The sequence below is a fragment of the Staurois parvus genome, unplaced genomic scaffold (genome assembly GCF_062004578.1).
Source record: "Staurois parvus isolate SC_StPar_1 unplaced genomic scaffold, SC_StPar_1.0 ptg000014l, whole genome shotgun sequence".
Taxonomy (NCBI): domain Eukaryota; kingdom Metazoa; phylum Chordata; class Amphibia; order Anura; family Ranidae; genus Staurois; species Staurois parvus.
Window position 1 is genome coordinate 14,653,849 of NW_028317810.1, and position 144,179 is coordinate 14,798,027.

A 144,179-nucleotide genomic window follows, 5' to 3' on the forward strand; every position below is an offset into this window, starting at 1 on the left:
ATTCATTCAGCAGTGTGAGTATTGGTGGAATGGATCTCCATTACGTGCTCATTTCTATCCCTCTCATATGAAAACTCAAATTATTTTGCATTAGGGGTAAGCCATGAAGATACTGTAACACCTTTTTGGGCTTTATATCAGTTGTAACATTTGGGAGGAGATGGAGAATCTGATATCTTGCCATTGGGTCTGAGTTATATGAAAAGCCAGCATGTGGTTCAATATTCCTGAATAGACTGAGCTAGCCTTTAAATAATAGCATTATAATATACGACAAAGAAAATAGTGACAGAAATTGACATGGAGAACAGAACTCAAAATCAAATGTTTCATTTGGTTTACCAAAAGATTGCCTTAAAAGTCTTGAATACCCTATTTTTTTAGAATTGTCTTACAATGGTTTTTCCTAAAGTGAATTAGTTAATATATTACTAAAGCAAATACAGTATTTTATAAATAACAGTCTCCTCAGTCAATGTGTTTCGTCTGAGAATATTTGATAATGAAGCACCTGTCTTAGGTATAAACTGCAAAATATGTTCCACTTATGTAACTTTCATCATCGTCATCAGTTTAGAAACACCCCTTTCCAAAAGGTGACTAAATTCCATGATAGTTTAAGCTGATGTGGACAACCAAGTGGGCATTCCATTTAGGGACTTCAAGCAAGATGGTTCGAGAAACAGTTCTGTGTTTTTTGGCATTGTGTCTTATATTTGTGAATGCAGAGAATGCTACTGAATCCATCGAAACAACACTTATTGAGGACACTGAGATTGCCAGGGCCAAATTCATTGTAAGTATGCAATAGTTATACTATTTTATGGGATAAACAGTGCAGTCTGCAAAGTAACTTTTTACTGGTACTGTGTATTCTTTAGCAATATTCAGTGATGATGAGGTTACTGCATTTTTTTATTCAGTCTAGCTGAAAGACTAAGTTAATACTGTGAATTTAGTCAGTAGATAGGAACAGACTTCACTTGAAAAAACGGTGACTATGCAAACACAACTAAAAACAGTAGCATAATCAACAGTGGACCTATGCCTGCATTTCTTTTAGTGCTAGAGACGATAACTTGTTATCCAATACTTATCACAAAGAGTGTTTATTTCTCTTTTTCTTAAAAAAATCTCAAAGGAAACATTAAAATGGGTAAGTGATGCAATTTAACAAATCACAATGTAGGTATGACCATACATAAAAAAAAAAAAGATGTAAAACATGTAACATTTCTAACCTTACACAGGAGATTACAATAAATACAAGATAGGATTCCAGCTATAGGTAAATGTTTAGTGTCTTTAAATCAGAGCTTAATTTACATGAGAACAGTGCATACAGCTAGATTCTACAAAACATTTGTAAAAGCTTATAAAGCAACCTTAGCTCCAGATGGCTCCAGTTAAATTCAGATCTTAATAGGAGTGCTGACTGTCAACTTACCAGCCTTTATATTTAATGGCAGCACTGGTTTTCTTTTCTTAGTCAATTTGTTCTTTATTTTTACCTGGCAACACACTTCCTATCTTAGGGTAACAATGGTCACTCACTCTTATTGTCTCAACAATATAGCGGTAAGGTGTTCTGTAGTACTACCATGCTGATTGATAACATTGAGATTAAAAATTGTACAGTGTACAGGTTAGCACAGAATTTGTGTCTTTCAATTGTGTATTTAACAGAGCAAAAATGGAGAAATAGAGCTCAATGTTAGGGTTTACACATACTTTAAAGGTCTATGTTGATTGACTTATGTTCATACCAGAATTGCTTCTCTCCCCAATGGGTCATTAGGAATGCAAAAGTATCAGAAGCAGGTGGTGCAGCTTAGTAGAGCTTGGGGTCCCCCCCAAATCCATAACAGACCCTTAGCTCTCCTATGGATTTTGAGGGGAACCCCATGACAATTTTTTTAAAAAAATGGCGTGGGGGTCCCCTCTAAATTCATACCTGACCCTTATCCGAGCATGCAGCCTGGCAGGTCAGGAAAGGGGAGGCCGAGCTAGCACTCCTGCCTGAGCCATGCCAGGCCACGTGCCCTCAACGTCAGGGGGGTGCTTTGGGAAAGGGGGGCTTTCCCCCCAAAGCACCTTGCCCCATGTTGATGGGGACAAGGGCCTCTTCCCCACAACCCTGGGCGGTGGTTGTAGGTGTCTGCGGGCGTGGGGCTTATCGGAATATGGATTCCCCCGTTAACAAGAGGATCCCCAGATCCTGGCCCTGCCATGTAAATGAGTACGGGGTACATTGTACCCTTCTCAGTCTTCAAAAAAGTGTAAAAAAATAAATAAAAACACAGATGACATGTCCTTTAGAAAAAAAACAAATAAAAAACACCAATGTCCCCGAAAGTAAGTCCAGTGTCAATCACAATGAACGCTGGTCCAGCATGCCCCAGTCCATGATGTCACCAGGGGGCAAGGTCACCTGGTGATGTCATCGGTCGGTCCCACCATTGGTTTATTTAGTGGTAGGAAACGGCGGAGCTGTCTGGTGGTGGGAGCCAGCGGTGGGTGTGGAGCTTTTATCGTTATTTTTTGTTTGGGTCGGTGGTTGGCATTCATCATGATTGATGCTGTACTTACTTTGTGGGACTTTTTTAAATAAAGGACCTGTCAAAATCTGTCTGTTTCTTTAATTTATGTTTCACTTTTTTTGGTGAAAGAGTAGGGGTACAATGTGCTCCATACTCATTCACATGGGGGGGCAGGATCTGGTTAAAGAGGGCTTCCAGATTCCAATAAGCCCTCCCCTTCTCGCAGACCCTAGAAACCACTGCCTAGGGTTGTGGGGAAGAGTCCGTTGTCCGCATCAACATGTACAAGGTGCTTTGGGGGGGAGCACCCCCCCATGCAGGGCTGGTGCTTCCACTAGGCAAACTAGGCAGCTTCCTAGGTCGCACTGCCACCTAGGGGCCCCTGGTCACAGCACTCTTTTTGTGTGACCTATGGACCTCTTGTATGAACTCTTCATTTCTCTGCAGAGTCCCCCTCTCCTCATACACAGGGAATGATGATGGAATGATGGTATCCTTAGTCTGCACAATTGTCTCACAGCCTGTCCACACACGATATATATATACATACATACATACACACATGTAGCAGTGAAGTGTCGGCATCCCCTAGGATGGGAAATAATGACATTAGCCCAGGACCCCGGAAGGTCAGCAGTCTCTGATCGGATGATCAGTCCATACATCTCTGGTACACACACTGGCACATATGATCAGAATAGGGCGTATCCAGTGCTGGATCTGCCTTCTTCTACATAGATGGAGCCAATCAATAGACAGGGGTGTGCTCTGGCTGCAGGGTTAACCCTATATGAGTAGGATGATCAGGGCACGATGTATATGAGAAGGTAGTGGTGTAGTGCTGGGACGCCACCTGACCTCACTGAGAGCTGCAGCCTGGACTCCGCACCCCAGCAGGAGTCATCAACGGTGGGCCGAGGATGGTGGGTCATGGAGGCGACATGAGGAGGAGGGGGGCAGACAATGGTTGGGGTGAGGAGAGTGGATGCTGATTGATCCTGTGGGACATCGCCACATCATGAATGATCCTTCAGCTGAGGGGAGAGGTGGCAGAGGGGGAAGAAGAAAGGATAAAGGAAGATACCGGGTGTCTGAGGCCAGTGTAGCAGCTGAGCTGCTGTTCCTTCCAGTGTTCTTCTCAGACTCTGTCCCTTACTGCAAGCTGACTCGCGACTGCTGATCACTGTGGAGTTTTGTAACTCTGTAACTTGTTTCTCTGTCTGATTGGTTAATACAGTTCATTTATATTTGGGTAATATATATTTTGTCTTTAATATTGGTGCTGGTGGCATCTTATGGCACTTATTTTTGTAAATTAAAAGAAATTTAGCAGTTTCATGTTTTGTTGATTTAATATTTTCAGCTGGTTTTACATTTATTTATTTTGGGGGTGGGGGGGGTGCAAGTAGCTGGTCTTGCCTAGGGCACACTAGCCCTGCCCCCATGTTGAGGACATGTGGCCTGGTATGGTTTGCTGATTGAGTCATCCGTTGTTAAGGAAGCGATGGCTGGCTGGCTTGCTGGCCCGATCCTTGACAACTAGCTATTCACTGTAAAAACCACTGGAAACCAGCTCTTAGCAATGGTGAGGAGCGTTCTATGCTATTTTTATAAATCGCTGCCAAAAAAGCCAAAAAACAAAAAAGTGTTTTATATTCTTCTCCTAGGAGCTAAAGCTTGAAAAACGCTTCTAGCCTACAATAGTGTGCATGGGCATATAGGATAACGCTATTGGCTTTTTAAAACATTTTTTCAGTTACTTCCTGGATTCCAGGTGTCTTCAGGAGTTGTTTTCTGCATGCCTCAGCTAAGGGTAGATGGATTCCAGGAAGTAATTGCTACATGAATCATCTGCCCTCAAGATGGCCACAGCCAGAAATGCTAGGAGGTGATTTTCAAAGTGATTCTCAGCAAAAGAAAGCATGGAAAGATGGATGGAATAATGAGTTTGCTTTAAATATAACTAAATAATTAAATAGCGTTTTTGGTTTGTGGTGCTCAGATGCAGTATAGTTCCACTTTAAAGTGACAGTCAACACCCTTAATGATAAATGTGTTTAATAACCTGAGTGGTGTTTTAAGCGCTTCCCTGCTGCCCTATTGCAGCAGGGATGCGCAAAAATCATATATATATATATATATATATATATGTATATATATATATATATATATATATATATATATATATTATACACACATACACATGTGTGTATAATATATATATATTATATATATTATAATATATTATATATATATATTATATATATGTGTACACATACACATATATATATTATACACACATGTGATTTCCATTTCTGGGTAGGGGGTGTACTATTTGTAGTTGTAGTTGATGCTTTAAATTAAACCAATTAATTTACACGTACAGTATTGGGATTTTTTTTTAGCAAAGACATGTAGGAGAATACATTTTGGCCTAAATTTATGCCAAAATTTTATTTTTAAATTTTTTTTATTGGATATGTTTTATAGCAAAAAGTCAAAAATATTTTTATTTTCAAAATTGTCAGTCTTTTTTTGTTTATAGTGGCAAAAATAAAAAATGCAGAGGTGATCAAATACCACTGAAAGGAAGCTCTATTGTCAGTTAAAGTAACTCAGTGCCATATGGCAAAACATGGCCATGTCAGGAAGGGGGGTAAATCCCCTGGAGTGCAAGTAGTTAAAAGCTTTAACAAAGCTGCTTGAAGACTGCTGCAATTTTTGCAAATAATTTGTAAACGTCTGCTCCCCACTGCTTTTCTAAAAGCTGAAACCTGTACACCTGAAGAGATATCACACTGGCATAATGTATATTTTGTTATAATTTTATGTACTTTTAATTTTTTTGCAGGCACCAAGTGTTTCGGGATGTGCAATAAAGAGTAAACCAGAACTTTACAACTTCATGCTGAACATTTGGGGACTATAGTATCCTTTTATTTGTTATACTATTTTTACTTGTAGCATTGTGTTAATGAAAAAGGCTAAAGACATAGGTCAGGAGAGAAACCCTGTATGAAAAAAGTTTTCCTTTATACAACAAACTGTATACTTGTATAAAGCAGTATTATTATAATTGTATAAAGCAGTATTAAACCAAGAAGAAATAACTACATATAAAAAAAATAAATAAATATATATATATATATATATATATATACAGTATATATATATATATATATATATATATATATATATATATATTGCAGCTTACTAACTCTCAGATGATGTGGTGGCTGAGAATATAATAATATTGAGAATAGCACCTAACCAATCACATTTAACCACTGACATGACTAAGTGTTTGGCTCTGTACTGCCAACAAGTAAAATGATTATACTGGGCTCAGTTTTTTAAGTTTATGTTTGTGTCATCCAACTGTACCTACAATGTGTTTGCAGGTATCTCTATTGGTTGTGCCCAAATACCAGGATTTACATGATTATGTCTTCTCTGAGCCAGCATCCCAGTCCAGAAAGTAGATGTGACCTTGCGTAATGCTCATACAAAGATCCTTGTCCAACCTTTGGGAGAGGAAAGTAGATGAAGGCATTTTCAGGGGAAGTGTGGTGATCTCTCTGACAGGTAATGAATAGTGTTTAAACACTACTAAACATGTATGCACAGAACATAAATAAATTATGTACGGTGTTAAAGCTGAAGTTCAATACATTTTTGGAATGATACAGTACCAAACATATTATGTAAGTACTCTATAATGGTGTATATCCCATTACCCACAGGTGACACTATGTTAAACATCATCCCTGCAGTGTCTCTTTTACAGCCAACAGATACTGTCCTGAGTGTTTGTTTTCCAGCACTGTGAAGGTTAAAGTGGTTCTTTCATTCTATGCATGAAAGCAAAAAACCTTCAGTGTGCAGCTCCCCTCAGCCTCTCTAATACTTACCTGAGCTCAATTTCAATCCAGCGCTGTGCACGAGAGCAGCGGCTCTCCTGGGTCTCTCCCTCCTCATTGGCTGAGACACAGTAGCAATGTGTCAATCACAGCCAGTAAGGAGGGAACTGAGAGCGGGGCTGAGCCATGTTCTGTGTGTCTTATAGACACACAGAGGCGGCTCAGGAGAAGGATGGGGAGGCTCTGGAGAAGTCCTGGAGACGAGCATAGGAGGAGGAGACAAGGGAGCTAGAGAGCAGGAGGTTGTGGGAGGAACGGAGAGGATGGTTTGGGTGATATTTGGAGACAAGATTGGTGATGTAATTTGGGGCAGAGGTATAAATGGCTTTATATGTTTTTGTTAATGTTTTGAATTTTATTCGTTGGGCAATGGGAAGCCAGTGGAGGGATTGGCAGAGAGTGGTACTTGCAGCATTACCATAATAATAATGACACCACTACATTTTGTGGTAAGCTAAGCTATAATATATTATACTTTTTCTTGGGTTTAGATACACCTTAAAGTGTTACTAAACCCAGGGCCCTGCATTCACTAGATCTGGTCTCTAACAGTACACACAACATGGAAATGCAATTATGTTAGTAAATATAAACTGCTAAATACATTTTTCCATCAGCAGTTAGAGCAGTCTTGTGACTTCTATCTGTGTCCAGCTGAGCACTGGTTAAAGTTTGTAGAAGTTTTCATTCTCCTCTTACTGCCCTATGAGATTGCATAACCACTGACCCTCTGGCTGGACAGTTCTGATTGGCCCTGTGCTGATCACATCCGCTCTCCCAAGAAAAAGGAAAAATTCTCTAGCAGTACACACTAAACTGAGCATGTGCTGAGTGTCCATGAGGGTCTGCTCTTTCAGGACATGAAAGGGCTGTGGAAGAAGGGGAGGATAAGAGAAGACAGGATCAAACACAACACAGAGGATTAACCCATTAAGCTCCACAGTGAGTATAACAGGCATGCTTTACTGCATATATGGACTGATTTTATTGTTGTGGGTGTGGTAACACTTTTACTTCTGAAAACACATATTATTTTTGGACTGCAAATGGTTCTAACAGTCCCTATGATGAAGAAGTGGTCTAGCATACAGAATGTCTATGTAACTCCCCCCCCCCCTCTTTTGCACCTTACTGAAGGTAGTTATAACTTTTATACAATAGATGAATCCCTGGCATTTCTTATTTCCATAGAGACTTGAGTCTGTACTCAGCCTGTTAATGGTGCTGTGCAATAGGAAATGTATGATTTGCAGTGCTAATAGTAAAAAAAAAACCATATCCTGCAGAAATAAATATTCAGGTTGTCAGGCTTTGTGGGGAGTCATCCTCATATTAAAGCGGAGCTCCACCCAACAGGGGGATTTCCGCTTTACGTAGTAGTCCTCCGTTCCCCATGAGGAATTGGCACCTTTAGGGAGGGGGTCAGAACACAGATAAAACATGATAAAGAATATATATATATATACTGTATATATATATATATATATATATATATATATATATATATATAAATAAATGTAATTTAAAACAATGATAATAAAATAAATATAATACAAAAAAAAATAATTAATGAATAAAAAAAAAAAAGAATAAAAACAGGGGTAAAAAAATGGGAAAAAAATGAATAAAAAAAAATGAATAAATGAAGAAAAAAAAAATTGAATTGCCCATTTTTTATTCATTTTTTTTTTATTTATTATATATATATTTTTTTATTATTATAATTTTAGATCTTTATCCTAAACACTAACTAATGATTGTTTTTATATAACTATTTATTATTATTTTTTATTTATTTTATTTTTTCTTTCTCTTGCATGTTTATTACCTTCAATATTATTATCATTGTTTTAAATTACATTTATATATATATATATATATATATTCTTTATCATGTTTTATCTGTGTTCTGATGGTTTGACAATTAGATATTATACTTTGTTGACACCTTGGCCCCTCCTCCCAGCCTGTGACTGCCCAACCCAGAGGGGAGGGTCAATTTTCAGTCCTGGGACATAAATGGGAGCGATCACTCTCAGTCCAGTCAGCTCTGATGAAGAAGGTATAGCCTTCAAAACGCGTCAGCTGAACTGAGTGTCTACCCCCACGATGGGACTCGCGCTGGCTCCTTATCTTTGAAGTCCCTGCGAGGACTTACATGCCTGATTTTATTCGCTGTTTGTGAGTACCTTTTCTTATTAATAAATTTTTGTTTATTGAGGTAATGCGCAAGGTCTGTGCGCTTCTCGTTTTTGTTTCGCTTTGTTTATCTACATGGGCCAGACGGGAAGTGGTTAAGGATCTCAGCATGTGCAAAGTAATTTTACTACAATAAAATATAACATTAACACGCAAATGTGTATTGCTGTTGGTTAAATCTTTTTTAGTCTATGGGACAGGAGAGTGCAGACCATAACTTTTATTACATTTTCCTGTCAAAAAAGACAGTATAGGCATTTTTTGGAGTAGGGAAATGGAGCTTAGCTATTAAGTTAAGGAAAGGCAGGACGAGCAACATTGTGAAATTAAATTATAACTAAAGGCAAAAGGAAAGGCGTTTCCCTGTGTTCCGTTGGGGAAATTCACCCTCTCTATTTGTCCTGTTGACTGTTATCAAAAAGTGAAAGAAAATCCCAGCTTCTGCTGTTAGAGAATTCTGTATATAGCCCTACAGAACAGCCAGTGCACAGTCCACATGTGCCTTTCCATTCCACTGCAAACACTGAAAACTTTTATTCAGAAAAAAGACAGCGTATACCATAGATGCAGCTACAAACATAAACATTGCCATCTACTGGTTGAAGAATATATCTCTACTGAATACTGATGCAGTTGCATAAAATGCATGAACACTGTATTCCAACAATTTCAAGTTGTCACCAGAACAGAAATAGGAGAAATCTTCCAATGGGGACACTAGTTTTGGTGATTCTGATGACAACCAGTGAGTCTCTTACAATGGAGGGATTTTTGCAATGGGACACAGAGAACATAAAAAAAAAAAAGAAAAAAAACACCATACTGAAAGCTATGTATACATTCACGTCTCATCCAATCTGATATCCATGCAGGTTTGGGTGAGTGTCATCAAACTCATTCTGTTTGCATTCAGGGACATGCACCTGCACGGATTTTGAATTGGGACCCACAGCTGTGTATATACAGATGTTGTGTCTCAATAGACATGGCTGGGTGGATGCACAGAACACCAGTGCATCCCGCGCAGGCAAAGATGGCCCATTGCATGGATAAACGCATAGGTACAACCATGTAGGTGAGGCCTTAAAATGAATGTCAAGGGTAGATCACACAGTGATGTCCTCCCCTGTGTCCTTCTTCACTTTTATTGCCCAATCACAGGCTATAGGGTAGATTTGATTTCTCATCATTAATATCATTTGCTCGAAGGTCACAGAGTGGGTGAGATCTACCCATGCTGCCTGGCAGGAGTGGATGGGTCAATAGACCGGCTCAACAAAATTACATATGCAGGGAAGACAGTAAACAGCTATTTGCTTGCAATGCAGCTTTAATAAAAGGTAAAAATGGGCAAGTAGGAATATAGTTTTCTAGCAATGATAGTTGGTACCCTTCTGTCTATTTAATGGTAGAATGAACAAATTTTATTGTGTATATGCTATGTCATAAAACATTTTTAAAGGATATGACTTGGAGAGCAATAATCAATGCAGCCAGTCAGCCACTAAACTCTTGATTCATGTGCATTGCTGTCACCTTTGTATACTCTAGTAAATAAACCCTGTTTCTTTGGGAAGCAAAAAAGTTTGTATTGTCATCCACAGTATTGTTATCTTGGCTGCTACAATTCTTAATGTAACAAGGACCAAAATTATACAAGCAACAAGATTACAAAATTAAATGTGTTTTGCTTAACGCTTGTTCTCCAGCCACAACCTTGAGTATGATCCCAATGATGACATTGAACCTCAAATCATTTTCTACAATTACAAAAATGAAGTTCTCAAGGTTAGTATTATTTCTCATACATTATCTTCTTCTACATCGAATCAGCACTGCTTAGATGAATATAACCATTGATAAAATAAACTGTTTGTTGGAAAAAAAAATAATGTAACTGGATCAAAGTGACCATTGGGACAGGACATGAGCAGAATAATCAGCAGTAAAATAGGTTTTTAGTACAGTGGGCAAGGATTAGCACCTGTTTCAGGTTTATATCGCTGTTTGTATCCCTATTGTGGAGCTCTCCCTAACTTCCTGCATGTTGGACCACACTTTTACTAAGGATTATCTTCCTAACAGTGATACTGATTACATTACAAACCTTATAACAGGGGCGGACTGACCATTTGGAAACTGCCCGAGGGCCTGGGGTCAGTAGGGGGCCCCATGAGATGCCCCTGGTACCTTTTTCATAGGCGTTTTTGAGTTTGGGCAAGGACACAGGGGCCCCATGATCCCCTATTGCCCGGGGGCCCCATCAGTCATCAGTCCGCCCCTGCCTTATACATGTTCCAGCTCTTGCTAAAAAACCCCCAAAAAACCTCATTCTACTCCTCTTACACATTTGTTTGTTTTTTTTAAACTCCTGCTTACCTGATGCTGGGTTGTCCTCATTTCAAATACTCACCCATCCAGTGTTGCCCTGCTGCACTCTGCTCCTCTGCCACACACAGCTTCGGTGCTTCACCTCCATTGAAGAGAACGTCCACTATAAAGGACCCATTTACACATTGCCATTCTCATGCATTGCATTGACACACATGCATTGTGTCACGTTATTGCAAGTTATATTAAGATAGCCCATACATTTTAAATGCACAACACCAAAGATGCAAATGCCTCTTTTGTCCAGCAAAGCACACCACAATGCATGGAAATACATTACCATGCATTGTAGTGCACTGCAATGTACATACATCTGAGCTGTGTTACCTTAGTGCTCTGATATGCCATTTAAAATGAATAGTACTGCAGCATGCTAATCAATGGAACATGCTGCGTTGCAGTAATGCATCGCATCACAAAAGTGTGATTCATCCAAAAATATCTCTGTTTTCAAAATCACAAAAGCTCAAATTTCCAGAAAAACTGCAATTTGTAAATATGTTCCATTGTATGCCTTTGCACCTCTTTCACACTGCCTAGCCAGGCTTGTGACATGTCTTTATCTGGTTTAGCTTTGTGTGTTACCTCTTACCTCCAGTCTGTGCATTGGCCAGTGAATCAGCAATATCTCCTCTGTTAAATGAGCAGGCAAGGTGGCACAGGCAGCTGTATGTCTACCACTTAAATAATGTCTTTTTTATACTTTTCAGATTGTTGATGCAAAGTCAGTAAAAGTGTATTTTGTGCAGCTTCCTATGCACAATAAAATATTTTGTAACTACGTGTGCAATTATACACAATTATTACCACTTAGCAACTGTATCAAAATGGACAGGGCTGTATTGCTGTTGACCACACCTTTTTCTTCAGTACAAATACAAATACAATCAACCCATATTGGCATATTTGCTTATTCCCCCATTGTCATTTTGTTGGGAATATACTATGAGATTTTTTTCGTTCAATCAGTGGGTTGAAATGAAAAAAATAAATTCACAAATTCCTGCATCCACATAAGCAATGTGGATGCAGGGATCTCTCTCGCTGTCTTGTATTGTATTCTGACAATGATCAGCTTCTGTTGAACAGACAGGACTATACACAGACCAAAATTTCAACAATGAAAGGTATGCAGCGCTAAATATAATAAAAGAGGATAATATAAAAAACATCCGTATAACCAGAGTCACTGTAAATTGATTAATCGATGTAAACCGTCAATCGAACATAAATAATTTCAAATGTGATATGACTGGTAAAGGTGAAAGAAAGACAATATCACAGTGGTAATTGGTATATTCCAAATCCAGTTAGGCTTGTGGAAGAATCCACTAAATGAGTGCGCTTACCACAAAGACATACAAACTGAGCGTTGTATGTATATCGGCGGACATCAGGGCCTGGTCAGCAAACAGGACTGCATCCGGTCATCATGTAAGACACCCGGGAATGATGGTTAACACTCACGAGGGTCACCTCAGGTTTTGCTGGCAGGTCCAACGGAGTCTGTATGTCTTTGTGGTAAGCACACTAATTTACTGGATTCTTCCACAAGCCTAACCGGATTTGGAATATACCAATTACCACTGTGATATTGTCTTTCACCTTTACCAGTCATATCACATTTGGGATTATTTATGTTCGATTGACGGTTTACATCGATTAATCAATTTACAGTGACTCTGGTTATACGGATGTTTTTTATATTATCCTCTTTTATTATATTTAGCGCTGCATACCTTTCATTGTTGTCATTTTTTTAGGTGTTGAGGATTGCCTTGTGTGCTAGCTGCTCGTCTGAGATTGCGCTCACTCACCCTATCTTGTTTGATGTTTTTTACCGACCAAAATTTGTCCAGTTCCTGCTGACTGAAAATTCAATATGTGTATACCAAGCTTAAGCCAGTATACACGGACCTCTAAAACAGAAAAAATGTCCTGTGTAAAAAAAAAAGGTGGCCTTAGCAGAATGGTGTAGCCTTCGGTGCCTACAAGAACCAATCCAGTTCAACCATGAAAATGGATTGAAGCTCAACTGGAGCCTCTGTTATTTTACTGGAATGCAGCCAGGCTACATATATAGTAATACTGTACATTTGCTCTTTCTTCAGTCTATTTTTACATATTAAAGCAGAGTTCCAGCTGGAAAAAAAAAAAAGTCAGCAGCTACAAAAACTGTAGCTGCGGACTTTTAAAATACAACCACTTACCTGTCCCTTGGTCCAACAGTGTCCTCACCACCGCTGGTTTGACTGACCGTCTTCTCTCCCTGGCGCCGACATCTTTAGTGTGGGCACCCGGCTGTGACAGCTTGCGGCTTCACAGCTGGGTGCCCACTGCACATGTGCAAGAAGAGCTGCACTATGTGAATGGCCCTGTAGTCTTCTGGGACCTGTCACGTATGCCAGAAGACTACGGAGAGGAAGGACAACTTCTGCTTCCGATTGCCTAGGCGGTTGCAGCGGAAGCGGGTACCTGTCAAATTCGGGAACCCGTTCACCCCCCCCACTCCCCAAAGGTGTCAAGCCTTAATGGGGAGCGAGGGACAAAGCATTAAAGCGGAACTTCTTCTTTTGGGTGGAACTCTGCTTTAAGTGCTACAGCAAGGGTTAGCATGCTGAAGAGTTAAATCATGGCTCTTACACACAAGTTGGGTCCAGGGTTTCCAGTGGTCCAGCACTCCAGCACAGGGAGCTAGACAGCTGTTGATTGGCACATTGGGAACTGGACAGCATTGGATCGCTGGAGAAGCAGGACACTTGTATGTGAGAGCAAAAGTCTGATTCTCCGGTTTGCTGCTACAACAGGGTATTATAACCTAGACGTAGGAGTATATTTATTACTGTATATACAACCGAAATTGTGCCAACTCACTCACAGTGCTTATGGTTGTTTGTAATTAAAAAAATGTATATAAATGCTGCTGTATTATCATACCTATGTATAAAAAACACATTTTTATTAAATGTAATTGCATTTACAAAATAACTTCCTAACACAAAGCAAGATAATTTTCATCACTGTGCAGACTTAGACTGAGTATCCTGTCAACTGCTGAATGGCATCTTGATGCGTTTCATCATAAGATGACTTTTTCAATAGTTTGAGTCTTTTGATTTTTTTGTATATACAGCCTGACTGTATTATAGTAATATATGTGTTTTGGGATGTGTCCCTATGCTTCAAGAATGCTAAAGAAAGACTATAAAAAACAGCCTCTACAAAAATCATAACCAAAGCACTTTCTCAATGTATGTGTTGACTGAAAAATACTTTTTAATATTTTCTAGGTGACCAAAATAAGAAATAAAACAACTGATGAACTAAGTGCAATACTGGACGAAGCAGGATTTTACAAGAGATCCCAAAAAGGTGAAGAGGTCCCAAAAGAGTTTCAGCATTATCCCCTGAAAGCACCAAGGGATGAGCTGTGATGCACTGACCATGTTATCTAGGAAGCAGCTGTTATCTGCTCTGTGATGATAAACTTAACACTACTATACATGACAAATGGGACTTGTTCAAACATTTTGTAATAAATTATTTGAAATCAACCTGATTTTGCATTTAATTATTTTGTTTACTAATATATTTTATTGAGTTTTCAGGTGTAAGCAGTCAGTATACATCACTGATCTTTGTTCTAATATACAGTTCTTGGTAAAACATGTACACAGCACACAAACAGTAAGCATGGGCGGTTTTGAAAGGTATGCGCTCCCACTTCGGCTCCAACTGCCAGAAGTTCTCCCCCCCCCCCCACAGTCTTCTGAGACATGTGACGGGTCTGATGCAGCATTGCATTTTGACAGCAGCACCCGCAGTGATCAGAATACACTGATCAGGGACTTCAGTTGCTGATCAAGAAAGGTTTTCCAGCATAAGAGAGCTGAAGATCAGCCCAATATCCAGGCTGGTCTGTAAGAAGTCCATAATACCATAATATAGGGGACCTGAGGACTGATACAATAGTAAGAAGCAGACATTACTGGACACACTGTTGTAAATTATATTAGTCCACCATTGTTCTGGAATATATATATGAGCTTAGAAAAACAGCATATGCTGCTTAGTCTTTTGCTCTCAAGAGCAATAACTGGAGCAGAGATGAGCATCTGAGAGATAGAGGGACTGATAATAGAGTTTAAAGTAGATGTAGGAACAAAGGCCTGTGTGGTCAACAGGGAATCAGTGCAACTGTTTCTGTTATTTTTAACAGTAGTCATGTAGCACTAACCTCTTAAGGGTTGCTTAGTAATTTTTGGGTTCCCTGTCAATCTGGACCTCTTTCTGAAAGCCCAGCCACTGTTGCCACCACAACACTCTTATGACCTGAATAAGTCACCACTGTAAAAAGGGACTCAAACACAAGTTAGTTAAATCAATATGATGTTTATATTGAGTTTGAACTTAGCTTGATCAAAAAAGCACAAAATTATTATTATTATTATTATTATACAGTGTTTATAAAGCTTCAATAGTTCGCTCAGCGCTGTACATTACAAAAAGGGGCAGAACATGCGACAGTACAATAACAATACAATGCGAGACACGAGGGGTTCGAGGGCCCTGCTCTTTCGAGCTTACAATCTAGGAGGGAAGGGATAGTGGTACAGGAGGAGATAGCTATGAGGGATGGAGTGGTAGGAAGAGTGGAGGAGGTCGGCAAATTAGCAGGGGGCGGGGTAGGCTTCCCTGAAGAGGTGGGTTTTAAGGGTGCGCCTAAAGGAGAGGGGAGTAGGTGATAGTCTGATGGGTTGGGGCAGGGAGTTCCAGAGGATGGGTGACACCCTGGAGAAATCCTGGAGGCGGGCATGGGAGGAGGAGACCAGGGAACTAGAGAGAAGGAGGTCTTGTGAGGAGCGGAGTGTGCGTGTTGGGTGGTACTTGGATATTAGGTCGGTGGTGTAATTTGGGGCAGTATGGTGGACAGCTTTGTACGTCAGTGTTAGGATTTTGAATTTGATCCGTTGCGCAATCGGAAACGGAGCAGTTGGTAAGGTGAATGAGTCTGGCTGCCGTATTCAGGATCGACTGAAGAAGGGATAGCCTGTGGGGGGGCAGGCCAGTGAGGAGGGAGTTGCAGTAATCGAGTCGTGATATGATGAGGGAGTGGATGAGCTGTTTAGTGGTTTCTGGGGTTAGGAACGTGCAGATTTTGGCGATGTTGCGGAGGTGGAGTCTGCATGAGTTTGTTAATGATTGGACTTGGGGCTGGAAGGATAGGTTGGAGTTCAGAATGACACCAAGTACTCTGGCCTGCTGGGTGGGTCTGATAGTGGTATTGTTGAACGTGATGGAGAAGTCAATGGGCAGTGGTGTGCGGGCTGGGGGGAAGACTAGGAGCTCGGTTTGGAGAGGTTCAGTTTAAGGAAGTGGAGCGACATCCAGTCTGATATGTCGTACAGTAGGTTTGTGATTTGGGCAGAGACTGAGGGGGTGAGGTGGGGGGTTGAGAGATAGATTTGTGTGTCGTCGGCATAGAGGTGGTAGTTGAAGCCGTGAGAGTGTATGAGTTGGCCAAGGGAGGAGGTGTAGATGGAGAAGAGAAAGGGCCCAAGGACGGAGCCTTGAGGGACCCCGGCAGAGAGGGAGAGTGAGGGGGAGGTGGTAGCATTATAGGTAACGCTGAAAGAGCGTTGTGATAGGTTGGATGAGAGCCAGGAGATAGTGGAATCTCGGAGGCTGAGGGAGTGTAGTTTTTTGAGGAGGAGGGGGTGGTTGACTGTGTCGAAGGCCGCGGAGAGGTCAAGGAGTAGGAGCACTGAATAGTGGCCATTAGCTTTGGCATTTAGAAGGTCGTTGGAGAGTTTGAGTAAGGCGGTTTTGGTGGAGTGTAGGGGACGGAAGCCGGACTGTAGGGGATGAAGGAGGTTGTTGTCGTTGAGGTGAGAGCTTAGGCGAGTGTAGACTAAGCGCTCGAGGAGTTTGGATGTAGATGGGAGCAGGGAGATGGGTCTGAGGTTGTTCGGGTCATTGGGGTCCAGGGAGGGCTTTTTAAGTATGGGGGTGATGTGTGCATGCTTCAGAGGGGAGGGGAATGCACCGGAAGAGAGGGAGAGATTAAAATAGCATTAACATATGCAGCAATATAATCCCTCTTGTGAACTGTAAGTAAAAGTAACAGCATCCACAATAAAATATCAGTAACTGTTAGCTGTCGGGTCTGCTTTCAGAAATATTATTTATTATTTATTTATTTATTCTCTGCCTCCAACTGAGGTGACTGTTGAATTCCCAGCGAGCAAGAACAACTATCAATAAACAGGTAAGCTAACTGTGGGTCCTCAGAACCTGATGGCAAAGATTAAATTTGAAAATGGAGAGAGCTCTCGTCTATAATCAACCAATGTCCCTTTAAGAACAATATGAGTCTTCTGCGTGCTAGTTGGGGCCCAGTTGGTGTGAAGATGATCTAAGGTGTAGATGATAGTTAATAAGTACTTCTCCTCTTGATAGTGGTGAACTGATGTAGGGTTTTCTTTAAGGCACTAAACAAGGACAGATTTAAAGTGGTAAAGTGTAACAGTTGACATAAGTGTCTGTAAGCAAGAACAACTCTCTCTCTGGGTGACAAGGGCCACAGGCAACAGTAGTAGAAATCCTGTTCAGTTGGGAAGGATAAATTGATGTTTCAGTTGGCACTGCTGTATTCTGGCCTGCAGCTGTGTGTCCTGCGGTCAGTTTGAATGATGAGACTGTAATGCAAATGTGTTCCAACAATGACAGCTGGGAGAACTAGGCCGCAAACTGGGGTAACTATGTGCAATATTTGCAACTATGTGCAGGTAGATAGCTGATGTGATGAAATTGTCAATGTTCTCTCAGTTAGTGGGTGTATGGGACTCTCTCACCCTGTTAATGGTGTCGGAGGTCCGTCTTTCCCAGCAGATGTGGGGCTCCCTTAGACTCTCCGGTCCTGGTTAGTCTAGTTTCCTGCTTACATATTCCCTCACTGGCCAGCGTGGCAAGACTGATAATCAGCAGAATCTTTCCGCTTCTTTCCTCCCTCTCTGACTCTGTCTCCTGGTCCAGCACTCCAGCCGTGAGCACACTTCTGCCTCTCTCTATCTCTCCCCTCTCACTTCCTGATCAGGCTCCCGGGCTTTGAGTTATATATGCTCCCACCCACATGCCAGCTCCTCTGGGAAATGCAGTTCCCAGGTGCACTGTTCTATTGTAAAGTCCTGCAATTCAGCATACAAGTTCCATGTGGCTATTCTTCAACATGTGGCTGCTACTGTTTTGCAGAACACTGTCATCTTGTGTTGACTTCAACATTCTGCATTAGACATTTAGAGCAGGGTGTTACAGTCATACGAATGTGAATATGGTGAGGACTGGAGAGAAAGCATGCAGCTGAGGAAATCTCTCCTAATCTGTCAGAGCATCAGCGTCCAGGAATTGCTGGCATAGACCCCTTGTGAAAAACTCTCCAGCTCGCAATTGTAAAGAGGTGCCAACAGATCTAACTTTGAATTCCTGTGTAGAGACAGAATCCACTTGAAGAAGTTTAAATGTAGAAACACTTGTTGCCAAACTGGGATACGGAATTTGGAGTCCTTCTAGAAGTTCTGAATTCCTGACATATAAATTGCTGAAATTTTGAAGAGATTCCTCTCTGCTCTGGTCATTATCAACTTTACCTCCCTCAGTAGACTAATACTGCTGGTTCCAACTTCCCTCTTGATGTAGTACACTACTGTCATGTCGTCCAGCCTTATCAAGACTGGGAATCTACTGTCAAGTTACGGAAGGCACGAAGAGCAAAAGGCTGGCTGGAAATCAAAATGATTCATTGACTTTGACTATTGACTTTTTGACTATTGACTTGGGCCACTATTTGGCAACTGAGATTTCCTACTACATCCACCACCAAAGGGTTCCTATCATTGTCTGTGAGATATGAATAGTTTAGTGCATGCTCACTGTTGGAGAAAAACCTTTCTGGAAAAGGTTCCTCTTCCACTGAGCTCACTCTAATATAGGGACAGGAGAGGCCATGGTTTCAGTCATCATCACACATTCAAATGCTGGCAAGTGGAGAGGAAATCCAGTACAACCCAGTATCTTACCACTGGTATGTGCTCTAGTGGCAGAAATACCATATTCTGAACCACATTGAATTGGATACACAGGGACTTATCTAGGTGTCAGACAACCTTTTCTTGACCTGTCAGCTGTACACCTGTAGCATTCATGTAAGTTGCTTAATGTCTTGAACCACGAAGAATGGAGGTACTTCTGAAAAGAGACAGCTATGGGAAGGTGGAAACAGGCAACCCTTTGAGCAAAAATAGTATCTTTCCTAAAACCTCTCAGCTGCCAGGGTTGGAATTACCATTCTTTGGTAAAGTAAGATTTGACATCAAGTTAGGAGATCTAGTCTGTTGTCACAGGGGCAAGGAGTTCTTTGCAGCACAATCAAAGTCATGAAGAATTAATGATCTCCCAAACATAGCCTGAAAAATGTGTCCAAATGTTTGTGAACAAGGCTGTACATTTATGCTGAGGAGCAGCTAAGCACGCATAAAACATGTATGGGAGGCATAAGCTGCAGAAGACCAGAAAATATTCTGGCTTCCTGAAGCAGAGTTCTTTGCTGACTTCTTGGATGAGGATTCACTTGCTTTCCAGTTCTTCTTGGAGTCCCAGCCAGTACTACAGGAGCAAAATTCTATGCAGTGAGAGTGGACACTACACAGGATGTTTATTCTGAGCCTGGAACCAGAATAACCACAATCTCAGATCTTTGCTGTCAGTTGAAGTTTCCCGTTTTAAGATCAATACAGCAATTAAGTATATCCTTTAATGGTAAAGGTTTATGTCTGGCTATTCTAGTAAGGGCACCATCAACCAACTGTGTACAGTGAACACCTTCTTCCTTAAAAGTGCATAATTTTGACATCCAGCTGCTAAAAGATGCCTCTGGCTCAAGCCTGAAGCCATTCTTCTAAAATGGGTTTTTAATTCAGCCACCATAGGGAAATTGCACAGTCTTTTGGAGGTGCTTGAAATAATTCTGCTGCTTTGTAGTGAACTTGCAGGATCTTCCATTTTAAGGCACCTTATCAGCTTTACAAAGGGAGATACAAGCTTAAAATCAACCTGCATATAGGTCAGCCTCATCCCCTTCTTATTCTTTGGAAGCATCTGAAGATGGTTGATTGGCCTAAGAAGGCCCTGAGACTGGTTGACTGGTTCCAGAAGGTGGAAACAATTCCTTTTGATTATCTTGACCACATGCTTAATTAATGTGACATCTTTTTGGATGTCATCATCTTTATTCCTGGCTGCTTGAGCAAAGCACGATTCATACAAATTTTTGTTTTTCAAGCACAGGCTCAATTTAGGGTATGCATAATGCATTTAACTCTTGAAGGGCCAACTGGCAAAGAGCCTATTAGTGAGCTTCCTATACGCCTGAAAGAAAATGCTTACCTTCTTGGCAAAGGCTGGCCACAAGGATGAGGTGGCAAACTAATGGCTCAGGACAGTAAGCAATGTTTTTGCAGCAAATCGGCAGTAAGAAATACCAGGAGGTAGAGTACATCTTTAGGAGGCCCACAGAAGGACTGCCAATCCATACACAAATATCAGTAAGGAAGGCACTGGCTGCCCTCAGCTACTAACCTGCACCACAGCAGTCATAACATCTAGGGATTAGACTGTCGGTTGCACAAGACTTGTTGCAGTAAAAAACTTATCCCTGTCAGACAGGGATACAAAGCAAGTGAAGAGGAGAATTCCACATTGTTAATAAAAATATACCATGTACTCAAGCCATCAAGTATTTTAAAGTTACTAAAATGTACCTTGCTACTTCAAACTACAGCTGCCGAAGTTTCGGCAAAATTGAAAATCCATCCAAGTTTTATCCCTTGTTGAGCCCCAATGAAGGGAAATGGTGTTGTCCCCGAAAAGCGTTAGTGGAATTAAAATTATTATTTTTTACTAACAGTTAAAACTATCTTGGACTCTTTCTTCCAGTTTTATTGTGGTGCTCCTTTCTGTATATGTATGGTTTGAGCTACTGTCAAGTATCCAAAAAGAGGGAAGCCTTACTGTTTGTGAACTGCCTCACCATGGCTTCTGAGTTTTTTTTTAAGTTTTCCTTCATCTGACTACACGTGCAAGTCAAATTCCCAGCGCCTTTTTGAGTATGTTGCTATGAAGGAATCTGTCTTTTTTCTGCTTATTTAATTGAAGGTTTACTGGCCTAGGACTTAGGAGGCAGTGCTTAGACAGCAGAAACCCACCGGAGGATCCTCCAATCTTTTGGCTGGTCCATGGCACCTATTCCATTTGCCCTTATTGTTACAAACAATGGTCAATGTCTAGTAACTCTATCCACTACCAATCCTAACTTCAAAAATGCACTGGAAATGCAACTCAGCATGTATCAATAACACATGTCAACACACAAAGTAATTGCAGGTTGATGTATTACAATACACCTGCCTCATGCTAAAAAAAATATGCACCTTTACTCATATGCATAGATCTAAATGGGCCCTAAAAGGATTTTTATTTTTAAATTAGCCCATGTTTATTCAAACTTTCAGACTTGTACAGGAAAGTTTCTATTCCATCTGACTTCCAGGGGTGCTTGTAGTGACCACATTCCCTATAAATACGGAAATTATACTTTTTTGGCAAATCACGTTTTAAATAGATTCAGGGTAGGAGAAACAAATAAGGATCACTGGGTACATTTTTTAAATGTTCTTTTGTTAATTTTTTTACACAGCCTTTATGGGGATTATTTTGACATGGAAGTAGCAGTTGGCTAATCCTCTAGTGCAGCATGCTTCTGGAAATCCCATTAAGACTTTACAATTAGGAGAGCCTGGTATTAAACCTGCTGTCTGATCAGAGTATAACCACAAGCGTGGTGTGAGAAGTGACTATGCCTCTACATACCCCTCTGCCAAGCAATGTTCGTCATGGCCTTGCCAGTATAAGTGGATCTTTATTTATTCAAAACAAAACCACAGATTGTGGAGAACATCGATCATATCACACAGGTAACTATTTTATTTTATCTACATTATGATTTAATTTACTATATAAAGGACTATTATTTTTTCCAGCTCTATAAGCTCTACAATTTTATTGTACAGTCTCCTTTAGATCTACCAAAAAGTATGTAGTGCACGGGCCTGCCTGACTGGATAAATTGATTGGATAGTTTAGGTAGGTCCTTTTATTAAATTTTTGGTAGATCTAAGGGTGATTGTACAGAGACTGTATGGTCAGGTTGTAATGTGTAAGGTGAGCCTTACATAGAAGAATGAACTGAATGAAGAAAATTCCTGTTACCTGATTGTCATATTGATCCTCTTGTATCCAAATTCTGAACCATGGACTGAAAACTAGTATACAGACAAGGAACCCTTACATTTTTCTGGCTTTCCTAATAATTGCATACCCGGTGACCCAACATGCTGAAGCTGGTAATCAACACAACGACTAGACAATTAGCCTTTTTACAAGGAAGTCAGCGATAGCAGCTCCGGTATCTGCCTATTGACAGGTTTACTTTAAAAGGACAAGCTAAAAGGAAAAAATATTATATCTTTATAACTGTATTGAGTTCATACCTGTAATAATATGAATATGGGAAGAGTTACACAATTGTCAAAATGCCATAATGACTGAAAGAACTAAAGTTGAATGAAAGGGACATGACAGGTACACTAAGGCTGGGGAAGAAAGCCTTACTAGCATACAGTAAGTATGGACATTGATTGCAAGCTGTGGAGTCTTGGTGATCCAAGGAAACTCAAACATGTCATAGGCCTGTGAATACTGTCTGTCTGCATCCAAAAAGTGCATGCACCTGGGCAGGCCACTAGTCTGTATTGGCATACCTGGAGCACACAGTTTTCACCACAAGAACACAAAGGATGGGAATTTTTTTATGAAAGCAGACTTACCCTTTAAATTAAAGGGTCACAGGAAAATAAAATATTTTACAATAAACTCTGTTATGTGTTTCTATAGGCCATGAAGTATTGTCAAGTGTTCCCCTCCAGATGGCTTTATATTTCAATGTATTCTTCTTTCCTTTCTGGTTCATATCTGAGGTTATCATGTTGGAACTCAAGGTGAGTATGAAGTGAACATTTATTTTTTTTTGTCTCCTTATACAGTGTAATAAGTGAAGCCCTTTCATTTATTTATTTTTTGGAGTGGTATAAGAATTGGCCCTCCTCAAACAGGATACTGTGATGGGAGTCACTTTGGGTGGGGGGCCCATAGAACCCAGCTTACTTTGGAGAGGTGGGGAAACCCCTGTCTCAGCTCCCCATATCCTTCTTATGTGTAAATCACCCTGTGCCTGTTAGGGGTACAGGGCGATCTGTCCTAATATTGTGTAGACATGTCTAGGAGATAGGTGGGGTGGGGGTTGTGGATTGTTTAATGTCATGTGGTTGCATCCCATTGTTCTATTGTGTGTCTGGCTTGGGAGCAAACTATTATGGGATGTATAAAATAGTGTAGCGCTTCAATACTAAACCACCATTAATAGTGTATCATAGGCAAATCAAATCTTAATGTGAATAGTGATATTCAAAACAAAGCACATAAACTAGTGTGATAAATCATAAAGTGACAGGGTCACCTTGGTGACCAAAAAAAGTGCCAACAAATGACTTGACAATATATACAAAGACATAATGTGATAGTGCAACTTCAAATCTCATAAATGAATCAAAATAAGTCTAGTAAATATGAGTATGTAAGTGATACAACATACACATGCAATGTGCAATTCGTGCTAAATCGTGTAAGTGCCAACACACTTTTCCACTCCAGCAGCAGTGCCTCCTCACCTCCTTTCTGCTACCCCTAAGGGCCAGAAAGCCTTCAGGATCACCCTGGATCCTCAACAATCCCGGCTGGCAAATCTCCTTCTCAAGCTGTTTTCTTATTAAGCCTCATCCAAAATTTCTCCTCTGAGATCTTTAGGACCCTCTAAGCAGGTATTTTGTGAAATCTCACTCACATATTAGTGAGCAAAAAAGAGATCCTCCATAGTGTAGTAAATCAAGCAAGCAGTTCTTTATTTTAGCTAAGAAGTACACTCACATTTAGATACATCCCCTTCCCTCTCCTCTGTGTGGGTAAACTGCATCCACGTGGTACTTCCTAGGAGTTTTCAAGATGGCGTCCCGTACTGGAAGTGCGTTGCTTCAAAACCGGAAGCTGCGTATCAGCGTACCTACACGTTACATCATGTAGTCTCGTGACTTCCTCATTAAAATAATGATTCTGCAGCTTTAATAAGATGTAAATAATAACTAATAAGACACTTTATTTACTTCTTAGGGGTCGCAGAAAGGAGGTGAGGAGGCACTGCTGCTGGAGTGGAAAAGTGTGTTGGCATTTACACGATTTAGCACGAATTGCACATTGCATGTGTATGTTGTATCACTTACATACTCATATTTACTAGACTTATTTTGATTCATTTATGAGATTTGAAGTTGCACTATCACATTATGTCTTTGTATATATTGTCGAGTCATTTGTTGGCACTTTTTTAGGTCACCTAGGTGACCCTGTCACTTTATGATTTATCACACTAGTTTATGTGTTTTTTTTTTATATCACTATTCACATTAAGATTTGATTTGCCTATGATTCACTATTAATGGTGGTTTAGTATTGAAGCGCTACACTATTTTATATATTATTCATTTCACTGTTTTGGTATCAGTTTGAGTGTTAGCAGCTGTAGGGTAGGGTTTGGTGTCCATAGCAGCGTAGGAGGAATTTCATTGCATATTATGGGATGTATGTGTTTATGTGTATTAGCTTAGTGGGGGGGGGTTTCTCCAGCAGCCCTCCGTCCTGATGGGACTGTCTGCTGGTGTGAAGTTTGAATACCTGTGTGTCTCTTGTTACTAAATGTAGATTGCCCCACCCTGTGACATTATGCAGGGAGGGGGGATTTGTCCCCTGAGTGTACATATCTTGTATCTGTGTTCAAATAAAGTAGTCTACCTCCTGGTTTACTTCAAGACTGGTGTCGTCTAGTCTTGTGTGGTCGGCCGTGGTGTCTGTTGTCGGTGTTTGGACAGGGAAGCAGTATTCTAACGGAAGTACTCAGCGCAGGCTGGGTCAGTTCTGTTACAGATACTGTGGTTGATTTAATAAGAGCAAATACACTGTGCATCTGCACTGCAAGTGCACTTCAAGCACACTACAAGTGCAGTTGCTTTAGATTCGAGGGAAAGCTATAAAATGAGGCGAAACTCTTTTCTTTCATCCAATTATGTGCAAGCAAAAGTACTGTTTTTTTTATTTTACTTGCATATTCCCCTCAGAACTAGAGCAACTGCCCTTTCAGTACACTTGCAGTGTACTAATTGCCTTTAGTAAATCAAGCCCATTGCGCTAAACCTGTAGGTAAATAAGTGAACCAGAACCTTCCTGGACCTGACAGGGGTGGCACCCAGAGTGGTCTGATGCTGCTGCTTCAAGGTTCGAAGTGTTGTGTGTTCATAGATGGTATTCTGCTTACCTTGGTTGTAACGAGTTACTTGTTGCCTTTCTATCATCTTGAACCAGTCTGACAATTCTCCTCTGACCTCTGACATCAACAAGGCATTTTCGTCCAAACAACTGCCACTCACTGGATATTTTCTCTTTTTTGGGCCATTCTCTGTAAACCCTAGAGATGGTTGTGCGTGAAAATCCCAGTAGATCAGCAGTTTATGAAATACTCAGACCAGCCCGTCTGGCATCAACAACCATGCCACGGTCAAATTCATTTAAATCCCCTTTCTTCCCCATTCTGAAGCTTGGTTCGAACTTCAGAAAGTCGTCTTCACCACGTCTAGATGCCTGAATGCATTGCGTTGCTGCTGTGTGATTGGCTGATTAGAAAATTGTGTTACCAAGCAATTGAACAGGTGTACCTACTGTAATAAAGACTCCGGTGAGTGTATATGTCCCTGTTCAGACAAGGTGATTAGGTGCATGCCCTGTACAGGGCCACTTTTTACCATCATGAGGATGCACAGGTGTTGCATGCATCCCCGTACGGGCATCTTATTGTTGTCTATTGGGACACGAAGCTGCACAGACAAAGTCTCTGTCCCAATGTGACATGTGGGTGCAGGTTCCTGAACACACATCATATGTGTGTTCATGTGTGTTCAGGAATGCAACTGTGTCAGCTATGTCAATGCAGCCGTTTGTCCCAATAGACAATAGCCAGTAAAAGATGGCCTTGCACAGAACACTCAACTATTCGCCTGACTGGCTGCAAAGTCTACATTTTTCCATAAAGTGTTTTATGCTGTCCAGGTACACCACTGCTTTTTGCAGCAATTTTAAAAAATGAAGAAGTATAATGCTTGTAGACACTAATTAGGTATAAAACGCCATCTTCTCTCTTCTGTTTCTGCAGTACTTCTTGCTTCCAGGTTACTATCAATTTCTCTTAGTCACAGCTGTCACAATTATCACAGTAATTGAAATCCTGAGACTTTACTTGGGCTACATTGGAAATTTACATGAGAAGGTAAGCTGAAATTGTCTTGCTGTTACCTTTAAGCAAAATTAATCTAAAACATAAATTGTAATATATTGCAGCTTACCAATCCTTAAATATGGTGGCTACATTCATTTTCCCTTTTTTGGAATTTTTTCCCCTTCTTTTCACATTAGGATCTGACCAGTAACATATTTCCTGTCATAGGGTGTCTCTATCCCATATGGAGGACCAACAGAAACACATTTGGACAGCAGCATTGGCAATCTGGAGAGGGTAGTGTTAGTCCTTGTTCACATGGGGTGTAACAAATGTTACACCTGTGCGAGGGCCATCTTTGCCTGCGTGAGATGCACAAGTGTTCCTCCGTGTGCAAGCAGTCCCATTCATGTCAATTGGGATGTAGGGGCTGCATGGACACAGGTGCTGGCCCCAATTTGACATGTGTGCATGTCACACAGGAGTTTATTTACTAAAGCTGGAGAGTGCAAAATCAGGCTCACTTCTGCATGGAAACCAATCAGCTTCCAAGTTTATTGCCAAAGCGTAACTGAACAAACTGAAGTTAGAAGCTGATTGGTTTCTATGCAGAAGTGAGCCTGATTTTTCACCCTCTAGCTTTAGTAAATAAACCTGGAAGCTGATTGGTTTCTATGCAGAAGTGATCCTGATTTTTCACCCTCTAGCTTTAGTAAATAAACCTGGAAGCTGATTGGTTTCCTTTGCAGAAGTGAGCCTGATTTTTCACCCTCTAGCTTTAGTAAATAAACCTGGAAGCTGATTGGTTTCCTTTGCAGAAGTGAGCCTGATTTTTCACCCTCTAGCTTTAGTAAATAAACCCCACACTGTCTACATTCAGGGACACACACCTACACGGATGTCAAAATGGGACCAGCAGCCGTATACATGCACAACTGCTGTGTCCCATTTGGCAAAAATGGGACTGCCTGCACGATGATGCACGCTAATCCATCCACTTCACCTTTTGCAAGGAATATTTTTATTATAAAAAGACTGATTAAAAAGTTATCTGGGAAAGTATGTAGCTTTGCAACAGTAAAGCACAATGACTGTGTAGCAATGGAAAGTAAGATGCAAAGTCTAGATTTGTAAGTACCAAATATAGCTGCCCCATGTACAGTGTAACTAGTATGATACAAAAACACATATTGTTAAAAATTATTTAAATCTCTTTTGCTTGTTTATCTGGAAAATATAAAAAATCAGCTTCTAACCTCAGCTTGCTCAGTTAAGCTTTGACAATAAAACCTGGAAGCCTATTGGGTTCTATGCGAAGCTCCACCAGATTTTGCACCATGCAGTTTTAGTAAATAACCCACCCCCCCTCCTATGCATTCCCTTCACTTGTGATAAGACCTATATTTGGGACGAAACTCTAGGCAGATATAAAAACACATATTAATGAAGCTCATTATTATATAGAACATTTACCTGGCACCAGTCTCTTGCAATTCCTGTACAGAAAGGCTGGAGTATTAGAGGAAGAAGAACATGACATGACATGAAGCATGCTAGAGGGCAGGGAAAGCAGAGTGACAAAGAAATGAGCTCATAATGGTGCTACTTCTCCTTTCACTGTCCAGTCATAGGCTGGGGCAGGTTGAGGCCGACCTGAACTCTGAGCAAGTGGGTTGAATGATGGTGGTTATTAGACTGAAGACATTTAGCAGCAGAAAAAAGTACTATGGTGGAAAGCTCTAGGTTAAAAGGTGAAGTTTGCAGCAAAAGATAGTTTTTTTACTTTATCTTTTAAGGGGACATTAATTTTTATCTTATTTTTGTCTGGAGTTTTGCTTCAATGACCAATTTCCATATTGTGTATACTATGTAAGCCTGTATTCTCTCTTTAAACCAGGTACCAGAACTGGCTGGATTTCTGCTTCTTACTTTCCTCATTCAGATGCCTCTTTTCTTATTCCTTTTGACAGATGAAAAGATCCTGATACTGCCTCTGGAATTAGCAGTACATGTAATCTATGTGATTTTTCTTAACATGGAGCTGCTTGTCTCATTCTTTGTCCTAAAGATCATGACAAGACAACTGGCCACACAGTTTTATTTGCAAAAGACTGATGATTTAGAGAATAAAAATGTACCTGCCAAATGTTCCCAAGTTACAATACAGCGCAGCAAAAAGAGCATGATTGGATTGCAAGACAGAGATGCCCTTATGTATTAATTATTATTGAATCTTGGTGGTGAAAGCAAAAGTTACTTGGTATGTTTCTCTTCATACCTGGATGATACAATGCCAGCAGCACTTATTATTCCAATAGACCACAGGAGGTTCTTAGGCATGCCTTCCGTATTAATTACAGCAGTGGAATAAATCATCAATTTTAGCTGACTGCAGCAGGCAGGAGTTACCTGGGTGTGTGTAGCAGGACAGAAAGGATTTTCCTGGAAAAACCGTCTTGGGCTCAGTGGTAGGGTTGAAGAACACTTAGTTACATCATACCACTTCCCTGCATCTGTTGATTATAAGGGAAGGAAGCAGAAGGCTGTGCTTTTTGGTGGTGAGAGTCAAAGTGATAAGAGCAGGTGAAAATGTTTTGCCTATTAGTAGACGGGACTGAAATGTGAAGTCCCCGGTGCAATCACTTTAAGTACTACAAAGGAAAGGCTTCCCCCTTTGTTATGCTATTTATTTTGCATAATTTATAGTAGTAGTTGGCAACATTCAACTGGACTTATTTCATAATGTTTATACTTTTTACAACTTAGGCCCTCATGCAAACTGGACATTTGGCCGTCTCTCCTAGACCAAAATCAAAAGGGAAATGTGCAGCACTATGCTATTTTTTTCGTACATGCTCAATCTGTAACGCCCTAGTAGTGAGTCCAGTATATTGCAAGCCACAAGGGCATTGCGACCTACAGACTACATTTTTTAGCACTGAAAAAAACACAAAGGGGTTGATTTACTAGACCTAGAGAATTTAAAATCTGGTGCAGCTCTGCATAGGAACCAATAAGCTTCCAGGGTTTTTTTTGTCAAAGCTTAATTGAACAAGAAGTTAGAAGCCGATTGGTTACCATGTACAGCTGCACTAGATTTTGGCGGTGATCAGGGACACTGATTGGTGACAGTATGAAAAAAAATAATAATATTGTTTTAATTTTTTTTATTATTTTTCATTTTTTATTACTTTTTTTCAAGATTTTTTTTCAGGCAAGTGGACTTAAAGTAACATACAAAAAAAAAAAAAAAAGACAAAAAAGACAAAAACACATGAAGAAAAATAATTTAATCACAAAATACTATCATTTTACAGGCAAATGGTGCATAAGAAGCATCCTTAAAATGACAATAACTGTCTAAAAAACCCCCCAAAAAACACTGAAATAAAAGAGCAAGGAGCTTAATAAAGATATCTTGAAGCCTTTAAAAGCAGCAGGATAACTATTTCTTTGGTGTATCACAATATGGTACATTGTCTAGAAGGACATCATATCGTGGCCGCAGAACTAAAAATGTAAAGAAAAGAAAATATCCATTTTTAAACAGTCAATAAAAATTAAATCGAAAACCACTATAGTTTCTCTTTAAAACTAATACACTCTTCATTAGTTGTAATTTGTAGTTTTTAACAATAGTTTTTGCAGGCTATAAGCTAAAATGAATAGCTGCTTGCCTGGGATTTCTAAGGCTATTTAACATTTTTGTCATTCTTTTGTCTTGCTTTTTTCTTTAATTTCTATATTGCTAGTAACTTTTTTATCCTCTCATATTGTTAAAAATTCTCATTTTTAAAAACAAACATCTATTACTGTTGTTGCCAAAACCATCCCAATAGTTAATCCATTAGGTAAAAGAAGACCTAGCATCAGATCTAATTTTATATGTTAATTACATGGATGCCAATTAATGTGCAAGTGTAACACTAGGTTATTAGCCTAGGTTCACACTATGAATTGCATATAGATCACACAGGAAGCACACTGCATTTAGTGAGGTGCAATCTGAACCCAATTATTTTGAATAGGCTCAAACTGCACCAATCTTAGAAAAGCCCTGCAACCAGATTACATTGTATAAAACAAACATGAAATCAGATGCAGGCAGACGTGGATAAGTTGTTTTGTGGTGTCATTGGTCAGGAAGGGGCGGATTTTGGAAATGTTCTGGAGGTTGAGGCGGCAGGATTTAGCCAGTGAGTTGATGTGGGGCCCAAAGGAGAGGTCAGAGTCTAGGATTACACCTAGAGCCCTGGCATGAGGGGAAGGACCAATGGTAGTGCTGTTGATCTTAATCGTAAAGTGGTGAGTGGGGGATCGAGGAGGAGGAAATATTACAAGCTCAGTTTTTGAAAGATTGAGTTTAAGGTAGTGATGTGACATCTATGCTGATATGTCACTTAGTAGATTTGTGATACGTGGGAAGCTTGAGGGGGTGAGCTGGGGAGTGGAGATATAGATCTGGGTGTCATCAGCATAGAGGTGGTATTGGAAGCCATGGGAGGTTATCAATTTGCCCAGGGAGCCAGGGAGGAGGTATAGAGAGAGAAAAGGAGAGGCCCAAGAACAGAACCTTGGGGTACCCCAACTGAAAGAGGAAGAGGAGCGGAGTCATCCAAAAGAAACTGTGAATGAATGCTGCGGCTATGTATGCGGAGCCCTGCACGGCCAAGCTTTTTCCAAATTGTGACAGCGGTGTGTGTGTGTCTCTGTGTGTGTGTCTGTGTGTCTGTGTGTGTCTGTTACTGAAGCACCGAAACTGAATTTCTGGTGCAGAAACCAAAAATTCTGGATGCACTTGGCTGAAAACCAAAATGGATAGTTTTTAAAAATGAATATACTTTTCACAGCAATTTTTTGGGAAAGAAATACATTTTAATGATTAAAAAAAAAAAAAAAACCCACACGATATAGATCCCAATTTTTTTTTTTAAATATGATGTTACACCGAGTAAATAGATACTAAATATGTCATGCTTTAAAATTGCGCACGCTCGTGGAATGGCGCCAAACTACGATAATTAAAAATCTCTGTTGGTGACGCTTTAAAAATTTATACAGGTTGCCAGTTTAAAAGTTACAGAGGAGGTGCTAGAATTATTGCTCTTGCTCTGATGTTAGTAGCAACACCTCCCATGTGTGCTTTGAACACTGGGGGGCTTTTGACCAAAAACCTTTGGCCACCGAAATTTCAGTGAACCATAATAAATATAACACACATTATAAATACATTTGTCCCCCTTCTTTATAAGTGATCAAATATCCTCTGTTCTCAGCTGCAGGAGCTGGGGGAGGAGGAACAGCGGGACACCCATCTTCCCAGTGAATGGCTGTGCGGGGGGAGCGTGTTAGCACAAGCCTGATCATTGTATTAGCTCCCAGCACAGCTAGACAACGGACCATGCTGTGCTCTCACGCCTAGTGTGGTCAGTTTTTAATAGGAAAGCAGAGAAACTGGCAGAAACACCAGGGGTTTCACACAAAAGGAAGCATTACAAAGAGAACAGGATACTTTTTCATACAAGTACATGGTACAACAGGCACAGATCAGGTAAATGAAAATTTGGGTTTACATATTCTTTAACAACTGTGCCACCTCTCATTGATCATTGTTCCCTCTGTTCTCTTTCCGCACTCTGGCCCTTTGCCTCATCCTCTGTTCCTATGCTCTCTAATATATTCTTCTGAATATTAAGAGTCTAAGCCCACAGACTCCTGTCTGCAATGTGGAAAAAAGTGACTAGTTTTCCTGTTCTTACCTATTCGATCTGAATCACCGTGAACACCTTGAATAACAGTTGTTCGGAGAAGAATTTCAACATCTTGTCCTATTTTCATTAGCTATAAAATACAACACAAGACAACATTCAATCAAAACCTCTATACTAGATAAAGTTCTGTGATTTTTTTTTTCTATAGATGTTTTGAGTAATGACATAAAAATAATAATGGTTACGGTTACACATGATGAGAGAGAAGATTCACAGTATACAGAAATATAAGGTAATATATGTCAAAAAAGGAACATTCAAACAATAACTGTGTTTATAATGGAAAATTAAAAGAATCACATAAAATCTTACATAGATATGCATTTTGCATGTATTTTTTATCTGCAAAATGTACCACTAAAATTTGCTTATATGTACTTCATGCTTGTAAGGTCTCACTCACACAAGTGTACTGTTTCGTACACCCATGCAAAAGGCTGTCTACCTGCATGGGAGGCACAGGTATTCAAAAGAAAGACAGGCTGACAGCTGCACGCATTTCCAAACACACCCGAGTGCACATTCATGCAGGGCCATTGCATGGATCAAAATTCAGTCTGTCTGTGTTCTGATCCATGCATTGCCCCTCACAGATGTACATTTGGGGATTGGAAACCCGTGCACCTATCCGCTTGGCATTGATTAGCACAGACTGTCTGCAAGTGGCTGCATGGAACACCTGTGACTTCCATGCGGGTTCAGACGGCCCTTTGCATAAGTGTACAGTATTCCCATGTGAATCATGAACGTTAATATGACGCTATGCTCCCATACCTAGGAGAAAGATAAACAATGGTTTGCCTTTTTCTAAGTGGGTATTCACACCTGTAAACTCCTAATGGACAGCAATCTTAGCAAAATGGCTATGGGCCTATTAATTCAACAATGGCTGCAAATACATACACTATATTTCCAAAAGTATTGGGACACCCTCCAAATCATTGGATTCAGGTGTTCCAATCACCTCCATGGCCACAGGTGTATAAAATCAAGCACCTAGGCACGCAGACTGCTTATACAAACATTTGTGAAAGAATGGATCGCTCTCAGGAGCTCAGGTAATTCAAGCATGGTACCATGATAAGTTGCCACCTGTGTAATAAGCCCATCCCTGACATTTCCTTGCTACTAAATATTCCATGGTCAACTGTTGGTGGTATAACAACAAAGTGGAAGCAACTGGAAACAACAGAAACTCAGCCACGAAGTGGTAGGCCATGTACAATGACAGAGCGGGGTCAGTGCATGCTGAACAGCACAGTATGCAAAAGTCACCAATTGTCTGCAGAGTCAATAGCTAAAGACCTCCAAACTTCTTGTGGCCTTCAGATTAGCACAACAGTGCATAGAGAGCTTCATGGAATGGGTTTCTATGACCGAGCAGCTGCATCCAAGCCTTACATCCCCAAGTGCAATACAAAGCGGAGGATGCAGTGGTGTAAAGCATGCTGCTACTGGACTTTACAGCTGTGGACATGTTCTCTGGAGTGACGAATCATGCTTCTCTGTCTGGCAATCTGATGGACTTGTCTGGGTTTGGCAGTTGCCAGGAGAACAGTAATTGCCTGACTGCACTGTGTCAAGTGTAAAGTTTGGTAGAGGGGGGATTCTGGTGTGGGATTGTTTTTCAGGGTTTGGGCTTGGCCCCTTAGTTCCAGTGAAGGGGTCAGCATACCAAGACATTTTGGACAATTTTATGCTCTCAACTGTGTGGGAACAGTTTGGGGATGGCCCTTTCTTGTTCCAACATGACTGCGCATCAGTGCACAAAGCAAGGCCCATAAAGACATGGATGAGTTTGGGATGGATGAACTTGATTGGCCTGCACATAGTCTTGACCGCAACCCGACAGAACACCTTTGGGATGAATTAGAACGGAGACTGCGAACCAGGCCTTCTCATCCGACATCAGTGCCTGACCTCACAAATGCTCTTCTAGAATAATGGTCAAACATTCCTTTAGACACACTCCTAAACCTTGTGGACAGCCTTCCCAGAAGAGTTGAAGAAGCTGTTATACAGGTGCAAGAAAAAGTATGTGAACCCCTTGGGATTACGTGAAGTTTTGCATGAATTTGGCATAAAATGTGCTCTGAACATCATCTAAGTCACAACAATAGAAGAACACAGTCTGCTGAACATAATACTACACAAACGTTAGATGTTGCCATGGTTTAATTGCACATAACATGTAAACATTCACAGCGCAGGGAGGAAAAATTATGTGAACCTTTGGACTTAATAACTGGTTTACCCTCCTTTGGCAGCAATAACCTCAACCAAACGTTTCCTGTAGTTGCAGATCAGACCTGCACAACGATCTGGAGTAATTTTGGAGCACTCCTCTTCACAAAACTGTTTCAGTGTAGCAATATTCTTGGGATGTCTGGTGTGAATCGCTCTCTTAAGGTCATGCCACAGCATTTCAATCGGGTTGAGGTCAGGACTCTGACTGGGCCACTCCAGAAGGCGTATTCTGTGCTGTTGCAGCCATTGTTTTGTTGAATTACTTATATGCTTTGGGTCATTGTCCTGTTGCATCACCCATCCTCTGCGGAGCTTCAGTTGGCGGACAGATGGTCGTACGTTTTCCTGCAAAATGTCTTGATAAACTCTGGAATTCATTTTCCCATCAATGACAACAATCCGTCCAGGCCCTGAGGCAGCAAAGCAGCCCCAAACCATGATGCTCCCTCTGCCATGTTTTACAGTGGGGATGCGGTTTTGATGTTGGTGTGCTGTGCCTTTTTTTTCTCCACACATAGTATTGTGTGTTCTTCCCAAACAACTCAATCTTGGTTTCATCTGTCCACAGTATATTTTGCCAGTAGTGCTGTGGAACATCCAGGTGCTCTTTTGCAAACTTCAAACGTGCTGCAATATTCTTTTTGGACAGCAATAGCTTCCTCCGTGGTGTCCTCCCATGTACTCCATTCTTGTTTAATGTTTTCCTTATTGTAGATGTGTCAACAAAAATGTTAGCATGTGCCAGAGATTTCTGTAGGTCTTTAGCTGACACTCTGGGATTCTTCTTTACCTCATGCAGCGTTCTGCGCTGTGCTCTTGCAGTCATTTTTACAGGACGACCACGCCTAGGGAGAGTAGCAACAGTGCTAAACTTTCTCCATTTGTAGACAGTCTGTCTTACTGTGGACACATGAACATCAAGGCTTTTGGAGATACTTTTGTAACCCTTTCCAGCTTCATACAAGTCAACAATTCTTGATCGTAGGTCTTCTGAGAGCTCTTTTCTGCGAGGCATGGTTCACATCAGACAGTGCTTCTTGAAACCAGTAAACCCAAAACAGGTGTGTGTTTTTTAAGGGCAGGACAGCTGTCAGCAACACATCCAATATCATCACACTGATTGGAGTCAAGGTTGGCTCACTCCTGGCTCCAATTAGCTCTGGGAGAAGTCATTAAGCTAGGGCCTCACATACATTTTCCTCCCTGCACTGTGAATGTTTACATGTTATGTGCAATTAAACCATGGCAACATCTAATGTTTGTGTAGTATTATGTTCAGCAGACTGTGTTATTCTATTGTGACTTAGATGACGTTCAGAGCACATTTTATGTCCAATTATTGCAAAACTCCACGTAATCCCAAGGGGTTCACATACTTTTTCTTGCAACTGTAGCTGCAAAGGGTGGGCCAACTCAATATTAAACCCTAAGGACTAAGACTGGGATGCCATTAAAGTTCATGTGTGTGTAAAGGCAGGCGTCCCAATACTTTTGGCAGTATAGGGTACATAGAACAATTTTTGGGGAACAAACAATGGCTTGCTTGGACAGTATTGATGTACAATTGCATACCAAGTTATTTTATTTTCTATTTATGCTATAAGCAAAATAAAAAAATATATGTTTGACCAGTGCTAGTCTTAAAGAAGCTGATGTTACAGTAGATAGAAGTAGAAATTTGATTCTGTAATTTGTTCCACATAGAATACACACTATGTAGAATGGCAAAATTATTTTCAAATTAAATGAAAAAAGACTTTCAGGACCCATTGCTTTGCCCTACGTGAAGAAAAAGTTCTCTTTAAGAATCCATGGACTGCATATACATCCTTGCCAATATCTTCCCTACCTCTGCTATTTTTTCAGGAGAAGTCACGTTTTTGTTTTTCCGAAACTCTGCGTTGATCCTTTGCCTTGCAGCTGAAGTAAAGACAAATTAGACTACTTATAGATATGCTAGAAAACAGTCATATACCAATTAGCATACAAACACTGTAGCTGAATTGTTCATATATTTAATTTACTTACCGTCTAATGCTCTAGTGTCATTCTGGAAAACTTGTTGTCTAGTTCTATGCAATGCTTTGAAAAGCCTCAGAGCCTACAAGTACACAGCAAAATAAAAACACAATATATTACAGTAAATGTCTAACCAAACTGGTATTTCAGGTAAAATCAGCCATAGGCTTCAAATATCTCCATTGGACAACAATGTAAGATAAATGTTCTTTCGCACAGGTATCTATTTAGCAATAGCAAAAGTAAGAACATAAAAAAAAAAAAAAAAAAGTGTTAGGGCTTAGTATAGGGGTTATCAAAAGAAACTATTCAAGTCAGGGAATGGTAGGTTTCATGCTAATGCTAGCCAGACCTGGATGTGTGTCAGAGTGGGAAAGACTAATACAGTAAATAATAAACAAAAGCAATTTAATCATTGGATTAGAAAGCAACACTCACCTTGCATACAGCAATGAATTAATTTTAAGGTGGGCCCGAGCTGTTCTCAATTTATGGCCACCCCCTGGCAGATTAACTGAATCATGCATAAGAGTCAGTGTACACAGATGTCTGTATTTTGCTTCTGACATTGGTTTGTGAAATATTTTTGTATGATTTTGAATGATTTGAAGGATTTGAATTATAGTTTAACCATTTCAATACCGGGCAATTCTACACCTTCCTGCCCAGGCCATTTTTCACGTTTCAGCGCTCTCACACTTTGAATGACAATTGCGCGGTCATACAACATTGTACCCAAACGAAAATTTTATCATTTTCTTCACACAACTAGAGCTTTCTTTTAGTGGTATTTAATCACTGCTGAGGTTTTTATTTTTTGCTAAATTAACAAAAAAAGACCAAAACTTTTGAAAAAAAAACAAAACACGTTTTTCTCTGTTATAAAAGTTTACAAATAAATAATTGTTCTTCATAAATTTAGGCCAAGATGTATTCTACTACATGTCTTTGGTGAAAATAACCCAAATTAGGATGTATTTTTTAGTTTGTAGGAAAGTTATAGAGTTCACAAACTATGGTATAGTCTGAAAATTGATCAATCCTGAAGTACTGACAGCCAATCTAATTTCTTGAGGTCCAAGAATGTCAGAATAGTACAGATATCCCCAAATGACTACTTTTTGCAGAGTAGACAGTCCGACGTACTTCATAAGAGGAATGGCGAGTTTTTTGAAGTTGTATTTTTTTTGTCATAATTTTTCGGAAAATGAAAAAATTAAAAAAATTACTTTCACTATTTTTTTTTTTTACATACTGTCACCAGTGCAGTAGCAGTACAGCGTCATCATATAACTGGCATGGTGGTGAACAGGGACACTGACTGGTGACAGTGTGAAAAAAAAAAATATATATTTTTTTTTATTTTTTTATTAATTTTAATTCTTTATTACATTTTTTTAAAGATTTTTTTTTCATATTTTACTATGACCAAAGTAGTACAATGTTACCATAATAACATTGTACTACTTTGGGGAAGTGATCAGTATTTTTTTTTTTTTTTTTTTTTTTTTTACACAATTTGCTTATAGCAAAGAATTACTTTGCTATAAGCAAACATTTACCTGAATGACATCGATTCATTCAGGTTTTTTTTTTTTTTTTTGTGCTTAGCTGTGATTTGGCCACAGCTAATCACATGACATGTGCATGTGACCTGCTGTGACCATTCACAGCTAGGCACTAGTATACAATGGATGGCATGAATGAAGCCATCCATTGTATACAACTGTCATGTGACCTGCTGTGATTGGTAACAGCAGGTCACATGGTACCGGCAACGGGGGCCGGTACTCTGATCTGTCATCGGCCGTGTCCGAGGTACACGGCCGAAGACAGATCGCGCCGATGCGCAGCTCTGCAACCGCGCGAACTGCGCATGTGCGGGAGGATGCCAAATGGCGTGCACCCGGAAAGCTAGAGCATTTTTGCGGCCGCCAAATGGCTATAGGCCAGGCGGCTAACGGTTAGGGTTCATGGACACAATTCCCCAGATGCCTAATGTCCTGGCAGAAGAAAAATACTTGACGCTGGTAAATATGTGTACTGTGTTTTACTACCTTTAGCGGCGTCAAGAGCTTGGGCGTTACTTCATTTCATTGGTCAGAATAATTTATTCTGGCCACTAATATGAAGTAACGCTCAAGCCCTAAATGCGCCTAGCATTACATAGTTAGTCTGGATGAATAAAGACAAAAGTCCATTTAGTTCAAACATAGAAAAAAAAAAAAAAGTTATAATCCTATACCCACAGTTGATCCAGAGGAAGGCAAAAAAACCCAGCAAAGCATGATCCAATTTGCTCCTGCTGGGAAAATAATTCCTTCCTGATCCCCCGAGAGGCAATTGGATATTCCCTGGATCAACTTTACCTATAAATGTTAGTATCCAGTTATATTCTGTGTATCTAAGAAAGAATCCAGGCCTTTTTTGAAGCAATCCACTGAGCTGGCCAGAAGCAAGTCTTGAGGGAGTCTATTCCACATTTTCACAGCTCTCACTGTGAAGAAACCTTTCTGTATTTGGAGATTACATTTCTTTTCCTCCAGACATAAAGAGTGCCACTTGTCCTCTGTGATGACCTCAGAGTGAATAGCTCTACACCGAGTTCCCTATATGAACCACTGATGTATTTATACATGAATGCATGTTTAGACGTGTTTTTGCTGTGCCAAGTGTTTTTCCTGCCTCCTGAATGTGATTCTTCAGCATTCAGGAAAGGGGAATTTTATTGCATCTAAGCCTCCATTCACACCAATGTGATTTGACAATTAATGGAACTGTTCAAATCGGTGCGACTCCGACTTTGAGGTGCGGCACTGATTTTGAAAAAAGGTTCCTGCACTATTTTTGGCGATTTCATGTGTGATTTGCATAGAAATCTGTGCATGAAGTTGCATAGATGTCAGGCAAGCCGTGCATGAAATTGCGCTGACCAGCAGCTTTGAAATCTTACTACTTTAAGTGAACCAGCGCTAAACCCTGCTACATCTAAACTCTGGTAACAGCTTATTTGTGAAAATAGGTACGTATATACATCTTTCTTTTATAGGTTAGTCATCATAGGTGTTGGGGGGGGGGGGGCATTTTTAGGATACGTTGGCGTAGGCTAGAATACTTTAAACATTTCTCATTCACTCAACAACAAACATCCAGGCAGAGAATTTAGGACCTGAAAACATATCTTGTGTCAATGATTTGGATTTCAGGGCAGGCAAGGTTCCCCAATAGGTTAGAAGTCATTGTGCAGTGCAGAGAAAACGTCCTGTCCTTCAAAGTGCACACCCGTAGGCCACCTACGGTTTACAAGGCACAAGATTTCTGGCTCAATGAACAGCTTTTTTTTGCACTTGTTGAGCAGATATCATACAGTACTTTCAAAAGACAGCAAATAAGAGACATTTTTGTGTTAGAGTGTTCAAAGTGTTGAAGGCAAAAGCTCAGAATGATAGCCAGGCAAACAGAATTTGTAGAAAGTGAAGTCAACAATGCAGCTGTCAGTTTGTAGTTCTCAATGAAGGAGCGCCGCGATAGGTCATCGATTTTTCCGGTCAGTATACCTACTTGCTCCCATATAGGCAAGCAGATATACGGACAGTTCTGCAGGACACCTGCATGGCACCAGTGATGCTGATCGCTGGTGCAATGCTTTACAGGCTCCTGCAACAAACAAAAATAAATGTACTTTTGTTTTACCTGCAAAAAAAAAAATGTGTATTTATTTTTTACTAAAAAGGTGAATTTATCCTTTTAAATTGTATGGACAAAACAATTTTCTGCAGTGTTGGTTAGGGCCGAGAAGGACCAGACCCCCATTACACATTTATTGATCTTTATGCCCCTTTGGTTTGTCCTGGAGACCTTTATCACTGGGAGGGAAAGTGAGAGACCATCCTCAAAGGTTGTCACATGAAACAAGATAGAGGGTTAACACTTCCAAACGAAGCACCTGTCCCGGTGACAACTAACATGGCAATACCTCTCACTTCCTGTTGTGTCTCTGGAACAGGAAGTGAAATGAAAGCTGCCCAGTGGGGTGCACACAGCAAAATAGAAGCAAAGAGATGGTTTCTCCCTGTACTACCTGATCTAAAGCTAAAATAAAGATTCTGCCTGTACTTACACTTTAAACCAGCAGAATACCTCCTCCATCGCCGACCTGTCCACTATACACACACCACTCACCTTCATATTGCCTTCCAATCCTTGTTCATTCCTAGCAAGGGTCACATATCATCAACATAGGGTGAGTCTGTCCAATCATTGAATGTCCTGCAGCCACACCTCCGTAATTCCTGGACACGCCCACGTGGCAGAAGCTTTTCAGGCCATGATTAAATCGGGCAGGCGCCCTCGGTTTTCTATCCCTTTGCCTTTCCTTTCTCCACTAGGCACATTGTTCCTCACATACTTATACAGAGAATATGCAGAGAGCGTGTTGTTTATTAATTACAAAGTGTACTGTATCCGAAGAAAGGATTAGAACAAGTTCTACTTTCTAAGTTGGAAAATGTGCCCAAGTCCAAAATGGCGGCGGGTGAGATCCTTGCCCTGACATCATTAGAAAGCGACACCCCGTGACTGGTTTGGCGGCGGTGGTTATCCCAAGTGCCCCGCCTCCCTACTCTGTGCTTGACAGCCGGGGCTGCAGCCATGGCAGATGAGATCAGAAAGGCTCAGTGTGCCCAGCCTGGGGGAGACACCATCTTCGGGAAGATCATCCGCAAAGAGATTCCGGCCAACATCTTCTATGAGGATGAGCAAGTATGTGGATGGAGGGAGAAGGGGGGACACGTGGAGCTGCCTGTGTCTAGGTGATGGCTGACAGTCCTCTGATTGATGAAGAGGGGGGGGGTAATCTGACAGCTGCTGGGTGCAGGCAGTGTCCCTGCCAGCCATGTGTCCGCTCAGTAAAACATGGGCTCAGCTCTCCTAGCTCTGCAATGATCCACGTGTTTAAAGAGTTACTAAACCCACAACAGTACAATAAGTCTGTATATGCAGTAAAGCATGCTTGTTAGGCTCACTGTGGAACCTAAGGGGTTAATCCTCTGCATTGTGTAAAAAGGCCATTTGATCCTGACTTCTCTGCTCCCCCTCTTGTTCAAATGTCCACGAAATAAGACATATTGTGTGGAGTGACACTTCACATGCTCAGTTTAGTGGGTATTGTTAGTTTTTTTTTTCTTGGGAGAGTGCATGTGATCAGTACAGGGCCAATCGGCACTGTCCAGACAGGTCAGGGGTTTGGAATCCTCCTAGAGCAAAATTAAAACTCCTCCTACAATCTATAACATGTCCTCAGCCGGACACAGAAGTCACAAGACTGCTCTTGAGAAAAGGTATTTAGCAGTTATATTTACTAAAATAATTGCATTTCCATGTTCTGTGGGAGACCAAATATAGTGAATGCAGGGTCCGGGGTTTAGTAACACTTTAATTCTACCTATCATCATACAGTCAGATCATCCTACATACAGAGGAATATGAGGGCTACTGTGAACAAGCTCCTGGAAATGCTAGCTGCTGGGCTGGTACTGACCCTGTGGGTTCCAGGAGATATTAACCCAATGTTTTATTGGTTCTTTGGTATTGCACAGAATGGCCCCAAACCTCATCTTCTGGGTGTCCTCTGCTGGTGCTCTCTGACCCTTCCCTTATGTCTGCAACCATATCAAGTCCCTTTCTATGGGGGAACTGATGGAGGTTCAATCCCAACCCGGGCTGTGTGAGTCCATAGACACGCAATGTGGCTCAGCTCCCCCCCATTCCTTGGTGGATTTGAATGACCAAAGCCAATGAGCTCCCACTGCAGCACAAACATCCTGTAAGAAAAAGACAGAGAAGGATTGCTGCTGGACACAGCACTGGATTGATACAGGACTCAGGTGTTTAGTGTCGAGGTGGGCACAGAAAGAGGCAACCCCCCCCCTTTTTTTCCCCCTCCCCCCCCCTTTCCCCCCCCTTTCCCCCCCCCCTTTTTTCCCCCTCCCCCCCCCCCTTTCCCCCCCTTTCCCCCCCCCCCTCCCTCCCTCCCCTTTTTTTTTCTTCTTTTCTTTTCCCTTTAAAGGGATTTAAAGATTAAAAAAAGCAAATATGTTATACTTGTCTACTCTGAGCAGTAGTTTTGCATAGAATGGACCCCAATCCTTCTCTTCTCCAGTCCCCCACCGGCCCTCCTGCCAAGTGCCCCCACAGCAAGAAGCTTGCTATGGGGAAGCTCAAGCAGGCCTGCTACAGAGCAGCTTTGCATGCCCATTCACACACAGAGCTGCAGCTCGGCCCTCCCCCCCCTTTCCTCATTGGCCCACTGGCTGTGATTGACAGCAGTGGGAGCCAATGACTCCCGCTGCTGTCTGCCAATGAGGAGGGAGAGACCCCATAGAACCGAGGCTAGAGTGCACATCGCTGGATCGTGATTTTTTTACCTTTGTTAAGTCAGGTTAGGTTTGTCCCCAAACAAGATCTTTCAGATGAGATAGTGAGTCCAAATTGACAAAGAAAGGTGCATTTATTACACTCCCCGCACACATGTCCGGTATTCATGGAAAGGTCCCGATCTCTTCTTTCGATCGGGACCTTTCCCGATTATGTGACTGCCGTGACAGCGAATCATGGCGGTTACATGACCCCTAAACCCCGCCCTGCTTCTGAAACCCTTAAAGGGCCGGGAGGCTCTGGCGCCAAGGGGTTAAAACCATGCAAAGCGTTGTGCAGATCCTGTCCTTTTTGCATGGTGCACGCTCTGCTAGTATTAAAACTTTGTTAAAGTTGTTAGCATCTGAAATAAATTATAGGGGGGGGGGTGGTTTTGGAATCCACCTATTTATATTTAAATGGTGTACTCTCTTGTCGGTCCCTATAATTAGTATATATCTAAGCTCTGGCAATATTGATGGTAGTAATATATTACAATATTAGCTCTAATAATAAACTCAATGCTCAAAGAAGCAAGGTCTTATTTATTCACAAAGTAAGTAAAACACGAACAGAGAAATCTAAACAAATATTAACCACCCCCGCCAGCCATATAGTCCAGTGACGGGCGCAAGGTGGTTCTCTCGTTCTGAGAGGACGTCATATGATGTCCTCCCATTCTCACCGCACATGCGCGGCTCGGAGCGCACAGCGCGGCGATCGGCGGTGCGCTGTGTCCCTCGGACACAGCGGATCACCGATCACGGAAAGAGCCGAAGATGTCGGCTCGGTCATGTGATCAGCTGTGTCCAATCACAGCTGATCACATGTAAACACGGAAATGATGGTTATCGGCATTTCTCTCCTCTCGAGCTGTCACACTGACAGCTCGAGAGGAGAGGAGAGACGGTAATTGGCTTTCCGCGGAGGGGACATCTACACAGATCATCAGGGCACTGATGATCAGTGTAGCCCCAGCAGTGCCAGCTGTCAGTCCATCAGTGCCGATCAGTGCCACATATCAATGCCACATATCAGTGCCCATCTGAGCTGCCTTTCAGTGTCATCCATCAGCGCCAGTTAGTGCCACCTATCAGTGCCGCCTAACAGTGCCAGTGAGTGCCATATATCAGTGCCATGTATCAGTGCTGCCTTTCAGTGCCCATCAGTGATGCCTGTCAATACCTATCAGTGCCACCTTCCAGTGCCTCCTCATCAGTGCCACCTATCAGTGTCCATCAGTGCAGCCTATCAGTGCCCATCACTGCAGCCTCATTAGCGCACATCAGTGAAGGAGAAAAATCACTTCTTTACAAAATTTTATAACAAAAACTAAGAAAAAACTTTTTTAAAAAAAATTTTCAGTGATTTTTGGTTTGTTTAAGAAAAAATAAACCCAGAGGTGAATAATTACCACCAAAAGAAAGCTCTATCTGTCACAAAAAAATGATAAAAATTTCATATGGGTACAGTGTTGTATGACCGCGCAATTGGCATTCAAAGTGCAACAGCGCTGAAAGCTGGAAATTGGCCTGGGCAGGAAGGGGGTATAAGTGCCCTGTAGGCTAGCGGTTAACCACTTGCCGACCGCGCATAGCCGAATGACGGCTGCACCGCGGCCGGCTAGTTCTGGGTGGACGTCATATGACGTCCTCCCAGAACGCGCTCTCCTGCGCGCCCCAGGGGGCGCACCCGGCGATCTCCGTGATCGCTGTGTCCTACGGACACAGCTGATCACGAGATGTGGTGAAAGGCCGATCCCACCGGCCTTTTACCACGTGATCAGCGGTGTCCAATGACACGCTGATCACAGGAAAATGCAAGTGCCGGTTCTCGGCTGCACTTTCCTCACGCTGTCAGATCGTGAGGAAAGTACTGCCGAGAACCGGCAGTTGTCAGAGCGGGGATCGGCACCGATCATCAGGGCACTGATGATCAGTGCCCTGATGATCGGTGCCCAGCAGTGACCCCCGCAAGTTCCTCCCAGCAGTGCGCCCACTAGCTCCGCCCACCCATGCCCAGCAGTGCCCCCACCTGTACCCAGCAGTGCCCCCACCTGTACCCAGCAGTGCCCCCACCTGTGCCACTCTGCAGTGCCACCTACATGTGCCAGCAGTGCCACCCACCTGTGCCCACCCACCTGTGCCCACCAGTGCCACCCACCTGTGCCCACCAGTGCCACCTACCTGTGCCCACCCACCAGTGGTGCCCACCAGTGCCGCCCACCAGTGCAGCCCAGCAGTGCTGCCAGTCAGTGCCACCAGTCAGTGCCCAGGGGTTGTGCCAGTCAGTGCCGCCAGTCAGTGCCCAGAAGTGATGCCAGTCAGTGCCCTCTATCAGTACCCATAATCAGTGTCACCTATCAGTGCCGCCTATCAGTGCTGCATATCAGTGCCGCCTATCCGTGACCCCTAATTAGTGCTGTCTATCAGTGCCGCCTATCCGTGCCACCTCATTAGTACTGCCTATCAGTGCCCTTTAGTGCTGCCTATCAGTGCCCATCAGTGCCGCCTATCAGTGCCCATCAGTGCCGCCTCATCAACGCAAATCAGTGAAGAAGAAAAAATACCTGTTTGAAAAATTTTATAAAAGAAACAAATAAACTTTTTTTTTTTTTTCAAATTTTTTGCACTTTTTTTAATTTATAGCGCAAAAAGTAAAGCGCCCAGTGGCGATTAAATACCACCAAAAGAAAGCTCTATTTGTGAGAAAAAAATGATCAAAATTTCATATGGGTACAATGTTGCATGACGGCGCAATTGTCAATCAAAGTGCGGCAGCGCTGAAAGCTGAAAATTGGCCTGGTAAGGAAGGGGGTATAAGTGCCTGGTAGGCAAGTGGTTAAAGAGCATATAGAAATAAAAGAGCAAAGATTTATGTAAGTTCTTCCTAAAAGTTGATTATCCTTTGACTGGGCCCTGGGTAGAAAGAGGAAAGGGGGGCAAGCATGGCCAGGCTTGCATTTAAAAGCACTCTGACACTACCCACACAAACACCCTTGACCCGCCTGGTGTAGTCCTCTGTCCAATGAGCGACAGTTCATAACTCATAAGGGGCTGTCCTTCCTACTCATTAGGAAGTATAGTATTGCCCCAGCAATCCTCCCGGAAGTATGTCCTTGTCTCCACCAGGAGGCACTGCTATACTTCCCAAAATGCTATGACACAGGTCAACATTCCAGTCCACATCTGGTTCCTTCCTTCCTTCTTTCTAGAAGTCATACAGTCAGTCATTTTAATATCTGCATCACCAGATAATCTGGGCTGAGGCTCTCTTATCTCCATGCCCCACCGCTAGGGGGTATGTGTGAACTCCCAGGACCAGGATTTTGGTATGCAGCCTTTTGTCACACCTGCCCTGTTTTAAATTCTTGCTTTGACACTCCAAGATCACATCCAACAGGCTAAATGGTTCTTTGATAACCAGGCAGTAAGAATCCATAAATGTCTGATATAAAAACATGTTGCCTTCCAACAGCATCAAACATGATATATGAACAAAGCATATCTCTCTATAGTGTATACTTGTCTTTATCCAGTAGGGATGCACCAAAATTTTTGGTGGCCAAAACGTTCAGGCCGAAAACACACCTATCATTATGAAAATAAGCACTGATACAGGTACTGAAAATAACCCTGCCCCTTGGCGCCCGCTGCCACCACCTGCTGCCTCTCAGTAGGGGTGCACCAAAATTTTGGTGGCCGAAACGTTTTGGCTGAAAACACCCCTATCTGCCGTTGGCCGATATGGAAAAAAAGCACCGATACAGGTGCCGAAAAAACCCCGCCGCTGCCGCTCTGTAGTTCTCAGCCTCACCCGAGAAGCCATCTAATGATCCCGGCGCTGGGCATAGAGATTAGTGAAGGAAAGATGGCCTCCACTCACCTCTATGCCCTTGGAGGACTGGAGCGATGTCCCTTCCAATTCTGGCCAATTTTTTTTTTTTTTTTAAAGCACTAGATCATTGCTTTTTTTGATCCAATGCTTTACATTGCAGAGGAGAGATGTGGGATCTTATGACCCCATATCTCTCCATAAAGAGGACCTGTCACTAATTATATCTATCACAAGGGATGCATGCATTCCTTGTGATAATAAAAATGATTAACATTTTTTTTAAAGGGACAGTGAAAAAAACCCCAAAACATAAAAAAAAAAAAAAGTTAAAGTGCCTCCGTCCCCCCGTGCTAACGGATAACAGCCCAGAGGCAGCGAGTTCAGGAATTAGCAGCCCACACTTTCAAAAGTATATTTACCAGACCAAAAAGGGAGCAAAAAAAAGAGAAATTTATTTCTAGAATTTACACATTTTTATGGCTCATTCACACCATTGGGGAAATCCAGTTAGTTACGACCAACACTCTTCTGGCAGTATGGCCTTTTTAAAATGTCCTGCATCGGATTCAAGAATCCCTGCCACCTGTGTTAGTAGCTTTACAGACGTGTGGCAAATTGAGGTAGTTCTTAATAGCACCACTTTTACAAAATGGCTCTATTCATGCAACAAATTAAATAATTGCCTCCAGTTCATGTAAAATGAAACTGAATGCAATTAAGATCATCTATGACTTCACATACAGAGACAGGCAGAGTGCCTGTCCCTGTACACAGTGTAGCAGGAAGCATATTTGCTGGCACAACCCTCTTCCTGTCAGTGGTTGTTAGAGTATCTAATATCATATTTTAATCATTTTTAAAAATTAAAAGTCGGCAACTACAAAACTGTAGCTGCTGACTTTTAATAAACAACCAATCGCGTGTCCCGGGATCCAGTGCTGCGCTCACCTCAGCCGTTTTATCCACCTTTATTCGGTCCTAGGCACCAGCACCTTAAATGTGGGCACGTGGCTGCGACAGCTTCTGGCTTCACATCTGGCTGCCCACTGCGCATTTACGAGCCGCACTGCACATGGTCCTGCAGTTTTCTGGGACCTGTGACGTGCCCCAGAAGATTGTGGGTAGGCAGGGTTGGGGGTGGAGGAGAACTTCGGCTCAAATTGCCTAGGTGGAGTGGAAGCGGGTACCTGTCAAAAACGGGTACCAGCTCCAACCCACCAAAAAGTGCCATTTATGCAAGAGGAGTAATGGAGGAGGTCTTAAAGGGGAACTTATGGTTGGAGCTCTGCTTTAAGGATGCTGCACAGCTAACAGCCTCCTAGATACCACTGAAGCTGCAGTGGAGGGGTCTGACAGGGTCTGCTCACCCCCCCCCCGGACACAACTTCCCAGTACTGTACTGACTGTGCGAAAGTGTGGCTGCACTAAGGGTGGAGTGTCTGCATGGACCCTCTGGTCTCAGTGCACCACCAAAGTGGTACGTGAATTTGGCGCCTGCACTGACATTTGCCCTATGGAGACACATCAGGATTTTAAAGTGACACATTTTTATGAATTGCCCTGTCTGTTGTGCTGCATAGATTAAAGCAGTCTCCATGTAGGAGCACATGGAAGACATTTCTTGTCTGTGTCCTGTGACCTCATGTCTCTGCACTGCAGCACCTTGAATGAAGGGAAGAATCTAACTTGGTGCAGTCTGCTCTCCATTAGGCTAAGATTAAAAGTGTCTCAATAAAGAGAACTTGTCACGAAGACTTTATATCGTGTATGGGGCGTTTTGTCCCCTATGTGATATAAACTAAAAATTAGTAGACATATCCCTGTGAAGACGTGCGTGCATGAAACGTGTCGGTAGGGGCCATACATGCTGATGTTACTCCGCCGAGTCCGTGTTGAGCCGGCGGCCATCTTTGTAAGTCCGGCCGCAAAAGTTTTAATTCCACATGGATTTTATTTTCTGTTTAAATTGATTGTTTTATTAAACTGCTACACTATGTACTCTATTATGCGCTCCAAGTAGTGAGCTATTTCCTCATAGGGCTTACTTCAAGTTAACTCTCCAATCCATTTTTAAAAGTGGTCTGCGGAGGTCCTGTTTGGCTGGAGGTTTCTGTTTGAGCTGCATATTTTTTTTTTTTTCTGGTGAGTGCATAGTGGTGGAGGAGTTGCACTGACGATCACCACGTTTTTTGGATGCACGATAATACTTGTAGGTAAGAACATCTGATTTATTAACTTTGTTTTAGGACTTTCTATGAAGTATTATAATTTTGCACTGGCACTTTTTTTGCACTATAGTGATGTATTAATTTTTATTTTTCTTCATTTATTTTATTCATCACTGTTTTTGGTGGATTATTTATTTATTTCAAGTACTTATATAGCGCCGTCAGTTTACGCAGCGCTTTACATACATTCACATCAGTCCCTTACCCTCAAGGAGCTTACAATCTAAAGTCCCTAACTCACATTCATACATACACATACTAGGGCCAATTTAGACAGGATCCAATTAACCTACCAGCATGTCTTTGGAGTGTGGGAGGAAACCGGAGAACCCGGAGGAAACCCACGCAGTCACAGGGAGAACTTGGAAACTCCAGGCAGGTGGTGCCAGGGTTGGGATTCGAACCAGCGACCCTAGTACTGCCAGGCGGAAGTGCTAACCATTTAGCCACTGTGCTGCCCTTATTATTATTTATATTATTTATTTATTGCCTTGTAGGATGCAGTAATAGTGCATCACTTAGGCTACTTTCGCAATGATCCACCACAAGATCAAAGCAAAAATGCACAGACGTTTTTACCACGCTTTCTGCGCATTTTTAAAGGATACATTACTTAAAAACTGCACAAAAAATGCTTTTCAGAGGCGTTTTTGATGCGCTTTTCAGGTGTTTTCCGTTGATTTCAATGGGAAGAGGCATTTTTGGGGCTTTTTTATCTTGCCAAAAATGCCCCAAAGATGCTGCAAGCAGGAATTTTTACACCGCACTGCAAGTTTAACACCTCAGTGTGAAAACATACATAGATATACATTCACATGCATAGGGAAGCGTTTTTCTTGAGCTTTCTAGGCGCTTTTTTCAATGCAAAAACACTTCAAAAATTCAAAATGTGAAAGTAGCCTTAATTTGCCTTAGCACGTTTGCAGTCATATGAATTTTGTACAGTGTTTTTTTTTTCAGCCGTGCACTTTTCTGTTTGTATTTATTTATTTTAGTTGGTTTACCTATTGGTGCTAGCAGCTTTTCACCTCTAACTGCTCGCTGTTCTTTTTTTTGGGTTTTGTTTTTTTTTTGTTTTTGTTTTTTTTGTATTACTGAGGGTTGTGTGTTTTTGTAATACAAACCAGGTACTACAGCCGGTGCAATTGTAACATGTTACATGTTATACCCTAAGTATGGGTGTAACATGTTACAAAAGGTAAATGATCCTTTTAAATTAAAATGGATGGAGTTGATTTGGACTTTGTGCAGTGGCAGGAGTGGCCCTGCTTTGAAATGTAACCCGAATGCTTTCTACTATGGAACATTTACCTTCTAACCGCCAAATCTAATGGCCAATATTCAGTGCTCCTACTCCTTGACCTCTCTGCGGCCTTCGACACAGTCGACCACCCCCTCCTCCTCAAAAAACTTCACTCCCTCGGCCTCAGAGATTATGCTCTCTCCTGGCTCTCATCCTACCTGTCACAATGCTTCTTCAGCGTTACCTATAATGCTACCACCTCCCCCTCACTCCCCCTCTCTGTTGGGGTCCCTCAAGGCTCTGTCCTTGGGCCCCTTCTCTTCTCCATCTACACCTCCTCCCTTGGCCAACTCATACACTCTCACGGCTTCAACTACCACCTCTATACCGACGACACACAAATCTATCTCTCAACCCCCCACCTCACCCCCTCGGTCTCTGCCCGAATCACACACCTACTGAGCGACATATCAGATTGGATGTCGCTCCACTTCCTTAAACTGAACCTCTCCAAAACCGAGTTTCTTGTCTTCCCCCCAGCCCGGACCCCACCCCCCATTGACTTCTCCATCACATCCAACAACGCCAATATCAAACCCACCCTGCAGGCCAGAGTACTTGGTGTCATTCTGGACTCCAACCTATCCTTCCAGCCCCAAGTCCAATCTTTAACAAACTTGTGCAGACTCCACCTCCGCAACATCGCCAAAATCCGCATGTTCCTAACCCCAGAAACCACTAAACAGCTCATCCACTCCCTCATCATATCACGACTCGAGTACTAAACAGTGCAAAAATTATGAGTGCAGCGCTAATTAGTATCTAATAGAACCGTAATACAATATATACTCAATCCCCAAAATAAATCCAAGATACTCAATACATATACAGTGTCATGCATGTATTCCCTCACGGGGAATATCTCGTGCAAAAACGTGAAAATAAAGTAATCTATACTATAATAACATATATACTAATAATAAACAGTGCCACACAAAAAGTGCACAAAGGAATGAACGATAGTTCAAATACGAGAAAAAGTCCAAAGTTAATAATAATAATACTGATGATGCTGTGCTTAATGATGAACTTCACACTCCACTCTTCATGCAAAATTATGTGCAGTGTACGTGATTCACACGTGACAATCCTTAACAGCCAAAATGCCCCCTCACCTCCTTCCTTAGACCCCAAGGGGCCAGCACGCTTTCAGGATCACACGATCCTATCAGTATGGATCACTCTCTAGAAAGTATCTTCCTCCTCCAGCGTCCACCAGTTTAGCAGCCAGCTCCTCCCAGGGTCATAGTAAGACACAAGCAGAGACCCTCCATAGTGCAACCAGTAATTTTATTGGTAATCGGTATAAAAAGTAGATTTCCACTCACAAAATGATGAATCTTCCAGCCTCCTACCACATGCTATGGGTGTACTGCATGGGTAATACACAGGGTGTTCCAATATGGCCCCCACGCCGGAAATGATGTCACCACGATTCCCGGAAGCTCCTCCCCACGTACCGAACGACTCGAGTACTGCAACTCCCTCCTCACTGGCCTGCTTCGCCGCTGGCTATCCCCGCTTCAGTCGATCCTGAATACGGCTGCCAGACTCATTCACCTTTCCAACCGCTCCGTTTCCGCCACCCCCCTCTGCCAATCCCTCCACTGGCTTCCGATTGCGCAACGGATCAAATTCAAAATCCTAACACTGACGTACAAAGCCGTCCACCATACTGCCCCGAACTACATTACCGACCTAATATCCAAGTACCACCCAGCACGCACACTCCGCTCCTCACAAGACCTCCTTCTCTCTAGTTCCCTGGTCTCCTCCTCCCATGCCCGCCTCCAGGACTTCTCCAGGGTGTCACCCATCCTCTGGAACTCCCTCCCCAACCCATCAGATTATCACCTACTCTCCTCTGCTTTAGGCGCACCCTGAAAACCCACCTCTTCAGGGAAGCCTACCCCACCCCCTGCTAACTTGCCGACCTCCTCCACTCTTCCTACCACTCCATCCCCCACAGCTATCTCCTCCTGTGCCACCATCCCCTCCCTCCTAGATTGTAAGCTTGAAAGAGTAGGGCCCTCAATCCCCTCATGTTTTGCATTGTATTGGTATTGTTCTGTCACATGTTCTGTCCCCCTTTTGTAATGTACAGCGCTGAGCGAACTATTGGCGCTTTATAAATACTGTATAATAATTTACTAAAGCTCTATGAGAGACTGCACAGCCCTGTCATCCATTCAGAGATCTATAAATTGAGATCCATTTTTATTCCACAACAGAGGGGTTGTTGATCTCAATGGAGCACAAGTGTGTGACAGATTAGCATTTGTAGTCCATTGATAACATCCCCCATCCACATAATCAAAGGCTTGTACCCAGGGGGACTCGTCTGTAGGAGCCTGTGCATTGCATTGCAGATTCTATGCCTTGAAGGTTCAATGCAAAAAATGAATACATGCACATTGTTATCAATGTGGGTGCATTTCTACATTTTCTGCAAAAGGTGGAATTAACGTTTATATGGAACTTCTTCCAAAGGAAGGGAGGGGGGGCTATATGGGGGAACGGGTATCTAGTTTTGACAAGTACCCACTCCCACTTTCACTCGGATTGTCTAGGCTATTCAAGCGGAAGTCCCCCGACCCCCCCCCCCCCCCAACTGTCTGAGATGGGACCACTCACAAAGTGCAACACGGCTTGCGCAGTGAGCAATTGGCTGTGAAGCGGCAAGTCACATCCAGTTGCTCAGTTATTCTGGCAACAGGGACCTGAAGACTGGTGACGAAACTGGCTTGGATGAGACAGCGCTGGATCCTTGGGCAGGTGAGTGTCTGTTTATTAAAGTCAGCGGCTACAGTATATGTACATGTTATGGCAGACCTGACCCATCCTGAGGATGACAAGGCCATGCTCTCCACCACCATCCACCATCTTTCTTTGTTCTTCCTTTTTTTTTTTTTTTTTTTTTTTTCTAGCCACTGGGCAGCCAGTGATCGTGTACCTTCCACACATATAAAAATGGCTTTCGAGGTGCACTCTTGGCATTGAGAAAATAATAAACTTACTGTGAGAAAGGAGGCTTTTTTTTGGCATATGAAATGTATAAAGTATCTTCTACTTATTATTTTTCTTCTTCTTCTTATAAATCCTGAATAATGCCAACAGGTTACACAGCGCTTTACAATATGAGGGGGACAGTACAATTACAATACAGTTCAGTACACGAGGAATTCGATACCTTTAAAAGGTTACCCCCCTTTTTTTTTTTTTTTTCTCCCCTTTTGAGAGCAGTTGGAGTTGTAGTATAACCAGATACCGTTTGCGTCTGAGCACTTAATGATTGGTTACTTTGAACTCCAATTTTTTTCTTTGCTCTAAATAATATTTTATCATGACATACATTTTCAGTAAGAGTTCATTTTGTTATATGAGAATCCTCAGTAGAGAAGGTCTACTCTGCTGAGTTGAAGTTGGAGGCTCCTCTGGGAGACTATATTTAGTTCATGAGAAGCCAGATGGTTGCTTCTGAAATAAAACGAGGGATGTGTTGCCCATTGCAACCTGTTAAATTCTAGCTATCATTTTCTGACCTGCACAGGAAGGATAGCATCTGGCATCTAGATACTGCTGGCAATGAAGACGCCAAACAGCTTGAGAAGTCTACATGTCGATGAGATGAAACCTTAATGCTTGGAGTGTTTGCGGGCGAAGGTTACACTTATATCATGAAATCGATTACAGGACATACACAGAGGTTTTACTGGAAAGATAAGCTCTTGAAATTGTGAATACATTTTCTACTAGTAACAATTGTTTCACATTTCTGCCGAAGAAATAGGTGACCTTCTGCCAAATGTTACTTTTAATGAACAAACGTGTTTTGAGTCAAAATGGAGCCATTAAAGAATAACTGAGCTCTTTAACACCTTATGTCCAGTCATTGTAAAAGAAGGGGTGGACATAGTGAACCCTTGTTTTTGACCAGTCTTTTCATGCCCAGCGTTTGCAGAAAGCCGCTGCTCCCAATCTCATTAGACAACAGAGAGCATTAGCTAAATGGCTTTGAACTGATTTGTGTTATATGATCACTTTAGCACTGACTTGTAGCACTGTTTACAATGGTGCTCCTTCCCCTTCCGTCCACAACAGGAAGGATATGGTGAATGAGACCGTTCATTAAACCATCTGGCTGCAGAGAAAGGCATGATCAAATGTGTAGTGCAGTGGGAAAAATTAATCGTGGCACCCTTTAAGTTAGTTCACTTTTAGGGTACATACACACTGGACGCATTTTCTTGATGCTCGTAAACGTGTATCGCGTTTACCAACATTTACCATTGAAATGAAAAACACCCAAGCGCTAAACACGTGGTTAGCCGGGTTTTTGCCCCATTTGGCGTTTTTCTGTCATTACATTCCTCTTCTGAACATGATTCTTCTACTTTCAGAAGTGGAACATTTTACTGCTTCTAAAGTCTTCTACTCCTAAACTCTGGCAAAAGCCTACGTGTGCATGGACTCATAGGGGGTTACTGTATTTTTCGCTCCATAAGTCGCACTTTTTTACCCTCAAAAAAGGGGGGAAAATGTCAGTGCGTCTTATGGAGCGGCCAGTCCGGTATTTCCACCGCCGCCGTGTCAGAATACCGGGCCGGCCGCTCAGCTCTGCAGCAGGACCTTACCTGTTCCTCGGTCCTTCGCTGCGCAGTCTTCCCGCGCCAGCTTCTTTAGTGTGGGTTCTCGGCTTGACAGCCGGGTGCCCAGTGCGCATGCGCGAGTAGCGCTGCACTTTCTGAATGGTACGGCGTCTTCTGGGACACACGACAGGTCCCAGAAAACGGCAGACCAATCACAAAGCGCAGCGCTTCTCGTGCATGCGCACTGGGCACCCGGCTGTCAGGCGGGTGCCCACACTAAAGGCAGGACAACTCCGCGGAAGTGGGAGCGGGTACCTGTCAAATTCAGGTACCTGCTCCCCCTCCCTCCCCAAAGGTCAACGGTCGTCCCCTGCACTATGTCCGCAGTCTCTGGTCGTCCCCTGCACTATGTCCGCAGTCTCTGGTCGTCCCCTGCACTATGTCCGCAGTCTCTGGTCGTCCCCTGCACTATGTCCGCAGTCTCTGGTCGTCCCCTGCACTATGTCCGCAGTCTCTGGTCGTCCCCTGCACTATGTCCGCAGTCTCTGGTCGTCCCCTGCACTATGTCCGCAGTCTCTGGTCGTCCCCTGCACTATGTCCGCAGTCTCTGGTCGTCCCCTGCACTATGTCCGCAGTCTCTGAGTGCACCTGATTTAGTAGATCTACCCTATATGCTTTTTTTTTATTTTCTGAAATCAGAGACCCTAGAGAATATAATAGTGGTAGTTCCAATTTTTTTTATGTCACACGATATTATCACAAAGGTCTAGGAAACGCAAAATTTCTGTAAAAAATACGCTTAAGCGCATTTTAGGGCACAAAAAGCAATACATTATCAATTCTTTTTGTAAAATATAACAGGTGAGGTTGCATCGAGTAAATGGATATCTAACCTGTCAAACCTTAAATTTGCATGCACTCATGAAACTGCAACAAACTTTAGTACCCTATGTTTTCTATAGGCGATGCTTTTAAGGCTCCATATAAGTCATCAGTTTAGCGTTATGGAGGAAGGCTGGTGCTAGAATTATTGCTCTCATTCTGGCGTGCGATGGCAATATGTAACGGGTATCTCTATCATCGTTTTCGTGTGTAGGCACCCCACGAGTGCTTTTACATTTTACATACGTACATATGTGGGGGGCCTTGAAACATTTTGGTTTTTTTTTTTTTAATACATTTTTTTTTGTTACCTACCTTCTTCCTTTTTTTTTTTTTTTTTTTCATCACATAGGGAAGAAAAAGTCCCCTATGTGATGATTTGTGGTGACCGGTTTTCTTTTTTAAGACATCCAGGATCTAAAAAAAACCCTGCATGTCTCCCCTGTGCTCCACTGAATGTAATGCAGTGCACATCGCACTGCATTACATTCTTTCCCGACCTTGATGGCTGGAAATCTGTCAGTGATGACTAGGAAGTGACAGGACAAGAAGGGAAGGGAGCAGATGTGTCCACTCTCCTCCCTCCCCTATAACCACCGGCAGCCACTAAACTGGTCCCGGGCCCGCAGATGGGCAAGCAGAGCCCGAGAGACATGGTGGGGGCATAGGCGAGAGACATATTGGGCTGTGTGGAAGCAATCGAGTGGCAGCACTGCGGCCCGAGTGCTTCCACCTCACAGGTGAACCCTGCTGCTTGCACTCAGCAGGGCTAAAGGTAAAAAAAAATCTACCTGCCCGGCGCCCAGAATTACCTGTCCTGGGCGTTGGGAGATATAAAACTAAACATACCTGTAAATGGAAAAATTTTGGGGGCGATTTCACTTCCGCATGCAGCGATGCATGCTGATGTAAAATTTTGAAAAAAAGGGGCCAATTTTATATAGTACAAACACATGGCAACCACCCCAATCTATGACCGGCTTTTGCAGCAAGGAGAACATGGAAGGCCGACGCATATATAAAAACAACAAAAATTCCCAGGTCACTTACCAGGCAGCCTGCAACAAACCAAATTACCCTAACAGTTCACGTTAAAACAAGGGATTTCTTTTGCACACTTTAGCAAATATATTTGTAAACTGCAGAGGCCACGTCACGGCACCCCAGTATATCTGCAGTCCTAATTCTATAAATTTTGAGTCTCCAAAGCTGGAGCACATATATAATAATGGATATTTGAAGGGCAGACATGCCTGGAAGGAGCCCACTGCTCCTTAGCAGTATAGGGACTGGACACCCAGCCATGGCACAATTGCAGCAAAGGAATGCAGTGCGCCTCTCACCAGTTCACCAACAGTACAAACAAATGATAACCACCCCAACCTGTAACTGGCCTTTGTATTAAGAAGCACAATTTAAATAGTTTGCTGTAATTAAAAATAACATGTTGAGCCTTTCCTAGACTGTTCATCCTTTCTCCCTTTTTGTACTGTCTAGAATTTGCTGCTTGTGGTTAAGCCGGACATATCGCTGAGTGCCCTGGGTCAGTTTATTCCTATTTTTAAATCTTTTTATTTTGTTCTTTTCTAGTGTATCGCCTTCCATGATGTCTCTCCACAAGCTCCAGTACATTTCCTAGTGGTGCCTAAGAAGCATATTAGCCGTTTATCTGAAGCGGATCCTGCTGATGAAGCTGTAAGTGAAAGCTCATTTTTATATTGATGAATAACCAGTCTCTTTCAGCCCATTGAGAATACATTGCTTTAGGCCTTGCAGACAGCAGAGGGACTGATTTACTTTGATGTATTCTGTTCAATCCAGGGGCATAACAGAAACCAACAGTTAGGAAAACAGTTTGGCTTCTCCTTGAAATAGACACAGATATAAATCATGCTGGTAGTCTGGTGGATACAAATTGGAAAAATGGTCTTATAGGATTACTGCACTTTATGCTTTTGTGCCCATCCTCCCCCAGAAGATCTGGAATGACATACATTTACCTGAAATGCTCTTGATCTTCACGGTTCAATTTACCCATCCAGACTATCTTCTAAATCCTGCCCTGCCTAGTGTCCAGAACCCCACTGACTTCATGGGAAGATATGATGCAGATGGGTTTTCTTTTGATATTGATTTAATTTTGGGACATGCCTTTTGTATGGAGTATGATGCAGAACTGGGAATAAATTCCCAGACCTTATTTTCAGGTAAGCAAAATTTAGAGAAAAAGTGTCAAAAGTGAACACAAACATAATAATAAAAAAAAAAAAAAAAAATCTCACAAGGTAGTTTGATGGGCAAAATGAACACCTGTTTAACATGCTTGAAACGCGCATTAGCACTATAGGCGCATTATTGGGTGTCAAAAGCTGCTTTAAAAATTCAACGCCTCTGTTAACTTAGGGCTTGTTTACACTTGTGTTTGAGGGGGGGTTCAAGCAGGCAGTTTTAGCCATGGTTTTAACCTCTGATCACTTTAAAATAACATGGCAGCCAGGTGAAGTTGTACAGATGCTGCAGGTGCCACAACCATGAGCCGAGGGCTAGACTCACATTACATTGTGGTATTCCCATTTAGATGCCCTGTTCAGCTATCAAGAAAAAAAACAGGCATTCAAGAAGTGACGTTACCTGCCCCTGAGTATCCTTGTCAAGATTCAGGAGGTACACTGTCTAAAAAGCGTTCCACTGCGAATTGCTTTTCAGAGACTAATGCAAGTGTAATCGTAGCCTTAAAGTGAAAGTGTGTTAAAAATGTTGCCTCTTCCCTTCTACCTATACTGCATAGCTTTCATAACAGAGTTGTGGAAACTCCTTCTTTTTTTTTTTTTTTTTTTTTTTTTTTTATCTATTCTGGTGCGGTCATGTGATACAAAGGCTCTGGCTCCCCTGTGTCAGCAAGCGGCTCCTGTAGGGGAAGGTAGGGATTATTATTATACAGGATTTATATAGCGCCAAAAGTTTGCACAGCGCTTTACAAAATGAAGATAGACATTACAGTTACAATACAATTTGGTATAAGAGGAAACAGAGGCCCTGCTTGTTAGAGCGTACACTCTAGGAGGACAGGTTGAGTGATAAAAAAGGTAATTGCTGTGGGGGATGAGCTGATGGAAGAAATAAATGGCAGTTTACTAGGTAGAAGTATGATGGGCTTCTTTAAAGAGAGATGTTCTAGGATCATCTAAAGGTGAATAGATTAGGAGACAGCCAGACAGATTGGGGTAGGGAGTTCCATAGGATGGGAGAAGCTTGGGAAAAGTCCTAGAGGCGAGCATGGGAGGCTATGGGTGACCTCATGGCTTTGGGGAATTCAGAGCTGTTGTCAAGCGAGCGCTCCCTTACACAGGGGAGCCGCTGATAATCAATCATGTGACTGCGTGCGATGCAGCATAGTTAGGAGGAGGTGGGAAGTAACATTCTTAACAACACTTACAGTTGGCCTTTACTTCCACTTTCATACTAGGAACTGCATTTGAATCACACAGGAACATGTGGTTTCTGTGCAATTCACATGCAGATGTGTGCAGTGTGATTTCAGACCATTAATTTTGAATGGTCTGGTCTGAAATTGCACTGCACCAAACGTAGTGCATGCACTGTTGGAAACTCACTGCAACCAGGTTGCTTGATACTTTTGTACCAGGCAATCTGGACCTGCATTTGGGGTGTCGTTAACTTTGCACTGACACACACTGCAGATCGCAAGGGTAGTGCGATTTTAAATGTGATGCAGGAAACCGGCATGGAACATGTGTTGCTGTGTCTTCTGAAAGTGCACCGAAGATGTGGCATGCAGGACTATTGATGTGCGTTCTATAAGGTTGTGCATTTTTGCAGCATTTTCTGAAGTCAATGGGACTGTGGCTAAAAAGGTGTGTAAAGTGTACTTAAACGACACATGGTTAGGTCTATATATATTTGGACACAGGCATAATTTTAGTTGTATTCAGGTATTTACCAAAACATATTCAAGCTATAGTTATATAATGGATGTGGGCTGAAAGTGCACACTCCAGTTTAATTTGAGGGTATGTACATCCAAATTGAAGGAAGAGTTTGGGAATTGCAGCTCTTAAGAATAGCCACCTCCCCTTTTTCAAGTGAACAAAAGTAATTGGACAATCAAATCAAAAGCTGTTTCATGGCCAGGTGTGGGCTACTCCTTCATTATTTATTCATCAATTAAGCAGGTAAAAGGGCTGGAGTTGATTCTAAGTGTGGTATTTGCATTTGTAATCTCTTACTGTGAACCTACATCATGTGTTCAAAGGAGCTATGCATGAAAGTGAAGCAGGCCATTGTAAGGCTTTAAAAACAAAACCAATCCATCAGAGAGAGAGCAGCAACATTGGGAGTGGCCTAATCAACAGTTTGGTACATTCTGAGGAAAGAAGAACGCACTGGTGAGCTCAGCAACATAAAAAGGCATGGACTTCCATGGAAGACAACAGTGGTGGATGATCACGGGATCCTCTGTATGGTAAAGAAAAACCCATTCACAACATCCAGACAAGTGAAGGACACTCTACAGGAGGTGGGCATATAATTTGTCAAAATCCACAATCAAGAGAAGACTTCATGAAAGCAAATACAGAGGGTTCACCACAAGGTGCAAACCATTCATAAGCCTGAAGAATAGAAAAGCCAGATTAAACTTTGCCAAAAAACATCTAAAAAAGCCAGAGCAGTTCTGGAAAAGCATTCTTTGGACAGATGAAACTAAGATTAATCTGTACCGGAATGACGGGAAGAAAAACGTGTGGAGAAGGCTTGGAACAGCTCATGATCCAAAGCACACAACGTCATCTGTAAAACATGGTAGAGGCAGAGTGATGGCATGGGCATGCATGGCTTCCAGTGGCACTGGGTCATTGGTGTTTAGTGATGAGGTGACAGAAGCAGCCGGATGAATTCTGCAGTGATTAGAGATATACTGTCAGCCCAGATTCAGCCAAATGCAGCAACGTTGATTGGACAGCGCTTCACAGTACAGATGGACAATGATCCAAAACACAACGCAAAAGCAACCCAGGAGCTTTTGAAAGAAGAAGTGGAATGTTCTGCAATGACCGAGTTAATCACCTGATCTCAATCCCAATTGAGCATGCATTTCACTTGCTGAAGGCAAAACTAAAGGCAGAAAGACCCACAAACAAAGAACAACTGAAGACAGCTGCAGTTACAGCCTGGCAAAGCATCAGAAAGGAGGAAACCCAGTCTTTGGTAATGTCCATTGGCTCCAGACTTCAGGCAGTCATTGCCAGTAAAGGATTCTCAACAAAATATTAAAAATGAACATTTTATGATTATATTCATTTGTCCAATTACTTTTGAGCCCCTGAAAACGGAGGGACTGTGTATAAAAATTGCTGCAGTTCCTAAAATATGTACTGGATATTTATGTTCAACCCTTTGAATTAAAGCTGAAAGTCTGCACTTCAAATTAATTTGGATTGTTTCATTTTAAATTTATTCTGGAGGCATACAGAGCCAAAAAGTATAAAAATTGTGCCTGTGCCCACATATATATACTGTATATGGACCTAATTGTATGCTATGGCCAGACAAAAAACATATCAGCAATAGCGGCTCTCATATGTCTATCTTCACAAATTTACCTAAAAAGAGGCCTGTACTGATAGGCTGCTACTGCCTTTTACTTGAAAATTCGAGTTGCCGGTCTGTTGGGCTTCATAATATTGAGTCACTGACATGAAACAAGTATGCAGCAGGTGAAGTCAGATTTATTCCTGTGCAGTGCCAGTCACTTGGAAACTAAACTACTAAAGCAACTTGACAAGCCAACATTTCAGCATTTTCAGAAATAGAGAACAGTGGTAGCCTCCATACTGCTCTAGATTTAGGCTTAACTTGGCTCCACAAAAGTTGATTCTTTTTTTTTTTTCTTTTTTTTTTTTTTGGTGGTGCCCTGTATGGTTTGCATTACTACAAGGATTTTATCAGGCAGTGATTACCTTGTTTCTGGCAGTAGGTGGCACTGCAATAATGCATCTTGTGGCTTAGAACATTTTCCTTTTTTTTCCTTTTTTTTTTTTTTTTCAGCTTTTGTGTTAAGCTGCATTCCAGTCTCTGGAAAATGAGAATTTAAAAGCAGTTTGAAACAGAAGTGAATTTAAAGACTGCTGCATCCTGCTTTTCATAACTAGTAAGGAAAACCGTTTTGCAGATTTAGAAGCATAATTCCATAGACCAGACGTGGAACATGTGGTCTTCCTCCATATGTAGCATGTCCTCTTTTCAGGTTGTTTAACACCACCAGGTTGCCCATTACATATTCCTCAGTTCACCATACTTTATTTGATAGATCTATCTTAACAGTCATTTCCAAAGTGCCAGCTTGGCTAATTACCACTATGCACACGGGCTCTGTGATTTAATTAGAAAATGCTGGTTTATGATGTTTTCACAGATTGATTTCCTGACCACTCATCTGTTTTATGACCGCAAGAAAAAAAAATCATTCATGTGCAAAATTGTAATTTGCTGTCATGTAAATGAGATTTAATTCAGGTGTGTTTCTCATTCATCTTTGATAGAAGTGGCTAAGGTTCCATCTTATGCCTAATGCATTAGGGCAGTGTCACATGGGACTTACAAACTGAACTAAAGATACTGTATGTCACGGTTTTCCTTGCTGAGCTGGTACTTTTTACACAGCGTAAAGTATGGCGACAATCTTTCAACATGCCTTAATAAATGAAATTGCGCATTCATCAGTATGTAGTTCCTTCTTGTTCATGACCCCTGGTTAACTTTTTCATCCGCTCAGCATTCAGTTTCTTTGGAGGATCACTCTTAACCTGTCTTATGAGGAAGAGAGCAGTCTGTTAGAGAACACTGCATGGGGTTTATTGAGCTGGAAGTCTGACCTCTATGCCTGTCGATGTTGGGGATGCACTAGTTTAAACTCTGCATAGCATTTGTTGTATTGTTTTTTTTGTTTTTTTTCCCCCCCACATCTGCTCATTTATGTGTAGCAGGAATGACCACATACAAGACTTTTTTTTTTTTCCCGTATCTGCTCATTTATATGTAGCTGAAATGACCACATACAAGATTTTTTCCCCCACATCTGCTCATTTATATATAGCTAGAATGACCACATACAAGATTTTTTTTTTTTTTTTTTTTTTTTCTAGATCTACTCATTTATGTGTAGCAGGGAAGACCACATACAAGACCCTTTTTTTTTTTTTTTTTTTTTTTTTTTCCTGTATTTGGTTATTTATATGTAGCAGGAATGACCACCTACAAGACCTTTTTTTCTCCCCATATCTGCTCATTTATGTGTAGCAGGAATGACCACATACAAGATTTGTTTATTTTTTTTTTTTTGAAGATATATTTTCACTTGTACACAGATGTCAAAAATATTGAGTGCTGTTAAGGATTCTTGGGAATTATTGTTTGCCTGAAGCTTTTACTAATAAAAAAAAAAATCCTGATTTAAAGAAGACTACCTCCTTTGAATGTTTAGAGGTAGTATCTGTTCAGTCCTGGTTTAAAGGTCTTCTTTAAAGAAGACCTGTAGTTTTAGTATAGATATTCTTTAATTGACCCCCTACTTTCTCAATAATTCTGCAGGCTGCACCATTAAAAGCCTTGTCCAATTTTGTGACCATGTTTCATGGTATACCCTCTTTTTAGGGTGTAACATCAAATATGGTCACGTTTCCCGGAACTTCACCTTCAAATTGTCCTCAGCTTGATTTGTTAGGGGCTTCTCCCTTTTGAATTTAGCACGGCTGTGGGTGGCTTCTCTCGCACAGCCATGCCTCCCATAGACATACCCATTCACCGGGATCTGTGAATGGAAAGACTACAACTCTCATGTGCCACCTTGGCACAGGGACTCCTAGATCTTAATGGAACACAAGTGACGTCATCAAATTTGTAGTTCATTGATTACTTCCAGCCACGTAATAAAATGTCTGTACTTCTGTATGGACCAGGGGGTTGGAGGAAAGGTTTGCAGGAGCCAGTGCATTGCACCTACACTGCACTGATTGTGGTTCCAATCCTCTGCAGGCTTCAATGCAAAAAATGCACACTTCATATTTTATTGTGTCGGTGCATTTTACATTTTTTTTTTCTAAAAGATGGATTATCACTTTAAAGGGATAATTCACATTTACCAAAAAACTGCCTATGGAGATAAGGGGTGTCTAGATTAAAATAAACTGCACAGCTCTGGCTAAAGTTGTATAATACCCTTGCTATAGGTGTAGGCCATTTACATACCTCATGAAGCCTGACTGGAATACTCCCAGTTAAGCCCTTCATGTTACTGCTCACCTCCTCCATCACAGGAGAGAGCTCTCAGATGCTGAACGCAAAGCTACTGTATCAGGGGAGAAATAGAGTATGTGAGGGAGTCTGAATCAGAGAAAAGGCCCACTCCTGTGATGGTGGAGGTGAGCAGTACAGTAATGACTAGGCCACACTTAGCAACGTCCTGGGAGTATTCCAGCCAGGCTTCATGAAGTACATACAGTTGCAAGAAAAAGTATGTGAACCCCTTGGGATTACATGGAGTTTTGCATGAATTAGGCATAAAATGTGCTCTGAACGTCATCAAAGTCACAACAATAGAAGAACACAGTCTGCTGAACATAATACTACACAAACATTAGATGTTGCCATGGTTTAATTGCACATAACATGTAAACATTCACAGTGCAGGGAGGAAAAAGTATGTGAGGCCCTAGCTTAATGACTTCTCCCAGAGCTAATTGGAGGCAGGAGTGAGCCAACCTTGACTCCAATCAGTGTGATGATATTGGATGTGTTGCTGACAGCTAACCTGCCCTTAAAAAAAACACACACCCGTTTTGGGTTTACTGGTTTCAAGAAGCACTATCTGATGTGAACCATGCCTCGCAGAAAAGAGCTCTCAGAAGACCTACGATCAAGAATTGTTGACTTGCATGAAGCTGGAAAGGGTTACAAAAGTATCTCCAAAAGCCTTGATGTTCATGTGTCCACGGTAAGACAGACTGTCTACAAATGGAGAAAGTTTAGCACTGTTGCTACTCTCCCTAGGCATGGTCGTCCTGTAAAAATGACTGCAAGAGCACAGCGCAGAATGCTGCATGAGGTAAAGAAGAATCCCAGAGTGTCAGCTAAAGACCTACAGAAATCTCTGGCACATGCTAACATTTTTGTTGACACATCTACAATAAGGAAAACATTAAACAAGAATGGAGTACATGGGAAGACACCACGGAGGAAGCCATTGCTGTCCAAAAAGAATATTGCAGCACATTTGAAGTTTGCAAAAGAGCACCTGGATGTTCCACAGCACTACTGGCAAAATATACTGTGGACAGATGAAACCAAGATTGAGTTGTTTGGGAAGAACACACAACACTATGTGTGGAGAAAAAAAGGCACAGCACACCAACATCAAAACCTCATCCCCACTGTAAAACATGGCGGAGGGAGCATCATGGTTTGGGGCTGCTTTGCTGCCTCAGGGCCTGGACAGATTGTTGTCATTGATGGGAAAATGAATTCCAGAGTTTATCAAGACATTTTGCAGGAAAACGTACGACCATCTGTCCCCCAACTGAAGTTCCACAGAGGATGGGTGATGCAACAGGACAATGACCCAAAGCATACAAGTAATTCAACAAAACAATGGCTGCAACAGCACAGAATATGCCTTCTGGAGTGGCCCAGTCAGAGTCCTGACCTCAACCCGATTGAAATGCTGTGGCATGACCTTAAGAGAGCGATTCACAGCAGACATCCCAAGAATATTGCTACACTGAAACAGTTTTGTGAAGAGGAGTGGTCCAAAATTACTCCAGATTTTTGTGCAGGTCTGATCTGCAACTACAGGAAACGTTTGGTTGAGGTTATTGCTGCCAAAGGAGGGTCAACCAGTTATTAAGTCAAAAGGTTCACATACTTTTTCCTCCCTACACTGTGAATGTTTACATGTTATGTGCAATTAAACCATGGCAACATCTAATGTTTGTATAGTATTATGTTCAGCAGACTGTGTTCTTCTATTGTTGTGACTTAGATGACGTTCAGAGCACATTTTATGCCCAATTCATGCAAAACTCCATGTAATACCAAGGGGTTCACATACTTTTTCTTGCAACTGTAAATGGCCTCCACCTTTAACAAGGACATTATTCAGCTTTAGTCCGAGATGCACAGTTTGGTTTTATCCACAGATACTCCTTGCCTGCATAGGCAGATCTTTGGTGAAGGTGAACTATCCCTTTTTAGGCTCCGTTCACACCTATGCAGTTTGCTTCAGTCTGCTTTGCAGTGCTTTTCGCAGTTCATTTTGCATTTTCTACACGCGTTTTTGATGCGGTTTTTCTGCACTTTTCGTTTTTGTTCAGCTCTCCTTTTTTTTTTCTTTTTTTTTTTTTTTTGTTGCTGGGCAGAATAAAAATGCAAAACATGGACAAAACTCACTACCATGCATTTCACCAGCTTCTCCATTGAACACTATTGTAGCAAAAACACTGCTTTTTGTTTTTAAAAAAGTCCTTGACCCGTTCCAAAAACGCAGCTGATCAAAAAAGCATAGATGTGAACATGTTCCATAGGAAACCATGTTAAATGGACTGTAGTGCGTTTCTGTAAAAATCACTAAGGCCCTGGTCACATCGGTGCGATTTGGCTTGTGATTTTTCATGCCAGCCGACTTGCAAATTGTATGCCAAGTCGCACCCTATTGTCCGCTATTAGAGCAGTCATATTGGTGCAGTTCTGACTTGGTTGGAGCTGCACTGATTTATAAAGTAGTGCATGCACTACATTTTGTTGCGATTTGCATAGACATCTGTGTCGGATGTCTTGCAAATCGCAAGGAAATTGGCAAGTAACCTGGTTTTGAAATCGTGCGACTTCACTGTAAGTCGCACGATTTAAGTAAGTGTGTGTGTGTGTGTGTGTGTGTGTGTGTGTGTGTGTGTGTGTGCGCGCGCATTTGGTGTGAACAGAGCCTCAAGAGTAAGCAAATTAATTCTTGCAATTACGACTGGTCTTTGACCACATGACCTTACTGACCAGTGAAAATCTCTTCTGAGCCGCATACCTTCAGAACACCATGCTGGAAGAAAGAAAAGATGCTCATGGCCACATGACTGTGCTGACCAATGACTGCTCATCTTTGCAAACATTGTGATGCCTATGGGCTGCTAGTGCAGTGTACAGATTGTCTTCTCTAACCCCTGGTTCACATATATGCGGCCGTACAGGCCACTTTTTGCATGGGCACGGGAGCCCATTCATTTGAAAGGACTCCCGTGCCCCGTGACACACAGGGAAGTCCCTGCACTTCTTCTGAAAAACACGGGAACCTCGGTTCCCAGTACGGTTACGATTTCCAGTGCGGTCGCTAATGGCACCCGCCCGCGGGTCCGCATTCCTCTGTGCGGATTTTCGTACGGATCTGCAGCGGCACTACCCGCACAGATGTGAACCTAGCCTGAAAGTAACCTCTCCTTTTAAGTGTTCTACTTATCTGTTCTCTGAGATTGAAGTGATTAAATTATGAACAGCAACTACAGTACTTTGTCCACTCGTATGATTCTTATACCTGTAAGGGAAAACTCATCTTCTATAATCCTTTAATTAGAAGGCCTCTGTACAGCATTGGCTGTTGTCACATTTGTATTATTATTTTTACAGTGTAAACATTACAGTGTAGACTTTTTTTTAACCTTTTTCATCCTTTTGTTCTCATTCCACAGCTACTAGGACATCTGATGATTGTTGGCAAGAATTGTGCTGCCGATCTGGGCTTGGCGAAAGGCTTTCGGCTGGTCCTCAATGATGGAGCAGATGGTGGCCAGTCTGTGTACCACATTCACCTGCATGTTCTTGGCGGACGTCAGCTGGGCTGGCCTCCAGGCTAATGGCCCCGCAATGCACCAGATAAAAACAAAGCAATCCCAATCTGTCCTGTCAGAAATGCAGTCTCTAAATGTCCACCTTTGGTACATAATTACTTGTTCAGACGAGAGTACTTCTGACCTGCTTAATGTGAAAATAGAGCATGGCAAAATAAAATCAGTTGATTACTACAGTCATGTGGATTTGTTTTTTTTGTTTTTTTTTAACATGATTTACTGTGAATGTAACCATTAAAGGACTGTTTTACTTAAAGATTTAATGTAGCCAAGTAGAGTTTACTTTATGTAAAAGGTCTGCCAATAACTGGCATAGAACTGCCTTTGTCTGTAAGGAAAAAAAACTTAAAGCAATGCAAACATTGTGAGCTGGTTATCAGGAGATGGCATTTACCCCCTAATATTGACCATACACCAAATGAAATCAATAGGGACCGAACACATTGTGATCAGTGTGTGGAGGTCCCTATTTCGTTTGATCGATTTCTGTCAAAGGGGCATGTTGAATTTTTATTGATCAGCCGCTGCGGCCACTGATCAGTGGTAGGTGCAGCTGCTGGAATACAGTGTCCCGGCAGGGGAGATTCCTACATTCCTCCGTTTGTGTGAATGGAGGAATCTGCTTTTTTTTTTTTTTTTTTAATTATTTTTGGATGGCTGAATAAAAAAGCGTATGGCCAGCTTAAAGCTTGTGTCAAGAAGAGAAAACAAAAAAACAAAAAACCAAACCGGCAGTACATCTCTATAAATGCATATTTCCCAATCTCATGCCTTTACGGACCATTTAGAGGTCTCCAGTGTGGTACATCATGTGCTATTCTTTGTCCACATTGTCCATGTTAACCCAACACAGCGTTGATGTGCATTCATTACAGAACACCACAATACATGGTAATGCGTTGCTGTGGTGTGCTTCATTGGAAAAAAAAAACATTCATGTCCGATTTTGGTTCATTCTGGACCATTAACACTGCATTCAAACAGACAGGTCTGAGTGTTCCTTTAACCACTTGCCCTCCACGAGATTTACCCCCCTTCCTGACCAGGCCATTTTTTGTGTTACAGCGCTGCATTACTTTAACTGATAATTGCACGTTCATGCAACGCTGCACCCAAATTACATTTACCTTTTTTTTTTCTTTTTCCCCACGAATAGAGCTTGCTTTCAGTGGTATTTGATCGCCTGTGCGGTTTTAATTATTTGCGCTATAAAAAAAAAAGACAATTTTAAGAAAAAATTTTTTTTTTACTTTTTGCTATTAAACATGTCCAGCAAACAATGTAAAAAATCAAACTTCGTTATAAATTTAGGCCAAAATGAATTCTGCTACATATCTTTGCTAAATAAAAAAAAATCCCATTTCGTGTAAAGTAATTGGTTTACGTGAAAGTTATAGCGTTTACAAATGGCGGTATAGATACTGGAATTTATTTAATTTTTTTTACTAGTAATGGCGATTAGTGACTTATAGCGGAGCTGCGGCAGGCATTCTGACACTGGGGGGAACGAACTTGGTGTCACTGACATCCCCAGAGACACCAATACAGTGAACAGTGCTAATAAAAAGCACTGACGCTACTAATGGCACTAGGCAGGAAGGGGTTAACGTGGGTCAATCAAAAGGTTAACTGTGTGCTGTTTCTTAGTAAGCTGTGTCTGTGCTTTCAACTGCAAGCACACTGCTTTGTATGGCTCTGCATAGCAGAACCATACAAAGCAGTGTGCTGGAGCTGACAGGGGAGAGAACTGAATTGTTTACATACAGTTCTCTCCCCCCTTCGGTAATACTCGGCAATCACTGGGTGCCGGTGAGTAATCACTGGCCGGGACCTGGTGATTGACAGCCGAGGCTGCGAACAGCGGCGCGGGTAGGGAGCACGTGCCCCCTACCCGGAAATGCAAAATTATGTGTATATATACGTGATTTTGTGCATCCCTGCCGCCATGTAGCAGTATTTCTGCTAAAGGGCGGCGGGAAAGCACTTAAAGACCCTGCAAAAAATACTTGTTAATCTAACAGAAATGTACTTGGCGCTTAAGCCCTCCCTATTTTGGACTGACAACACACAGCATTTTGTGGACAGAGTGTTGTCAACCATGCCCAATTTCTTTTGCTAAACTGTTCAACCTCTCCCACTCTCAGATCTCTACAAGAAAAAAGCTAATCTCTCTGTAGTCCATGCTTTGAATGAAAAGATAACGCTCAAAGATAATAGAGGAAGTGTGCAGAGATTTCTGACAAGATTAAGCACTTGGGTTCCGTAAGATTTTACCTCCTTCATGACCAAGCTATTGTTTTGCTGTACCGCACTGTGCTTATTTAACTGGTAATTGTGCGGTCATGCAACACTGAACCCATACAAAATCTATATAATTGTTTTTACACAGGTAGAGCTTTCTTTTGGTGGTATTTGATCAACACTGGGCTTTTTATTTTTTGCGATTTATAAATGAAAAAAGACTGAACATTTTGAAGAAAAAAAATTTTTTTACATTCTGCTATAAAACATATCCAATAAAGAAACCTTTTAAAAACCTAATTTCTCCATACATTTTTGCCAAAATGTATTCTGCTACATGTCTTTTGATTAAAAAAAATCCCAATAAGGGTACATTAATTGGTTTGCATGAAAGGTAGAACACCTACAAACTATGGGATACATACTGGAATTTGTATTTTATTTTTTTTTATACTACTAATGGCAGTGATAAGCGACTTATAATAGATCTGCGATAGTTCACAGCAGATGCCGGCCAGGGGGGCACGATACGTGTGCTCGATACCAGGGAGTAGTAGGCAGCGACGTGCAGGTACTTTGCTTTGCCTGCTGAGGCCATCCATCCACAGTACATTGCGGGTGGGCAGTCGGTAACTGGTTAACAGGTGTATTCCTGCACTGAGCAACAATGGAGAAATAGCAGTTTGCTGGTCTGTGTCCATGCGCCTGTACTTGAACACAAACCGCTATTTCTCCAGAGTAACAAAGAGGACAAGTTCTTTTTAAATGGCGTGTTGTTAACCCTTCATGAGAGATGATTGGAGGTCTGAAGGTCACTGCTGATTTTAAAGAGGCTGTCTTCCAGAGGGCTTATTTACACTGAGCGCTTATTGATCTTGATCACTTTGGAGATCAATATTTTCTGGTAAGAGGTTTATTGATCTGTGGTGGTGGATGCACCTGGAGGAGCACTTACTTGTCCTTTGCACTTTTCTGAAGATTTCTATGCAGACTTTTCACACTTTTTTGCTGATTACTATGAACTTATATAATTTTTGAGTGATTTATTCAAATGTGGTTGTTGGCGAGAATATCATTTATTTGTAATTTTTATTCGTTTATGAGAGTCCTTTAAGATTTATGCACAAGCACTTTAACTAATGTTATGTCATCATTTATCGAATATATTCATAGAAGTGCACCTATTCATAAAACCATCCTGTTTTGTATTCTGACAATTAGAGTGCTGCATCCTACTCTCTGAAATTACCCTAAGCACAAGAATATCTTTCTATATATAAATCTGGCAGTACAGATCATTTATAATATATTAGATATTTAACCACTTGCCATCCGGCCTTTAGCAGAAGTACTGCTACAGGGCGGCACGGTTGCACAAAATCACATATATATTTGTGATTTGCACTTCTGGGTAGGGGGTGCACGCTGCCATAACCAAACTGCTATTGGCAGCTGGGGATGTCAATCACTGGGTCCCAGCCGGCTATTCACGGTCGGCACACAGTGATCATCGGCAAAGCTGACGGGAGAGACCTGGGTGTAAACAACACAGGTCTCTCTGCTGTCAACATGGACATGCTGCTTTGTATTTCTCTGCACAGCAGAGAGATACAAAGCAGCATGTCTCCCAAGTAAAACACAACACAGTTAACCCTTTGATCACCCCAGATGTTAACCCCTTCCTGCCCAGTGTCAGTACAGTGTCAGTGCTTTTTATTAGCACTGATCCCTGTATTAGTGTCACTGGGGATGTCAGTGGCAGTTATTTCCCACCGAGTGTCAGAATGCCCGCCGCAGTCCCACTATAAGTTGCTGATCGCCACCATTACTAGTATTGAAAAAAAAAAAAATTCCACCATATATACTGCCATTTGTAGAAGATATAACTTTCACGTAAACCGATTAATATACAATTATTGTGATTTTTTTTTTTTCCTTCTAGCAAAGACATAGAATCCATTTTGGCCTAAATTTATGCAGAATTTATATACAAAATATATATATATATTTTTTTCAAAATTGTCGGTCTTTTTTGTGTTTATAGTGCAAAAAAGAAAAAAGTCAGAGGTGATCAAATACCACTGAAAGAAAGCTCTATTTGTGGGGAAAATAATGACAAATTATATTTATGTACAGCATTGCATGACTGCATAATTTTCAGTTAAAGTAACTCAGCGCCGTATCACAAAAATGGCCTGGTCAAGAAGGGGGGGGGGGGTTAAATCCTTTGGAGGACAAGTGGTTAAAGAAGATAAAATAGTTGGGACCTTTAGAGCGCCTTAGACTTATGTACTTGCTCACCCCATATCTAGAGACTTTGGCTCTTGACAGTAGATATGCTTTTCTAATTATGTAGTGTAGTGTGGTTCTGTGTGACCTTTTTCTCTCTTTATTGTATTGATTACTACATGCTTTAAGTGCCCATCTAAAAGTAATGGTGCGTTCATAGAATCATTTGTGTTAGTTGAGCCCTGGGGTTTTTAAATACTTTATTTGCCTTCCTCCCTCACCTCTCCTGCCATTACAACAGCACATATCCTCTGCTCTGGATCAGTGTTATTTTGATGTCCTTAATGCACACAGTGCTCTGAACAGTGGTCTGAGGAGGCCTGTAATGCACATTGTGGTCTGAGGAGGCCTGTAATGCACACAGTGCTCTGAATGGTGGTCTGAGGAGGCCTGTAATGCACATTGTGGTCTGAGGAGGCCTGTAATGCACACAGTGCTCTGAACGGTGGTCAGAGGAGGCCTGTAATTGCCCACGCAATGTTCTGGGCGGTCGCCTGACTAAACCTGTAATAATGCTGCACACAGTACTCTGTACAGTCAGGAGGCCTGTGAGTGCTCAAGATGGTTGTCTGTGGACGCACGTAAAGCTATACAGTGCTAAGCACATCACACAACTAAGCATGCTACAGTCACTACCTTGCTTGCTGTGAGAGGAAAAATGGGCTTTACAGGTGGAGTTCCGTGGAAAGCAGGTCTCATGGGTGGAAGTTCCTCCCTCACATTTTCCTTTGTTTACAAAAATTGGAATTCATTTTTGTTATCGAAATTAACACTGCTCTGGATAAGGTTTCTTCTACAAAGGACAACTCTATTGAGAGCTGTGGTGGGGCAAAATACTAGTGAAAACCGTTACCCAAGTCAATATTATGGCATGTTTACTTTTAAAGTCATCTTAAACCAGTCACTAACATTTCATATATGTTTTAACATGTTGTAATTTTGGGAGTGGAAGTTCATTTAGAATAGTCTATTTATCTACACACTGTATTGCCAAAAGTATTGGGACACCCCTCCAAATCATTGGATTCTGGTGTTCCAACCACCTCCATGGCCACAGATGTATAAAATCTCAAGCCCCTAGGCATGCAGGCTGCTTCTACAAACATTTGTGAAAGAATGGGTCGCTCTCAGGAGCTCAGTGAATTTAAGTGTTGTACCGTGATAGGTTGCCACCTGTGCAATATGTCCATCTGTGACATTTCCTTGCTACTAAATATTCCACAGTCAACTGTTAGTGGTATTATACCAAAGTGAAAGCAGCTGGGAACAGCAACTCAGCCACGAAGCGTTAGGCCATATAAAATGACAGAGCGAGGTCAGCGCATGCTGAAGCGCACAGTGAGCAGACGTCGCCAACTATCTGCAGATTCAATAGCTAAAGACCTCCAAACTTCATGTGCCCTTCAGATTAGTACAACAGTGCGTAGAGAGCTTCATGAAATGGGTTTCCATGGCCGAGCAGCTAAATTCAAGCCTTACATCACCAAGTGCAATGCAAAGCGTCAGATGCCGTGGTGTAAAGTGGGAACAGTTTGGGGATGGCCCCTTCCTGTTCCAACATGACTGCGCACCAGTGCACAAGAAAGGTCCATAAAGACATGGATGAGCAAGTTTAGGGTGGAGGAACTTGACTGGCCTGCACAGAGTCCTAACCTCAACCCGATAGAACACCTTTTGGATGAATTAGAGCGGAGACTGCGAACCAGACCACCTCATCCAAGATCAGTTCCTGACCTCACAAATGAGCGTCTGGAAGAATGGTCACAAATTCCCATAGACACACTCCTAAACCTTGTGGACAGCTTTCCCAGAAGAGTTGAAGCTGTTATAGCTGCAAAGGGTGGGCCAACTCAATATTGAACCCTACGGACTAAGACTGGGATGTCACTAAAGTTCATGTGCATGTAAAGGTAGGTGTCCCAGTACTTTTGGCAATATAGTGTGTGTGTGTGTATATATATATATATATATATATATATATATATATATATATATTTTATTGGGAATTTATGTGATAGACCAACACAAAATGGCACATAATTGTGAAGTGGACGGACATTTTTTACAAATAAATATCTGAAAAGTGTGGTATGCATTTGTATTCAGCCCCCTTTACTCTGATACCCTTAACTAAAATCTAGTGGAACGAATTGCATTCAGAAGTCACCTAATTAGTAAATAGAGTCCACTTGTGTGTAATTTAATGTCAGTAAAATATAGCTATTCTGTGAAGCCCTCAGAGGTTTGTAGAGAACATTAGTGAACAAACAGCATCATGAAGTCCAAGGAACGCACCAGACAGGTCAGGGATAAAGTTGTGGAGGTGTTTAAAGCAAGGTTAGGTTATAAAATAATATTCCAAGCTTTGAACATCTCACGGTGCACTGTTCAATCTATCATCCGAAAATGGATTGCCAGATAGAGAAGCGTGGCGTGATTGGTCACTCCAGAGAACACGTCTCCACTGCTCTAGAGTCCAGTGGCGGCATGATTTACACCACTGCTTCCAATGCTTTGCATTGCACTTGGTGATGTAAGGCTTGGATGCAGCTGCTCGGCAATGGAAACCCATTCCATGAAGCTCTCTACGCACTGTTGTGCTAATCTGAAGGCCACACGAAGTTTGGAGGTTGTTAGCTATTGACTCTGCAGACAGTTGGTGACTTCTGCGAACTGTGCGCTTCAGCATGTCATTTTACGTGGCCTACCACTTCATGGCTGAGTTGCTGTTGTTCCCAGTTGCTTCCACTTTGTTATAATACCACTGACAGTTAACCGTGGAATATTTAGTAGCAAGGACCCATTCTTTCACAAATGTTTGCAGAAGCAGTCTGCATGTCTATGTACGTGATTTTATACAACTGTTGCCATGGAGATGATTGGAACACCTGAATCCAATGATTTGGAGGGGTGTCCCAATACTTTTGGCAATATAGTGTGTGTGTGTATGTGTATATATATATATATATATATATATATATATATATATATATATACACACACACATACTTAGAGGTTGGACAAAATTATGAAAGTGACAGGTAAACAAACAAAATTGTTACCTAATATGGTGTTGGACTGCCTTCCAAGATGGCCTGAATTATCCTGGGAATTGACAAATATAAGTCTTGGATGATGGATAATGGAATCTGAAACCACTCTTAATGCAAAAATGTCTCCAGTTCTTGCAGAGATGCCAGAGGTGGAAAACAAGCCTGAATCTTGTTCTCCAAGATTGACCACAGTGGATATGGTACTGCGGCACCCAGGGAAGGTGCAAGACTTCATCTGCATGCTCATCAAACCACGATTTGACAGCATCAGCTGTGTGAATGGGAGCATTATCATTTTGATAAATGGCACTGTCAGGAAACAATGTCTGCACCATGGGGTGCACATGGCTGCCCAAAATATGTACATAGTCACTGGCAGTGACTCTACCTTGGGGCCTGAAGAATAGCAAGATATGACTGCCAAAACCATGATTTTTCTTCATGCTTGGTTGTAAGCTTGGGGTCGGTGTTCGCCACACATAAACATTGTCCGGTGGTTGGGAACGGTGTGAAGCTTGATTCATTGGACCATATTACAGTCTTCCATTGATCGGATAGTCCACAATTTATTGGTGTTGCACCACTCTATACCCTTCTGAGTATTAATATCATTCACTAGTGGTTTGGCAATTGCAACTCACCTGTAAATATTTTGCTTATGGAGTTCCCTCCACACATTTTTTGTAGACATGAGCTTTAAAAGATGAGATTGAGCTCTGCAGTCACTTTTGCAGCAGTTGTTTTCCTATTCCAGGTCACAATCCTGCAAATTGCCTTTTTGTCTCTTTCGGTCAGCTGACCATGTCGACCGTGCTTATGGTTATCATAGAACATTGTTCTGTAAACTGTATATGCAGTCATAACCTTTGATACTGTACCTTGCAACACAGCAAATAAATTGGCAACTTCAGTCACAGAGGCACCAGCTAAGCGGACACCAACAATTTACCCTCTTTGGAAGCTCTAACATGAATCCATACTACTAGCAGTGCACGCAGTGAATGTCAAAAGTAAGGCTTCCCACCTGTTAGCTAGGTGTCTCATCACACAGCCGAAGCAAAAGAATGTTACATCACTTCTGATTTCACTGTGAAACATTCCCTCACTTTCACACCTGCAAATCATATAGTCTTTCTATATTTTTGTCCAACCCCTGTAACTAGGAGAGTCCAGGGGACTGAGGAAATCAGGAAGGCTCAGAGGAGTGTGAGAGCCCGAGGTGTCAGGAGATCCCCTACTGAGGGGCCAGCAGTGGGCCCATACAGCAGGGAGCTGTAACTACAGGCTGAGCCAGGAAAGCGCAGAGAGCTAGGAAAAGCTGGGTGAGTCTAAGGGAGCATTGAAAAGGGGGTGCCAGGTAGCTTGGCATTTTTTGTTACCTGATTTGTTGTGTGAAACTGAAACCCCTGTGTGGGAAAACCTGATGTAAAGGATCTTACTTTGACTTCTATTTTAATAAGTGGGTGGCAAGCCCTAGCACTACAGTTGGGACTGACATGTGCTCGCTAAAAACGCTTCTGCCACTGAGCTGAATTCCCCATAACACAACAAATAAAGATCTATGTGAGGCAAGATAGCTTATGTTGAGTGCTAAGTGGATGGATTTAAGTTGTATGAATGCCTATACCAACACTGCTGGGTTCCTTTTCCCCATTTTCTATATTACTTGGGTATTGTTCATTGTGCAATTTAGGAAGTATGTAAATGCTAATGATCACCAATCATTTATTGCACTATAAGTCATCTTATCCAATGTGTTTAAGTCAAATTAGGGTTGCCACCTCATCCCTTTAAAACCGAACACATATTAATTACACAGGTTTTGTGGCTGATTAAAGTGGTAATTAACCAGTTCCACGCCACCCTATAGCAGTAATACTGCTACAGGGCGGCACAGGTGTGAAAAATCATGTATATATACCTGCTTTTGCAGTTCCAGGTAGGGGGTGCACGCATGCCCTACCAGCACCACCATTCACAGTCTCGGCTGTCAATCACCGTGTCTCGACCGGTGATTACTCGCCGGCACCCGGTGATCACTGAGTATCTGCGATGGGAGAGAAACCTGTGTATAAACAACACAGCTCTCTCCCCTGACAGCTCCTGCACACTAGTTTGCATAGCAGAGCCATACAAAGCAGTATGTTTACAGTTAACCCTTTGATCGCTCCTGATGTTAACCTTTTCCTGCCCAGGGCCATTAGTATAGTGTCAGTTATTTTTATTTGCACTGATCACTGTACTGGTGTCACTGTGGATGTCAGTGACACCAAGTCAGTTCCCTCCCAGTGTCAGAATGTTTGCCGCAGTCCCGCCATAAGTCGCTGATCGTCGCCATAAGTCACCGATCGCCACCATTATTAGTAAAAAAAAAAATTCCAGTATCTATACCGCCATTTGTAGACGTTATAACTTTCATGTAAACCAATTAATTTACACGTATTGGGATTTTTCTTAGAAAAGACATGTCGCAGAATACATTTTGGCCTAAATTTTTGACGAAATTTGATTTTTACATTTTTTGATCCAAAATATTGTTTTCAGTGTCAGAATGCCCGCCACAGTCCTGCAGTCCTGCTATAGGTTGCTGATTGCCACCATTACTAGTAGAAAAAAAAATTCCAGTATATATACCGACATTTGTAAATGCTATAACTTTCACGTAAATCAATTAATTTACATGTATTGGGATTTTTTTTAGCAAAGACATGTAGCAGAATACATTTTGGCCTAAATTTAGGAGGAAATTTGATTTTAAAATTTTTTTTACTGGACATGTTTAATTGCAAAATGTCAAAAATATTGTTTTTTTTCTCAAAATTGTCGGTCTTTTTTTGTTTATAGTGCAAAAAATAAAAAACACACAGGAGATGAAATACCACTGAAAGAAAGCTCAATTTGTGGGAAGAAAAGGACGTAAATTTAATTTGGGTGCAGCGTTGCATGACAGCGCAATTGTCAGTTAAACTAACGCAGTGCTGTATATTGCAAAAAATGGCCTGGTCAGGAAGTAGGGTAAATCCTCTGGAGGACAAGTGGTTAAATTCACTTAGAGCCTGATCTGCATTAAATTAGCCTCACAACCTGTGTAGTTAATATGTGTTTGGTTTTAAAGGGATGAGATGGCAATCCTAAATCAAATATTACCACTAAATACCTTATAATTTGCCATTTGACTACTAATCTGTCTTGCTTCCAGGGCTGATGAGGTCAAGATAGAGAAACTCTATCAAATCATGAAGGAGCTCCTTTACTTCATGGTAATGCCTCCTTTTCTGGCTCATCTGTGCATGTCTTTAACACTGCCACAGGTCTGAACCTATGGATAGCATTGACAGCACGCAGAAAGCAGCAGAGGAAGAGTGTTCTGGATCATAAAATAAACTGGTAAGGGGAACGAGGACTGGTTATCAAGGAATTACTTTGATGCAGCTGAGCAGCTTAAACATGTGTTGCAATGTATGTGAACCAAAAGTCCCTGTTTTATGTAAACATTTGCTATAACTATGTAAGGGTGTATAGCAGTGTGCGAAGGGTTAATGGATACATTTTAAAGGGAAAGAATAATCCTGGAGGCATGTTAGTCAATTGTATCACAAAAGAACTATACATTTTCCCAACTCCTTTTCACACTGATCGTATCTGTTGATGTGCACATTACACTGTCCTTTTTTTTAATTCCCATGTTCTGCAAAGGCAGTAATTGGCATTGACGCCAGCGGACAAATAGACGGGAAGTCTTATTGGTGTTGCCACAGGCAGATACAAAGTGGAAAAGACAAGTCTAGTTTAACAAATGGTCTGATTAGATCTGACAGATGGACTGGCATTGATACCTGTATAAATGGACATAGGACGACTGGCAGACAAACTGACTGACTGGTAACCGATTTGTTTTCCACTGACAGGCATTTGTAATGGGAACCAACAGAGAGAGAGAGATGGACAATGGTATTTAGCAGACTGATTGGGATTTGTACAAACAGAAGGAAAAACAATTTATATACAGTAAATATAAGGATTTAAAATGAAATGATGAATATTATGGACTGGTAGACAGATGATGGGGTTCTTACACAGATATACTGTATATGGTAATGATGATTTGATTGGCAATTGTTAACAGATTGGCTTAGAAAGGCCCTCATGCTAAGCAGTTTTGGAAAATCTAAAGCAGATAACAGTTAGATTGTAATATGTATTAGGAGTGTCATAGGGCCATGGACAAGCTGATCAGAATTTAACATTGAGAGAATTATACCTTACATTTGATGGGATATCATCACATATTTCCCCAATAGAATATAGCAATTCTTGACAACATATTTACTTGACAATATATGTAGTTATTGCATTGAATAGTTAGTGGTATCCTTTGAAGCTGATTTCCATCTTGCAACCTCAATGTGGGGACTACAAGTGCATTTAGGCTGAATTTGTATATACCCTAAGGTTGCCTTAAAAATCCCACCAAATGTAAAGTATAATTCTCTCTATTAGAAAAATTGGGATGATGGCAATCATACCCTAAATTACTCCGGATGACCTTTTATTAGCTGATCAGAGTATATGAGCAGCTTTAATTGGCATACACACTGGCAGATAGGAAGATACCCAATAAAGGAGATTGCTTTTTGTTGTGTTTATATATACCATTTTATTGGTGAGCAGAGTGGGAGATGATATGATGGTGTAGTGGGAAAGATTACCGTATTATGCAGCTGCTCGTTAAAATGGATTTAGCATAAAATGGTAGAAACTTCCAGAGTCCTTGCATAGATGCTGCTGGCATTGTTTGGCCTTCCAGTGGGATCCCATATCTCATGAGTATGTGCTTCTGCACTGTACAGAAGTGTGTGCATTAGGACAGAACACGAATAAGATAGTACTCTTTTTTTCTGCATCAAAAATGCATGCACGGTGTTTGCCATGTATTCCAATGGCCCTTGTTCACAACATTGCAGTCAATTCCAGTCAGTTTCCAGTGCAGAAAAAAAAAGTAGAACATGCAGCATTTTTTCTGCACAGAACTATACTGGAATACAGCAAAACACTCCGGAATGAAGTGTGGTGTGAACTGTAAGCAAAAACTCATCCTCAGTGCATCCAGAGTGTTTTTGTGGTGTGAATTGGCCTGAAGGTATGCGGTAAAATGCATAAAAAATGCACTGGAATGGACCAAAAATGCACTGGAACGCACCAAAATGGACCAAAAATGCACTGAAATGCACATGTCCCTATTTAAATTGAAGAAAAAGAGAGGGGGGGGGGGGAAATTAACTGAAACGCATGCTTGAGCTATCACTCACTTTCTAAGACATGGCTACTTTGGTCCTGACAATGATCTGGAGAAAAATATCTCAAAAGAATGGAATTACGTAGATTCTGGTCTTGATGAGTGTCACTAATCATGATGTCACCTCTGTCATCTAGCATATGACTCTCCATATCTAGGGTATTCACAGGCTTTTGTTATGACACTGCATACATATTACCTTGACTTTAGTCCATTTTAAACCAATTGTATAGAGTAAAACTGACTGGGCCAGGTATTGATCAGATATACTGTATACAGACTGTTTAAAGACTGTAGTCTTTATTAAATAGCATCATATGGACCTAGGGTAGTGGAAAGCATGGTGGCCATAGCATCTCTATTCCAAGTGTCCTTTTCCAAATAAGAACCAATGCAGACCTAATTTATGGTTTCTGTGAGCAACATCTGCCCTTTCTGCATTTTCTAATTTTTTCTAAATTAATCCCTATATGAATTAAGAACTTGTGTAGTGATCTGAAACATTGATAGTCAACTTTATTTCAACATACCCACTGTTAATGTAGATGACTAGAGGTTGCAATGAGTTTGTTTTACATGTTTCTCATTGCAGCTGTGCTGAGCGTATTCAATGCTTTTCAATGCCTATAAGCGATATCATGTGAAATTCTAATGTACATTGCAACTGATTTACAGAAGGGATACTTTTCATTCCCTCTGGACCTGGTTGAGTACTGGCTAAAAAATTTTTATTTAGTAATTCAGTCCCATGCCCATGGACATTGGCTACACCTAGGCTTCTCTTATTTGAGGGGAGGCCATGGATGAGAGTGGTAATGGCATATGCCATTGTTGCTGCTTATCCCTAAGGATATTAGATAGCGGGACAGGTTTAATAACCTGATAAGTGGTGTTTATTAAAAACTAGTAGGCTAGTGGTGGTAAAAAGGACTCATAGATATGAGATTGTCACAGGTTCAAATGGCTGCCATCTCCTCTCTGTTGGTGGGTTGATTAGGGTTTTTTAAATTCCAGTACTTAAAAGTGGAATGACAATTGTTTTAAGATATAATTAATCCCTTTCAGGTTAGTTATAGACATTGCAGGGATTTAACAAATGTTTGTGCAGATTTGAGAATGCCACTATTCTGTAGATAATAATGTAGGCTTTGTCAACACATTTTTTAACTGACTGTTAAGTTGAAGTTGGAGTGTCTACTTCCACTGTTGTCACCAGGCCATTCTCAGTGTTGTAAGAAAAGTGCAACCCCAACATTCCTTTATACATGTAAGTTCTTCTACACTATTTTGCTAGACATTTACTGGTACTGCTGGTGCTAGATACAAAGGCCGCCCATGATGAAGCTGAAGGAGAATTAGAAATTTAGTCCCAGAGAGAGCTGAATAGGGAGCTGAAGACAGATTTGAGCACACAAGTGCAAAAAGAACTACATGTTTTTATATGTGTTCACCCTCAGATGATAAATTAGACTGAAACTTGACATATTTAACCAGAAAGCTTTAAAAAGGAAGAGTTTAGTGTGAATCTTGATACTTGTGTAGCCTGCCCTTACCCCTAGGCAGTGATGGAGTACCCCCAGGTGGCTCGGTGGGCTAGCATTTCACCTCAGGATGGAATCCTTGACTCTTTGTGAAGGCCAAAGGAGACAGAGGTTAGTGCAGACTGCTAATCTCTACTCATAGTCAGACCTGCACTTTGTACTATTCAGACTGTAGAGTAGCTTCTATTCAGCACACTCACTTATGCAGCTACCAGAACTTCCTGCATAATCCACTGGGAGTAAAGCTAGGTACACCCTATAAGAAAATTGGAAGGACAATTCCATATGAGGAATGATTGGTCGATAATCTGTTTACTATAGTGCTTTCGCCAGCCTATTCCAACTGTTCGGATGAAAAAAAACAAAGGTGCAAGCTAGAAAATTGTTATATATGAACACAAAATTTGATTTTCGCTCGTTGTGTACAGTGTTCATACAGAAATAATCAAATAGAAAAAAAATGCATATGATCAGAAGCAAAGAATGACCCCCAAAAAAAGGTGGCAACGAACATAGAAATTGTACACAAGAAAGAACGTTTGCCTCTGCAGGCCAAGAATTTTCATACAAGTTAATACCATTGTTGGTTACATCATGATTTGTACCTTTGTGGAAAATCGGATGATCATATCGTCCAATATTATCATAGTGACACCCCATTTTACTTCAGCACAGATCTCCAAGACATCCTGAAGCAGAACATCATGGGAAATTCAGGCTCCAGGCTTGGGTCCTTCACTAAGACAGCGCATTCTTCCCAGGTAGCAGGCCTAGGAGCACAAGAAGCACAGCAGTATACATCTCCTTACCAGGCCGAACCTGGGGGTACAAGGGAGCTTTCCAAGGTCAATGCCAAATATTTTTACCATCCCTGGCATGCACTACTGGCAATACACCTTGTAGTGGTTGGGCAGGAAGGCATACTGTAAATATTTGAATATTTTTTTGTAATCAATCTTTATTAACATTTTCCAATGACAAGAAGTCAAATAAACAAAACAGTAAGTCAACACATATATTTTATCCTGGCAAAGAGGTCATAAATACAAAGGGAACCCCCATATGACAACAAATGTAAACAGGCTTCTTGACCATAGTTGCGCATAAACGAAATAATCATAACATTTAGAATTCCAGTTATTCAAACAAAAGAAATAAGAAGAAAAAGGGAAGGAGAGAAAGAAAAAAAAAAAAGGGGGGGGGGGAGAAAACAATAGCACAGCACTAAACTTCCAGAAAATTCTATTAAAGCTGTTCTTAAAAGTAATAGGGGCCAAATAGCAGTAGGAAAAAAAAACCCATGTGCATATACCTGCACAAATTGCGAGCACCAAACGTAGAAACCACTCAGTAAGGCTCATGCATCTGGTATTTCAGAGGAGTAAAACATCCACCCTTGCCAAATATCTTTAAATTTCTCCCCCTGACCTCTAACCAGGTGGACCCAATGCTCGGCATCCATTGTTTTATCCACTTCCCGTTTCCAATCTGATAGTGTAGGGCAATCAGAATGTTTCCAGAACCTCGGGATCATAGATCTGGCCGCATTCAGAAGATGGGGTATAACACTATGCCTGTAGGCCTTCATAGAGGTTGGAGTAACATGAAAGAGTAAACAGAGAGGGGATTGTTCCAAAGGGCCCAAAGACAATTTTTGTATCCATGTGAAAATTGCAGCCCAAAAGGGCGCAATTTTAGGGCAAGTCCATCAGAGGTTGAGAAAGGTACCTAGATGACCACAATCTCTCCAGCAGAGGGGGTTAGCGGTGGGAAAAATTTGGGCCAAGCGGGACGGGGTCCGATACCATCGAGTCTGGTAATATTTATAACTTAGGTTTGTGGGTTGCCTTATGGTATTGCCAAGGACACTCTTCAACAGCAGACAGAGGCAAACAATAATGCTGAGATTAGGAAGAATCTGAGGAAAGCAGAACTATCAATCCATATACAGGTTGACTATAGTATAGCGTAATGACACTACTGCTTAGCTCAGGTTCCCTACATTTGGATAAAAAAACAACAACTTTGTTTCTAAGGTTATTGCATATGTAGTAAGAATAGTCAGAGTCCCCTCTGAGACCTCATAAATCAGAAACCTATGATTTTAGCAGGATCTGCTGCCGGTAAGATAATTAGTGAAGTCATTTTACAAATGACTGCAGTTTGCAGTGGTTCTCATCATATTTTATGTTCTGACTGGAAGCATTAAGGAAACTTGTATGTGACACACATTCCAATACACCTACACGATCAGCTTAGTCTGCTGCAACACTGATTTTGTGAGCTGCTCTTCACTAGCAGACAGAATATTTTTATGGTCTGTGCATGGCTGCTGTAATAAGCCACATTTTTTTTTTTTTTACAATTATGGTCCTTTTAATGATTTCCTAATTATCCTGAACATAAGGAACTATGAGAATTACAATGGTGCTCAAAGTTTACTTTTTTCAAAGACCACTAACAAAGGGCATAAGTTGCAGTTTGTTAACCACTTCCCCCCCCTGGAAGATTTACCCCCCTTAATGACCAAGCTATTTCTTTTGCTATTCAGCACTATTTCAGTTGGTAATTGCGTGGTCATGCAACGCTGTACACAAATTAAATTGATACTTTTCCCGACTATGGGATATCACATGTGTGAGACTTCTGGGCAGTCTAACTGCATACAGGAGCCTGAAATGCAATGACCCCTTTGAAAGCATGAAGGTGTGTAACTTCCTCATTCCACCTCCTCACAACCTATCACAGTTTCAGAGGCTCTGAAATTCCAATATAGCCCCCCTCCCCAAAAAAATGACCCCTTTTTGGAAAGAAGACACCCCAAACTATTTGCTGAGAGGCATGTTGAGTCAATGGAAGATTTTTTTCAGCACATTTTTGGAATATGACAAAAAACATGTTTTTTGGGGGTTTTTATTTTTACACAAAGTTTTCTCACACATGCCATGGGTATATGTGGAATTACACTCCAAAATACATTCTGCTACTTCTCCCAAGTATGGGGATGCCACATGTGTAAGACTTTTTGGGAGCCTAGCCATATGTAGGAGTCCAAAGTCCAATGGCCCCTTTGAAACCCTGAAGGAGCATAACTTCCTCATTTCACTTCCTCACTACCTATCACAGTTTCGGAGGCTCTAAAATGCCAGGGTAGCACCCCCAAATGACCCCTTTTTGCAAAGCAGACATTACAAGGCATTTAATAAGATGCATGAATATATTGCCAATTTCAAAATACCCTGGCATTTTAGGGCCTCTGAAACTTTGATAGGTAGTCAGGAATTGTAATGAGGAAATGAAGCCTTTTAAAAGCCTGAAGGTGCTTATTGGATTTTGGGGTCCTGTACTTGGCTAGAATGCCAAAAAGTCTCCCACATGTGGTATCCCCATACTCGGGAGAAGTAGCAGAATGTGTTTTAGGGTGTAATTCCCCATATATCTATGGCATGTGTGAGCAATATATCATTAAAATGACAACTTTGTGTAATTTTGTTCCCCAAAAACTTGTAAAAAATACATTCTTCTTTTACAAAAAGTTTTATTATAGATGAAGCAGAGATAAACAAACATTCGGGTCACAGATTCAATGGCCATCAAATATAAATTGTACTGGATAAATGGAAACCAATTTAAATCATACATTGATAAAGGCATAAGTTGAAAAGAAAAATTTTACATAGGTGCTTCATAAAAACAAAGATAAGGGAAAGAGTTGGTGAGGAACTATTAGTGAACCTTTTTGGGTCCATAATAATGTGAGTTCAAAAGAAAGTTTTGCTGCATCAACATTATACAAAACAGGACAGACACAAAGGGAAACCTTTCTAAGAAGTGAGACCTGTTCCAAACCCTAGGTACCTAAAAGAAGTCTGGGGTACATAGATAGTACTGCAGATGTAGCATATAGAACAGGAAACTCAATCCGTAAAGTATGATTAAGGGCAGCTTGGAAAGGAGATTAGAAAAGGACAAACAGTAGAGAGACAAGGACAGCAACAACAACAACAACAACAGAAAAAAAAAAACCTGAGAGGGGCTCCTAGGCGATCACGACAGAATCCATTCTCATATCGATAGAAGGGACTGGTCGAATCTCGAAGGTTGAGCTATATCCAGCCAGGGACGCGATACTTGCAAAAATTTTGTATGGGTATCCAACAATATGGCCGTCAGTTTTTCATTGACCATTATGAAATTCATCTGGTTTTTGACAGCTTCAAAACTAAGAAGAGGAGTCTTCCAAGCTCTCGCAATGGTCAACTTCGTTGCCACAAATAAGTGTGATGCCAGCTGCCGTTCAGAACGGAGAAGGCCCTCCAATGGTTTAAATAAAAGTGCTTCATACGGATTACGCTTAATGTCTGCGTGAAGCATAGTGCGAAGGAGGACATACACCCTAATCCATAATCTGTTTACTTTGGGGCAAGTCCACCAGATGTGGGCCATGGTGCCCAATTGTTGGCATCCCCGAAAACAAACCGGGGAATATGTAGGTATAAAAGTAGCTAGACGGGCAGGCGTATAGTACCATCGGTAAAGGATTTTATAGGCATTTTCAAGGATAAGGACATTCCTGGAACTCTTAGATAGTGCTTGGGTCATGGTCTGCCAATCCTGTTGGTCCAAAGTCCCCCCTAATTCAGACTGCCAACGCTGATGATAGGAACCAATTGGAGGTGTTCTATAAGATATAATGGAAGAGTAAATCAAAGAGATCAAACCCGGGGCATGAGGTCTATGTCTGCACTGACTTTCAAAGGGGGACAAACGATAAGGTCCCGGATGCGTGCGTATTAATGTGTTAATAAAGTGGCGAAGTTGAAGGTAACCAAAGTTTTCTCGCAGAGGAATGTTATAAGAAGATCGCAAAGTTTCAAAGGTAATTATTCTAGTGGGAGATAGGAGCGAGTGGACATCATAAAAATACATTCTTCTATTGACTCAACATGCCTTTCAGCAAATAATTTGGGGTTTATACTTTCCAAAAAGGGGTCCTTTGGGTGGGTTTTGTGCTATCCTGACATTTTATGCTCAACATTAGCATACATCACCCACTTGAAACCACTAATCACTTGAAGATGAGGCCTTTTCTGACACTCTTTGTTGACATGAAAAAAATCAGTATTTTTTGCTAGAAAATTACTTTGAACCCTCAAAAGCTACAGTTGCAAGAAAAAGTATGTGAACCCCTTGGGATTACGTGGAGTTTTGCATGAATTGGGCTTAAAATGTGCTCTGAACATCATCTAAGTCACAACAATAGAAGAACACAGTCTGCTGAACATAATACTACACAAACATTAGATGTTGCCATGGTTTAATTGCACATAACATGTAAACATTCACAGTTCAGGGAGGAAAAAGTATGTAAACCTTTGGACTTAATAACTGGTTGACCCTCCTTTGGCAGCAGTAACCTCAACCAAAGGTTTCCTGTAGTTGCAGATCAGACCTGCACAACGATCTGGAGTAATTTTGGACCACTCCTCTTCACAAAACTGTTTCAGTGTAGCAATATTCTTGGGATATCTGGTGTGAATCGCTCTCTTAAGGTCATGCCACAGCATTTCAATCGGGTTGAGGTCAGGACTCTGACTGGGCCACTCCAGAAGGCGTCTTCTGTGCTGTTGCAGCCATTGTTTTGTTGAATTACTCGTATGCTTTGGGTCATTGTCCTGTTGCATCACCCATCCTCTGCGGAGCTTCAGTTGGCGGACAGATGATCGTACGTTTTCCTGCAAAATGTCTTGATAAACTCTGGAATTCATTTTCCCATCAATGACAACAATCCGTCCAGGCCCTGAGGCAGCAAAGCAGCCCCAAACCATGATGCTCCCTCCGCCATGTTTCACAGTGGGGATGAGGTTTTGATGTTGGTGTGCTGTGCCTTTTTTTCTCCACACATCGTGTTGTTTGTTCTTCCCAAACAACTCAATTTTGGTTTCATCTGTCCACAGTATATTTTGCCAGTAGTGCTGTGGAACATCCAGGTGCTCTTTTGCAAACTTCAAACATGCTGCAATATTCTTTTTGGACAGCAATGGCTTCCTCCGTGGTGTCCTCCCATGTACTCCATTCTTGTTTAATGTTTTCCTTATTGTAGATGTGTCAACAAAAATGTTAGCATGTGCCAGAGATTTCTGTAGGTCTTTAGCTGACACTCTGGGATTCTTCTTTACCTCATGCATCATTCTGCGCTGTGCTCTTGCAGTCATTTTTACAGGACGACCACGCCTAGGGAGAGTAGCAACAGTGCTAAACTTTCTCCATTTGTAGACAGTCTGTCTTACCGTGGACACATGAACATCAAGGCTTTTGGAGATACTTTTGTAACCCTTTCCAGCTTCATGCAAGTCAACAATTCTTGATCGTAGGTCTTTTGAGAGCTCTTTTCTGCGAGGCATGGTTCACATCAGACAGTGCTTCTTGAAACCAGTAAACCCAAAACAGGTGCGTGTTTTTTAAGGGCAGGACAGCTGTCAGCAACACATCCAATATCATCACACTGATTGGAGTCAAGGTTGGCTCACTCCTGGCTCCAATTAGCTCTGGGAGAAGTCATTAAGCTAGGGCCTCACATACTTTTTCCTCCCTGCACTGTGAATGTTTACATGTTATGTGCAATTAAACCATGGCAACATCTAATGTTTGTGTAGTATTATGTTCAGCAGACTGTGTTCTTCTATTGTTGTGACTTTGATGACGTTCAGAGCACATTTTATGCCCAATTCATGCAAAACTCCACGTAATCCCAAGGGGTTCACATACTTTTTCTTGCAACTGTATATATTGTTTTAAAGCAGAGGCCGTAGAGAATAAAGTGGTGGGTGTTGCAACTTTTTATGCCACACAGTACTTGCGTAGCGATTTTTAAAATGCAAAAGATTAGTGTGATCAGATGCTTTTTATTTTAAAAATGGCGCTGTTTATATCCGGCAAAACCGGAAATGCTCGGAGCTTCCAGTTTCTTAGACCATAGAGATGATTGGAGCCATTCCGGTCTCTGAACAGCTCTATGGTCAGCAGGCAGAACCACTGGCTGCATTCCTGGGTTTCCCGGTGGGGCAGTAGAACCTGAGAAGCCATGGAAGGAAGCGGGGGTTGGGGGTCCCCTCCCACTGCTTGTAAAAGCAACCCAGTGGCTAATTAGCTGGTAGGATTGCTTTTATATGAAAGCTGATCGTCGGCTAAAACAATAATACCAGGATGATGCCCATAGCTGCAGGAATCGTCCCATATAACCACTCAAAGTTCAGCTAACATTACATCACTGGTCCTTTTTGGGCATGTATGGAAAATTCTTTTTTTTCATTCCCACCATTAGATTATGCCGCACTGCATCCATGGTGTTCCTGCAAAGCAAACAACGGTTAACAATAAAACACACTAACAATAGAACGTTAAGTCAATAAAAAGACAACTTTTATTAATGAAATCTTTGCCAGAAATTTTTTTTTAAATATATGCCGATGCATAGGAACAATCCACCCACTGACCACCTAAGGTCCCCAATGCTTGAGCATATATGTTCTTTTTTTAACTGCGGATGAAAAATCTCATATAACAGCGCTGCACGCAGTGACGTATATTCTGAGAGCAAGACCCTGCTGCTATCAGGATAAACAGATCGGTGCTGCAGCTGAATGGTGTTCCTGCAAAGCAAACAACAACAGCTAACAATAAAACACAATACCAATAGAACATTAACTCAATAAAACAATAACTTTTTTAATTGAAATCTCTGCCAGAAAAAATGAAAAAAATATATGCCGAAGCATAGAAGTGATTCACCCACTGACCGGCAGGATGCTACTTGTGCTCGCCACCATACCAGCTTGTAATGCACTTAAGGGACTCGCCACATCATCAAGTAATACTGCAATGCTGGTATGAAAAATACTAGGATGTACTAGGCCTCTGATGCTCGCCAGTTCACCAAAAGGTAGTGAAGTACTAGTACTGGAACTCTGCTGCATATGAGACAAGTCATGAGTTCCTAGCACTTCAGCATCATGGGGTCAGGTACGCCTGATCTTAACAGGGACCTCTTCTCCATTGTCTGAGCTACCTGACGGGTGCCACTGCTTTCTACAGGTTCATATTCTGAGGCAGATTCTGTCAGGGAGGCTTCCCCTTCTCTCTCATCTGACATGCTCAGAATCCTGTAGGCCTCTTCACTAGTGTACCTGTTTTTGAGACATTTTGGCCTCTAAATTTACAGGTACCTAGTGCGACTCACGGGAAAAAGAGTGCCTGGCTGTCAAGCTTGAACCGCTACCAATAATATTCACCTGCTAGTGTAGGCCTGATTCTGCTAACGCTGCGGTTACGTGTGCAATGTATCACAGGTGACAGTGAGTCAGACATTACACTGACACTGCATTTCTTGTTAGGGGTGGAGGGGCTAAACGCAAGTGCTGTCAGCGAACAGGGCTGATCCTGCTAACACTGCATTTTTGGGGACATTAATACTAAGGGGGCACTGGTATAGTTCTGTTCGTGATAAATATATTGATCCATACAAAATTATACAAGTAATGACAGTGATCAGCGACCTATAGCATGAGTGCAATAGTGTGCGGGCAATCTAGCGGTAGCTGACCCTGGCTGAGAGTGGCACTAACTGACATGACGCTATCTGACATCGCTAGTGGCAGTAATACAGTGATCAGTGAAAAATACTGTACACTGATACTGTACTAATGGCACTGGCAGGGTGACAGGGGGCAATCAAAGGGTTAATGTGGCAATCAAGGGGTTAAATATCTCTATCTAACATGTGTGGGTGCAATGTGCTGCTTTTACTCAAAATGGTTCCAGGCAGAGAAGATCCAGCTAGATTCTGTGCCTGTATTTAGAAATTAAGGCACAGCTCTGCTTCTCCATTGGCTGTAGGAGATCAACAGAGTCCCAGCCAAAAATCATTGTTTGAGACCTGCTGATATGCATTTCCTACAGTGAATAACAGCGGGGGTCAGCAGGGTGGGGGGTCGGGCACGTGCATGTGCTCTCTAAACCTGGAAGAGCAAAGTGATGTATGGGCATGTCGCTTCACCTGTAGATACAGCCCATCTGCAGTACATTACGGGCGGGAGGTCAGCAGATGGTTAAAGACCACTTTATATTTTTGTAAACATTTAGGGCTTCACGCAAACTAGAGTTTTTTAAAGTACCTAGAAGCTATTATCAGCATATTTTTTGTCCTCCTAAAAGCTAAAAAGCGTCATCCTATGTGTCTATGCACACTACTTTAAGCTATTAGCATTTTTTGAGCTTCAGCGTTTAGGAGCAGAAAAAAAAATTGTTTTTTGGAGCATTTTTCCAGCAGAAAAAAATGCTAAACGCAATTAAAACGCTCCTAATAGTTTTTTTCTAGCTTTTTTTCTTTTCTTTTACATTCACTATAAAAATGCTACTAAAACGCTAATGCTCAAAATGCTCCTAAATGCTGCTAAAAATGCTATTACCAGCGTTTTTTTTCCAACATTTTTCACAGTGTTTTTTGAGCTTAAAAAAATGCTAGTGTGCCTTAAACATGGACAATGAATTTTTGCCTATGCTAAAAAAAATGTAGGAGCCAAGAACAAAATGTAATCCATAGCAAGCAATTAGAATCCACTTTAGAATAACAAAACCAGTAGTATTTTCTGGTTGGTTGCTATAGTAACATTTGGCTGAACTTTTGTTCAATAATTAGTTTCATATAGTTATTTAACCGCTTCTGCGCCGCCCTATAGCAGAAATACTGCTACAGGGCAGCATGGGTGTGCAAATTCACATGCATATATACATGATTTTGCGGTTCTGGGTAGGGTAGGGTAGGGGGCGCACATGCGCCCTACCCACACCACCATTCGTGGCCTTGGCTGTCAATCACCGGGTCCTGTCCAGTGATTCCTCGCCTGCACCCGGTGATCACCGAGTATCTCCGACAGGGGAGAGACCTGTGTATAAACAACACATCTCTCCCCTGCCAGCTCCTGCACACTGCTTTGTATGGATGTGCATAGCAGAGCCATTCAAAGCAGTGTGCTTACAGTGGAAAGCACACACAAAGCCCCCATAGTGAAACAGCACACAGTTAACCCTTTGTTTGCCCCACATGTTAACCCCTTCCTGCCCAGTGTTATTAGTACAGTGTCAGTGCTTTTTATTAGCACTGATCACTGTATTGGTGTCACTGGGGATGTCAGTGACACCAAGTCATTTCCCAGAGAGTCACAAAGCCCGCTGCAGTCCCGCTATAAGTTGCTGATCGCTGCCATTAGCAGTAAAAGAAAAACAAATTCCAGCATATATACCGCCATTTGTAAGTGCTATAACTTAAACCAATCACTGGTCTGCCATATTTTGAAGGTCTAAAATATAATACCTGATTTTAAGCCAGTTTTTTTGCGCTGATTCCGAAAATCATGCTCATTTTACCCAATCAGATCACGTTTTTGAGATTTGAGCACATACCAGATATTACTACTGTATATTGTGATTTTTTTTTTGTTTATTCACAGAAGATATTTAAAATGTTCTTAAAATATACCAAAAAGAGTAAAAACACAGTAAACCCTAATCATGGATGAAAGGTCTCTTCAGGGACTTCCGATTGTGCTGAGCAGACACCACATCCCTCTGCAGACACCAGCAGTAGTCAGCCAGAAAGTTGACATCCCATCAGCCTTGATAGCATTCCTCCATCAAACAGAGATCTTGGTGAAAACGCTCACTCTGTTCCTTACTGAAGTTTCCACAATTCTCTGGAAAATAGTCAAGATGGGACCAAAGGAAATGCATTTTCACCAACATGCGTGCACCAAGTTGGCGGAAGTTCTCCATTAACTCATCAATGGTCATTTCATACTGAGGACTTCTGTGGTTGCCAAGGAAGTTTGCAATGACTGACTTAAGGGACAGCCAGGCAGAGAGTTCAGCAGGATTCAGTGCTTCATCAAAAACTACGTCCTTGATGAGCTCCCTTATCTGAGGACCATCAAATATATATGCCTTAAATCTTTCCATGCTAACCCATGGAAACTTCTGATGGAGAAAAGCAAATCCTTCACCTTCCCTGTCCAGTGCCTTTACAAAATTTTTCATAAGTCCAAGTTTGATGTGTAGGACTGGTTCAACCAGAGGGTGGGACAGAATATTGTGTGAGCAGGGTTTTAATCCCGTCTGGATGGCCACTCTTGTCTGACATAGTGCTGGTTGTCAGCCTGGCTGTCCCACAAACAAAGAAAGCATGGATACTTTGTGTACCCACCTTGAAGTCCTAAAATGAGTCCAACAACCTTAAGATCTCCACAGATCAACCATTTGTGTTCCTTGTAGTTGAGAGCAGACAACAGACTGTCTATTGTGCGTTTCTTTCATTGCAACTGTGTGTCCAGCAGGGATCAATGACAACTTACTTCCTTTATTCAGAATAACTGCCTTGAGACTTTTCTTGGATGAGTCAATGAAAAGTCTCCATTGCATGGCATCATACTTCACACCCAATAATTTGGTCAGGTCAGCAATGTTGTTACAGCAGACCAGTGAAGACGCTTCATCAAACGTGAAGAACTTTCTAAATTCTCTCTCACGGTCCCGATAGCAATAGAATGTTGTTCCTGGTGCCAGCAGATGTTTCTCTTGAAGTCGTGAACCTAATAGCTGAGAAGACTCCTTGGAAAGGTTCAGGTCTCATGTCAGGTTGTTGAGTTCGGCATGGGTCAATGGCATCGGTTGGTTGACCTCTTCTTGCTGGTATGCATCACACTCAGCTGTATCGATTGTCTCACTACATTCAGGATCAGAACTAGATTCCATGGTGACATTGGACTCAGGAACAGGAAGATGGTCGCCATGGGGGATAGGTTTTATGGCAGAAGGAACATCAGGGTACTGAACATGATGCTTGTTCTTGCCATTGATGTCCTTTAGGTTTGTTATGCAGAAGTAGCAGTCGGTGATGTGATCTTTCCCTTCCCTCCACACAAGTGGGATAGAGAATGGCATACTCTTCCTTTTTTATTCCTCCAATCCCATAGGTTCTCCAAACATGTTTTACAGCTGATATGGGGAGTGAATGGCTTATCCTGGCCCCCTAGTTTGACTCCAAAGTAAGCATGATATGTCTTCTTCACAAAACCCGTGATTTTTGCTTTACAGTTTGGAAGAACCACATGTCCAAGGATATAGCAGAACCTATTAGGATGGTTTTTACACTTATGATTCATTGCAATACACCTGAAAAGAAAAAAAGGTTATTTACGGTTATCCATGCCCATTTGTAACAAAAACAGAGCTCATAGAAGTTTGAATGATAGCACTATTTTGGAAGAATATGTTGTAACAAAAATTCAACATATCTTCAAAAACCAGACCTGAACAAAGAAAATGAATGATATTTTTGAATTCAGCATGCAAAAATGTTTCTGAATCTGTTGTGAAACACTTGAACTTTGAAAAAAAGTTTTAAAACGCAGACCAGTGAATTAATTTACACATGTTTAATAGCAAAAAGTACAAAATTGTCGGTCTTTATTTGTTTATAGTGCAAAAAATAAAACCACAGAGGCAATCAAATACCACCGAAAGAAAGTTCTATTTGTTGGACGTAAATTTTATTTGGGTGCAGGGTTCTCCTGAGCGCGCAATTGTCAGTTAAAGACATGTTTGAATTAATTTGGGGTAGGATAACAAAGTTTACTTGAGGACATACATCTACTTTTCTCTGAAGAGAGTTTTCGAATGGACAATTGTTTTGTTTTTTTAGAATACTTTGAAGTTGTGCTACAATGCAACAGAATAGAATCACAGCTCCAACTCTCTATAAAAATGGTGTTAGAAATGCTTTTGCAATAAAATAATATATCAAGGGAGGTGTGCAAAGTAGAGGTTCAATTTATATTTTGTTAGATTGAAATGGCAATCGCCTTAAAGTCTCCTAGGCAGCGGATGATCTTCTTTCAATATTGCAGATTTCAGTACATTCTTTTGATTGATGGGTACAATTTATACTGCAAATCTGATTTACACCTGAAAAGTTTCACAACACCAGGGGCAGATTGAACATTCGAGCACTCAGGCACTGCCCGAGGGCCGGGGTCAGTAGGGGGCCCCATGAAATGCCCCTGGCACCTTTTTTATAGGCTTTTTTGGGTGTGGGCAAGGACACAGGGGCCCCATGATCCCCTATTGCCCGGGGGCCCCATGAGTTGTCAGTCTGCCCCTGCACAACAGCAAAATATCCTGCTGCTAGCAAAGTTTGGTTTTCAACTCCACAGTGCTAAAATAAAGTTGATTTGTTGCTATGGTCAATAATTACAGGACATTTTCATGTTAGATTTAATTTAACCACTGGCCTTCAGGGCACTTATACCCCCTTCCTGCCCAGGCCAATTTTCAGCTTTCAGCGCTGTTGCACTTTGAATGACAATTGCGCGGTCATGCAACACTGTACCCATATAAAATTGTTAACATTTTTTTCACACAAATAGAGCTTTCTTTTGGTGGTATTTAATTGCCGCTGGGTGTTTTATTTTTTTTGCTATAAACAAAAAAAGAGCAAAAATTTTGAAAAACAAAGTTTTCCTAGTTTCTATTATAAAATTTCACAAACAGGTAATTTTTCTCCATCACTGATGTGCATTGATGAGGCTGCACTGATAGGCAGCACTGATGGGCATTGATAGCAGCACTGATGGGCACTGATGAGGTGGCACAGATAGGTAGCACTGATGGGCACTGATAGGCGGCACTGATGATGCTGCACTGATAGGCGGCACTGATGGGCAGCACTGATGATGCTGCTGTGATGGACGGCACTGCTGGGCACTGGTGTGCGGCACTGATGGGCGGCACTGATGGGCACAGGTGGGTGGCACTGATGAACACAGGTGGGTGGCACTGCAGGGCACAGGTGGGTGGCACTGATCGGCACAGGTGGGTGGCAAAGGTGGGCGGCACTGTAAGCCACAGGTAGGTGGCACTGCAAGGCTCAGGTGGGTGGCACTGATCATCAGGGCACTTGATCAGTGCAGATCCCTTCGCTGACAATTGCTGGTTCTCGGCAGTACTTTCCTCATGCTGTGACAGCATGAGGAAAGTGCAGCTGATAACCGGCAACTGTATTTACCCGGTGATCTGCTGTGTCAGTGGACACATCTGATCACATGGTAAAAGGCCACCGTGATTAGCCATTTATCGTATCACATGATGAGCTGTGTCTGTAGAACACAGCAATCACCAGCGGTGCCGGGGGCGTGCAGGGGGGCATGTTTTGGAATGACATCCATGGATGTTGAGCCAGGATTACACAACTGCGCTGTGGCCACCCTTCAGCTATAGCGTGGTTGGGAACCGGTTAACCATGCTTCTTTTAAGCCTCTTGCACTGTTTAATGCAATTTGGCCACACCCACAATTTGGTGCTGTGAGCTGTGCTATTGGTTCAAAACTTTTTTTGTGTGTAGAAGAATGGTATTGGACAGAGTGGTCCAAGTCTCTTTTTGGGTCTCTCATCAGTGCTCTTAGCTCCTCTGTGCATCACCATAAGTAGCCACTTTCTGTGTGGATGCATGTGCGGGTCCATAGATGCACACAGTGTGGCTCAGCCCCACCCCCCACTTCCTCCTCACAGAATTAGATTGACAGCAGCAGGAGCCATTGTCTCCTGCTCTCACTGAGTCCTGTAAGGAGATGGACAGCAGCACTGTTGTATGTGGGCACAGCACTGGATTGAATTGGGACCAGGGGCGGACTGACAACTCATGGGGCCCCCGGGCAATAGGGGATCTTGGGGCCCTTGTGTCCTTGCCCAAACTCAAAAAAGCCTATGAAAAAGGTACCAGGGGCATCTCATGGGGCCCCCTACTGACCCTGCGGGCAGCGCCCGAGTTTCCAAATGGTCAGTCCGCCCCTGATTGGGACATATTGTCATGCAGGTCTTTTCTCTAGAAGGCAGTGCACATTCTTTTTGCCAAGTTTTGCAGCTTTCTGTTCTGTGAACATTAACTGTACCTTGCAGGAGCCAAAGCCAATCAGGAGTGGTGGGCAGTGCTGAGTGGTGGGCAGTGCTGAAAGAATTCATTGTTAGTAGACTGCAACTAAGGCAGGCCGTAGACAAGGCATGATCAACCTTTTGAAGAGCGAGGGCCACTTAAGTGCTTTGGTAAATGGTTGTGGACTGCAGTGCAATTTTTTATTTTGATGCGTTTCGGCTTAAGGAGCCTTCTTCAGCCTCCTTGTGCCGAAACGTGCTGCATCCTGTATAATAATATACATGTAATAATGTATAATAATAATAATTTCTGCAGTCTCTGACCATATCCTGTACTATGTCTGCAGTCTCTGACCATCGCCTGCAGTATATCTGCAGTCTCTGACCATCTCCTGTGCTATGTCTGCAGTTTCTGACCGTCTCCTGTAGTATGTCTGCAGTCTCTGATCATCTCCTGTACCATGTCCGCAGTCTCTGGCCATCTCCTGTACTACGTCCGCAGTCTCTGACTGTCTCCTGTAGTATGTCCACATTCTCTGACCTTCTCCTGTACCACGTCTGCAGTCTCTGACCATCTCCTGTAGTATATCTGCAGTCTCTGATCGTCTCCTGTGCTATGTGCAGTCTATAACCAAATTCTGTACCATGTCTGTAGTCTCGGATCACTTCCTGTACTATGTCTGCGGTCTCTGATCATCTCTTTGTGGCATGCAAAGCAGAACTTGTTTTTCAGCTGTATCCCATTGGGGCTGATATTTTGACCATATTGGCCATATTGATTTTTTTAAGTGTAAACATGTTATGGATGCTGCCATTGTTTACATATAATGCTTATACTGTTTAAATATTGATTGTCTCAATTTTTAATGGGAATTCTGTAATTTTTCAGATTGTGAGTAAAAAATCTGCTCTTTCAATACAGTTTTCATGTTTTGTCTGTAAAAAAAATAATCAAGGGTTGGCAACCCTGGAAGACACACAGGGTAATTGTCCCCCACCCTGCACCAATCCCCTTCCATGTTCTGCAGCTGCTGCGGGGACACAGGGGCATAGGGCTTTAGTTTGTCAATGAATAGAAACCCTTGTCTCCTGTTCATTTAAATTCAGTGAAGCTGAGGCTACAGGGAAAGGAATTGAAGAATCTATGTCCTTTCTTGTCTCAAAGGTGAAATGTCAGAGGTCTGTTTAGACCCCTGATATTTCACCCAAAATCCCCCATCCCCTCCCACACACACACAGTGTTGTAAAAAAAGTATAAAACATAATTTAAAAATGTAAAAAAAATAACAAATTGTAAAAAAACTGTTTTGAAAATTTGTAAACAATAATTGAAAAAATTAAGGGCTTATTCATATGGGTTCTTTGGCCCATATAGTATGAGTGAGCAGTTTGCTTGTGCGGCTGGAACAGCCTGTTATGCTATGAGGATGCAGTGGCTGTATGAATACAGTCACAGGTCCTAATTTGCTAAGTGTGCAGGCGTGGGTTAGGGGCCCCAAATACATACTGTCTGTGTTTGGAGGCCATACACCTGCAACCACATGCCTGTCAAATTAGGACCTGTGGCTCTGTTCATACAGCTACGACATCCCCATAGTGTAATATAGGCTGCTTGCGCACAGTAATAGTCATATAAAAAAAAAAAACAAGAAAAAAAAACGGATTCATACTGTACAGGACACAGCACCCATGTGAATGATCCCAAAGACTTCAATCACACACACAACTTTAATAACTCAATACAGCTTTATCTTTTAGATTTAGAAGGACTATTGTAAGTTATGGTATGTTTGTGTCCACTAATAATGATTTTCGTGTGTTTTTTTTTTATATTTTTTTTTTGGGGGGGGGAACCTATCAGGTAGGCTGTTCGGAGACCCATGATTTCTAACAGCAGCCCTGCATGTAACAAACATATACTTTAGTGGGGTTTACTGCAGAAATGCAGGTTAATACCTTTTGGTGTGTCAGAAATGATATTAACATATAATGATTTCTCAATATTAGATGAATATCTCTGTAAGAGAAGTTGTCATATTCTTTCTCAATCATGCATTGTGAAGATAAGTATAACTATCTTAAAGGTCAATTGTGCCTTTGTTTTAAAAATCAATATTTTAATGAACCTAGAACACTTATTAAATCAACAATATAAATGTTATACTTTTTTCCATATAAAGTAAGATTTTGCCATGGTCTGCCTAACTTAATCATGAAAATGGTGGCCACTTGACTCTCTAGTGTATCGTAGGGCCTCTAGAACTCTCCGGGGACTGTTACTGTTTAATGCAAGAAAAGCTCTTGTTCTCCGATGGGAATCCCCTTCTGCTTCCTCTCTAAACTTTTGGAAACATTTGGTCAAGTTAGCTCTGCCATTATATAAAGCCACTTACTGCATTTAATACAGAGTTGCCGCAAAGATTTACAAAGTATGGGATATCTGGGAAGTGTCACAAGTTAGCCTGCAGTTTCTTGTTTGTGTATTCTTACCTTCTTACTGCAGTGCTGTTCCTGATCACTTTCACATGTGTGTTTGTCTGTGCACACCTATGGGCGTTGTCTGCTGTCCTCTGGGTTTTATTTCCTTCCCTTCCATCACTTCCTGGCCCGCCTCCTTGTTTGCCTGCCTATATAAGACATCCTCAGTCTAGGCCACTTTGCCTGAGCAACTTCCTAGTTGTGTGAGCTCCTGGTTGTTGCTATTGCCTGTATCCTGCATTGGCTACTCGTGTACCGACCCCGGCTTCGTTCTCTAGCTATGCTTGTTTTCCACCCGCCCTGACCTCGGCTAGTATATAGGATTTCCATTTGTCTCCTCCCATTGTACTCTGCTCCTGTGAGCGGTCTCCAAATCCTCAGCTGGGCGTATCCAGGGGCCGCAACCTGGTCCCAGCTTGCTGCAAGTCCATCCCCACCATCAGGGGCTCTGGTGAAGAAGCAGGCTGGGGCTTAGACTTCGCACCCTGGGGAACCCCACGTCGATTATCTACAAGGGCTCACTACCACAGGTGCTGACAGGTAGAATCTCCATCCACAAATGCTGACCATGACACTTCTGATTAACTTTGCATTGGTTCAGGGTACGATCTTCAATGTCTCTGATGATTTTGCTTGTGTTACTTTACTCCATTTTGGCGGAATGTATTTAGAAGGGTGTCTTACCTGTTCTATCTATTTATATTCAGACCCTGAGCTTTTGATTACAATACTGTGAATGTTCTTACCTGGTGGTTTGAGCGTACTCTTTTTCTGAGTATTGTACTGAGAGTGTTTTATTTCTCTGATTAGACCTTTGTATAATACTGAGCCTGGGAATGTCCAATGTCCTGGGAATGTTTTGTACCTCACTTTTGAAAATTAATTTAAAGAATTTTTAAAAAATGGTGGCCACTTTTGCCACCACTATACCTCCCAACTGTCCCTCATTTGGAACCAAATCCTTCTGTCCCTCTTTCCTTTTCAGTTGCCTCTCATTTTAGACAGATGTGTAGGCCTGTATAATAAATGCAATACACGACTACCAAAAATGGTACACTACACTAAACCTATCACACAGACCTTTTTAATACAGCGTTAAAACATTATTTTAAAAAGGCAGTATAAAGGAAACAAGTGATGAACATAGTTGGGTTTAACCAATTATTTTTTGCTTAATTCTTCATAGTCCACATCACTAGGGGCGTTGCAGGAGGTATTTCTTTTGACTACACACTTTGCGCTGAAGGGTGTCCCTAATTCTCATCTCGGAAAGTTGGGAGGCATGCATCTTTAACTGACCATCCAGGATCCTATGGAGGAGCAACTACAGAGGAAGTATTCATTTGTGCTCTGCAAGTCCAAGTATTCAATGTATCTGAAGAAACTCAACCAATAAATCAGCTAAGAGCTGGGTGCGTTAAAACTCCAACAGAGGTTGGTATGGTTAAACCTCAAACATTAACAAAATCTTGCTTTTTGATTGGATATTGTCAATTCCATCCAAGTGTATAATGCCAGAGATGGGTGTATCTTCTGTCAGGGCTGTTGAGGTAGAATAATCAGTGTGTGAATGCTGCAAACGCTCCACACCATTGTTGCATCACATTGTCTGGGAATTAAAACATACCTACAGTACTGTAGATTATAATAAACTCCAACTAATATTATGGAAAGGAAGGAAAAAGTAGAAGAAAAGGGTACCAGTTAGCAAGGGGGGAGGAGAGGCAAAGGAGGGAAGAGAATGGAGGGGGCTCTGGGGTAGATCCATGCCAGGCATAGGACTAACTGCATCTACTGTACTTTGCCTGACACAGAATGGCTTTATATAATTGGAAACATGTAAACTCCAATCAGTAGAACCAGGTACATAGAAATTTCTCCTCTCTACCTTTCAAGGAAGCTGTGAGACTTTTCATATGTTAGTGAAGGTGGGGATTTCTGACTCCAGAGAGTTGGAATGCAAATTCTGACAGCATTTAGGAGATGGATTACAAGAGAATTTTTGTGAGTGGTGAAGCAGGTAAGCTGTCGAGGCATGACCCAGGTCAAGGTCCATAAAGTAAATAATAAGTGTTCTTACTTGTGTCCAGAAATTTCTCAGTTTATCACATGACCAAAATACATGTACAAGTGTGCCCTCTGCATTTTAACATCTCAAGCACACCCCGTGGACTGAGCATAATCTTTTTGTAGGACCTTTGGCACTTTGTACCAATCTAGAAGATTAGATAGAGGTGTATTCCCGAATTCTTGCAATTTGCTTGCTATCAAAGAATAGTGCAAGAAAAATATTATGTTATCTCTTTGAGCAGGGGAGAATGGAGTTCCCAGCTCTGTCCCACTTAAGCAGAAAAGGAGGCGTGCATGAATCAGGTGGTTGTATAAGAAATTCACAGGCTGTGGAACCTGTATGCATCAATGGGAAGGTTTCCATACATAAAGTTTCGAATGAAGTTAGTTGTTGGTAAGAAATTTCAGGTGACTAATAAGAAATGGTGTAGTTGTAAAAGCCTCTAATTATCAAGAGGAGGATTCAAAATACCTATTGGATGAATATCTCTGTAAGAGAGGTTGTCGCATTCTTTCTCAATCATGCATTGTGAAGATAAATAGAATTATTTTAAAGGTCAATTGTATCTTTGTTTTAAAAATCAATATTTTAATGAACCTAGCACACTTATTAAATCAACAATATAAATGTTATACTTTTTTCCATATAAAGTAAGATTTTGCCATGGTCTGCCTAACTTAATCATGAAAATGGTGGCCACTTGACCAGGGGCGGACTGACAACTCATGGGGCCTCCAGGCAATAGGGGATAATGGGGCCCCTGTGTCCTTGCCTAAACTCACAAAAGCCTATGAAAAAGGTACCAGGGGCATCTCATGGGGCCCCCTACTGACCCCGGGCCCTCTGGCAGTGCCTGAGTTTCCAAATGGTCAGTCCGCCCCTGCACTTGACTCTCTAGTGTATCATAGGGCCTCTAGAACTCTCTGGGGACTGTTACTGTTTAATGCAAGAAAAGCTATTGTTCTCCGATGGGAATCCCCTTCTGCTCCCTTTCTAAACTTTTGGAGACGGTTGGTCAACTCAGCTCTGCCATTTATATAAGGCCTTTTACTGTATTTAATACAAAGTTGCCCCAAAGATTTCCAAAGTATGGGATATGTTGGTAGAATCTCTATCCACAAATGCTGACCCAGGTCAAGGTCCATCAAGTGAATATTAAAGTGTTCTTACTTGTGTCCAGAAATTTCTCAGTTTATCACATGACCAAAATACATACACAAGTGTTCCCTCTGCATGTTAACATCTCAAGCACAACCGTGGGCTAAGCATAATCCTTTTGTAGGACCTTTGGCACTTTGTACCATCTAGAATAGAATGGAGTTCCCAGCTCTGTTTCCCATTTAAGCAGAGCAGAATGCATGAATGAATCAGGTGGTTGTATAAGAAATTCATAGGCTGTGGAACCTGTATGGATCGATGGGATGGTTTCCATACATAAACTTTCGAATGAAGTTGGTTGTTGGTAAGAAATTTCAGGTGACTAATAAGAAATGGTGTAGTTGTAAAAGCCTCTAACTATCAAGAGGAGGATTCAAAATACCTTGTATATTTAAAAGGATTTTACGTTTTGTATCCCTCAAGAAGTCTTTCAGAGTTTCAGGCTAAAAGTATTATGAAAGAAGGGACCTAATGACCTGTCGGTGAGAACCAGAAGAAAAGAGTTCCCAATAACTGGGGTCATTGAATGTATGTCTAAATCCTTGTGACAAATGCATTTCTGTCCTATTGTTATTATTTCACATGCCACAGTGTCAGATAGCTAGGTCTGTGCTACTGTACCTATGTAGTGGTCACATTCCAGTATACTGGTAGGTGAACCTGTTTATTGCAATATACTTTATATGCAGCTTCTGTTAATCTAGTTAATAAAAGTAATAGCAGAAACCAGGTAGTTTATTTATAAAAAAATGAAGCTGTATGAATGAGACAAACAAAAAGATAAAATCCCCAGTTTTTGCCTAATAGGTTTATTTCCTATGATCATAAGCGCCAGTGGCCCTAATGTATTTTTCCTAAAATACCTAAATCAGGAAAACCACATTATGGCCAGTAGAGGGCACTAGGAAATGATAGGAAATCATAAGAAATAATCCTATTAGACAAAACACCTCAATTTTTCATTATAGCTGTGCACATTTGTCATATTTGTACAGCACTTATTTTTAGAAATGCATCCTCTTTTGTTATCTGCAGGACTTTTAACATTTTAAAATGAGTTCAATTTAAATTAGATTGTGTTTTTAAAATGATTGAAACATGTTTTTAGATGTTAACTGTTTGTACTGTAATCCAGAAAACTCCCCATAAACGTTTTCTCACAAACTCTGATTAAGCTAACTTTTACTTCAAAGTTACAGCAGTCATAGTACCAATAAAACCATGGATAGAATGTTCAGTAAACTCAACTGGCCTGGGGCCTATATTGTTCCTAAACTGCCGTTTCTGTTTTTTAGGTTTATTGAATTGTAACAGGAGGATATATATTTCCGGACCTTAAATAGACAGTCGTGTCAAAAATTCTAAATGACCCACTAGTTTTATAATGTATATGATCTACTCTCTCCAGATCTTAGAAAAAACTAACGTGGTTTGTGTTAGTAATATGGTTTGTTCTTATTTTATAATGCTCTGGATTAAATTCTTGTCTAAGTGAACAACAAAGTAAATCTAACTGGTACTGCAAAAAGAAATGCGCATTTATTTAAAAACAAAATCATGCAACAGCCAGATTCAGCAGGTTTATTTCAAAACTTTCCACTTAACTCCTTAAAGCTAAAAAAACATTTAATAGCTAACAGCTAGTTTGATTACCTACCTGTAATGAATTGTGATGTGCAGGTTTCTACATTCTGTAGGAATCTTCGCTGCAGGGCTACCCTGCCCTCCTCCTGCTGCTGAACTTCTGGCGCTGTGGGGGTTAACATGAGGGGGGGGGGCGCCATTTGAGAACCTGGAAACATGTTTCAGAACTTGTTGTGGGTGGAACGTAAAACGCCCATGCACTAGGGGTACCTTTGTCCAAAAGCACGCTCATCATTGCCTGGGACTAGTTCGTCATGTATGGAGTTCAACATTAAGGCAGTCTACCGACTTGATGAGATGACCTGACACTGCAAGTCGTATGAAGCTGAGTTCCTTTTCCAAGAGTTGTCCTATTGCTCTACGTCCAGTAATTTACATGCAGTTGTGTATTTTGGTTTTGTGCTGCCCTAGGCAAGACTAAAATTGGGCACCTCCGCTTCTAAATTTGTCCCACCCCTTCCTGTTTAAGATAAACCCTTTCATCTGAAAACTCCATATCTTCTTCTTTAGACTCCACCTCAGGAGTTGGTCAGAGACTGTGGACATGGGAAGGAAGGCCGAGGGCTGGGCCCACAGATTCAGAGGGTACACGATGCCACACAGACACAGCGGTTCTTTTAAAATAATTATGTTTACTGAACAGTTATAGTGATCATGTAGTTGAGCATACGTAAACAGAATGATAACAGCGCATAACCATACAGTAAGAATAATATTGTCTAACACTAACCCCATACTTGTGGACTTTTCCCCAACGTCCAGAAAGCAGCCTGGCTGCGCCTGAATGTTCCTGAGCAAGATATAACATTGGGGTGCACCCTAAGTATTGCGCAATACTATTTGTAATCCAAAGGAAAGTGGAGTGTGTCTCTTGTAACTTTCTGGAATATCCAAAATGTCACTGACCACGTGTGGTGCAATGTGCTGCGGCAAAGCCACATTTACGGTTCCCTGGCAGGCTCTTGGTGCTTTCTCCTGACCCACTCCGGAACCGGACCATACAGTCACTTGTTTCCTGGTCACGTTGTGTTGAATCTTCCCTAGGTGCCGTCCCCAGATTCCACTGTGAGCCGTAAATCCTCTTCCAGGCCCCACACAGATTCTCCAGATGTCCTCAGCATCCAACACCCAGACCCAGACTCCACTTCCTCCTCAGCACAGGAACTCCTCCCCTTCCCATAGAGTTTGTGATGCAGTAAGTCATTTCTTAATTGCAGCCTTAAACCTGCATTTACAGTTCACTATGACCCTTCTGAGGGTCCTACTCGGCCCCTAAATTAGTATTCATTAAACTTTATAGGGTAAATAAGCATTTATCTTGTCTTAGCAAAAGTCACTACAAAATCGATTCTTGTACTTTGCTGCCATCTACTTACCAAAGAGCATATTGCAGGCACAATATAGTTTAACATTAGATGTCAGCATTAATCCATGCGTCACACCCTTACACATGAAACAGAAGTTGGTCAGAGACTGCAGACACAATACAGGAGTTGGTCAGAGACTGCGGACAGGATACAAGAGTTGGTCAGATAGTGTAGACAGGATACAGGACATGGTCAGAGACTGCAGACAGAATACAAGAGATGGACAGGGACTTGAATAAAGCATACAGAAGATGGTCAGAGACTACGGACAGGATACAGGAGATGGTTAGAGAGTGCGGACATGACTTCCCAGTAATGAACATTCATAGTCATCATAGGGAATGGAAAAGTCTCGTATAATGCTTTCCATTTGCTCACCTCTCTGTATAGTAGATGATTTGATGGAAGTCACACATCACAGTTGAGTCCAAGGACAGTAGTACCCCACCCCAAGGCTCCCAGCACTGGTGGGCAGCACTTCCACCTCCCCAGCCAGTTCTGCCTGTTGATGTGATTCATAAAAGGCACCAAGTGGCACCATTACATCACTGTGGGCCCTCCCAGCCCAGCCGAGACTGCCCCCTGCCTGAGCCCAGCTGAAACTGCCCCCCACCCAAGCCCAACCCAGCCAGTCTGCCCCTGGTGAGGAATGCAGGGGGGGCAAGGAATAACCTAGGGGGATTTGCTCTCCTAGCCCTCCCTGTTGTGCTACCATCCTGAAAAATGTTGCCCAAGACAACGCTTCGCTGTAGATACGCCCATGTTTACATGTGTTGCATTAGGGACAGTGGGCTGAACCACGCTGCACCCACCAGCCAGCATATCTCTGTTACCTTTCTTCCAGTAACAGAATGAAACCCCGCCAGACACATAGCGTGAGTATAATGCATGTCCTATGTTAACTCTTCCTCTACTGTACCATTAGTCGGGTTGAGGCCTCCATAAAGCTGGTCTGCTCCTGGTTGCCAAAGGAGACAAATTGCTAGGGAGGCAGCCCAGATGGTGACCCCTCACTACCTTAGGATACCTCACCTAACCAAGGTTCCTCGATTGGTTACTTTGTAACTTTATATTTTAAACTAGTTGCCCTTAGTAATGACCTTTTTCTTCCTTCATACCTCTCTAGTGCTTAAACAGGCTCAGGTTCTTTGTATACGCACCCCTATAAATAACTTCAGACCAGGCTTAAGAAAAGGTTCAACAGTCTTTATTGACCTTCTGCAGTACAAACATGACAACCAGGAAAAAGTGCAAACAGTTCCTTCCATAACCCTAACTGTTACATTGCCAAGCATACCTTGTGAGCGTCAGATCAGCACGTCAGAGTTCATAAGTGATAGTAAGATTCATAGTTGGTGGCATAGTCCATGGCTGGTAGCATCCTGAGATTCTTGGTACTAGTAGTCCTCCTCTGTACACAGGAACATCAGCAGCACACTGGAACGCACAAAGACTGGGGCTCCCTGTCAACTCTCTAATCTCAGCATTCCACCTTTTTATACCACAGGTGGGCCATCTGAAACTTAAAAAGCCTGCAAATTGGTAGAAAAGCTTTTAACCTTTCCCCAACCTTGCGTGGACTGGTACCTAACAAATTAAGCCAGCAGTTTTCAACGTGCTTACAAAAGCCTTTGGGTCTCCAGGCTACCCCCCTCCTGCCCTCTCCTCCATTGAGAAAAGTTCTTTCCCTGATTACACTGCCTATAACAGTGGTGGTCAACTAGAGAATGCAGACATGCTTCAGGAGAAATAGACATTACATGAAATTCCTAGAAACCACTGCTACAACAAGGCAATATGGAAATACAGATGAGGGCTTCTAGGGTCAGAGAAGTGTTGGGCACAAGGGGCCTGTGAATAACCTGTAAATCTGGAGAGGATCCTGTTACTGATCAGACTTTCCAGCATTGTATGGTGGTTTGGCCTTTTTAGGGTTAAAATAAGCACTGTTGAGGATAAAAACTACCTCCCAGGCACGTGTCAACTGCCCTCTGAAAAGCCATACATAGTGGATCACTTTTCCAAGGGCGGCAAGGGTTTCCACAACATGAGCCTTTAGAGGATGAGAGTGCTTTCTCGTGCATTTTTAGTATAGGGAACACATGCATTTGAGTGCATTATAACGCATGCTTAAAATCACAACATTGTAAATGTATGGGAAAGCTGAACACATGTGCTTGAGAGTGTTGTAATATGTGCATTAAAACACAACAGTGTCAATGGCCCATAAGAAGGGCCACAACACATGGTAATGCATTAAACTAATGTGCATGGTGTGTTGGTGCCGCTCCAAGCTGGAGCAGACACATCACCTCACCGCAATGAAAGGGGGAATGGTGTCATCAAATAGGTCCAGTCTTCAAACTCCTGCATGAGTGTGGATGCTGCTCCGACCGCTTGTGGAATCCAAGAGTAAGATGGCATGAGCCGTAACTCTGCCCACCAGGGCTTGATCATAGAGGAAAAGGATCGAGCCTCGATGGGTGGGGAAAAATGTGTCAGAGGGCATAGGCAGAGATATAGCTGAGGGCATCTTACTCTTGGATTCCACTCCACAGGAGTTTGAAGACATGGTAATGCATATTACATGTGTTGATACATTACGGCACCCCAGTGTACCCCAACTTGCAACTGCAGAGCCATGTCGGCAGCTACTATGACATTCTTTCCCTTCTATTGGAAACAGCTGGTAGTGTTCTCTACACTCAGTTGTGCAATATTTATTTTCTTCTGTGCATATTTTATTACAAAACAGAGAAGTTTTAAAGGTGATTAAATCCTTGTCTTCAATGCCTGATTTAATATATTCAAGAAAACTCTGTTTCTCATCTGCCTTTATAGGCGGAAGAACATTTTTTACCGTTATTCTTTTTGTTGTAGTGTGCATTCCTGACTTTGTTCCTGTTGGTTATTTATCGTGGCAGCCTTGGTACTTTTTGTTCAAGGTCATAATGGAATATATAAAAAATGCACATGACAGTGTCTAGTCATGTCATCTTCTTGCTGATGGGCAATAACTCAGGAACTTTTGTTCTGTATCTTCGAAACTTTATTGGCAAGTTTTTCATTCTATAGCAATAACTTACACATGCACTTCATTCCTTTACTAAAACAATGGGATTCCCTTTTTCCAGGATCTGTGTGTGTGTGTATAAATATATATATATATATATATATATATTATAAAATATCTACTTTTATAACTTTCCTCTAAGGCTTCTGTATAAGTATTTTTGCAATACGCTCTGCAAAGATGCGTTATAGTTTTGCTAAAATCCAGCTGAACTTATAGTTCAAATTACCTAATTAAATTTCAGGCACATCAAAGCAAAAGGTGTGCAGAATCTTACAGTTTGTTCTCTTTGGAAATCAGCCACAGCCTGATTAGAAAAGTCTGTCCCCTGCCAGCATGCTACAGACAAGGACCCTTGCTCTTTGTGGGGAATCAGTGATCTCTTTGTAGAGGTCTGACCTTTCCCCTGCTGATTCAGAGCCAGAGCTCTCCAATCAGCGTGCAGCATGGGCTGATTGCAGAACTGTAGGTCTCATTCAGTAAGGGATGTCAGAACTCTGAAATGAGATCCCTGCTTCTTTAGAGAGAGAGAAAGGGTCCCATTCTGCAGCTGCTGACAGGAGACCATCTTTTCTACTTATGCTTTAGAAAGAAAACAAACTCTAAGACACTGAACACTATTTGTTTTGAGACATCTGAAACATATTTGCCTGATTTAAAGAATATGTAATCCCAATATTTCATATTCCTAATATGTGCCTGCTGTACCATGTACTTGTATTAAAAAGCATCCTGTTCTCTTTGTATTGCTTCCTTTGCGTGAAACCTCTGGTTTCCTAATAAGCCTTCTGCTTTCCTATGCCACTAGGCATGAGAGCACAGCATGGTCAGTTTTCTAGCTGTGCTGGGAACTCAGCCTGCTCGCCTCCAATGATCAGACTGCTGCTGACATGCCACCCCCTCCTGTACAGCCATTCTTTGAAAGTTCAGTGTCCTGCTGTTTCTCCTCCCCCAGCTCCTATGCAGCTGAGGACAGTGGGTATGTGATCGCTTATAAAAAAGGGGAAAAAAGGTATTTATATATATTTTACATTTATATTTGTATATACACAAATGTTTTGAGTTTCATTTCTATCTTAAACTAAATGATGGATTGTTTTACAAGGTAAGGGTTTACACATACTTTAAACCACAGTTTCATTTGGGCTTTAAATGCCAAAATATCTACAGAAACAAATTTTATTCCTGTTTATTTGTATAGCCCCTGATCATTTCTTAGTACTTTATTGTTTCTTTTCTCAAAAAAGAGCTTACTACTCAATATTAAGCTTGGTCTGGCCATCTCCCAGTGTGGCAGCACTTAAATTCATTGCACGTCTCGACTCACAGGACCAGACAGATGGATGGACAGAAGAGGTGGCTGTCTTTGGTGCAAAGTGAATCTTCTCACAAAAGGGGAAGTGCTGCTTGTTTTCCTCCTTCTTTAATTTTTGCAACTTTATTTTTTTTTGGGGGGGGGGGGAGCGGGTACCCCTGGTTTTGACAGGTAACCATTCCCACTTCTGCCCGTATCATCTAGGGGATCCGAGCGGAACTTCAGCCCCCCTCTCTTCATCCACAGCCTTCTGGGACATGTCACAGGAAGCTGTGGGACCATTCATGCAGCACGACCCGTACATGCACAGTGGGGAGCCAACTGTGAAGCTGCAAGGAGTCACAGCCAGATTCTCAAAGAAAACATGGCAGCGCTGGGGACCCGTACACAGCAAAGAGCCGGCCTGGGTGAGGAAGGCGCTGTATCCTTGGACAGGTAAGTGTCCCAATATTAAATGTCAGTTGCTATAGTATTTGTAGCTTCTGACTTTTAATTTTTTGTTTCTAGGGTAAAGAACAGCTCCAATTAGGTGGCAGCACAAGAAGGGATGGACCGACACCATACTGCAGTAGTTCAGAGCTTATAGTCAGTATCTGCCTTCTTTCATTTTAGACAACTCCTGTAATAATATAGCAGTATGGAGGATTTTTTCTATTTTGAATATTTGCACTTTGTAGGGCAGCCTTTCTCAACTTTTTCAACATAGAGGAATGCTTGAAATAACTTTCTGGTCTCAGGGAACCCCTGCTAAAAATTATATATCTACAACTCATGATACATTGGTGTGATGGTAGGTGGGAAGCATGCTCCTTACACTTGTGGTCATTGAGAAGAATTAACCCCTTACAGATAGCTAAAAAGATCAATGGTGTCAGTGGAAACTTATCTGAGTGGATGAAATTGCTCATTGCTCAAGGAACCCCTAGCAACCTCTGGAGGAACCCCAGGGTTCCATGGAACCTTGGTTGGGAAACCCTACTGTAGGGCTTTACTATACATTTATCACTAGCATGTACATTACATATACAGTTCAGCTTGCCATGAGCGGTGTGCTATGATGTTTGTTCTACTAGATCACTGCCGTCTACGTATTTCCAGTTCCGGTGGAGCGCATGCTGGTTTGTGGCGCTCTGGAGCCATTTCCCGCTTTCCCTGAAGGGATATTGATTTCTTGCCAACTGCTGCCAGTCCACTTCTGAAGGAGCAATCTGTATGAAGTTGTTTCGTTACTATAAGCTATGCTGTGAGCCTCAAAGGCTTATTTGCATAAAAGCGTGATTATATATTGTACCATGTGAGTGCATTATGGCCAATGAGTTGAAAAAATAAATAGTCTATACAGTATTGCACTATTTGTGTTTTTTTTTATTTTTATTCCATTGCCATCTATACATGGGGATCGCTTTTGGAGGATATCAAGTACAGATATATCTGGGGAGGATGCACCCCATCTTTCTAGCTTGTTTGATGTTTTAGCCATATCAGCAAAGAGTCCACTCCATCTTTTGAGTGGGGATTGGATTGTCAGTCACGGATGGTGTGAGCAGTTTGAAGATTATTTTGAGCACTGTTTCTGGGATTGGAGCACATTTATAATTTTGGGACTTTCTTTTGGAATTTTGTTATATGCACATATGATTTTTACTGAATTTGTAATTATATATATAATTTTTTTTTGCGTTGTGGAGCGTTTACATATATATTTGATTGTTTTTTTTTCCTTTCATGAGCAGCAGCATTTATATTTAGATCATACACTTTTATTTTTCTTGGCGCAGGTTTATTTCATTTAAATCTGTACACAGTTCATTTCTTTAGTTCTTAGTAGACTTTCAGTTTGTGTTTTAGCAATGCTGGTAGGCGGCTTAGATAACTGCCATTGTTTTGAGGTATGGGGAAGTACAGGAATTAAGCCTAGTACACACCATCAGAAAATCAGACAAATAATGTTGTCTGAAATTATACGAAGGGACAAACGGAAAATGTTTTTGCGTATGATACCAGATTGATTGACTTTCATTGAATAAATACAGTATTCGTCCGAAAAAATATGGGAAGAGCAAGACCACACATGCTCAGAAACGAAAGCATACATTACAATACAACATGTTACATCACTTCCAAAGTTGTATTCCATCGTATAAGAATTTTCATAACTTTAGTAACCTCTTTATTAGTATGAAGAAAAACAATGTTCTGGCAGTTGCTGTTAACTTTTTTTATTTTGTTTTACCCACAGGTTTGCTTTAAGCAATTGGTAAAAATCCTGTGAGCATCAGGGGTTGCTGTGCTGTGACAATTAAATGTATAGAAAACCATATTTTAAGCAAGCGTGCAGAAGCATTGAGCTGTCAAATTAACTGTCAGAGCACTCAAATAACACTACAAAGTTAAAAGAAGAAATAATTATAAAAGCAGCTGAAACGTCTTTATCTAATACTTTGATTTCACAGAGGAATTGATAATGAGCTTGCAGGCTTCAGAATTGTGTGACGCACAGACATCATAAGGGGACATGGAACATTTCTAATGAAAGGCTGGTAAAACTAGCAGAGTGGAGGCTTATAAATACATGTATATTGCTAGGAAGATGACAGGTAGCTCTGCCCTGAATTTTAATTGGGAACAGAACATTTACACTGGGTTTCAAACACATATATACATTTAATTATACCTTTGGAGTAATTGTGCTAGTCTAATTCCAGCTGTCTGTCCTATGTGCTGCAGAAAAAATAATCCTGCACAGTGTCTGAAAAGAAACACTGATTTAAATGATTTAGTAGCATAGTGACTGTAATTATGTGCAACTGTTTGTGGTTATCTTTTCAGATATACGACAAAATTAAGAAATTGTTAAAATCTTATCAACAAAGCAGATTATACAGTACAAGTGGTACTAAGGATACATGGGGGTTGATTTACTAAAGGTAATAGGATTGTTCATTTTGGAAGAGAAGTTGCACTTTGCAAAGGAATTTTTCCCCAGAGCTTAGTGAATGATGTGCTGACTTATCATCCAGTCATGTGCAGGTAAAAATGTATTTTTTTTTGTCTTGTATTCGATCGGGTATTCTTTGCATAGTGAGATTTCACCATGGCGTGAGGGGCACTCGGCAAAAGCATCCCACAGCACAGGAGCACAATTTGTGTGTAACAGGGAAGTATAAGAATGGCTGCCATGGGAAGGATAGCCTTAGATCATGTAATTTCCTGAATTAGGCACTGTTCACACATAGTGATTTGGAAACGTGGGCAGATTTGGCATGACTTTGCCTGCTAAACCAAATCATGCTAAAATCAGAGCAAAAGAGCAACATGCTTTTGGGTGCCATTCATTCTTAATGGCACCATTCATTCTTAAGGGCACCCCGATCACAGTGTGATTTTGTCACAATTGTTGAGTGACACAATGTGTGCTAAAACGTGCCTGGCTCAGGGCTAATATTTGTTCCCTGAGCTTCTTTGCAGTGTCAAATTCACATAGGGCAGGCCATTGAAGTGAATGAGCTGGAGTTGGCACGACACACTAAAATGCATGTTAATTGCTCAAATACACTGGGGAGTGGGAATGCTCTTTCCCACTGCATGAAATGTGATCGGAGCCTAAAAATTATGGATGTAATGTGGGTTAGCAATGATAATTTAGTCGCTGTTTTTTTTTGCTTTTGCTAGAATCAGTATAGTTGCGTTATACACAGGAACACTGGATATGACCAGCAGCACTAAATGGCTTTCCTTCTACATACAGTATATCCTATAATTTGGGATGCTGGACTAAACTCAGGGTTATGTTTGGGCAGCCCTCATTTTTCACAGATTTGTCTAGAAAAATCTATGGCCAAACCGACAGATTCAAACAGTTTTTCAAATTAGCCAAACCTTTGAATTGTGTTCAGGACAATAGAAGCCATCATATGAAGCAGATTTTATTATCATGGGAGTTCATCTTGTCTGTTCAAGGTTCTCTAAATAATGATGAAATAAATGGATTGGCTTCACTCCACACAGGTTCATAATAAGGAAATCTGATTTATAATCAGTCTTTTAAGGACACTTCAAGTGAGTAAATTTCTATGGAGATGATTTATTCTGTGAAGTTTATGTAATGAGATGAAATTTTGGTATTGTACTGTAAGAGATTTTTCTATTAAGTAAAAATCATATACCAAAAAGAAGCTCTTGTCTGAAATCACACATGAGCCCACTTAATGAAAAATTAATTTCATTCAACCACTTGTACAAATAATCTAATGTTTTGGACAGATGGACTGTGAAAGATGCTATAGCAAATGAGGTCTTGAGTTAAAAGATGGCAATACTCGCACAGTAGGTAGAAACTGGCGTCCCTGATCTGCAAAGTTACAGTGCATCCAGAAAGTATTCACAGCACTTAACTTTTGCCACATTTTGTTATGTTACAGCCTTATTCCAAAATGGATTGAATTAATTTGTTTCCTCAACATTCTACAAACAATACCCCATAATGACAACATGAATGAAGTTCATTTTGAAATCTTTGCAATTTATTAAAAATAAAAAACAAAAAAAAAACACATGTATATCAGTATTCACAGCCTTTGCTCAATACTTTGTTGAAGCGCCTTTAGGACCAATTAAAGCCTCAAGTCATTTTGAGTATGATGCTACAAGCTTGGCACACCTATTTTTGGGCAATATCTCCCATTCTTCTTTGCAGTACCTCTCAAGCTCCATCAGGTTGGATGGGGAGCGTCAGTGCACAGCCATTTTCAGATCTCTCCAGAGAGGTTCAATTGGGTTAAAGTCTGGGCTCTGGCTGGGCCCCTCCTGGACATTCACAGAGTTGGCCTGTAGCCACTCCTTTGCTATGTGGGCTCAGGGCCATTGTCCTGTTGAAAGATGAACCGTCGGGGGGTTGTCGCTCATGAGCAGCGCATGCAGATGGCCACTCGGTGATTGCGCTCCTCCACTGCCGGGCACATCATTGATCACTCTGCCTCCTGGAGAGCCTATCCTACCCTCCACCACTGCGGTCGTCCTCCGCTGATCCCCCCGCCACACATGGAGAAGAAATCCCGTGCTAGATTGCTGGACCCCTCCGGTCGTGCGGCCTACCCGCTGGTGCTCCTGCCAGAAGCCCCAGCCTTGATTTTGGCTGCTTCCCTGCCTCTCTTCCTCTGCAACCTGGATGCTCCCTCTGACCTGAAGAGCCTGCCGGACATCCGTCCAGACCCCCCACAGCCTTCCTTGCGGGATACAGAGCTCCTGACCAGGTTCAAGACCATGCTGCAGCAAGAACTTACTACAGCCACCTCCAGATTGGCCACTCATCTTAGTAAGGAGATTCAAGATTTGGGAAGTTGCACTAACTGAAAAAGGAGCTTGACGTGGCTCTCCTGCATCTGGAGGACTTTGAGACTAGGTCCCATTGGGGTAATCTTCGCCTGTGTGGCCTGCACGAAACCATCATTGACCTCACGTCCACTGCTACCACGCTGTTCCAAGAGTTGGAACCGGCGATACCTGTAGACCGCCTGGAGTTCGATCGTATTCATCGGGCCCTGGGTCTGAGGAGGTCTGAGGGTCCCCCCCAGGGACATCATAATATGGTTCACATACTACCGTACGAAAGAATCGCTCCTACACTCCTACACTCCTACACTCTGCACAAGACAAACAGGATCTTCACTTTCGGTGTCATCCATACTAGCTGTTTGCGGATCTGGCACCATACAGAAACGTCGACAGATGAAACCTTTCATTACAGTCCTCTTGAACCGTCACATCAGGTACCAGTGGGGCTTTCCATTTAAGCTTATGTTCACTTACCAAGGCCGGAGCCATGTTGTCCACAATCCGGAGGAGGCCAAGTCGACCCTGTAGGCATTGCACCTTCTGCCCTCGCGGGATAACTCCGACAGCCCGGTACTGCCCTCCAGCTCACACCCTCCTTCATCTCAGCTTTGGTGCATGTGGGAGAAAGTTGGAAGCCGTAAACGCTCCCTCCCTAGTACCCCTCCGCTGTCAGGATCCTCCCGCTCTGATCCAGGTTGAGTCCGGCTGGTTGGGTAAGCTCTTGTCTTCCTAGATGGTTTGGTCCATTGCTGTGAACCTCTGCAGTCCTGGTGAGGCGGAGGCCTTTACTGGCCCTTGTTGGGCAAGCTATCTGTATGGTTCATGTTTTTATTTTTCACAGTTTGAAATGTTTTTCTTTGCAATAGGGAACTGTGCTGGTGGTGACCCTCAGCCCCACCAGCTTCCTGTTGTCCAGCTTTGAATTAGTTCTTCCTACAGGAACTTGGGGGCTCCCAGGTTCGATTGTCTCTTGGTAGGCAAAATGTTTGTAGGCATCCATATTCTCCCCTTTTGGTCTCTTTGTTTTGAATAATTTTCATTGCAATACTAGACTCTGTTAGCAGGGCTCCTTGATTTTTTACATAGAATTGCTGCACCCAGTGAGAACTATTGGGTTGAAGTCTTGAACTTTCTGCTGCCTTTTGTATTGCCGGAAATTTTTTTTTCTCTTTTCCTCATGTGTTGCCCTCCTGATTTTTCTACCCCCCCTCTTTTTTTTCTGGGGGGGTAGTGTGCCTTTATACTGTATGCCAGTACAGGGCTTTCCTGGCTTGTGGTCCTGTGCCTTCTATGGTCGGTGTTGGCTTCCAGTCTATCGGGACCGCGGACCTGGAGTGCTTCCATTTATGTTGCGTTGATATGTTTGTGTTTATTATTACATTTCTCTTTGTATTTTGAAGTGATATATGATGCAGTACTTGGGGTTTTATATTTGTAAATGACTATTTTGCCTGTTTAGGATCCCCCCCCCTCCTTTTTTCTTCTCCCTCCCCCTCCCCCCCCCTTCAGCCCCCTCTCCATGATGCTTTTTTTATGCTGTCTATGACACACCCATTTGTCCGGTGGTAAAGCTACCCCCCATGAGTGTCTTTGAAGTTGGGATGCAATTCCCATTGACTGTGGTTTTGTTACACTACCCTATAGTGTACGTTCTTATCTTCTGTCTGTTGTCTCTTTTTTGTTCCTTTTTTTTCACGTATCTGGGGCCACCTGGGGTGAGGATGCATTTGAGGCTTGGACCATCATTCTTAGCGTACCTTGGCAACTGAATTCCCCTGACTCAGTATGGCTTTGACACCTTTAAAGAACTTTTCTTAAAATATTCATGGTTTTAATTCTCCGGCCAAACGTTCTAAGTGTTCCATCATCTCAAGTCCCAAGACATGGACATGGTCAATCTGCAGGAGACAAAATTTTCCCAATTCTCCACGCCACGCTACCTCTCTCACCATTATCCAACCTTTTTCTCTGCTTCTGCCCCTGAGAAACATTGGGGAGTGGTGATTGCTTTTAGACAGAATCTGATGTTCACTTTCACTTGCAATCTGGAAATTGCAATCTGGCCGGTATCTGCTCCTGTGGGGTACCCTTTGGGACCACGAAGTGACCCTTGTGGGCTATTACGCGCCAAATAGATTTCAACACAAATTCTTTTCTCATTTGCTGAAAGTGATCTCACACCATCAACGTGGTATTCTTCTTTTGATGAGTGATTCGAATGTTGCTCTTAATTCCTCTGTCAGGAATGGACTGGCCAGCAATAGTGGGACTCAGCTGCCTTATGAGCTGCAGTACCAGGGCTGGCCAGCGGGTGCTCCCAGCAATCAGAGACTCAACCTTGCAGCCAGTCAAACACCTGGAACTAATTATACTGGTGTATTTAAGGGACATTCAGACCTGCAGACTCTGCCTTGGTGTTGTGTTTCTCTTGGGCCCTGTATCCTGTTCCTGCTCTCTGTTCCTGTCTGATTCTCTGCTGACCCTGCTCTGATCCCTGGCTTGTCTGACCATTCTCCTCTGCCTGACCCTCTGTACCACGCTGCCCGCTACCTGCTGAACCTGGCCTGTGACCCCGACCATTCTCCGCTTGCTCCCCCTGTACCTACCTGCCCGACTGATATTGACCCGGCCTGCCTGACGACGCTTGCATTGTATGTACTGTTATCTGTGGGTGGTTGGTTGGTTTGTTTGCACTGTGTTATGTTTTAGTATTGCACTGCGTTTATGTTTGTATGGTTAGTGTTAATAAATTACATTGTTTATAACATATCTGAAGTCTGCGTTTCCCTGCGTCAGTCACACACCTCTGGTCATACCCGGGAGCCCTGACATCCTCTATCACCTTTATCCTACTGGAGTGACTCCTACCCATGATCTTGCCTAGGAATCTAAGTTACGTAATACATTGCAAACCTATGGTTTGGCAGATGTTTGGCGGGAACTACATCGCACATCGTGGGAATACGCTTTTTATTCGGCTCCACACCAAAGCGTCCGTAGAATAGATCACGTATTCATTTCCTTCTGACATCTATCTTTAATTCACAAGATTGTCATCCTGACCTTGCCTTGGTCTGATCATGACCCTCTGGTCTTCTCACTGCATTTCTCTGGTATGGCTCAGCCCTCCTTTCAATGGAGACTAAATTAATCTCTTCTCACCACTCAGGCTACCTGTTCTCAGGTTCTTTCACACATTCAATCTTATTTTGCGGATAATGTGGGTTCTGTATCTTCAGCCATCTCCTTCTGGGACGCTCACAAAGCCACCATTAGGGGTCACCTTATTCAAATTGCATCATCCAGGAAATGTGCCAGAGAAAAAAGGGTGCTGGAATTTACCTCTCGTTTGGCCACGGTGTACGCTACCTGGAAGGCTCATCCTACTGCGGCCAATAGGAAAGCTCGAGATGCCATGGCAGTTGAACTTGATCTTCTTTCTACTACACAGGCTGAGAAGGCCTTGCGTTGGGCTGGACATAGGTTTTATACATGCGCCAATAAACCGGGGCCAATGTTGGCCAAGAAACTTAATTTGCTGGGTCGCACACATAAACCTGTTTGTGGTGGCCTAATCTCTGACCCAGTGAAGATTGCCCACAGATTTGCATAACTTCGTGGCTTGGTTTGTGCTGTGACATGCACTGTTAACGGTGGGACCTTATATAGACAGGATTATGCCTTTCCTAGTCATGTCCAATCAACTGAATTTCCCACAGGTGGACTCCAATCAAGTTGTGAAAATATCTCAAGGATGATCAGTGGGAACAGGATGCACCAGAGCTCAATTTTGAGTGTCATGGCAAAGGCTGTGAATACTTATGTACATGTGTTTTTTTTTATTTTTTTATTTTTAATAAATTGCAAAGATTTAAAAATTAACTTCTTTCACATTGTCAATATGGGGTATTGTTTGTAAAATGTTGAGGAAAAAAATTAATTTAATCCATTTTTGAATAAGGCTATCAAATAACAAAATGTGGCAAAAGTTAAGCGCTGTGAATACTGAATACACTGTATATGTCTTTTCATCTAGCATTGATAAAGCTCACAATTATCATTAACAGTGGGTTGGTAAGATGCATTATAATTAATATGCATATAATTGTGTCTGGTTGAAAAACACCATTCGCTCCCTATATTTATAGTTACATAGTAAGTCAGGTTGAAAAAAGACTGTTGTCAATTGAACTTACTGTACCCAAAACCCTGAGTTGATTCAGAAGAAAGCAAGGCCTATATTTTACTACCTGACAGGATGAGGCAGGAGAGCATTGTGAGAGGTTGGGAGGCACATTGAGAGGTTGAGAGAGCTCTCCGTGGACCTGGGGGCACTGCGGGCGAAGGGCCAGTGGTTGAGTGATCAACATTACCATGCATCAGTTAACTTGACATAAACATAGTAACTCTATAGTTACTTTGCATACCTAAACAATTTTATAATTTTTTAAAAATGATTTTGTTCTGTTTCTCCAATCTAAGCACTGATAACTGATCCCATAACTGATCCAGTTGTGGCAAGATAAGATAGCTGTAACTTACAGTCTCGGCAGAATTAGCAGACAGTGTCTTGATCCAAATGACATCTTGCAGATCATAGAAAGTTTTAATCGAAAACCTGAGCAGATGACCATCAGAAAAATATCATAATTTGTCTTTCTCCAGCAATTAGATATGCTCTCTACAGAAACTAAAGACATATTGAAAAGAGGGTGGGACTAGCTATACAGAGCATCTCCTAGCTACTGATGGAGGAAGGGACAAAATTATTTAAAAGCAAGCAAACAACAATGCATATGTAAGATGATAGACATATATGATTTTATTTTATACATTGTTTTAATAAAAATATAATGAAATACTTTACATTTAAATACTTTATTGTATATGACAACCATACACTTTGGCATCCACAGCATCTACATTTCTACTTGCTTAATAATTAAAAGTAGCCTTGTTTGACAAATTTTGTCTTACTAAACCCATGCTGGCTACCCTTGATAATATTATTATCCAACAAATATTGTTGTATTTGGTTCCAATACCCTAAAGTCATTTCTAATTGAAGTTTTGCTTATAGGTGTGTAATTAAAATTCATTTTAAAAATAGGTGCAGCAAATGTTTTTCACAAATCCATTGACACCAAGGCAGTGATTAAAGATTTTCTAAAAATTGGAAAATTGTCTACAGAGGTCAATAGCTCCAGTTGTTATAACCATAAATGAAAGCAATATTACACCCTAAAGCAAACATTTAAAACTTTGCAGCTTACCAGTTCTTAGATGTGATGGCTGCATTTGTTCTCTTTTTTAGACTTTCTTTCCTTTATTTTCACCTGGTAATACAACCAGTAAATCTGTTGTTGCAAATGTAGCAGTTCGAGTGTGGAGACAAAATCATTTACCACTGACGGGGTTGCTTTCAATGAATAGCTTTTATTCATATATGTAAAACTTTTATCCCAAAATAAAAAAACCTGTTACTGTAACTGCTTGTGCAACTGCATTGTGAGCGGGAGTTTGTCGTCAAACTAAATCTGCTAGTACTTCTAACATTCCCTTCCCCCAGATTGAATGCAGCTGGCCAAAGGTACCCCCTGTGCTCATTCTTCCAAAGTAGGGACAGTCTAATAGAGGAGGTGTGTTACTGGCCATATCAACAGGTGAATACAATGGGAAGAAAGTCTAAAAAAGAAAACTAATGCAGCCAATACATCTAAGGACTGTTAAGCTGCGTTTTTGTTTTGGGGTACCTCTTGAAGAGAAGTGACTCATACCTTTTCAGACAGCTCCACCTAAAGTTTTAATCAGATAAAGTGAACCTCAAGGCAGTCAGCTTCTAAAGAGCTCTATAGGTGACCAATATATAACTGGGTTGTTTTTGTCATGTATTAATGCAGTATGTTTATTTGTAAAAGCAAAAAATGTGTATATATGGTAAATAATGCAACATCTGTTAAAAAAACAGGTACAGTGAAGGAAATAAGTATTTGATCCCCTACTAATTTGGAATGTTTGCCCACTCACAAAGAAATGATCAGTCTAAAAATCGAATGGTAGGTGTATTGTAAGACAGAGACAGAATAGTAACACAAAATTTAACAGAAATGCATGTCTAACAAATTATGCACTGATTTGCATGTTCATGAGGGAAATAAGTATTTGATCCCCTTCACAAAACATGACTTAGTACTTGGTGGCAAATCCCTTGTTGGCAATCACAGAGCTCAGACTTCTCCCATAGCTGGCCACCAGGTTTGCACACATCTCAGGAGGGATTTTGGCCCACTCCTCTTGGTAGATCCTCTCCAAGTGTGTAAATTGTCAGTGCTAGAAACAATGGGTATACGAGCGCTGGGTAACATAGAGTAAATATATAAAATCAGCCGCCAGCAGAAAAAAAGGAAATACCTGAATCCTCTAATGTAATGTACAATAATCAATAAAAATGCAGCGCTTGATATTGCAAATAAAAATGACATAGATGAAAGGATGAGTAAAAGTCTTAAAGAGTGCAACGTGGCAATCGTAGTTCCTTAGATGGCTATTAAATTATCGTGACTTCCGTGGTTCGTGAGAAGTGAGTATACAATGTACTAACCAGATAGCACATGGTTATGTGCGTTGGAGTAAATAAAACCTACTCCAATGATACTCTGGGAACCGGAACTCTGCGAACAGGTGAAGTCGTCTGGTGGGGTTGAGTCACCAGATGTCATCAGACCAGCGCAGATTTCCTCATTCCAGTGATCATCACATTGGATACATCAATTGTCAGTGCTGTATAAGTACTGTACCTGTAATAAATAAAATACTGTATGTATATGCAGGCAAAGATGCAATACAATCTGGATGTATATAAGGACATTTTTCAGCTTTGGTACTGAACGGGTTACTTCATATCTCTTACCCATGATTTAAATAGATACTTTGACTTTATGGTATTTCCTATAAAATGGACCTTGCCTGGTGGTGTAAACAATTCCTAGTACAATAAGATTTGCTTCAAAAGCTTTACCTGCAATAAACTGTTATTAGCAGGAGAAGAATTTGAATGTCTCCCTTCATGCAGAGTGTATTCTACAATTTCTTCTTTTGTTGCATGCATTCCTTTATATGCCCTGTATCTGAATTCCTTTTGTGCTGCTCTTTCTCTTTAACTGGCAGATGAAAACCGCAAAGTAGAGACAATAGAGCATTTAAAATTCAGAGAATTGAGAAAAAGATAATGTGGAGCCAGCGGGCATCCTTCGGGGTTACGCCAAGGAAGGAGACTTTGCATTAGCGCACAAAGACAACCTACGGAGAGAAAAAGATTATATACAAGGCAGAATATGTTTTCATAATTGTTTCACTGATCAGATATTCTTTTAAACCTGCAACTTTTTCCTAGGCACAAATCAATGTGAGCTCTGCTGGAAGATTACATTAGATTAGCAATACACCTACAGATAAAAGACTGGCAGTGGTATAAAACAAAAGCACTGATGCTTAGTTATTCAGATGGGTAAATAACATCATTGTAGAAAAGCTCTCCATTTCTTTTTTATTATCATATCATAATAATGATCTTGTGTACCATTGTTTAGCAGTTTATAAAAGTTTTACATGCTGGAGAAGAACTGGGAAGACAATGAAACGCCAGTGGTAGCATTGGAATTATAAACAAGTTTTATCTGCAGCATAGTTACATGATATAAATAGAGGTCTAGATAAAGGACGAAATACATTTTACAGCTTCGCTGTTGTAAAGTTGAAATCCAGACACAAAAACTTCCATATAAATACAACCCCTGGCAAAAAAGTATGGAATCACCACTCTTGTTAAATGTTCATTCAATTGTTTAATTGTGTAGAAAAAAAAAATTACAGACATGCCTCAAAACTATTTTCATTCAACATTCCAATCTTCTGGCTTTAACCACTAGCCTACTGGACACTTTCACCCCCTTCCTGCCCAGGCCAATTTTCAGCTTTCAGTGCTGTCCAGGGGCGGACTGACCATTTGGAAACTCGGGCACTTCCCGAGGGCCCGGGGCCAGTAGGGGGCCCCATGAGTTGCCCCTGGTACCTTTTTCAAAGGCTTTTTTGAGTTTGGGCAAGGACACAGTGGCCCCATGTTCCCCTATTGCCCGGGGGCCTCATGAGTTGTCAGTCCGCCCCTGGCGCTGTCGCACTTTGAATGACAATTGCGCAGTCATGCAACACTGTACCCATATTAATTTTTTATAATTTTTTGAGACAGATAGAGCTTTCTTTTGGTGGTATTTAATCACCACTGGGTTTTTTATTTTTTGATAAACAAACCAAAAACAACTGAAAATTTTGAAAAAAAAGTTTTTTTCTAGTTTTTGTTATAAAATTTTGTAAATGAGTAATTTTTCTCCTTCACTGATGTGCGCTAATGAGGCTGCAGTGATGTGTACTGATAAGCTACACTGATGGGCATGGATGAGGAGGCACTGGTAGGTGGCACTGATGGGCATTGACAGGCTTCACTGGTGGGCATTCACAGACATCACTGATGCGCACTGAAACTCATATTTGGCACTGATAGGCGCCACTGATAGGCAGCACTGACTGGCACTGATAGGTGGTACTGTTAGGTGGCACTGACTGGAACTGTTAGGGGGCACTGACAGGCGGCACCGATAGGCGACACCGACTGACACTGATAGGTGGCACTGATTGGCAGCACTCATAGGCAGCACTGACTGGCACTGATAGGTGGCACTGACTGGCACTGAGAGTTTGCACTGAAAGGCAGCTCAGATGGGCACTGATATGTGGCATTGATGTGCACTGGTAGGCACTGATATGTGGCATTGATGTGCACTGATGGGCACTGACAGGTGGCATTGATGGGCAATGGCAAGTGGCATTTATGGACACTGACAGGTGCCACTGATGGGGCTACACTGATTATCAGGGCACTCATCATCATCATCTGAGGAATGTCGATTACCAGCTCTCCTCTCCTCACGAGCTGTCAGTGTGACAGCTTGTGAGGAGAGACATGCCGATTTACATGTGATCAGCTGTGATTGGACACAGCTGATCGCATGACAGAGCTAAAGTCATCAGCTCTGTCCGCTGTGTTTGGTAAAAAAAAATCCCAATACGTGTAAATTAATTGGTTTACATGAAAATTATAGCGTTTACAAATGGCGGTATAGATACTGGAATTTTTTTTTACTAGTAATGGCAGTGATCAGTGACTTATTGTGGGACTGCGACGGGCATTCTGACATTGGGTCCAACTTACTTGGTGTCACTGATATCCCCAGTGACACCAATACAGTGATCAGTGCTAAAAAAAAGCACTGACATTGTACTAATGGCACTGGGCAGGAAGCGGTTAACATCAGGGGCGATCAAAGGGTTAATTGTGTGCAGGGAGTGTTAGGGGACAGTGTTTGTGGGCTTTACTGTAATCACACTGCTCTGGATGTGCTGTGTTAGTAAACAAAGCAGTCCTCCTCCCCATTGGAGATGCTCGGTAATCACCGGGCGCCTGTGGGGATTTGACTGAGAATGACGCGCGCACGTCCCCTAACCGGAAACACAAAATCACACATATATATATATATACGTGATTTTGCACACTAAGTATATCTGCTATAGGGCAGTCAAGAAACAGTTAAGTTTTCTATCTTGAGCTTTTATATCTTCCTTGGTCTACCAGTATGCTTCCCTTTTACAACCTTCCCATTTGATTTGTACTTGGTCTAGATTTTAGACACAGCTGACTGGAAACAACCAACATCTTTTGCAACATTCCATGATGATTTATCTTTTATATAATCCTCTCCTTTGTTTCTATTGACATCTCTAGTGTTGGAGCCATGATTCACGTCAATCAGCTTGGTGCAACAGCTCACCGAGGTGTGCAAGCACTCTTTTTTAACCACCTTTCCTTCCAGTGTTTCTCTCAGACTCAGTCCCTTATTGCAAGCCTGCTGGTGGATGCTGCTGATCACCGTGGAGTTCCAGCCCTTCTCTTCTCATATATCATTGGGGGTGGAGCTGTGCCTGTCGAGGAAGGTAAAGTCTGACTCTGATGTCCGATGTCTGTGTGAGTGTGACCTGGCTGGCTGGCCGGCCATTCATCACATGTGCAATGAGTCAGTGAGTGATGGCATCATCACGATCCCAAAGCCTGCTCTTTTAGTGCCTGCTGGGCCTGCTGATCTCTGTCAGTGTTGATGGTGTGTTGTGTCGGACCTGTCACTGTGTGGGATTGCTCAGTTTAGGTGCTCTCTGTGTGTGGGGGGGGGCTGGGCTGCCTGCTGTCACAGTGTTTTATCTCCCCCCATTGCCTGGGGAATTCCAACCTGGGATCTATCAGCGTGTGGATCCATCATCCTCCACTCACTGCAAATGTGATCCTGCCGCTGTCAGCCAGAAATACAGTCCATCCGCGACACTGATTTTGTCTTTAACACTGGTGCTGGTGGCATCTTATGGCACTTATTTTTGCAAATTAAAAAGAAATTTAGCTGTGTCATGTTTTGTTGATTTTAATATTTTCTACTGTTTATTTATTTATTTACTGGGGGGAATGCAAGCAGCTGGTCTTGCATAGGGTGTAAAATAGACTAGCACCGCCTCTGGCTACAAAGGATATATATTTACTTTGTGTCACCAAATGTCTTTGCAAAACTAGTTATTTACTTGTAGTAATTGCAGTAACATCAATGAGTTGTTCATAGCCTGTGCAGAGAGCAAAGCTGTGTTAAGGACCCAGAAAATCCCACACACCATAGGCTGCCTGCAGAAAACTACAGTAGGGGGCGTACACAAGACCAGTCACCCTGCAGGAAAGAGAATTTCACATGGCATTACTGCACAGATCTGAAAGACATACACAAGCAGACTGAGACTCATATAAAAATACACATGCTTCTTGTATTTAGATATTATTAGCTGATCCTGGAGTTTAGCTTTAAGAAGCTAAAAAGTTGATTTGCTAAAAGAATAAAATTGTTGACTTAGCATAACGAAAGGTCGCTTTATTGAATAAGGCAACGTGTTTACTTTAATCAGCCAGTGAATGTGAAATAATTTTTTTTTTAATTTCCCTTGCGCATGATTGGGTACTCAAGGTTAAAGCAACTTTGCCTTATTTATTAAGCTAAGTAAATATTCACTTTATTGGTGAGCAGTCTCTGTTCCTTTAGTAAATCAATCCCAGTGTCACTTTTCATTGATGGCTCATTTCGTTGACTGCTTTCATTGAGGTAGAGTTTTATGATTGTTTGCTACTTTGTCAGATGATCATCTATTATTGCTGGTTCACATATATGTGGATTAGATGCGGTTTAAACTGCATCCAATCCGCATGACATGTGAAATAACCTTGCTTCCTATGGTGCCTGTTCATATGTAGTCATGGCCAAAAATATTGGCACCCCTGTTTTTCTGTCAGATAATGCACCACTTTTCCCCGAATATTGTTGCAATTACAAATGTTTAGGCATTCTCATGTTTATTTATTTTTTGTTTGTATTGATATGACATACAAAAGTGGAGAAACAAAAAGCCAAATCTTGTATATTCAACCCAAAACTCCAAATATGGACCGGACAAAATTATTGGCACCTTCTTCTCAAAATTGTAAGAAATAATTCCAAGTTTGTGATGCTCCTGTAATGTGTAATTAAACTCACCTGTATCAATTAACAGGTGCTGACAATATATAAATCACATGGGCAGCCAGTTAAAATGGTGCAAAAATTGACTCAACCTTTCTGTTGTGTGTCTCTGTGTGCCACATGGAGCATGGAGAAGAGAAAGAGCCACAAAGAATTGTCTGAGGATTTGAGAACAAAAATTGTGAAAAAGCATGGACAATCTCAAGGTTACAAGTCCATCTCCAGAGTTCTTAATGATCCTGTGTCCACTGTGTGCAACATTGTCAAGAAGTTTACAGCCCATGGTACTGTAGCTAATCCTTGGATGTAGATGAAAGAAAATCCAAGGAAAATCCAATCCTTCGTAGCAATCAAAGATTGCTACGAAGGATTGTGCGAATGGTGAATAAAAAACCTTGATTTACTTCCAGACGAACTCAAGCTGACATTCAGGCACAGGGTACAACTGTGTCAGGACACACTATACATCACCATCTGAATGGAAAGAGACACTATGGTAGGAGACCCAGGAGGACCCTACTACTGAAACAGAAACATAAAAAAGCCAGATTGGTGTTTGCCAAAATTTACCCGAGGAAGCCAAAATCCTTTTGGGAGAATGTGCTGTGAACAGACAAATGACAGCTTTTTGGTAAAGCCTGTCATTCTACTGTTTTCAGAAAAAAGCAATGAGGCCTTTAGAGAAAGAAATACAGTCCCTACAGTCAAAGATGGTGGAGGTTCACTGATGTTTTGGGGTTGTTTTGCTGCTTCAGGCACTGGATGCCTTGACCGTGTGCATGGCATTATGAAATCTGAAGACGACCAAAGAATTTTGGGGTGCAATGTAGGGCCCAGTGTCAGAAAGTTGGGTCTCCGTCAGAGGTCATGGGTCTTACAGCAGGACAATGACCCACAGTACTCGTCAAAAAGCACCCAGAAATAGTTTCAGACAAAGAGCTGGAGAGTACTGGACTGGCCAGCAATGAGTCCAGATCTCAATCCCATAGAGCACCTGTGGAGAGATCTCAAAACAGCAGTTGGGAAAAGGAACCCTGTAATCTGAAAGACCTTTAACAATTGGCAAAAGAAGAGTCGTCCAAAATTCCAGTAGAGAGGTGTAAGAAACTCATTGATGGAAGTGATTGATTTCAGTTATTTTTTCCAAGGGTTGTGGTACCAAATATTAATGTTAGGGTGCCAATAATTTTGTCCAGAGTATTGTGTGGAATGTGTCAGATTTGACTTTTTGTTTCTCCACTTTTTTGTGTCATACCAATACAAACAAAAGAAATAAACATGACTCTGATCTACTAAAGGAATAAAGCATGTTCACTTTAAAGCTGAATTTTTACTTTGCAAAATTAATTTTCACTTATCTAATTTTAAAGGAAGGTATACTGAATAAGAAGGAGGCACGGTCTTTGGTACCTGATTCCCCCACAGTTCTGGTGATTTATCGAGTACCCAAAGTACCGTATTTTTCGCTCCATAAGACGCACCTAGGTTTTAGAGGTGAAAAACAAGAAAAAAAATATTCTGAACCAATGGACTGCAGACACAGTACAGGAGATGACCAGAGACTGCGGACACAGTACAGGAGATGACCAGAGACTGTGGACATAGTACAGGGGATGACCAGAGACTGCGGACACAGTACAGGACATGACCAGAGACTGTGGACACAGTACAGGAGATGACCAGAGACTGCAGACACAGTACAGGAGATGACCATAGACTGCGGACACAGTACAGGAGATGACCAGAGACTGCAAAAAAAAAGTACAGGAGATGACCAGAGACTGCGGACATGGTACAGGAGATGACCAGAGATTGCGGACACAGTCAGGGGCAGACTGACAACTCATGGGTCCCCCAGGCAATAGGGGATCATGGGGCCCCTGTGTCCTTGCCCAAACTCAAAAAAGCCTATGAAAAAGGAATCAGGGGCATCTCATGGGGCCCCCTACTGACCCCGGGCCCTTGAGCAGTGCCCGAGTTTCCCAATGGTCAGTCCGCCCCTGGACACAGTACAGGAGATGACCAGAGACTGCGGACACAGTACAGATGACCAGAGACTGCAGACACTGTACAGGACATGGCCAGAGACTGCGGACACAGTACAGGAGATGACCAGAGACTGCAGACAGTACAGGGGATGACCAAGAGACTGCAGACAGTGATTCCCCCACAGTTCTGGTGATTTATCAAGTACTCAAAGTGCCATATTTTTCGCTCCATAAGACGCACCTAGGTTTTAGAGATGAAAAACAAGAAAAAAAATATTCTGAACCAATGGACTGCAGACACAGTACAGGAGATGACCAGAGACTGCAGACACAGTACAGGAGATGACCAGAGACTGCAGACACAGTACAGGAGATGACCAGAGACTGTGGACACAGTACAGGAGATGACCAGAGACTGCGGATACAGTACAGGACATTACCAGAGACTGCGGACATACTACAGGAGATGACCAGAGACTGCAGACACAGTACAGGGGATGATCAGAGACTGCAGACACAGTACAGGGGATGACCAGAGACTGCAGACACAGTACAGGAGATGACCATAGACTGCGGACACAGTACAGGAGATGACCAGAGACTGCGGACACAGTACAGGAGATGACCAGAGACTGCGGACACAGTACAGGAGATGACCAGAGACTGCGGACACAGTACAGGAGATGACCAGAGACTGCGGACACAGTACAGGAGATGACCAGAGACTGCGGACACAGTACAGGAGATGACCAGAGACTTTGGACACAGTACAGGAGATGATCAGAGACTGCGGACAGAGTACAGGAGATGACCAGAGACTGCGGACATACTACAGGAGATGACCAGAGACTGCAGACACAGTACAGGAGATGACCAGAGACTGCAGACAGTACAGGAGATGACCAGAGACTGCAGACAGTACAGGGGAGGACCAAGAGATTGCAGACAGTGCAGGAGATGATGAAGAGATTGCAGATAGTAAAGGAGATGACCAGAGACTGTGGACCTTTGGGGAGGGAGGGGGAGCGGGTACCTGAATTTGTCCTCCCTTTAGTGTGGGCACCTGGCTGACAGCCGTGTGCCCACTGCGCATGCGCGCGAAGCGCTGCGCTTTGTGAATGGCCCGGCGTCTTCTGGGACCTGTCATGTGTCTCAGAAGATGCTGGGCCATTCATAAAGCGCAGCGCTTCTCACGCATGCGCAGTGGGCACCTGGCTGTCACAGCCGGGTGCCCACACTAAAGATGCCAGTGCGGGAAGACTTTACAGCACTGGACCGAGGAACAGGTAAGGTCCTGCTGCAGAGAAGAGCTGAGCGGCCGGCCCGGTATTCTGACACGGTGGAAATACCGGACCGGCCGCTCCATATTCACTCCATAAGACGCACTGACATTTCCCCCCCTTTTTTTGGGGGAAAAAAGTGCGTCTTATGGAGTGAAAAATACGGTACATAAGCATCCAAACAAACCACCAGGAAGACCCATAGTGATTGGTGTGGATTCTCTTTTTGCAATAGTAGGAGAATAATTGTATATTTTCCTTCAATCCTTGACTCAAGCATTCCCTGCTTACCTTAAGGACAGTAAAGATCTTATCAACATTATAATGAATATGAATATTAAGGAAATTGCATCCTAGCTAGTGTAGATGTTAATTCACTATATACTAACATTAAACAAGGAGATGCTCTGGATGCTGTAATGTGGGCTTTACAGAAAAATAATAATTTGAAAAACAAAGACATTTTTAAAAAACAGGCCCTGGGTCTAGCTATGAGCATTAATTTTTTTTTGGTATAGTGGGAAATACTATAGACCAGAAGTCTCCAAATCTTTTAAACAAAGGGCCATTTTAGTGCCCTTTAGACTTTAGTGGGGCCAGAGGTTGGTGTTAGGAGGAGGAATAGTACCCCATCCTTGGTGTCAGTGGGAAAAATAATATTCACTCATTGGTAGCGGAAGGAATAGTACTCCATTGCTGGTTTCAGTGGAAGGAATAATACCCCATCATTGGTGTCATTAGAAGGAAAAGTGCCATATCATTGGTGTCAGTAGGAAGAATAGTACCCCATCATTAGTGTCAGTAGAAAGAATAGTGCCCCATCACTGGTGTCAGTGGGAAGAATAGTGCCCCATCACTGGTGTCAGTGGGAAGAATAGTGCCCCATAGTTGATTTCAGTGGGAGGAATAGTGTCTCATATCAGTGAGAGGAATAGTGCACCAAGGACCGTAAAAAGGCAAGCAAAGGACTGCATCTTGCCCCCGGGCTGCAGTTTGGAGACCACTGCTATAGACAAAGAAAAAGGGTTGCAATAGGTGCTAAATATGCACCCTCAGTAGCCAATCTGTTTATGAGCAAATGGGAACATGAGTCAATTTATAGAAAAAAAGAGCATAATTAAAACTATACAAGAGATATATCAATGATATTTTAATTGTGTGGAAGGGAACACAGGAATAATTTTTGGAGGTTATGAAAGAGATAGGCAACAATAAATATGGTATTTCATTTTCGAAAAAATGTAGATAGTGAGTCCATTAATTTTTTGGATTTCACTATATACAAAAATGGAAATAAAATTTGTACACTCACCCACTATAAGAATTTATTTAATAAACATACTCAGAATTACTTCACTATGTATACTCTTTATACTCTCCCTTGAGGAGCTATTTATCCATAGAGCCTGCCTGATCCAGCCATCTAAAGATTCCACAGAAGGGAGTTCCTGTACACAGGAATCTGCACCCATCCATCCCTTAAAGGGACCTCTGGTCAGCTGGATCTTTACACTACCCTGTGCGCTCCATACAACACTACCCACTCAGAGGGAGAATTATCTCTGCCCCAGACCAGACCTTTAAAGGAGACTTCTGCTAGTTTACATAATGCGTACTTACATTACGCATCTGGTGAGTGCGTAATCTTACTACACTATTCGGAACACCACCACTGGATTTTTTACAGAGAATGTATATCTGCACAGACTATCACCTTTGTTTTAAGATATTGGTCATTATTTACTCATTTTGCACACTGGACACATGATCATATAATTTTTCTTAGCACTGCACTTTTATTCTTAATATAATAGATATGGGCTGAGAGTGCACACTCTCAGCTTTAATTTGAAGGTATGTACATCCAAATTGGAGGAGGGGTTTAGGAATTACAGCTCTTACGAGTAGCCATCCCCCTTTTTTTCAAGGGACCAAAAGTAATTGGACAGTTGAATATAATCATAAATAAAATGTTCATGTTTAATATTTTGTTGAGAATCCTTTACTGGCAATGACTGCCTGAAGTCTGGAGCCCATGGACATTACCAAAGACTGGGCTTCCTCCTTTCTGATGCTTTGCCAGGCTCTAACTGCAGCGGTCTTCAGTTCTTTGTTTGTGGGTCTTTCTGCCTTTAGTTTTGCCTTCAGCAAGTGAAATGCATGCTCAATTGGGTTGAGATCAGGTGATTGACTCAGCCATTGAAGAATATTCCACTTCTTTTCCTTCAAAAGCTCCTGGGTTGCTTTTGCAGTGTGTTTTGGCTCATTGTCCATCTGGACTGTGAATCACCATCCAATCAACTTTGCTGCATTGGGCTGAATCTGGGTTGACAGTATATCTCTAAACACTGCAGAATTAATCCGGCTGCTTCTGTCTTCTGTCACATCATCAATAAACACCAATGACCCAGTGCCACTGCAAGCCATGCATGCCCATGCCATCACATTGCTTCCACCATGTTTTACATATGATGTTGTGTGCTTTGGATCATGAGCTGTTGCAAGCGTTCTCCACACTTTTTTCTTACCGTCATTTTGGTACAGATTAATCCATACAAAGAATGCTTTTCATCCATCCAAAGAATGCTTTTCCAGAACTGTTTTTTGGCAAAGTCTAATCTGGCTTTTCTATTCTTCAGGCTTTTGAATGGTTTTCACCTTGTGGTGAACCCTCTGTATTTGCTCTTGTAAAGTCTTCTCTTGATAGTAGACTTTGACAATGATGCGCCCACCTCCTGGAGAGTGTCCTTCACTTGTCTGGATGTTGTGAATGGGTTTCTCTTAGAGAGGATAGAGAGGATCCTACGATCATCCACCACTGTTGTCTTCTGTGGACATCCATGCCTTTTTATGTTGCTGAGCTCACCAGTGCGTTCTTCTTTCCTCAGAATGTAACAAACTGTTGATTTGGCCACTCCTAATGTTGCTGCTATTGCTCTGAAGCTTTACAATGGCCTGTTTCACTTGCATGGACAGCTCCTTTGAATGTATGATATAGGTTCACAGCAATAGATTCCAAATGCAAATACCGCACGTAGAATCAACTCCAGACCTTTTACCTGCTTAATTGATGAAGAAGTAACAAAGGAGTAGCCCACACCCGGAAATGAAACAGTTTTTGATTCAATTGTCCAATTACTTTTGGTTCCTTGAAAAAAGGGGGATGGCTACTCGTAAGAGCTGTAATTCCTGAACCCCTCCTCCAATTTGAATGTACATACCCTCAAATTAAACCTGAGAGTGTGCACTTTCAGCCCATATCCATTATATAGCTATAACTTGAATATGTTTTGGTAAGTACCTGAAAAAACTAAAATTGTGCCTGTGTCTAAATATATATGGACCTAACTGTATATATCAGGAAAAAATTAAAAATCAAAATAAAATCAAAATAAAATAAATGTATATATGGACCTAACTGTGTATACACACACATATATATATATATATATATATATATACATATCAGGAGCGGACTGACAACTCATGGGGCCTCCGGGCAATAGGGGATCATGGGGCCCCTGTGTCCTTGCCCAAACTCAAAAAAGCCAAACTCAAAAAAGGTACCAGGGGCATCTCATGGGGCCCCCTACTGACCCCAAATGGTCAGTCCGCCCCTGATATATATATATATATATTTCTTTTTTCCCTGTGTTTTCTTCTATTTTTTCCCTTTTTTTAATTTTCTAATTTACTATACACATTTTTACTATATTTTCTTTTTTTAATTTAATTTTTTTATTTTGTATTTTTATATTGTTTTCATTTCATTTGTAATTTTATTTCTTCTGTACCAGAGAGGTATTTTTAATATCTTTGAATAAATGATACATTTTAATACGTAATATGAGACGTTCAGAAACGGGAAGCATAAGGTGTAGGAAGTATAATGCAGCAATGTGTGATATGAAGCCATTACACCCTCCAGGAAATGAGTGATGGGAAGTGAATTTCTAGAATGGGAGGTATTTAGGAACAAGATATATAGAAGACAGTAACCGGAGATTATTGTCTGTGAGGACACTCTGTAGGAGGGACGAAACGTGCTGCCACAATTTCCAATTGATTGGAGTGACGTCACATCTGATGAGTGGAATGCATGCGAATCAGCGGCATTCCAGAGCCAGTTTAGGATACTGCATCACCTACAGTGATACCTAATTACAAGGCAATTTGTTTTTTATGAAATGTGAGTGTAATATATTTTTTATTAGAGATAATTGGTATGACAATATTACACTGTTAGAGTTTCTTCTGCTTCCCTTTGGTACATTTTTTATGACAAGTGGAATACATTGGAGTGTTTAACCTTTCTTATTACAACTGTGGATCCGTTACTCTATATAATGGAATCCTGGAAACATCCGTGAGCACATCCCACCAGAGAAAAGCATTTATTGACTCTTAAGCCCATAAAGCTAGGAGTCCACCTCATCTGGTGAGTGAGGAGTGCATAGGGGAGGGAACATCAAGCACAATTTGATTGGAATTGTTTACAATATGGGACACTGGCATTGGAATTGTTTATAGCACAGGACACTCGTATTGAAAAATATAAGCACCTTCTTCTATATTTCTCTATGGTTCAGTTCTTATGCTCACATGCTCACAGTAGGTGTTTTAAGCTGTAGACACAGGTTAGCATGGGCATCTTGACTGGTCTGTGGCTACATAGTGCACAGTGTGTTCTGACACCTTTCTGTTGGAGCCAACATTAACTTAAATTAGAGCTACAATAGCTCTTTTATTGGATTGGACTACACAGGCCAGCCTTTGGTCCCCACATGCATCAGTGAGCCTTGGCTGCCCATGACCCCATCTCTGGTTTGTTGGTTTTCCTTCCTTGGATCGTTTTTGGTAGGTCTTGATCAGTGATGGGCCGAACACCCCCCCCTTCCCCGTTAAAGTCCCACCAGTTTTACAAAGGGGAAAAAACTTCTTTCTGAGCCATTACAATTTGGCCCTTGTCAAAAACACTCAAATCCTTATTATTGTCCATTTTATTCTGTTTTTAACACATCAACTTAAGAGGCAACATGTCCTCTTGCTTCCTAACATATCCCACCAACTTTTAAGTGCCATTGTCACAAGATATTCAATGTTATTAACTTTACCCGTCAGTGGTTATAATGTTATGGCTGATTGGTGTATGTCCACGCTTATCTGAACATACACTACATATTTCCACAGTCAGGAACCCACAACCAAGCTCAGCACCACTAGGAAAGCCATTTTATTTTAGGGGTAGCACTGTGCCCTGATGTAGAAAATAGATACAAATGACTAGGTGCTGCTAAATGTTGTGGTCTGGGGACCCTCTTTACTGCAAATCCCCTTTGCTGGGCCCTCCTTCCAGCTGGGCAATCTCTCCACTTTACTACCATCCTCTTAGGACACCTTACCCCATGGAATAACACCTAGCTGAGCTCACAGGTTATTGTAAGACATTTTAAATGCATGCACACTTTATTTTGTGCAGCCAATATGTTGGGTTTTATTAGTAAACTATTATAATTATAGATATATTTATTTGAAAAAAAAGTCCAAAATGTGCTAGATTTATTTTAATGTTGTGCAAACAATTGCTCCCCCCCCTTCCATCACATACATAGGTCACACCATATTTGCTTTTTTTAGAGTTCCTTTTTTTTTCTGCTTATCATAGTTGACAGAAGTCAAATGTTTTTCCATGAGAAGTCACCTTTTTTTGCTGCTTTATTCCTTGATATCAGATTGCTGTTTGTAATCTGCCTGTCAAGCAAAATAGGTCACAAAGATCTGATAGTTCAGGTTTTATTTATCTTTATAAGACAATATGACATATGAGCCACTTCTCTGAAGGCAAATATGAGGGTTCTACCTTGCTTGCGCCTTGAATATTAGTATGTTTTCACCTACTGCAAAGTTCCACCAGAGGGCAGCACAACATTGTCAATGTCTAGGATGACATTTTTAATTATTCCTTATAAATATTCTAAATTTATTTTGAATAGCCCAGCGCAGTCAAGGTATAACTAGTATAAATGCACGTATTGTAGCTAAATGGTAGACTACTTTGGCTGAAGTCTGGTGACATTAAATTAACTTCTGATGTCAGTTCTATGTTCAAAGTAATCTAATGAAAAATGCAGTGAAGCATAAAAAGACAGACAGGACAAAATTGAATATCTGAGCGTGTGTTTGTCGTTATAACTATCAAGGCACCTTACTTATTAAGGAAGGGCAGGTGCATTCTACAAATGTACACTGCAATTATGGTAGTCAATAAAACATGTGGGCTATATAAATTGAGTTTATAATACACAAACCCCCGTTATAATTGGTTAATCTCCTAAAGCCCAACTTCAGATAAAACATAAAACTTCTGCCTGTTTTGTTTTTGTTTTTTTTTTTCTGCTGCTGTTTTTTTAAAGCAGAGTTCCAGTCAAAAAAATAAATAAATAAAAGTCAGCAGCTACAAAAACTGTAGCTGCTGACTTTTAAAAAACAGACCCTCATCTGTCGCTTGATCCCGCGGTGCCCTCACACCTGCAGTCCTGTGTCCCTGGCATCGTCAGTGTGGGCACCCGGCTGTGACAGCCGAGTGCCCACTGCACATGGGAGAGCCATGCTGCGCTTTGTGAATGGTCCCATTGTCTTCTGGGACCTGTCACGTGCCCCAGAAGACTATGGGGAGGGAAGTGGGGGGGGACAACTTCCGCTTCTGATTTCCCATTTTCCAAAGGTGCCAATCCTTAACGGAGAGCAGGGGATGAAGCTTTAAAACAGAACTTCCCCTTTTGGGTGGAGCTCCGCTTAAACGTTGAAATTTTCTAGTCCTGTGTCCAGGGGCGGAGTGACCATTCTAACACTCGGGCTCTGCCCGAGGGCCTGGGGTCAGTAGGGGACCCCATGAGATGCCCCTGGTACCTTTCATAGGCTTTTTTGGGAGTGGTTTGAGTGTGGGTGAGGACACAGGGGCCCCATGATCCCCTATTGTCCGGGGGCCCCATGAGTTGTAAGTCCGCCCCTGCCTGTGTTTCACGTTCTCTTTGGGACAGTAAGGTAAAATAAGATTAGATAATGCTTAGTCTTTTTTATTGTTGGGTGGACATATTGCCAAATGAGATCCCCCAAAGAACAAGAGACCTTGTGCTTCAAAATATCCACTTATGGGGACAGCAACAACCCAGCACCAACTACCTCTTGCCATTGGATTACACCAAAAGAAGAGACCAGACCTCGGTTTGGGTACGTAATATGTCTGAGAACACAAGTACCCCTTTGGTACTGAGGAGTCAAAATGAGGAAGCAACAACAGTGGTGTAAAATGAATGCGGTACCAATCTGTTTTTATAACAAAGGTCACTGCACTGTTTTTTTCAGTCCAGACCAATTTAAATGGACTGTCAAAGATTGCCGCCGACAGAACAGTCCTCTGGCTATTTTGATACCCAAGCCAAGTGCATAGAAAGGCTTATAGTGACTCTGCATGTCAAAGTGACTCTGTTGTACTTTCAAAAGGGGCCAACTGCAGCTCCCTGCAAAACAGGCACTTACTATTGATTTATCCCACTGCCTGTACCACCAAATGCTGCTGCCTTAAAAAGATAAGCTTGCTAAAATGTCTTTAGCATCTGGCACAGTTTTGAGTGTTTTGAACTCCTGATCCCTCTTTGTGTGCTGTGCTTCGTTCCTGTCCTGTAGTTATTATGGTAGTTAAATGTACAAGCCTGCTTCCCAGCAGCACACAGTACCAGCATAAGCTCTTGATAGAAGGGTCTGGCAAAACACTTGGCCACTCTTTTCTTGAGTTTCTTAAAGTACAGCTGGTGTTTCTAAAAAGTGGGGTTATAGACTATGGTGAGGAGAAGAAAAGCAAATGCAATATTCAGCTTGAAAGAATCAAATCCTCACTGTTACCTTTGAGAAGCTGATGATACCGTAAGCTTGGAAAAACTATCTTTGGATCAAATAAAACAGTTCCACTTGTTAAAGGCACATCTTGTGATGGTCACTACTGTAAGGAATGGACTGGCCAGCAATAGTGGGACTCAGCTGCCTTATGAGCTGCAGTACCAGGGCTGGCCAGCGGGTGCTCCCAGCAATCAGAGACTCAACCTTGCAGCCAGTCAAACACCTGGAACTAATTATACTGGTGTATTTAAGGGACATTCAGACCTGCAGACTCTGCCTTGGTGTTGTGTTTCTCTTGGGCCCTGTATCCTGTTCCTGCTCTCTGTTCCTGTCTGATTCTCTGCTGTCCCTCCTCTGATCCCTGGCTTGTCTGACCATTCTCCTCTGCCTGTACCACGCTGCCCGCTACCTGCTGAACCTGGCCTGTGACCCCGACCATTCTCCGCTTGCTCCCCCTGTACCTACCTGCCCGACTGATATTGACCCGGCCTGCCTGACGACGCTTGCATTGTATGTACTGTTATCTGTGGGTGGTTGGTTTGGTTAGTTTGCACTGTGTTATGTTTTAGTATTGCACTGCGTTTATGTTTGTATGGTTAGTGTTAATAAATTACATTGTTTATAACATATCTGAAGTCTGCGTTTCCCTGCGTCAGTCACACACCTCTGGTCATACCCGGGAGCCCTGACATTACACCAAGGCCAATCCTGACCTGATGGGAAGGATGGATCTGGATGAGGTTGCGTATTTATATCTGCTAGTGTTTGATGACAGAGAGTATGCTTATCAAACTCTGAAGGAGTATACCCGGGATGAACTGCTAGAATGTATACGGCTCGCTCATGTTCTAGTAGATCAGGGTACAGAGTTCTCTGAGGTGCAGCCTTTGATTGAGGTTTGTGCTGAGTTGGTTTCATCTGGTACCCCCGAATGCAGGGATGAATTTTTGCCACCATTTAGTGCAGACCAGGTAGAGTCCCTGGTGTGGTTATTAGAGGATGATGTGGGTTACTTTCTGGAGCGTTATTCCACATGTTCACCACAGACACTAAGAGATTGTATAAACGCAGTGCAGTCATTGACCAGACAGGCTTTGTGTAAGCTCAGCATTGTTCAACCCATACTGCAGACATGGACAGACTTGTTGCACCCAGCCTCAGTCAGCTTACAAAAACCCAGTCCTGCTTCTAATCTATTTCCTCAAAACTCTATTCCTGCATTCCCAACAGCTCCTCCTGCCCTGCTATCTACCGCATGTCAGTACCCTGTTCCCACTCGCTGCACCTATCCTGCCTTTAACCCTGTAAAAAAGCCCTCTATAGCAACTGCTCCCTCCCCTGTTCCATCCTCCAGTTCTTCTCTGTCTCCAGCTGCTCCATTCGTTTGCAGACCTGCGTTTACTTGCAGTGCTCCAGTAGTTAAAACCAGAAAAAAGCGAAAATTCTTTCCAACCAATACCATCCTGCCAGTATCCAAACCGGTGAGCCTGCCGTCTGAGAACCTGCCTTCCGTGGTTCAGCCTGGTGCCTCGGCACCCGCCATTCAGCCTGATGCCTCTATTCAGCCTGGTGCCTGTACCCAGCCTGGTGCCTCCACTCAGCCTGATGCCTCTACTCAGCCTGGTGCCTCTACTCAGCCTGGTGCCTCTACTCAGCCTGGTGCCTCTACGCAGCCGGATGCCTCTACTCAGCCGGATGCCTCTACTCAGCCGGATGCCTCTACTCAGCCGGATGCCTCTACTCAGCCTGGTGCCTCTACTCAGCCTGGTGCCTCTACTCAGCCTGGTGCCTCCACTCAGCCTGATGAACTGATCCAGCCTGATGATCCTATTAGGCCAGTTGACTCGATACCCGCTGTTGATCCAGACGATCCGGTACCTGATCCAGTGCCCGCTGTCGTGCCAATTGACTCAGAGCCCGCTGTCATACCTGGTGACTCGGTGCCCACTGCCTTGCCAGATGACGCGGTGCCCGCTGGCGAGCCAAATGACCTGATGCCTGGTGACCCAGTGCCCACTGTCATACCTGGTGACCCAGTGCCCGCTGTCATACCTGGTGACCCGATGCCCGCTGTCGAGCCAGACGATCCAATGCCTGGTGACCCGGTGCCCACTGCCTTGCCAGATGACGCGGTGCCCGCTGGCAAGCCAAATGACCTGATGCCTGGTGACCCAGTGCCCGCTGTCATACCTGGTGACCCGATGCCCGCTGTCGAGCCAGACAATCCGGTACCTGATGACCCGGTGCCCACTGTCGTGCCTGTTGACTCGGAGCCCACTGCCTTGCCAGATGACGCGGTGCCCGCTGTCGAGCCAAATGACCTGATGCCTGGTGACCCGATGCCCGCTGTCCAGCCAGACGATTCAATGTCTGCCCCAGTGCCCGCGGTCATGCCAGTTGACTCGGAGCCCACTGCCTTGCCAGATGACGCGGTGCTCGCTGTTGAGCCAAATGACTTGATGCCTGGTGACCCGATGCCCGCTGTCCAGTCAGACGATCCAATGTCTGACCCAGTGCTAGCGGTCATGCCAGTTGACTCGGAGCCCACTGTCGTGCCTGGTGACTCGGTGCCCGCCGCTTCGCCTGGGGGCCTGAGACCTGTCGCTCCACCTGGGGGTCCGGCGCCCGCCGCTCCGCCTGGGGGTCCGGCGCCCGCCGCCCCGCCTGGGGGCCTGAGACCTGTCGCTCCGCCTGAGGGCCCGAGACCTGTCGCTCCGCCTGGGGGTCCGGCGCCCGCCGCTCCGCCTGAGGGCCCGAGACCTGTCGCTCTGCCTGGGGGTCCGGCGCCCGCCGCTCCGCCTGAGGACCCGAGACCTGTCGCTCCACCTGGGGGTCCGGCGCCCGCCGCTCCGCCTGAGGGCCCGAGACCTGTCGCTCCATCTGGGGGTCCGGCGCCCGCCGCTCCGCCTGAGGGCCCGATGCCTGTCGCCCCGCCTGGGGGCCCGATGCCTGTCGCCCCGCCTGGGGGCCCGATGCCTGTCGCCCCGCCTGGGGGCCCGATGCCTGTCGCCCCTCCTGGGGGCTTGGCGCCCGCCGCTCCGCCTGGGGGCCCGACGCCTGTCGCCCCGCCTGGGGGCCCGATGCCTGTCGCCCCTCCTGGGGGCCCGGCGCCCGCCGCTCCGCCTGGGGGCCCGATGCCGGTCGCCCCGCCTGGGGACCCGATGCCGGTCGCACCGCCCGGGGGCCCGATGCCGGTCGCCCCGCCCGGGGGCCCGGTGCCTGCTGCTCCACCCGGGGGCCCGGTACCTGCTGTTCCGCCTGGGGGCCCGCTGCCTGCTGCTCCACCTGGTGGCCCGCTGCCTGCTGCTCCGCCTGGTGGCCCGCTGCCTGCTGCTCCGCCTGGGGGCCCGGTGCCTGCTGCTCCGCCTGGGGGCCCGGTGCCTGCTGCTCCACCTGGTGGCCCGCTGCCTGCTGCTTCGCCTGGTAATCCGATGTGCCTCTGCCCGGAGTCCTGCCCGATGTGCCTCTGCCCGGAGTCCAGCCCGATGTGCCTCTGTCCGGAGTCCAGCCCGATGTGCCTCTGCCCGGAGTCCAGCCCGATGTGCCTCTGCCCGGAGTCCAGCCCGATGTGCCTCTGCCCGGTGTGCCTCTGCCCGATGTGCCTCTGCCCGGTGTGCCTCTGCCCGGTGTGCCTCTGCCTGATGTGCCTCTGCCCGGAGTCCTGCCTGATGTGCCTCTGCCCGGAGTCCTGCCCGATGTGCCTCTGCCCGGAGTCCAGCCCGGTGTGCCTCTCCCCGGTGTGCCTCTGCCCGATGTGCCTCTGTCCGGAGTCCAGCCCGATGTGCCTCTGCCCGGAGTCCAGCCCGATGTGCCTCTGCCCGGAGTCCAGCCCGATGTGCCTCTGCCCGAAGTCCTGCCCGATGTGCCTCTGCCCGGTGTGCCGCTGCCCGGAGTCCTGCCCGGTGTGCCAGTCTTTGATATCCCGCCAGTTACCAGACCCGGGCGGTGGAACATTTTGCCCAGCTAGGACTGTTTGGAGCGTCCTGAGGCCGCTCCTTGAGGGGGGTACTGTCAGGAATGGACTGGCCAGCAATAGTGGGACTCAGCTGCCTTATGAGCTGCAGTACCAGGGCTGGCCAGCGGGTGCTCCCAGCAATCAGAGACTCAACCTTGCAGCCAGTCAAACACCTGGAACTAATTATACTGGTGTATTTAAGGGACATTCAGACCTGCAGACTCTGCCTTGGTGTTGTGTTTCTCTTGGGCCCTGTATCCTGTTCCTGCTCTCTGTTCCTGTCTGATTCTCTGCTGTCCCTGCTCTGATCCCTGGCTTGTCTGACCATTCTCCTCTGCCTGACCCTCTGTACCACGCTGCCCGCTACCTGCTGAACCTGGCCTGTGACCCCGACCATTCTCCGCTTGCTCCCCCTGTACCTACCTGCCCGACTGATATTGACCCGGCCTGCCTGACGACGCTTGCATTGTATGTACTGTTATCTGTGGGTGGTTGGTTTGGTTAGTTTGCACTGTGTTATGTTTTAGTATTGCACTGCGTTTATGTTTGTATGGTTAGTGTTAATAAATTACATTGTTTATAACATATCTGAAGTCTGCGTTTCCCTGCGTCAGTCACACACCTCTGGTCATACCCGGGAGCCCTGACAACTACCATGCTGCCATTTTTTTTATTTAATTCGTTTTTACTTTGGTACATGTTCATCAGGGCAGAGCCCAGCCTCTATGTCATTTGTTTGACAATCCCTTGCTTTTAATGTAGAAAATGGCCATAACTGATTTTTAACTTTCAGCTCCCATTGATGTCAATTGGGTTCAGATTCTAAAACCAAACTTCTGTAATGTTTGCTGAACCCACCTCGTGATGAACCCAGGTACATTCAGCTTATCCTTAACCACCATTACCTTAATAATCATAATCTAACTGAGCCTTTCTCATTGAGGGTTCAGTGGAACCCTAGGGTTTCTCCATAGAGTGCTGGGGGTTCCTTAGACAAAAAGAAAGGAAGTAGCGGCACTCCAATATACAAACAGCAGATTTGTTTATTGTTCAATCCATGAAAATAGAAAAACTGCAATAAATGGCTCTAGGAACATCAGTAGATGTGTTTCACACTCCTTCAGTGCTTATTCATTGGGGTTCCTTGAGCAACTAATCATTTTTGTCTCTCAGATAAGTAACCACTGATCTTTTTAACTGTAATTGACATTCTGACAATTGACTTTCTTCCCACTGACCACTAATATAAGGAGCATTGTCCCCCATGGCTATCAATGTAAAGGGGTCCTTTTCACATTGACCACCAATGTAAGAGTGCCATTCTCCCACTGACCACTTGTAGAAGAGGGTCCTTATCCCACTGACTACTAGTGTAAAAGGGAACTTCTCCACTGACCACTGATGTGAGGGAACACTACAATTTTCACTGTGTACATTACTTGACTGCGTTTCTGCAGTGTTTGAGTCTAAAAACTGAAGCTCCACACAAATGTATTAAAGTCCAGAGAAGGGATTTCTCCCAAACATCTAATAGGGGCCCCAGCCAGGTCCTGAATGTGACTGAGTTCTTTTAGATATACAATTATTAAAATACAATCCCAAGTCCATACCAGCTGATTTCAGTTTTCTGATGAAGAGAGCATTGTGTGGCCTCCGAAATGCATTGACTGTTGCACTTATTACATTTGGTATAAAACCTTGCTTTAATTTTTTTGATGCGGTACTTCAACATTGCATTCACATCCCGAGGCTTCTGTGGCAGTTCCATAGTGTATGGAAGCAGCCCACATATCAACCAGATGTCCCATTAGGTCATTATGAATACACTAGAGATAAA

General features: G+C 42.3%; 4 protein-coding genes across 4 annotated transcripts; 3 read left to right on the forward strand and 1 right to left on the reverse strand.

The window, feature by feature from the left end:
• The first annotated feature begins 511 nt into the window (after nt 1-511).
• LOC149473550 (selenoprotein M-like) lies at nt 512-14,604 on the forward strand. The gene is made up of 4 exons (XM_089677809.1): nt 512-796; nt 5,392-5,468; nt 10,369-10,447; nt 14,341-14,604. Exons 1-4 carry the CDS (start codon nt 626-628, stop codon nt 14,482-14,484), a joined length of 471 nt encoding a protein of 156 aa, XP_089533935.1. The 5' UTR covers nt 512-625; the 3' UTR covers nt 14,485-14,604.
• A 7,349-nt stretch (nt 14,605-21,953) lies between these two features.
• Nucleotides 21,954-28,758, forward strand: LOC149473551 (transmembrane protein 17B-like). The gene is made up of 4 exons (XM_089677821.1): nt 21,954-22,077; nt 23,057-23,160; nt 26,475-26,588; nt 28,435-28,758. The coding sequence occupies exons 1-4, from the start codon at nt 21,960-21,962 to the stop codon at nt 28,756-28,758; spliced, it is 660 nt and encodes a 219-aa protein (XP_089533947.1). The 5' UTR covers nt 21,954-21,959.
• Nucleotides 28,759-29,812: 1,054 nt separating this feature from the next.
• Nucleotides 29,813-40,889, reverse strand: LYRM7 (LYR motif containing 7). Its single transcript, XM_089677673.1, has 5 exons — nt 40,757-40,889; nt 36,584-36,656; nt 36,405-36,475; nt 32,297-32,378; nt 29,813-30,047 (listed from the first exon to the last, which is right to left on the reverse strand). Exons 1-5 carry the CDS (start codon nt 40,760-40,762, stop codon nt 29,983-29,985), a joined length of 297 nt encoding a protein of 98 aa, XP_089533799.1. The 5' UTR covers nt 40,763-40,889; the 3' UTR covers nt 29,813-29,982.
• A 271-nt stretch (nt 40,890-41,160) lies between these two features.
• HINT1 (histidine triad nucleotide binding protein 1) lies at nt 41,161-67,906 on the forward strand. Its single transcript, XM_089677684.1, has 3 exons — nt 41,161-41,335; nt 57,418-57,522; nt 67,572-67,906. Exons 1-3 carry the CDS (start codon nt 41,225-41,227, stop codon nt 67,734-67,736), a joined length of 381 nt encoding a protein of 126 aa, XP_089533810.1. The 5' UTR covers nt 41,161-41,224; the 3' UTR covers nt 67,737-67,906.
• The last annotated feature ends 76,273 nt before the right edge of the window (nt 67,907-144,179 follow it).

What these genes read in the sequence shown, in the direction of transcription:
- LOC149473550 (XM_089677809.1), top strand. Translation starts at nt 626, where the DNA reads ATGTGGACAACCAAGTGGGCATTCCATTTAGGGACTTCAAGCAAGATG. An exon ending in TTGCCAGGGCCAAATTCATT is followed by an intron (nt 797 to 5,391) that starts GTAAGTATGCAA and finishes ATTTTTTTGCAG; the next exon opens with GCACCAAGTGTTTCGGGATG. An exon ending in ACAAAAATGAAGTTCTCAAG is followed by an intron (nt 10,448 to 14,340) that starts GTTAGTATTATT and finishes AATATTTTCTAG; the next exon opens with GTGACCAAAATAAGAAATAA.
- LYRM7 (XM_089677673.1), bottom strand. An exon ending in TGACACTAGAGCATTAGACG is followed by an intron (nt 36,476 to 36,583) that starts GTAAGTAAATTA and finishes TCTTTACTTCAG; the next exon opens with CTGCAAGGCAAAGGATCAAC. An exon ending in CGGTGATTCAGATCGAATAG is followed by an intron (nt 30,048 to 32,296) that starts GTAAGAACAGGA and finishes TTACATTTTTAG; the next exon opens with TTCTGCGGCCACGATATGAT.
- LOC149473551 (XM_089677821.1), top strand. Translation starts at nt 21,960, where the DNA reads ATGCCTCTACATACCCCTCTGCCAAGCAATGTTCGTCATGGCCTTGCC. An exon ending in ACATCGATCATATCACACAG is followed by an intron (nt 22,078 to 23,056) that starts GTAACTATTTTA and finishes GTGTTTCTATAG; the next exon opens with GCCATGAAGTATTGTCAAGT. An exon ending in TTGGAAATTTACATGAGAAG is followed by an intron (nt 26,589 to 28,434) that starts GTAAGCTGAAAT and finishes TCTTTAAACCAG; the next exon opens with GTACCAGAACTGGCTGGATT.
- HINT1 (XM_089677684.1), top strand. Translation starts at nt 41,225, where the DNA reads ATGGCAGATGAGATCAGAAAGGCTCAGTGTGCCCAGCCTGGGGGAGAC. An exon ending in TCTTCTATGAGGATGAGCAA is followed by an intron (nt 41,336 to 57,417) that starts GTATGTGGATGG and finishes GTTCTTTTCTAG; the next exon opens with TGTATCGCCTTCCATGATGT. An exon ending in CGGATCCTGCTGATGAAGCT is followed by an intron (nt 57,523 to 67,571) that starts GTAAGTGAAAGC and finishes CTCATTCCACAG; the next exon opens with CTACTAGGACATCTGATGAT.